This window comes from Dromaius novaehollandiae, chromosome 3, assembly GCF_036370855.1.
Source record: "Dromaius novaehollandiae isolate bDroNov1 chromosome 3, bDroNov1.hap1, whole genome shotgun sequence".
In the NCBI taxonomy this organism is placed as follows: Eukaryota; Metazoa; Chordata; class Aves; order Casuariiformes; family Dromaiidae; genus Dromaius; species Dromaius novaehollandiae.
In genome coordinates, this window is record NC_088100.1 from 114,633,261 (window position 1) to 114,758,768 (window position 125,508).

The 125,508-nt window shown below is 43.1% G+C and overlaps 1 long non-coding RNA gene across 5 annotated transcripts; it reads right to left on the reverse strand.

Annotated features, from left to right (window-relative positions):
- Positions 1–38,631: 38,631 nt before the first annotated feature.
- On the reverse strand, positions 38,632–121,608 carry LOC135327947 (uncharacterized). Of its 5 annotated transcripts, XR_010388621.1 has the most exons (7): positions 121,301–121,608; positions 85,360–85,464; positions 83,948–84,121; positions 82,000–82,102; positions 45,444–47,839; positions 39,829–40,003; positions 38,632–38,800 (listed from the first exon to the last, which is right to left on the reverse strand). It is a non-coding gene; the product is annotated as an uncharacterized LOC135327947 (long non-coding RNA). The 5 variants fall into 5 exon arrangements; XR_010388620.1 differs by lacking the exon at positions 45,444–47,839 and having other exon boundaries at positions 83,984–84,121; XR_010388619.1 differs by lacking the exon at positions 45,444–47,839.
- Between the last annotated feature and the right edge of the window lie 3,900 nt (positions 121,609–125,508).

The window sequence follows — 125,508 nt, forward strand, 5'->3', positions numbered from 1 at the left end:
GGACAGTCCCTTTCACTGAAGCTAGCTCAGGGGCAGTGAATACAGATTCAGCAGCAGAAGAATCTTTTCTTGCACTTTTTCATTTTTCCTCCCTGTTTTATTTTAGTCTAAATACTTTCTGTGGTTGTTGCTGTGACTCTGGCATATTTTGTTGCATTTCTGTACTGAATGCCACTGTGTCATCAGGATGTTGCCTGGGGTCCTCTGGCAGAGACTTTTTGCATCCTTGTTTTGGCAAGTTGCAGAATGGGATTTTGCAATTTATGTAGCATATATGTGTTTGTATGTATCTATAGTTATAAGTATATACACATATATACACATCTTTCATATATATGTGCCTACAGTCTACACACATGCACTCACACAAATACTAACTGAGGTTTGAAGGCAGAGTTTATGCTATTTAGAAATGGAGGTATAACCAGAAATTACTGTTCTGAAAATCTTTTTCTGGCAGTTTACCTGTAGAACTGCTTGTGTTTCTGGTTCCTGAAGCTTGTGAGATTTAAGATTTGGGAAGTCATTCGTAGATTTTTGTGATTTTGGTAGGTCATCAGTAGATTACACAAGAATCTCAGTTTTCATGGAAAAAGTAAGATTTTAGTAAATCTGTGGGAAACATCTGAACAACATAAAGCAAGTACACCCTGAAGGTATGAAACTTCCTAAGAAAAGGAACTCAGCAAAAAACACAAAAATGTCATCACTTTTGAATTGGCCTTATTTAGTACTTGAATGCTTGAAGCTGACTATATCACAGCTTTAAATATGGGGGTGAACTGTTTGGCTACATCCCTTTTTGGCATTGGGATAGGTGAAGATGTGAATTGTTTTCATACACCATACTCTGTGAAAATGACAGCTCAGTTAGCAAGTTGGACACTTCATCAGGTTGTCACAGGAGAAGAGAGTGGAGTCCTGTTGGTTGTTTTTAAAATGTAAGGAGAGTTGCAAGGTTAACAGTGTGAGGGAGTTGTAATTTCAAAAAGAGCACAGTGAACAGGTTTGGAAAGAGCGTGTAACCTGCTTTGCTGTTTGTTAGATGCAGATATGCCTGTTCGGATTTGGCAGTGGATGGCAATGAACAGAAACTCTCTTACCTCAGTATCTAGTGGGTTTAAATTTTCAGAATGGAGGGATAATAAAGAAAACAGATATGAAGATCTATATGAAATATCTTGGAGTAACTTATGACATAATTATGATCATTTTAAACCATTGTGTTCTCCAGTTGTTTATCTTTTGCTTTTTTATGATCTCTCTATAAACATTTTCTAATTTTTTCAGACTCCAGAATAACAGTAGTGATATCACTTCTCCCCTCAGCAGCACATTGGCTATCTGGAGGTATAGGAACAATAAAAGTCTATAATTATGCCCCTATATCACAGGCAGAGATGCAAACTAATAGCAAAACCATGTGAGCTGGCATTGTGCAGTGGAAGTTCTCTTTTTTTACATTCATTCTAACTAAACTTAGACATACAATTAGCATCAGAGTATGACATGAAGTTTTCATTTTATAGAGATATAGGTAACATGAAGAAACATAGCATAAAATAATTTACTAGCTTGTATTTTCAGCCAACTTTTTAAATTAAATGAAAGCTGGGCTGTTGCTCTGTCAGTGTGCTGCGCATCACTCTGTCCTTACTGGGAAGCTCTGGAAACACCTGGCCAGTTTCAGCCAGGTTTGACATAGGGTTGGAGATTTCTAGGGGAGGATATTCCAGAGAGTTGTATGGAAACAGGCAGTCCAGTCAGAGAGGAGAAACATTTCGTGCCCCAGTGAAGAGGGTGCCATGTGAGTTTAGATCCTTATTAAAGAAATTCCCCATTCTTTACTGACAAACCCATGAAGGGAAGCAATGTGCAGAGGTGGGTCTCCTAAGTGCATTGTTCCCTGATCTCCTGGTCAAAATGCAGAGCTGTTAGAGGGGAAGGCTCTCACCTGTAAAGTGACTCATAGGGTTTTTGAGTTCTGAATAAACCACGCATGTCTAGCCATATTGGAAAGTGATCAGGAGTAGCACAGGAAGGTGATTGGGAGTAGTCAGCATGGATTTAAGAGGGGGGAACCATGCTTACCCAACCTGATAGCCTCATACGATGAAGTGACTGCCTTGGTGGATGAAGAAAGAGCAGTGGATGTTATTCATCTCAACCTTAGTAAGGCTTTTGACACTGTCTCCCATAACATCCTCATGGAAAAGCTGATGAGGTATAGGCTAGATAAGTGGAGAGTGAGGTGGACTGGCTGAACAGCCAGGCTCAGAGGGTTGTGATCAGTGGCACGAGGTCTGATGCTGGGTCCAATACTGTTTAACATCTTCACTAATGACCTTGATGATGGGACCAAATGCACCTCAAGCAAGTCTGCAGATGATACAAAACTGGGAGATACACCAGGTGGTTGTGCTGTCATTCAGAGGGACCTTGACAGGCTGGAGAGATGGACCAACAGGAACCTCATGTTGTTCAACAGAGGCAAGTGCCATGTCCTGCCCCTGGGAAGGAAAAACATCATGCAAGAGTTCAGACTGGGGACTGATCAGCTGGCAAGCACCTTTGCAGAGAAGAACCTGGGGATCGAGTTTAACACAGGCCAGCAGTGTGCCCTCATGGCAAGGAACACCAGCAGTATTCTGGGCTGCATTACAAAGACTGTTTCCAGCAGATCCAGAGAGGTGATCTTCCCCCTCTACTCAGCCCTGATGAGGCCACATCTGGAGTGCAGGTGTCCAGTTCTGGGCTCCCCAGCACAAGAGAGACATGGACCAGCTGGAATGAGTGCAGCAAAGGGCCACAAAGATGATTAAGGGACTGAAGCAGTTCTCACGAGGAGTGGCTGAGAGAGCTGGGACTGTTAACCTTGGGAAGAGAAGGCTCAGGGGGATCTTGCCAAGGTTTCTAAGTACCTGATCGGAGGGTGTACAGGAGACAGAGCCAGATTCTTCTCAGTGGTGCCCGTTTGTACCCATTGCCTCTTGTCATAGACAGTGGCATTGCCCAAGGCAATGGGCACAAACTGAAAGAGAGGAATTTCCATCTGAGTGTAAGAAAAAACTTTTTCACTGTGATAGTGGTTGAACACTTGAACAGGCTTGCCAGGGAGGTTGTGGAGTCTCCATCCTTGGAGATATTCAAACCCCACGGGACACAGTCTTGGGCAACCTGCTGCAGCTGACTCTGCTTGAGCAGGGGGATTACTTGGAAGGATAAGTGTATGTTGGTTTTTGCATACTCAAGCCTCAAATTTTACAAAAGTGTTGCAAAAATGTTTGCCACTGGAAATGTAGCTAATCCAAGATGCTTATAGGTTTCCTTATGAATTACAAGCCTGCAAATTGGTCTTTGATTTCAGGCCTCTCTCTTTTCTCCAAAGATGTGTGAGTCTAATGTACTTTCACTGTATGTTGCAGTGTTCTGTTTATATACTTTTTAAAGGAATTTGTGAAAATTCCTTTGCTAAGAAGTGGGAGTGACGGAGACAAGCTTCTTTACCTTCTAGTTATATTTCATTGCTGAGGCAAAGAACTTTATTACTGTGAAGGTTAACCCTAACCATTACATTCTGGCTGTGAGCACTGTGTATGCACCAAGTCATTTTTTTCTGTGACTAGCTTAGAAGTCAAAGGAGCCTTGAGTTGCGACATTCTGCATATGCAGAGTAAGTTCACTGAGATTTAAGAGTATAGGAGAAGGGATACTGCTTCCCTCTCTCTCTCTGGACATATGAGAGAAGAATATTTTCCCTTATCTCATGCTACCCCCAGAAAGCCAGCCATGAGTCCCTTTTCTGTTAAATACCTAGCAGCATGGATACCCCATAGTTGTAATGAGCATTTTTGCTGATGGTGTTACAGCAGACCCCCATATGGAAAGCTACAGATACTGGGGAGAAGTCATTGGTTCCTTAAGTGAGGCTGTGTAGAGAAGTTTTAGTTAAGGTTGATGTCTTACTGTTTGGGGAAAGGGGATGCATGGGAAAGGAAAGCTTAAAGTTCTTTGGTTAAATAGTTAATTTCCTGGCGTTAGAGGAGAAAAAAGGGAGAATGCAGCACAGGAAATATTTGAGTTGGTGATACTCACAGGAAGCTGCTGTCCAAACCTCAGCTGGGCAGAATTAGCAGTCATTAAAACAGCTCTATGTATGTGCGAGTTGTCTGTATTCGCAGGGAAAACTGTATGGCTCTGATACGTTATTTTGGAAAGCTTATACATATTGTCAGGTTGCAATGATGCTGGCAAGATGCTTGGAGCCTCTTATAAAGTAGCAATTTTACTAGTGGCAAATTCGAGCCAATATGAACTTAGAAGGGAGCAGGTTTTGGGAGCTCCCTTCAGTTCCTTTTCTGCTCTGCTGCCTATTTTGTTTGTATTCGTTCCATAGCTCTGTCCTGTCTTACCCCACTATCAGTGAAATGTCCTGTAATAAATCTATTGTAAAATGAATGCTTTTCTTTCTGATCTTTTGTCTCCATTGCCTTGTGTAGAAAAGTTTTCAGATTAAAAACCACAGAGCAGGAATTAAAAGTATATACTGCACCCTGTTTCAAGTTGGGGCTTTTACTTTCATCTGTATAATCTACTGTTGACTGCTCACCATGACTTCTATCAGCTTCAGGCTCCATTCGTGTGTCTGCTGCCTGGATTCCACTTCCAGGGAACAGGAAAAACCTTAACATTGTATTTGGGAAATGCCTCTTCTGCATCCAGGTCAGTCTCCAGCAGGCAACGGCATCTCATTGCTGCTTTTTGGGTGAGTATGTTGAAGACTAGGAGTACTCAGGATTATGCTTCTTTGGCAGAGTTTTCTTGTGGTGAGAGGTAGGAGAATCTGGTTAAATGGTCTGGTGCTATATCTGAGCTGATAGAAAGGAGAAAAAGGTTTTGGTTCTTTCCGGGAGATCCATGAAGAACAGTGTTTTTGAAAGGCTTTGTTCATCTACCACTGTAATAACCTGTAGAAGATTTTGTTTTAAAACATTTAATTTAAAATCATATGAGACTTTGCATGGTGTTTTTTTTATTATTATTTGAGAAGCAAAACAATTCTGCATATTTGTACTATTTTGGGACTTTCTTGACACCATGCTGAGCTCAGGGAGAAAACATTACCTTTCCCGTTGTGGACTTTGTTGCTGACAATTACAAGCCAGAACTTTAAAATGAAAAAAGCCAAATAAGCTGGGGATTCCTGTTAAAAAGGCTGAATGAAGCGGAATTTCTTTCAGTGCAATTTTGCTTGCTTTGTCATTCTTTAAGATTACTTTTTGGTTTCTTTGTAGGGCACTGACGGATGGCTTGCATTCTTCTGAATGCTTTGCTTGCCCTTCTGAGGACTCATCTGTGTTGTGCGTGGAGAAGATACGCTGGAGTTAGCTCAGTGCCTGGAGCCCGTGGTCTTGCCAGCACCTGACTTAACTGGATCTGCTGAGTAATGGACTATTCCTTAGGTTACAACGCCCTAATCACTGCGTTGGGGCACAGATTAGCACCTCTGCTGGCCTGTGATAGATGGCTGTACAGCAAGGGGCTCCATCTGCAGCAGATGGGTTTTTCCTGTTGTCTTTGAATTTGTTTTCTGTCACCTATTTTTTTCTTCCTCCCCACACTTCCTATTTTCCCTGGAGATAATCCGATGAATGGACAGTATCAGTTTTTCTCCCTGTTATACCCTCTGTAGCTTTCTAGAAACCACTTAGCATTTCATCCCACCTCTTCCTTTGCTTTCTTTTCCATTCTGTGGGCTGATGCAGAGGCCCTCTGCCTGCTTCATGTGTATTTCCAGTTGCACACAATCTTTTCACGCTTTTGATCATTTCTCCCTTTCTCAGAGGGGTAGTTTTACATGCTTAGAGAAACAGTGCATGCTGTTACCTAAGTGATGGCGTGTTTGCTATTGCTCTCATGCTCGGGGGACCTATTATGTGAAGCACTAAACAAATACATGGAAAGAGAAAGTCTCTTTAGAATGAATCACACAATTTCACAACCTTTACTTGCATCCATCTTCTCTCTTTCCTTCCCGTGGTTGGTTATTAGGTCAATGAATCTTCCCTTAAACTACTTCTCGAGAGCAGAAGCCATGTGGAATTAGGCTAGTGCCATAAAACCCAGCTGTCCACAAGCCGGACCACCCTTGCTGCACATGTTGGCATTTTTGAAATGTGCCTAAAAGACCGTGTGGGAGAAGGCACGGATGGCTTGTAGTTGTCTTCTCTCTTTTGGTAACCTCAGGAGTTCCTGCAAGCAGTCGCTTTTCCACTCCTCCTCCTCCGGTTGCAGTGGCCGGAGCCACAGCTCTGGCTTGGCTTGATGTAGAGTACCCCAGTCCTCATCTCTCTGCATGGCCAAATAAGGGTTGTTTATCCGAAGGATGTTTGTTCCCAAATGTGATGAAATAGATTATAAGCAACAGAAGGCAACTTCTTATTAGGAGTAACATCATCTGACAGCAGCGTTGAATTGGGTCACTCTGGGTTAGTAAAAGAAATAATATTACTGGGGGGGAAGTGGGGGAAAGCTGCCTACATCTATATGTAAAAAACATTTTATTTGTGGATGGATTGAGTAAGGAACTGAACAGACACACTCAGTGACAAGAGATGATGTACTTTTCATGCCTGTTCACAAATTTGCCTGCCTTCAGATTGTAGATACACACGATGGATTTGAGTTAATATAATTTTTTCCCCAATAATCCCTGCAGCCCACTGCATTCTTCTACTCTTCTATTGCCTAGGGTGTCATTATATTGTGAAGTTTTCCTGATTTTTAAAATAGCCATGTAAGAAGCTTTACATTGTTAGAAGCCGGAATCTTTTGTCCCAGATAGTTGCTTTTGGGAATATAGTTACTTCAAAGTTTGTGCAACAGATTTGGGTTTGCTTGTTCTGTGTCACAAGCAGTAAATAAAGATTATTCTGAGAAAGGCATGCAGAAAAAATATCTGTAGAAGTCTGTTCCAAGAAGGTAGTTGCTTTACATGAATACAAGAAACTATTTAGAAAAGATTTCAGATATCTTGGAATATTTAAAGCATCAGTTTCTATGCCAGTCTTTCTGGCTAGGAAGCAAGTCACCATTTTACATTTACCTTTCTCATTTTTAGTCTTCCTTTTCCAGTTACGTAAACAGCGTAAGAATAATATTAACCATGTACCATTAGTAAGCTGATTCACTTGCTCCAAGTTACCAGACAGAAAAGCACTAAAGGGTTCATTGTAAATTAAGTTGGGGTTTGTTTTTTTTTTTTTTTTACATCTATGTTATTCTGAGCTCTTATGTAAACACTTGGAATGCAATTTCTATATATACTCAGCTTGTTATGCAACTGCTCTGTGCAGTGATGCCAAAGGGATTTAATTTTCTTATCGGTAGCTTTTAGAAGAAGTGATCAAGCGTTCTTTCTGTAGAAAGCACAGAAAATGATCAAGTGAAAAACAATAATAAAGATGACAGAAAACAAGGACAACTACATATTTAAGCGGAAAAAAATATAAATATTCCCAAGTTATAAAGCTCTTTATGGTGGCTTTCACTGAATGCATGATTAAGTGGTGAGTTACTGCTTCATTGCTACTTGACTACCTTTGTTCTTTATGGAAATTTCATTTTTATTGAATAGTTCAGCATATGCATCTGTTTTACAACCCCTGCTGAATACATTCTTTATATATTATTGATGAAAGAAGCTTATTTATAACAGATGTTGTTTAGTAGGATAGCAATGGAAACTATTGCTGGAAATATGTTCCATCAGATTTCTAGTCTGGGGTTTTTTTTAAATGATGATCAGCGCATCATGAAAGCAGTTATGTGCATATGCTGAAATTGCTCAAGTGATGGATAAATCACAGCATTTTCTAGGTAATCTCTGCAGGAAGAGTTTTCTAACAAAGAGATTCAGAGGTACCCATTTCTTTTCCTGAAATCACGTTGAAAATTAAAAAGTTAATTTATATAAAAATTGAATTTGTATATGCTTTTCAATTAATTAACTTATTACCTACTAAAAAAATCTACTGAAAAAAACCCTAGGGTCACAAAGTCAAACACTGTATTGAAGCTGCTATGGTAAAGTTTATGTAACCCTAACTGGGTTTTTTTGTGTGTGTTGCAATAGTCTCTGTGAAGCCAGAGTTGAAATCCAGTTCTCCCGCTCCTAAACAGGCTCCTTCAAAAAATGACAACATGCTCGCTTCTAGCTTTCCTGAGTCACTTACTGTTTGTGTATAGGTCCTATGCAACAACTTGGAACAAACTAAGTATGGCTGTGCAAACACTCTGCCCTTAATATATCCATCTACAGGAGCTGAATTAGAAACATCCCTGCAATTTAATTCAGCATCTCCTACCTGCCAGGTGACTGACCTTGCAATGTTATCTGTCTTCCAGCTTTTCTCTCCAGTCTCAGGGTCTGCAGCTTGCTACTTCCAGAATTCCAGATACGAGTGGAAGATCTAAAGCTTGCAAACACTGGTTGGAAGTACTGGAAACTTTAAAAGACTGATGAATTTCCTTCTCTATTAAACTTTCCCCTCCAGCAACATTCCCTAAAATCACAGAGGGTTCTTTTGTTTGTTTTTGGAAACATAGATGACTCAGTGATACACAGAAGCAAGTCTGGAAATTTCCAGATAAAAGATGGGTTGACAAACTAAAAGTAACTAGTACTGCAACACATAATGAAAAACATCACTGTTTGCTTTTCAGATGGATTGTGTCATTTAGGGAGAGCATACTATCTTTTCTTGTTTACATATCTATGAGTTGTATTCTATCTTGTTTATCATTCAGTCTAACTTTCAGGGGTTGGTGCTTAAGAGTCATGTTTCACAAAGCCTTATATTCATTAAACTGCTTGTATTGAAGGTGACTCTCTGTTCCGCACAGCAAGAAAGGTGTGGACTCTCCATGGAAAATTCTTAGGATAGGTTAAAATATACCTTAGGAAACAAGATCCTCATTCTCGCTGCCTTGTTTTCATTTCTGTTTGTAGGAAAAAAACCTCTTGCTTCTCCCACAGTCCATAAACACTCTGAACTATTTCTTAAAATTATAGTTTACTTTGGATTTTCATGACAGCAATAATTTCTCCTTGACTTACTGGTAAAACACATATACATTCCTTATTCTTCATTCAGTAATAAATATTTCTAAGTGAATATCACTTTCTCTGAGCTTGTTTAAGGGGAAATTTTCCATTGTTGAATGGAAAATGAATGAATCATTAGCAAAGCTACTGCTACAGAAGGGAGTTTAGCTGTTTCAGAAGTATGGAGTCACATTGGGAAAGATCTGGTACCTACTATTACCATCCAAATGAAATGGAACAAGACCCATTAAGAAACTGAGTCCCACTCCCTTGTAGTGTAGTATTGCTGGAGACACTTTGTCTGTCTAGTCTGATCCAGCTTTGTCCAGTCTGGTTGCCGAAGCTTTGCCCATGAAAGACTGGTTCCCAGGATAGTAGGGCAATAACATAGATGCTGTTCATCAGAAATAGAGAAGAAAGCCAAGTGCAGGTTGTGAGTGGCCCACTGGAACTTTACCAAGAAGAAGATCCAGAAGCTTCTCATCTCCCCAGTGTGCACACGTGTGTTAATTTAATGTTAGGAATGCAAGAAATGGTGCTTTGGAGGATTAGATAGGGACAGGCCTCCCAAAACCTGTAGGAGAAGCTAGGAACAGTGTTGCTTTTCTCCTCCCATGTCAGCACTTGCAGTCCAAAAGTGCCTATGTGGAGAGGAGCCTTCTCACAAGAGAGGGGCCCTTTAATTTGGCAGACAGAAGCAGAACAAGCTGCAGCAGCTGGACAGGTGCCGTCAAGGAAATTAAGGGAATTTTTGCCTGTTGGTAACTAAAACACTTTAGTATGGGATGCAAGTGATGTCCTCTCAGGCTCAGACATCAAGAATTCTTGAAGTCATTAGAACAAGATCAGACTGCTTTCAAAAAATATATATCTTTGCCAGAAGCTTTGGTTTTAATGTGGGAGTCACTGGGTGAAGTTCTTGGTCCTACAGGAGACCAGATTAGATAACTACAAGATGGTCAGGAGAAGAAAAGGAAATAGGGCAAGCCTGCAACATGAGACTAGAGTTCTGGGTCAATAACTGGGGACAGAGAGCTGGATCAGAAACCTAGAGTTTGACATGGGACAAATGGGGTAAGACCTGGGGAGAGAGTGGCAGAGAATTCTGCTCAGCAGTGTTGGCTTTCCTCCGTAGACCAGAGTAGTTCCTACAGTCCCTAAGAAAAAATTTCTCTGCCATCAACAAGTACCCAGGAAACTGGCTGGCACATGCAGTGGCCCACATATCAGTGATCTACTACTGTTGTCAGTCCCTCTCTTAGCTGACTTGGCATAGTCTTTGCAGCTGATTTTCTTTTCTGAAATTTAAGGCTGGAAAACAAAGAAACAAAAAAAATCCCTTGACATAATCCCTTAACATCCTGTTGACCCCAGCCTCATACATCACTGGAGCGAAGCTGGGTTTATGAGGCTGTGGCATGCTTCAGAATGTAGTGTCCTGTGAGAAGGCAGTTTTGGGAATTTTAAGTTGGAAACCCAAAATGACTTTTGTCATAAACAGAGCTTTTGGTTACAGCCAACCTGTGCCTGTGTGGTCACTTGTAAGGCAAGAATCATAGCATCTCTCCTGCTCCTGAGGTCTTTCAGAAACTAGACCAATATTTCTGATGTCCTTCACAACAATGCCCATGAAAATGGTGACCCTGTGGAAGAGCAAAGGAAGAGAAGGGAGCAAGAAAAGTAAAGGGGAAGGAAGAACTATGTAGGGCCAAAGTGGATGGTACAGAGCTAAAAGGATTGAGAGCGGAAGGCGATGGAACAGATCATGGGGGCAGGAAAACTTCAGTGACAACTGAAGAGGAAACCCCTGGCAATATGCAGAACTCCCAGCTCCAGTTCCCTCTGTGCCTACTTCTTCCCACTGTAGTTGAAAACTCCTGTTTGTAACTGGGAAGGAAATGTGGTTATCTGAGCCTGTCTGCCTTCCTGACTCAAAGGATGTACGCTTTCTGGTGAGAAGCTGACATGTGGTACTGTAGGCTAAAGATGGTGTGAAACCACAAAGGTTGAATGAGCTTAGATATCATGCATCTTTCATGAAATACGTGAATTTAACAAAGAAAAAAATGTAGTTTATGTAAGTAACTTTCACCTTTTAACCTTGAGAACAATTTCTGGCTGTATGCGAAACACTGGTTACCAAATCTGCTACCTCAGACCAGAGCAGCAAACCTGCTAGGTTGCCTGCAGGAAGGCAAGATGAGGTCAGGAAAAGAAGGGGCTTTAGCTAGTAGTAAATTCTTTCTAAGACCTTTTCTATTCTTGAATTTTTTCATCAGGTTAAATATTTGAGTAAGTGTACCAGCTAAACCTGCTCTGAGCAGGGTGAGACAACATATTAAAAAACACCTGAGCTTTCTGTGTGGCATATTATTTTATCATGCAGTTGTTATCCTGAATAATTGCAAAGCTTAATTTTCCTACAGTAGACTGAAAAAAAGTTTCTTATTGAATTACAAGCATAAATATCATGGGGAAGAGCTATCCCAGGGAAGCATCAGAGATTTCAGTTGAGAAGTCTGTTTTGGAAATAAAATGTAAGTAGCCAAGTGGTTTCCTTCTCAAGCTAGCTAATATCACAAGAAAAAGAGCAAGAAATGGAAAAATATGCTTTTCACTACTTATTTACCATAGAACAAATTGCATCTTTCTCTTGTGCTTCATTTCTACACATTAAAAAAAAAAAAAAATCTGCACTAATAAGAGCAATGTTTACTTCTTTGTATAAGAAGTTAAAGAATTTCTAATCTGCCAAATCTCTGTATGTATCTGCTATATCAGCCCTGGCAACTAGGATACTGATAGCGAGGATGGGATTCTTCCTTTTTAGTTTCTATTTTGACAAGAAGGTACTTTCCCTGATGCTTCGCAGTATTTTTAATCTTACATTTCTGAGTGAGTTGAAAACTTAGCAAATGAAACAGTCACAGATGGTTTGTACAGAAAGCATCTCTTGTATGAGTACTGTGGTAGAGATGGCACTAATTTTGAGAGACTGAAACAGTCTTTTTCCATAACTGAAAATAACAAATACTCACTGGAAGAATTCTTGTGGCATTTCTTTCCCTACAGCATAAAAACAGAGCTGACATTGAGTCAACATTTGAAGTAATAAAGCATAAAATATTATCGCCCCAATGACCAATCCTGTTTCTGTGTGCATATAAGGGCGTTGACAGACAAGCTCTGTTGCATCTTGCAGGGGCAGCCTCAGATGCTGGCTCCATCCCTTCACAGAGCCGACGGCAGGGAATGTGTGATTGACACCTCTGCTGTTGCAGATCATCACCCAACCAACCGCTCAATGGCAAATTCAGGCAAAAGCCCTGAACTGTGAGCAGGACTGGCTAGGGCATGGGCACACGTTCCCATCTGCTGGTCCTGCTCTGGGTAAGGGAGCAGAAGGGGACAGTAGCAAACAGCTGGCAAGAGACAGCCATAGCTGAGCTGCCAGCTCAGAGCCCTGAGTCGTGTGGAAAGGAATTAACCAGAAAATGTTGGGGACTGTTTTACTGCCCACAGACCAAGACGACCACATGCTTTCTCAGCTCCGCTACTGTATGCTTCAGATCTGCTCTGGTAGGATCCACATCATTAGAGAGTTTTCCTGCTCCTCTTCCCTGCTAACACCCCCAAAATGAGGGTGGATGTCCTGTGTTATGACACTTGCCAGTGGGCTACTGCACTGAGATCTCTTCTGTAGCTGTTTTAGATGGCCGAGCACCTCTCAGTCCAGCCAGCAGTCAGATCCTTGTTCTTCGTTGCAACCCATCTGGGTTGGTGATGTATTGTTGGGTGAAGTGTTATATCTTGTGGCTAATCCTTCCCATCAACTGGTTCTTTTGGAAGTTGTTTTAGAGCAAACAGATGATGATTGAGCCACTGGGAGTTACAGATTATCTTCCTTTCAAGAAACGTTAGGCATCTTTGCTGGGGTAGAGGGAAGTGGAGGTAGCAAAGGAAGGGCAGTGCTGTAGCCACACAAAAACTTGGTGGTTGAGAGACAGTGAAAGACTCTGCTTAAGAAGCAGAAGGTGCTAGCATCAACCATTGAAAGAACAGTTTTCTGTAGTTCCAGGAACCTTTTTTTTCTTTTTCACTTCCGTGAATTTTGTCTGTAATGAACTTTGAAATGCTGCTGAAAAAATGTACAGTGCAACTCATAGTAGTTCTGTGGAAATTCACTCTCAGAGTTGCATTTACTTTTGTCTGTACTCCTATTGACTTGAGCTTTCAGGGATTTTTCAGTACATTAAATTCACAGTCTGTTGAACTGCACCTTGTGATGGCAAGGTGTAGTAAGCTTTTCTGCAGAGTTTTGTGGTCAGACTTAGTTTTGAAGCAATTATTTTAGAAGAAGTAGATGTAAAGGAATAGATTCCACTAGGAATTGAACTTAAGCCACTAAACTCATTTGATTTCATATCAAAAGTTGGATTTGCATAGCTTTTGGAGCTGAAGGTCCAGCACATTGTCTGCTTAATCCTTTTTGATTCAAAGCAAACACTTACCACATGGATTTACTTTTTCAAATTTCTGTTTTCAAAAACATCTCTTGGAGTCAAAGGTTAAACTGCAGTGAAATCCTTGTTTCTTTATTTCTCTTTGAAAGGATTGTAGGAAGAAAAAAATGAATTGCTTGTCCTCTGAAAGTTTTCTGGATTTTTAGTTTGTGACTTAGTTTGTTATGTATTATCTTGTAAGAGCAATAGAATTTAATGCAAGACTTTTTGATATCAGTCATGAAGTTTATCTGACAGCTGTTTTATCTTTGTGCAGCTTTGCATAACTGTTAAAAATAATACCATAATACCACATCATCCAATTATACATTCTTCCTTTTCATTAGGAATGTGCCTTATCTAAATGCCTTCATATAAAGCTGGATTTTTAGTTTGTAGCAGTGCAGAAGGAAGCTGGCTTATTTTCTGGTTTTCATGTTTTTGGAGCTTGGGTATCTAAGTTGCCATGGGCTGTGGGCAAGAAATAGATTTTTTTCTTCTTATGGCTGTTTTGAATTTAGAAAACTGTAAATTCCATTTAAAGGGGCACTAAAAATCTTGAATTAAAACTATTTCTTTTTATCTCTATTACTATTATCAACTTCTGTAGTTGAAAGAGAAATACATTACCTTTGTACCACTTAAAACATGTTGCTTTATTGCATTTTGTTCTGTTTCAAGAATACAAATAGAATACAAATAGTTGGCTTAATTTCACTTCTGTAATTATATATAACTGTGAAATGAGAGTATTGCTGTGCAGAAAAGATCTGGTAATACCTTTCTGCATTTATTATCTGATTTAAATTAATAATTTGTTGCTAAAATAACTCCAGACTTTGGTGCATCTTTGTCTTTACATTTTCTACCTCAAGAATTTAGGAAGAGGATTAACATAACTGTGGGTCTGGAGAAAAATGATTTTAAAGAGAAAGCTAGATACATGAAAAGGAAAAAATGTCACTGCAACCAATTAGCATATTGTACAATATTTTATATTATGAAAAATGTAAAAGCATGGAAAAATATGTATTTTTACTCCTTCAGAATAGATCTTCTTCCAGGAGACATTATTCCTGGGATTGCTGCATTTTGTGAAACCAGCATGTACTTTTATCCCTTCTTTTCTGGAGTAATACCTGTCCTCTATGCATTTAATCTCTGACAAACATTTCTTTTCCTCTGATGTTCTGGAAAGAATTTAACTGACTATGTCTCTTTCTTTTGTTCAGTAAGTTCTTCAACTTAGAAAGAGCCTTATAGCTAAGCATCTGAGCTGGCAGTGATTCTATGGGAATTTTAATGCAGCTGTGAGCAAGGTGTGTTCTGAAAATTGTCTGTGTGGTGTGCCCAAACGCCCTGGTATTGGAAATGTCTTGTTGGAATAATGCAAAAAGATGATAGATTTGGGTTTTGCACAGGAGAAGAGGTGGAGTTCAACAGTCCTTGTTGCTTAGATTCACAAATTCTTGGCAACTGGGGACAAAAAGGAGAAGTGAGAAACAAGTGATATAATTCCAGACACAGAAGCAGTTTCCAGAGGTATATTGGAAAGCCCATGAGCAGCAAAATAGAGAAACTGATGGCACCTTGAATCCTGTTCTCCAGTTCTCCTCATCTCAGAAATGATATATGAGAACTCAAAAAGCTTCATGAAGAGGCAAGCAGGATGATCAGAGGTGTTGAATGTCTTCCGTATAAAAACTGAGTATACCAAGGCTGTTCACAAATATGTATTATGCAGGTAGACACTGTATAAGGGAAGTTTCACAGACTGAATACACCACCATTTTCCAAGTTTGGAAAATCCAGGGTTAACTTTATTAGGTTAGCTCACAGCCTTCTCAAAGAAAAATGTAACTCAGTTTGAACTATTGGTGCTGTATGTTGTAGACCTTTCGTTTTAACTGAGCAATAAGAAAGAGGAAAACATTGTTTAGAGAGCAGTGGATTTCCTGTCATTCCATAATCACATGATTTACAGAAATTACTAAGTTATGAATTACAGATCTATGAGGTACACAGAGCAGAAATTACTTTCTCCACCACTATTGCTGAAAAAGGGTCACTGCTAAGATGCTTGATGCTGCAGTAAAAGGAAAGGATATTGATTGCAAATGGAAATAAATTTGAATGTGAATAGCTGTTGTAGGTTTGTTGCAGCAGGTTTGACTGTGGCTCAGCTTTGTGGCATCCTTGTGTTGGGACAGTACTTTGTAATTACTGACTGCTGGGTTGTGGGTCACTGAGGAATTATGAATATGCACTACTTGCTGGTAGAGTTATTTAAATGTGCACAGATCTACATTTTTAAACCTAGGAGCTGTGCATCCTGTTCTCTGCAGCATGCAGCTAATGTAACCTGTCTTTTTGTACTGTGAAGAGCAGCGAAAGCCTCATTCTCATTTCAGCACCCGGATGACCCCAATACTATTTATAGGAATAAAACCCAAGTGCACAGAGTCCCTGGGAGTGCCATTAATTAAGATAGAGTACCATTAATACTCAGGGCTCTAAAACTGGAACAACTTTTTGTTTTCCTTTCTGCAAATGTACTCACTTTCTTGATGACCTCTAACATTCATGAGCTGCCTAACACTTATGGCAGGAGAATAAAGCACATGTTGTCAGACACAACTGTTAGACTATTTCCAGTATCATGCCCACATGTTTGCTACATAAATGCTCATGACTTGAGGACTAGATCATGTCAGTTTGTCCACATTTTACTCTGTTGTTCCACGTAGTTGAAGTAAATGTTGTGAAATATCTGGCTTGTGAAATAGCTAGATAAGACTGTGTCAGACTAGAAGTCCATCTGTGCACAATCTTGTCTCCAACAGTGGCCCATACCAGCTGTTCGAGGAAGGTGTATAAGAGTGGGATGGAGATCTGTTGGCTGTAAAAAGATGATTTATGACAAGCAGGCTTTATTTTGGAAGAAATGTGGTGGAAGCACTTGAAAAAATCAGTAAATCACAGAAACTAACCAAACTGATCAAATGCACAAGGGAAGTGTCCATAGTCACTTAAGAAGCTGTTGGTTGTAGTGTCCCCAAAGCCTACTGCAGCCTGCTTCTCTGAAAAATGGGAAAGAGATGCAAAAGTGACAGCTATGTGCAACTTAGTTTCCTTCTTTCAGTAACATTGAAAGCAGCTCTACTGAAAGGCGGTCAGGCAGTCTTAGCAGAGCGTTTTGTCCTATCTGATTTGAAATGGGTATTTGATATCCTATGTAATGCTATGGGTCATATATTTCTTTCTCTGTGAAAATAAATTTACTCTTGTTGGAGGTCTTGTGTGCCGGATTTCTGGCCTTGGGATATGTATGTTGTCTGAAAACTTTGAAATTACAAAGCTGCTTCTTAAAAGCCAAAAGATAGCAAGAGTTTGGTGGAATCCAGCTCCACTCTTTTGGTCCTTATATTTTATCTTTTTCCATATTGGTAGATTGTGTTGGACAGAAAAGGAACTCTGAAAAATGGAGGATAGTCCTCTGAATATGGGCACTCCTCTTTCATACTCAAGATGATCATGTTTATAGTAGTTCCTTATCTTCTCTGAATATCTGAACATCTAAGCCTTGGGCTTTTAAACTCTGTTGATGTATTGTGAGTCTGAGTTGCCAATTTTCTACAAATGCTCCAATTTATGAGTTTTTAGAATATAATCTTCTGAAAAAAAAAATTCCATTAAATGTTTTCTCCCTCTCCTTGCTTTGTGAATAGCTGACAAAACTTGAAAAACAATAATAAAGAAAAGAGAACATCAGAACCAAGGTACCCTCTGAATTAAAAAGAAAGAAATGTCCTCCATAACAAGGGTGACCTGAGTACAAGCAGTGGAGCAGAAGATCTTTCTTCTTTTCTTCAGAAAGAGAGCCTCAGCTCATCCAAAACAGGCCTCAGGTATTGTTCCTCCTCCCCTCTCTAAAGCTGTGTCCTCCTGCTTGGCAGTCTCTAACCCTGGGTGCTTTACTGAAGCAGCACCTGGAGAATGCGAAGTGTTGCACTGGAAGTACTAAAAGGTGAAATTCTGATAATCCTAGTTAACTCTGTGAAGCCTGCAGGGCCTGTTGATGGGAAACCTCCTCTTCTGTCTGCAGTGGATACCTGGAGTTTGCTCTGAAGTAGCCAGCTCCAGAAGATTACTGCTTTTGATTTTAGAGTATTTCAAGCAGTATCCAGGGTTTCTTTAATCTTCTTAGCAGGATTTTTTTCCCCCTTTTTGCTTTTACAACCATTAGTAAGTTTTGAAGAAGATGATACAAGAGGAAGGGAAAGCCTTTGCTGACACTGAATCAAAATTTTGCTTTTGGGGATCCAAGAGGAGAGCTCCAGTACTACCCAGTCTGAGGGGAAACTGGGGGAGAAGGTGTGCTGACGAAGGGTTGCTGTTACACAAATTTTGGAGGAGGCTGCAGTAACTTAGGTAAGTCTCCATAACATAATTCCACTAGCCCTCAAAGCATCCCACGACTGGAAGAGTCCAAATTTGCATTCATGCCATCCTTGGCTGCAAGTACTGTTCTGTACCTCCTTCTGGTCTAATGTGAGCTTTTACCCATAAGAGCTAAAGTTGTGCAAGTTGCATGAACCCTGGCCTTGCAGCAGTGGCTGCTGCCAGTGGTACCAGTGGTACCCAGTCAGCCACACAGCAAAATTCACTAGACAAAGTCCATGTTTGAATTTTAAACACAGGTGTGATTTCTGGCAAAGGTCTGCTCTGCTTGCAAAAGTCATTGCTGAAGGGACAGGGGGATAGAATGTACATATTTCAGGTGCATTGAGCTTCCTTTGGATGCTCCGTATTTTCGGTCTCCACGTGTGTATAGAGTCCAGGTCCTGGCTGCCCTGTCTAGACGGCCAGATATCTCAAAATCCTGACTGCATGTTTAGCCTTCTGGGCTTCTCCGAGATGAGATTTTTTAGGTGGAAGGAGACATAGCTGAGGAATACAGGTTATATCTTAACCCTGTGTGTTCTGGTCTGAGTTTTGCCTTTCCTCCTCCTTTGCTTGTCTAATAGCATAGGAGGCCTGAAGAACGCTGGGGAGACTTTCCCCTTGTTTTAGCTTCTGGTGCCTGACTGTAGTGATTTTGGGCTGCTGGATGGAGAAATGGCCCTGGAAAATCCTGTGACAGTCTCAGCAGCATTGTGGTGGCTTGTTACTTATTGCAAATTGCAACTGCAAAGTAACTTGCTGTCGGTCTGTAAAGTGTCTCTGCAGAATGCACAGCAACATATTTGCAGGTGGCTTTTGTAAAAAGACATATTGGGCCAGTTTTGCTGATACTTACTCAAGTTATCAAATAGGCTGATACTGACTCAAATAAGCATAATTTGGTCAATTTTCATGGAGATGCCAATACCTAAAGATACATTTCCTGGTGGTAATGGAGGCCTTCTGCCAAACTTCAGGTGGTCACCTTGTAGCATGGATGCACTAGAAATTCTCAGCAATAAAAACATAGGGTTTCCCTCCCTCAGAGGATGGGGCATGTTGTCCCTTCTTCCAGGCTGTCTGAAATGGCAGCACTGTTCTAGCTGGGATTTGGTATCACCTGTCCTCCCTTAAAAATGAAGCTGAGCTTGATACATCATTCTGTTCCATCAGAAATGGAAAAGCTCTACCAAGATAGCTGGCTGGACAACTGAGAGTGTCCTTGTGACTTAGTATATATGCTGCAGCCTATGGTGTCCTTAAAAATGTATCTCTACATACACAATATACAGCTCTCAGCATTTCTCTTAAAACAGAATACCCGAATCCAGGCACAGAAAATGTAGTTTAAACTCAAAATTTGAAGAGCATCCATATTCCTGCTTACTTTCAGGTATTAAACTTGTCATTACTTACCTTTCATAATCAATAGAGAGAAATTTCCCTCTGGATGTAGTGATCTCTCTACTGACCAGAAAGTGAGGCTCCTGCTGTGTTCCTCCTGAAAGCAGATGGCGTGAATCTAGGCAGAGAAGGAGACTTGTGTATTTCAAGCTTTTTACAAATTTGCTAGCTCCCTGAAGTTGATTAACTTAGTCTAATGTCCTTTATTCTTTAATTTTCTTAAACATGCTTATGCATTTTTACTCATTGGTTCCTTTATTTTGCTTCTATATTGTCAGATTATTCATATTAAAAACTCATAAAAACTGACAGTAAACAAACTACTGTTCATCGAAGTGATTCAGTAACTACTTTGGGGAGTAGATTGCAAGTCGTTTAGATTTCCGTCCCAGGAATATTCCAATGCTTTATCTTTCAAGTATATTGGAAATCCTTGGGTGCCCTATACATTTGCACTTCAGATGTCTAAATATGATCTTAGGAGCCTACCAAGGGCACTCACTTTCTTTTTTAAATAAACTCTTGGCTCCTGTAATTTGTACCATTCTAAACCAAACCATTTGCAGGCATTGATGTAGGTGCTCACATTGTTATGTAAAAACAAACAGAGTGAATTCTTGGTTTGGCGTATTGCATTGTGAGCTTCATCAAGGCTTTCTTCTTAAGTTTGCTTAGCTGAACCTGACCAGCTCAATGACTGTTGCAAAGTTATGACAACTAAAGATGTCCGAGCACAGCCATCACCAACAAAAGCAGGAACTGGGAAATCCCCAGGCTGACCAAGCATAAGTAGCCTCATTAAAACTCAATGGTTTTCCAGAGGAGTGAATTGCTTTAGCATAGCACTGAGGCCTGGATCTTAATGTGAAGCGTCCCTTCCCTATGGTTTATGACTCTCTCAAACAACAATAAAAAAATCATTTATCTGCTTTAATGAGAAAACTCACACTAGAACTAGGTTGAATTTTAAAACCACAGTATAAACCGTCATGCTATAAGGCATCATTTTAATTTAAAACAGAATAATGTATTGATCCACACCTACTAAGTAAAAGCAGTTTGCGCACCAGGCTGATGACTGCACAACTGTTTGTGTGGCTTCTTCCAGATTATACAGAATTGTCCACCAGCAGGGCTGAGATCCCGGCATAAAGTAGCTGCTATTCCTGTTTGGAACAGGGAATTAACGGTAAAGCCTCAAAGGCCTTTCAGCTATCCACACCATGGAGCCCTTAAGGAAGGCTGAAGGACCTCCCTGAATTACTTCCTGCAGCATCCCTTGGGAAAAAAATATCCCTTGATATAAAGTAGGGGAAGTAACAGAGAAGTTGTCCTACCTTCTTTGAAACTAGACCTTTGTAATGGCAACAACTGATGCATTCAGAGGTAAGTGGGAATTGCAAAATGAAGACTTATTTGGGGCAATGAGGTAGTCTCTGCTGTCTCTGGTAGCTGTGCAGTATACCACAGAAACTTAAAAACATGATGCCTTGGTGTGGGAAATGGTCTGTGGCCCTTGATTTAAACAGGGTTGTCTGTGAGAAAAGGGGCAACTTCTCGGCTTTGCAGTAGAGAGTGTCTGAGCTTTCTCCATCTAAAAGCTGAAATAAAGTCACTACCCACCCATGTCCACCTGAACCAGAAGCAGAAGCCCACAGGGAGACAGATGCATTTTCTTTTACATAAAACTTGCAGGGATAGGGAAGACCTCTTTTCTGAACATTGGAGGAAGGGGAGAGTCTCTTCTCTCACAGTAATGTCGGCTTTTAGTGGTTTCTTTAACTGATAAAAATGTGACTCAAATATTCTACTCATTATCAGTTCCAGATTCTTGCTTTATACAGCTAAGTTACCAAAGCCTCATCTGCCTTTCTCACTGATAATTAATTATATTTCATGGATTGAACACTTTACTTTCAGCAAAGTGTCTGAATTCTTGGCATTTTTCTCCCCACACCAGGCTGCTTTGTTCTTCCTGGGAACATTTGTGTGTTCCTTCTTCTCCTTTGTTCCACGAACATTTTCCTTGTTTGTTGGACATTTTTTTGTACTTGTGGTGATGTATGATACATCCTCTGGTGTGAAAGCATCTTCATTGATGGTGGTTTTCTGCAAAGAAGTATTCAGTTCTTTGCGTGCCTGTGTAGGACATTTCCTACTCTGATTTTGCCAAAATAAGGTTTGATGGATTACAAAGGAATAAATGGAGGACTTGCTAATGAAAAATTATGAAACTGATGGTCCCTTTAGGAATGGGGATAGATCATAGCATGCACTGGCTTAGAACCTCTCTGAATATATGTAGGGATTGTAAAATCAGCCTAAGGGAAATTGCAGATATCTCAGACAAGGGGCAAAATTTGGAGTAGGAATAGGGCCTCTCTTGACATTTTGATAGCAAAACACCTTTCATTGAAAAGGCTTGAGAGGGTGGGGAATATATTTTCCTGACAGCTTCCTTGGTGCACAGTCTTTTCAAAGTCATCATAAAGGGCCAGTAACTAGCAGCAGTCATGATAGTTTCAGATGGTCATTATTCTGGGCCAAGCATACTGTACCGTCCAGCATACTTCTTTTATTTTGCTATTCCTTTTGATAAATGCTTCAATTTAAGTGATATCTCACAATTATCAAGGGCTCTCTCACTTTCAGAGGAAAACTGGAGAGAGTCATACTTGAGCTATTATCCCGGTTTTCTTTTTAGGACAGCTGATGTCTTCCTGCCCTACTAGGTTCTTGTTTAGTCATACTGAAATGACTGCTCTCAGAGGTATGTGACTGGAGGAGAGATGATGATGTTCAAAAGCAAGCCTTGGAGTTCAGTGGCTGAAAGGAGGGGAGGAGGATCTGTAGAAGTCCTTCAGCCAGCTGTTCCCTGCTCCTTTTGCTAAATCTGCAGAAAGAAGGCTGTCTCTGAAGAGCTGAGAGCCCTCCAGGGTCTTCAAATTGGTATGATCAAGAAACAACCAATAAAAGGACTCCTTTCCTTGCAGTCATTTCCTTTGAAGATAAGGAAATACCTTTCCAGACAGATTAAGTTCCAGGCTATCAACATTTCAACACATGAGGTAGAAGTGTGGCTACCGAGTTTCAGATAAAGAACATCTTCCCTTGATTAAATGACTTGTAGCAGCTTCTGTTTTTCTTATCCTGGTGCTTCAATGGCTGCAAGTCAGAGCCCTTTCAGTGAACAGCTGAGGCAGTTCAAACTATTGCAGTCCCCAAGTCTTCATTTGCTTTCCCCAGAGGCTACTATGTCAGTGGCAGAGACTGCAGAAAGGGTGCACTTCTTCACCTCTGTCACTTCAAGTCACCTTCCAGTGTATTAGCACACATCCATCTTCTTTGCCAGTTTAAGTGAGTGGCACAGCTTGTGGTGGGGGAAGTAATGTTGCTCTCTTCCTCTTCTTGTCTCTGAAACAGTGGTCAAGGTTTCTAGTAGATGGCTGGACTGAACGGCCAAAGGCAGGGATATCCAGAGCCACTGCAGCTAAATCACAGACTGATAGTGAGGTATTAGCCACAGAAGCCTGGTGTGTCATGTTGCATTGAATGAACTTGACAGTCAGCTCCACTTGAGGCGTACACAGTAATCTCTGCTAGTTGGCCAAAAGCTTCATATAAAATGGTTTGTGATGACACCATTTGTTTTGTGGAAACCATTTGTTTTTTCTTCCTTCTCTGTAGCTGCCAAATCAACTTTTCTGGGAGAAACAAATACAAATACAAAAAAAAAAAAAAAGTTGTCAGCATCCCCCAAGACTAATTTAATAGAGGTGTATGTGTGTTTTCTTGTTTGTAAGTTTTATTAGTTAGTACAGGAGGTGCATTGCTAATTGGTAGACTCCTGTTCCATCTCCTCACTTTGAAACAGTACAAGGCACTTTCAGGTAGCAGTTTTCTTCTTGTCCCGGTTTGATCTGTGTGAGAGAGAACGGGGTTTTCTGTACTGCTCAGAATCATCTTGTCCTTTCCTTGCTAGCAAGAATTTGCTTTGTTCATGGTTTAGTTCTCTTTTAAGCATTCTGTAGCATTTATTTTTGGGCAGGTAATGTGTCAAGCTGCTGCTTCTTTCTCTGCTTTAAGACCTGCTTGCTTTGTTTTCATTGCAAAATCACCATCTCCTGACTCTGGGTTGTTATATTCCCTGTTCAATTGGCCAGTCAGTTCCCCTGTCATCACTCTTTATGTCTATTTCCTCTAAAGGTTTTGCTTTTATTTTTAACCATGGCCTCTGGTGTGTCCTTTTGAGAAGTTTAATCACATCCTCTGTGAAATATGATTGTGTAGCTTGACCTCAAATGAACAAGACTGGTTGCTTGCAGGACCTAGTGGTCTGCTGTCCTAAATAAACTAGCCACTGTCAGTGATTGTTTTTCATTCTACTACTCCCACTTACATGTCGTGTTGTCATTAGAGATCTATGCTGGTATCTGGTGCTTTATAATCAGGCAGCAACTCCTTTGAAGTAAGAAAATCACTGAGCAAGAATCTCATGTACCACTGTGTCCCTTCACACTGTGGTGCCACCATACCAGAATCTGGAAGTGGGTGAGAACTTCTTCCCAGCCATTCCTTTGCTTACATGTGTGTATCTGTGAGTCTGGCTTGGCCACAACTGTGTTCATTTTGACCAAGGAGATCTAAAATTTTGCTCTTATAATGAATCAGTGACTAGACTAGGAGTCCTGCTTTGTACACTTGTGAGCTGAGATATACTGTTGTGTTTTTCCTCCGGTCTTTGCCTAACAGGCAGGTCACTCTGGAAGAGACCCTGTCAGCTGTAGTACCCAAATAACACATAATCCACAGGAACTGAAGTAGAAACATTTTTTTAAAGTTGGAGACAGGCCAGAACTACAACTTCCTATCATAGTTCCTACTCTTCCTCATTGTGTGCTTTCTCACACATGGCTATTTCCATATATCTTTCCAAGCAAGCTTGTATTTAGATTCCCACTTTGTGGTGTCATGTGCTGCCTGTTTCCATGGCAGTGTGTATGTCTGTGTGTATTTGGTATATTGTTCAAACGCTGCGTAACGCCAAGTTGGGCAGTCCAGTCTTTCTGCACAGATTAAGTTATTAAAAGAAGGGATCAGCTGCCAGTTATTTGTTATGTAAAACACGTGTGTCTTGTAAACCTTTCAAAAAAACAGAAAAGACTTCATTAAACAAATGAGCAAGTGCCTGTTTGTGTGTTGCACATTTCTCTATCTCAGGGAATGCGTAACAGTGCAACTGATACAGAACAAAAACAAGCCAAGAAATATCTCCTAATGTAATGCATCCACTTCTCCCTCAGGAGTTTGCTCTGAAATTATGTTGCTGTCCTGAAATTTTTGCTGCTTCAAACACAGTGAGTCCTTCAGATATTTTATGTTGGCCACCAAAATATAGCAGCAGCTGCTCTACATACTGCATCATGCATCTGGTGACATATCTGTCAGGTTCATCAGAGGCAGAATAGCTTTTGGAAACTACCAGCAAAGAATAAGAGCTGAGAAGCATCAGATTGCAAAACTGCTCTCCAGGGAGTGTTAAAGGCAAGGAAATTTCAGACAAGCTAAGACAGGGGAAATGAAAGATTGCAACAGATAGTTCAGCCTTTGCCTTCTTTCAGAGTTGGTCATGGTACCCTTTATAAATCATATTCATCAAGGCTGCTGTCCTCTTGGCATGGTACCCCCCAACAAAGATATAACCACTGAAAAATATCTAAATACCTCTGCCTGGTTGGTCTATGATCTTTTAAGGGTTTTTGAGATGTTTTGGCTTCTGAGATCTAGCCTGGAAGATGCATATAGTTCTATATGTTTCATTTAGCTTCCAAAGTTTTGGAAGTGCCCTGATTTTTCTCCACCTCTTTATGGTAGGGCACATAGTGATCTAGACCCCACACTCCACACAGGCAAATTTTGAATTCCATTTTTGGCATTTTGGGGAAGCCAAAAACATAAATGGCTTTTTAAAAATGATTAAGCAAATTCATGGCCTAAGACCATGGGTGGCCATTTTGCCCAGGGGTTCAGAGACAACTTCCAGCTCAGGAAATCACTGAGCACTTGCTGATGGGAAAGGCTGTATTGGGACAGACCATTCTCTAGGCACACCTTTACACTCTTCCCTAGCCATCTCCATTGGCCACAATCAGAGTGGATACTTGCAGTACAGCTGTCCTTAACTAATTATAAGGTTAACTCTTTGATGATAGTTCTTAATCTGAATGCTTATCCTGTTTACATTGCTGCGGAGTATGCAACAACTGTGGGCGCTTTTTTTAACTTTCCCCTGGTATCTTTCTGCCTGTAACTGACTGATTAGTAAATCAAAAGCAAGACAGAAGGGATTCAGAATTACACCCTAACTTGAATGAAATTCAAGTTAAGATTTGGCAGGCCACGCACTTGCATTTAGGAGAGTTATGAGTAACCAGCATAGGTAGAAAGGTTTCATTAGACTTGCCTTTTAGAATTGGTATCATTTTCAATCTGATTGCTACATGCAATTTAGCTTGCATGAAGTCATATATGTTGCAGGAGGTGGTTCTTCATCTCTGGGTACAAGTGGTGTCTTTTGGGAAAGAAGAGAACGTGGAATTGCTTCTCTTCCAGTGCATCTTATCCCTTGAGAGTCTCTGTAGCCTGGGAATAGAGCCCTCAAAAGCTGTTGTCAGATTTTTTGCAAAAAGTAAATAGACCCAGGAAGACAGCAGTGTGCCTAGCTTCCAGGTGTTGTATGCCTATTGAAGAAGCAGGTCTCAGGCCTATCTCATTTAACTAAGTCTTGTGCTTGTTCCTGCACATTTGAAATCTCGCTTTCTGCTCTGCATCTTCTTCTTAAGAAGATAATGATAAGAAAGTCCAATGGCCTCTTTGCATCCTGAAAGGTAAGCTGGTAGAAGCCAAACTAAAAGAGAATAATAATTTTCAAAGTCAAAAAGAAAAGTAAATATAAATACTTTTCAAGGGAGGCAAGAGGAGGCTGTTTACAGTAATAAAATTTTTTGCCCTGCTCTGATCGCAGCAAAACTTGGAAAAGGCAGATTTACAAGTGCACTTACACAACTGAGAAACTGTTCTTGTTCCCTGGCTCTTCTTACTTGTAGCGAACTGTAAGAAAAAAACAGAACCCTCCAAACCCATGATCTGTTTCTCTGCCTGGTATGTTTTAGGCTTGGTTGGTTTCTAGTGCCTTGGTTAACATCTGTAGTCTGCGAAATAGATGAGGTTTTAAGTCAGAAAGAATGTTTCTTATTCTTTCCTAAATGTTGAAAATTACCTTATTTAGCAAAAAGGAGCGTTTTTTTTCCATGTGTTTATAAATGTTGAGGAGCAAAATTCATGAGTGATGAGTAAGTTGCTGCTCATTTAGTCCCTTTTCTACAAATTCAGACTTTCTTACAGTCTCTTCTCCATTTTCCTGTCCTGATTCATCAAGCAGGGAGTTTTGCCAGCACTCATTTGTTTGTGATTTATGGGCTAGTCAGAAAATGATTGTCAAAGAGGGTTGTGGGCAATTTTTACTAGCTATATATATAAAAAAACTCCTTATTCAGAGACCCTGCAATGTCTCCCAGTGCGTGCAGGCAGAACCTATGCAGTGGATTTCTGGGGCCTGCCTCAAAATTGACTGAGCAGTGGCCATCTGTCTTTTTGATAATGTTTCAGCAATGCTGCTTGAATCCTCCAATACCTTTTAAAATCCATCCCCTCAATTCAAATCTGATCTTTGCATGCTTCTTGCTGCCACCTGTCTGCTTCCTGCTGTGCTGGTCCTGCTGGTGTTCCCTCCGCACCTTGCACTGCCTTGTGAGCTGAGGCAAAACTCATTATCTCTGGTGAAAGAACTAGGAAGCCTTTGAGTGCAATGAAAATAATAAATAGGACAAGTGAGGACCAGTATTACAGCCCTCAAGCAAAGAAATCTCATTAGTCTATGGTTTAGTTATGGCTTTGGTTATTTACAGTTCAATATGTTTTTTGGCTGTCTCCATACACCTACAGTGTAACTGTGCTCTAACAAGCCGATTGTGCATTTACAATGAACACACTCATAAAATTGCAGCAAATGTTGCTTCGCAGGGCTTCTGTGAACACCCTGTAGTGCTTGTACATAACAGATAGGCCTGCAAGAAAGTCATATTTAGTTTTCCCATTTGAAATCCCCAGCAGGTATCAACACAATATAAATCTGAATACAAATATTTTCCATTATTTCTGTTTAAAGTACTAGCTAACAATGGAGTGTCTGCAAATCATTTTGTATTGAAATTCACACTTGTGTTCAGGCAATATACTGTAGGTCTTATTTCTCTTGTAAAACTATTTTTATTTTCTCAACAGAAAATTCCCCAAAGAAATCTCCTTGGTAATGAGAAATTATGTTAGGAGTCCTTTCAAAACATACTGCTAATTTTCATTGATTGATACTATATCCAGAAAAGACAATAATTACAACATTAAAAAACTAATCAGTAGGTATCTTGCAAACATCTCAAGTCAGATACTGAATCTAAGGGCTACACTGCTTCTAAAAGTAGAATTTTAAGGGTGGAATAATATGAATAAGTGATGCTACTACAGTAGGCCAAAGCTGTTTGGAAAAATGATTAGTATTTACAGTTCAACTGTAAATAATAATGAATTAAAGATGAAATAACTTAAAACTGTAGATGAACATGCTCAAAAATCTCTACATGTGGCAATTATGGCTGAATAGACAAGCTTATAGTTTCCAATTTTAGAAGCCAGTGTGAGCAATGAATTTAAAATGGTCTGATTTATAGAGATAATAGTTCTCAGAGAATCTTTGTTTGAAAATGTTGGCTGCAGCTCTCTCTTTGTTCCATTTTAGTGGTCGTGTGATGACAGGTTTCAGTTTCAAAATCATTTACTGCACTTCACTAAAATACACCTCCATACAGTTTTCTCATGGACGGAGTTTTTTCTTTTTTAGTCCATTTTAAAACACACTTCAATAGCATGCCGAAAATGAAGTCTAACAAGGCTGGATAGTGGTGCAGAGAAAGCCACTTTGCTGTGTAGGAGCTTGCAATTAAAAAAAGAACTGCAATTCTTTCATTCGTCACAATGCTATAAATTGATGGCTGTGCTCTGGGCTTGTGTCTGTTACCACAAAAACTTGCAGGGGGATCATGCTAGGCTTTATCCCGAGCAGAAGCAGCAAATCAAGGTGAAGAAAAACACGCTCCATGGGAAACTGCTCATACAGAGACAGGGCTGAGAAGGGAAGAGTAAAAGCACAAGGAAGGTGAGTGCCTTGTCCAAGTTTTACTGAGCTGAGATGATGAGCATGTAGTGAACCAGGGTGTCCTGGTTTACAGCTGCTGCTTCACTAGGTCAGGCACTGCATCGCAAGCGTAAATGTTTTCCACTAGCCCTGGAGAGAAGGGGTGGCCCTGGTATTAATGCTTTAACAAGTCATGGCTGAAGGGACAGTTTCTCTTGTCAGCCTCTCTAAGGAGGACCCTGGGGCTGGAGGGGAAATGGGACAGGCCAGATAAGACCTTGTGGGATTCCTAAAATTGGCCGCCTGTTCTCTTGTTCATCCTGAGAGCTGGGTTTATCTCATCTCCTCCACTGGAAATACAGCTCTGGAGGCAAATTTCTGCCAAAACTTCTTCAATCAAAGATGGCTTCTGGTCCCATGGGAGTTTTTTCTGGGAACATTTGGCTCTGATAAATTTTGAGCTCTGATTTCAGCTGAGAGTGAAACAAAGCTGCAGTGCTTTCCATTTTAATGACAGGTGACTTTTCACTTTTAGAATGCTACATTTCAATAAAGAAGAATTTCACATGCAAAAGTCCTGAGACAACTGTTTGTTCCAAAGTATCTTGTAGGGAAAAACTGTCCAATTGTATACAACAGGCGTGCATTCTGGCTTTGTGCCGTTTGGCTTCAGGAAGACGAGTATCAGGTAAATAGCAATGTCGATCCTTCCTTCAAACCCAGAACTGTGTTCTTCTGCATGTCAATTCAATTTGTTTAACACAGTAGTCTTACTCTATTGCTGAGGCAGTAAATGAATTTGCCTGGCCTCCTGAGTCAATAGCTTTCTCTCCAGCTGCCTCGTAAATTACACTTTCACAAATGACTATAAAAATTGAAGGCTTTAGAAATACATGTTATTTTCTCTCGAGTGCTTGTGACTCAGAACAGTAGAAAACTCTCCTTTTGACTGGTGCAACTTGGGTTCCTGTGAGGATTTTTCTCTATGGTAAGCAAGAAAACTTCGCAGTGTGAAGACCAGAGTTTTGTTTCTAATTATTCTTATCAGCCTTTCAAGAAGAAAGGGCTGATTGTGAAAGTCTTTTCCATTGCCGTGGTAATGTGAAAAAAATCAGGAAGCAGATTAAATTCTGGTTCCAGTTCCTTGAAAGCCCCTCTGCTTTGACAGTACCATAGAAAGGGACCTTGGTGTAAATAACTCAAACCTGAACTCTTTAAAAGGGATTGAGTCAGCCTGAAGCTTTAGGGGTTGGTGAAAACTCCAAATCATTTCAAATCGGAATGAATCATAGAAACCCTGAATTGCAGCTGCTGTTTGGCTTTTGAAAGGGCTCATGGAACAAGTTTAAACCCAATGCAAGGGAGCATTTCCTGTGTAGTTCATAACTGTATCATGCGACATACTGGTGCAAGATGTTGAGGAAGCCACATATATAAATGGGATTAAGAGGAGATTAGACAGGGAAGCACACCATTGGTGGATATGAAATACCAGAGACTGGAGACAGCTTATGGCTTAGTGAGTGCTTGGACATCTGTTTGCTCAGAGAGCCTGCAAGGACAGGAGGCTCCATGTGCCCTGAGGATCTCCCATGCTGGCTTGCAGGTCCACCACAACCCCTTGCAAAGGGGATTTGCTGCTGGCTGCCTTCTAAGTTTTGGTGCAGGCTCAATAACTTCATGTTATTTGTGCCCATGCAGTTCACCATTAATGCACATCGCCAATAGATGCTCTGCATTCATGATACCTGTTAGGAGGATCTTTGCCAGGCTCACTGAGGCTTTCATTCTGAGTTTGAGATCCTTTTCTCTCTTCTTTGAAATTGCTTAGTTTTTATCACTTGCCACTACAGTGTATCACTCTGAAGAGCATTTAACAGAGATGTGATGTAATTTCAACTCTGCAGAGACCAGTTTGGTATTTAAAGTCATGCTAACATCAGTGAGACAGTAGGATTTGGAGAGAAAACATAGCTGATCCCCAAGTGAAACAACATTTATTTCCTTGGGGTGCCGTGAGCAAATTAGCAGTCTGCTCTTCTTTCCTTTCTGTTTCTGCATGGAATTTTCAGCAGAAGAAAACAAGAAACCAGAAAGAGAGGCAATGGTTGAAGCCCACACACAGAAACAACAGCAGTGTGTTAATGACCAAGGATGGGCAGTCCATTAGCAGTCTCAAATGGAAAATTTTCCTGCCACAGTGAGCTGCTAAACAAAAGGTGTGTTCCCTTCCCCTGGTGCCCTCTCCTCCCCACATATGTATGGATGCAATCCTTTACCCCAGCCTGGGAAACATGTCCCTCTCCAGTTAGCATCTTGGCATAAATTCAGCTGTACACTGACTACAGGAGCTGCTCATTTGTCATTCTCTGCTCAGTGAGAAAGATTTCCCAGAGCCTGATGATGGATAAAAATGTCAAGACTTACCCATACTCTCCATTCTCTGTGATAACTCAGTTAGGAGTCTCCAACTGGTTCTTAAATCAACCCTGGTTCCGCAAAGCACTTAAGCACTTATTGTACTTACGCACAGGCTTAAATCTTGCCTCACACACACACACCCATTGCTAGATTGTATCTTGGTGTCACATATGAGAACAGAAATGGACAATTTACAGCTGTGGAGCAGCTCCAGCAGTTTAAAAGTGACTTCTGTGTTGAGATTTTGTCCTTTCAGCCTTTCAGCTAGTTGAGCTGGGGAGGAGACTGTGCTGGTGTGTGTGTGTGCAGGAGCAAGGTCAACCCCCCACTACAACAGGATGAAGAAGAACTGCAGAGATCTCCACTGGCTCATCCTGCAACTCGGCAGCAAATCTGATGCAGCTCTGTTACACAAGAGAGCAGATGGTGTGCTGAGGAAAACACTGCACCCTCCTTCCTCCCAACTGGCCCTGGGGCACTATTCCTCCTCCTCCTCCTTCTCCCCAGCTCTCCAGGCCTTGTGGCCTTGGGACGGCAGGGTGCTTCCCACCCTGGCCAGAAACTAGAGAACACATTGATTCTCTTTGATTTTCCGCAGGATGTGAGCAGCCAGGACAAAAGCAAGGAGCCCGTCCTCAAATCTCAGTGCCCACTGGAGGAGCTTTGCTAAGGTCTGTGGTCACCACCTGCATTGTTTTGTGGTGAGATCAAGCCAGAGGAAGGAGAAGGCAAACTGTAACAGGAAGGTTTAGGGGAAAAGAATTACACTAATGCCATTTTTCATTGTGGAAATCTGGGAATATAAATTCCCAGACCAGGAAATGTAGAAAGAATAATAATTATTGTGATTGAAATTGATCATTAAAATTAATCCTATAAATTTACAGCTAAGATGTGTCTACTGAGGATGTTCTTTTGGTTTCACCCCAAGAAATTTAAGAAAGGGGAAAGAATACAGGTTGAATGCCAGCCAAACAGTATTATACCTAAGGAGGGAGCACAAAGTTCCTCTGGAAACATGTTTTATAAGAGGGAGATGTACATGGGAACAAGCTCATAAAGCAAGTCAAACAGAACAACCAGTAGTAATGGTTTTCTTGATCTCCCTCTTCCTCCTTCCCTCTCCTCTGCAACACTTCTTTCAGCCTTTTCTCTAGTCTTTCCTTTCCCTTCCAGCTCTGACACACAAGTCTTGGTGAATGTTACCATCGTGATTTTTGCCATGTGGGCCACCAGCTGTCTGCCTTGCTGCGTTGCTGGTGGGTTTGCACAACACATAACAGAGGTTGTCCCGGTCACGGCCTAACATCTGGGATGCTGGGTTTTTCACAGATGCATGGACAGGGTTTTTTAACATTTATTACTATTATTTTGATTTTGTATGTTTTTGCATTTCCATCTGCAAATGCATGTGCTGCTCACTGTCAGAAGTAGGATGTTGTTCCAGGTGGATGTTGAGTTTGTGTCTATTGGCGTGCACTCCCAGGCCCCAGTCTAGAAAAGGGAGCAGTCATGGAAGGAAGTTCCTCAAAGCAGGGTGGGCCTGACCGTTTTGTTCATGTCAGGCACTGAAGGCTCTGGGAGGGATGAGTAATATGACACAGCTAAGCACAGAGATGTGGGATTTGGGACGCTGAAAATCAACAAGGACCTGGAAGTCAGAGGGAAGCGTACTTTTCTTCCAGCTCTCGCCAGGGAACTGCAAATCACATCCAGAAATCCTCACCAGAAAGGTTTGACATGTCTAGGAAAACTTGACTCCAGATATATGAAAGATCCCTGAACTGAATTTGCCTGTGTGTGAATGCACATGCATGGAAGTGATTTCTTTTTTTAAATAAAATATTCTATAAATAAATATTTATTTATTTATCTACTTTTGCAAAAATTCTTTTTTTTTCTTTAAAAGTCTTGAATTTGCAAGGAGGTTTTGATCAGGTGCTTTGAAAAGGTTACAGATGACCCTGATATGCCTGCAGCTGATGTGCTTTCACTGACCTACTCCTGCTTGCATCCGCTGAGTCCCCCTGAACTCAGTGCAGCATCTTCAAAAGAATGCTACAGTTACTGGGGCTCTTCACTCCCTCTTTTCCTGGACGTTCCCACATGTGTGATATAAACATAAGCTGCATCCTCTCAGACTTGTGGCATTTATGCTATGATAGGAGGGCCAGAGTAGTGAGTGATAACCCTACAGTCTTGGACACTGCATTCACTTCTAGAAAGGAGTGGTTCCCATGCTCCATCATGCCAGTTAGTGGGTCAGACTTGCAGATGTAGGTATGTCCAGGGTGTTTTTATGAAAAAAAAACCCGGCTGTTTCCACTTCCCAGCCATGGGGAATGGTTTCTAAGTTTTCGGTCTGCAGTGAAGCATGTTGACCAGGATAATGTGGCTCTACAGTGCACCGTGAAACAGAAGGAGAGTGGTGATACTGCATGTGAGAGCAAAGCCCACCAGCCTCCATGCACTGTTTGATTCAGGCATAAACCAAATTTTTTTTTGGAGAATGGCTGCTTTTCCTCCCATCAGTACTTCCTGCTCTAAGGGGAAATCTTGCAGTGTTACTGTCTGAGGTTATGGCAGAGGTTAGGCTTAATCCAAAAGTGGCCATTCTATACAGTGGATTGGCTATAAACTGCCAGACCATCCTCATCCCAGGGATTTCATAGGATTATCAGAGGACCGTAGGATAATTCAGGTTGGAGGTCTCTAGTCCAAGCTCCTGCTCAAAGCAGGTCAATTCCAGAGTCAGACCAGGTTGTTTAGAGCTTTTTTGTTTGGTTTTGAAAACCTCCAGGGATGGCAATGGCATAACTTCCCTGCTAGAGTCTTTTCTGTATCCCTCACCTGGCCTATACCTAGAGATGTCCATTACCCAGCTGTATGATTGGGGGGGGGTTAGTTTATGGGTCCGTAAGGCCTGCTCCACAGACCCTTCTGACTTGGCCAGCCTGGGTGGAGACACTGCCCAAGAGATTCGACCATCCACAACCACTGCGTACTCCCCCTTCCCTCTCGGTGGATGCCTCTCGCCAGCATCTGTGATGCTACATGGTGAGGAAAGACACCCATCAGTGGTCCCTTCCCATCACACAACTCTTTCGAAACATTCCATTGCAAGGCCTGGTGCTCCAGTCCTGCCTCACTAGCAAGGCTTTCTTCCCCCAGGGATTCAGATGTTTCCAGATGTTGTACATATCTCCAAAATGTAAGTCAGGAGCAGCAAAAGGGAAAAAGGGAGAATAGTCAAGACACTTACCTGACTAGGCATAATTTTATGCTACAGAGTAAAACCTCCTCTTAGTCCTCTGCCACCTGCCATGTTGACTTTGCACAGGACTGGCTGCAGCATTGGCACGTTTCCTCACTGTGGTGGCCTCCATGGCACTGTCTGAACATGACACATGCATGTCATGCCCTGTGATTGCTCCCAGCTGCTTTCTTGATCATCCAGCCAGCTAGCAAGTCTCCAGAGCACTTGTTTATGCCATGCCTTGAAAACTCTATCAGCCTAATTGGCACTGTCAGGCGTATGAAGCTCTACCTCACCTCCATGAAATACAGCTCACTCATTGGAAGAGGCTCCTGAGTTTAGTGGATCCAAATCTTGTTGGTGGGGGAGAGGGGGGACTCTGGGAATATTATGAAAGTCAAGGACTAATTCCTTCTCACCTGCCCCATTTTCATTTTTACCTAAAAAGAAAGATCCTAGGATTTTTATAGCAAAATAAAGCTCTTGTCAGCAGCAGGCTGCTGTCACCTGCATCTTCATGGCTGTGTCACACGGGAGCTGGCTACCCCTTTGGGTCTGGAGCTACTCACTTGGCTCAAGCAGTAACTGGTGATGCCTTTTGCCTCCCATCATCATGGCTCAGGCCTTGCCCCAAAACTGTGCAACCAAAGCATTTTGACATCTCTCTTTGGGATGCCCGAACTGCCAACAGCTCTTGCCCACAAGTAGGATCTGCTCCCTGCTGCCCGGGCTGTCCAGCCTGAGGTCCAGGAATCCCAGGTGGAAGCACCAGCCAGGGAAATATTCACCTGTGGCTCCCAGCAGCTTACAGGGGGGGAAGAAAAGCGGCCAAGGTCACATCCTTCTGGAGAGGAAGATAGGAGTAGTAAAATTAGTACAACAAATAGGGAAGCTCATTTCTTCAGTTATGACTGGGGAAAAACCCAGTTTGGATCCCATATCCGCCACAGAGTTATAGGTCATGATATGAATCTTCAGCTGCATTTCTGGTTGATATTATGCACTCAAGGGACTATTTCTTCCCCATGGGAATCTGTTTATTTTGAATATTCAGTTGCTGCACCAAACTGTAACCACCCATCTGTGCTGGGTGGATATCTAACACTGCAAACCTTTAGATGCTTTGTAATGATTCTGCCATGAATGACAGGTAGAAAAGTGATTTTTATATAGCATGCAAATATTTATACATACTCAGAGCAGTATTTTTTCCCCCCAAAGAGTTGGGCTCATGACAAAAAGTTAAATGCACCTAGGACAGGCTCTTCTGTCAGAGTTCAGACCTCCCACAAATGTGTATGTCACCTTATGCTGCAAACCACACAGCTTTCTGTACTTTTATAAGTGAACTGGTGGTGCTCATCTGAAATGACCCTTATAGCGCACATGCAACTTTTCCAAAGCATGTTGAAGATAAAAAGAAAATAGGCTAAAAATACACAGAGGGCTCTGGAAAGTTTTGTACTTTCCATACAAAGACAAATGAGAAAGTTATAGAGGAATTTTGCTTTCCAGGCTGCATCCCCTGGTGTGTAAAGGGGATCAAGGTTTCTGTCCCATAGCAGGGCAAGAAGAAGGGAGCAGACCCACATGTCCACACTTAGAGGCACAGGGGATGTTTGTGGGTGTTCCAGATTTTAAAAAAATGAAATAAACTTCGAAATTAAGGAAATGGTCAGGGCGGGCTTTTTTTTTTCTTTTTTAAGTGAAATGGAATTAAATAGCATGTCTGAGCAGCGCAAGTTAAAGTTTAATGTGCAGAGTAAGTTCTCACAGCATGAGCGGATGGCTGCAGTGATTAACATACTCACTCTGGAGGGGAGAAGCCACCAGGAAGGGTGTCTGGGCTCTAGGCATGCTGATATGAGTGAATCACTGAGATGAGGTGTTTGGATTTACCCTCAGACCATTATATTTCTTTCCTGCCTTTGGAGCAGTAGTTGGGAATCTACTGTGTATGGTGCTGTAGAGTCTTGGGCGATTCAAGCTATAAAACACAAGCTGACAGAAATCTTCCACATGGATTTTTTTTTTCCTGCCAATGACTGTGAAGAATTCAAATCTTGGCAGTCTTCCCTGGCCCATTTGTCCTCCTCAGAATAACAATCAGTGCTCTTCTATCTGCATTTTGCCCAAGTTTTGCCAGCTACAGCCAGCTTATCAAAGCCACAGGTGATGCAGGGCTGATAGAAAAAAGCAAAGAAAATGCCTTCAAGATGAAGCTCTGTGCAGACATGCATGCAGCAGTGTTGCTTGGTTACAGGCTGCAGGTGATGTTCGTGCATCCGCAGAAAGCAGGCAACAGCCACAGCCTGTGGGAATCCTTTCCTGCTCTACTGCAATGTGCCCTGGATTTGGCACCCTCCTCAGGTCACGCCACAGCTGCCACCAGGAGATGAGGCAACTTGGGCTGGGTTTGGGGTCCACGGTGAATTTAGAGATGGTCCCATGGCATTCCTCATCGGCGGGGGGGAGGGAGGGTGATTTGTACCAGGCAGCACAGCAGAGAAGGGCAGTGCTTGTGGCTGGATTTCACCAGTGCAATATCAGTGGTAGGCTGGGTCATGTGCACCTCCCAGACCTCATCCACTTTGGTTCATGGGCAGGCATGAATGACATAACAACCCTGGGGACAGGCCGAAGCAAGCCATCATTTCAGTAAATTAATGCAAGTCTGTCCATTAATGCAAGGCAAGGGGGCCCTTTCTCAAAGTTGGATTCCTCACCTTGCATCAGCCACTGCTTCCCAGCTGGTCTAACTGGACAGTCTCTCACTGCAAGGCTTGACGGTCCTGTTAGCTTGTGTTGTGTTGGTGGTTTTCCTGCTTTAAAATTTGTCTGATGTTTTTTTTCTCTTATATCTGATTTTTGGAGCCTAAGCTGTTTGAAATATTGACTTTGCTGAGCTCAAATATAATGTCCTTGCAACATTCAAGCTGTTGCACTGCACAGAAAACATGATACTTTGTTTTATAGCAAGGTTTCCAAATTGAAGTCTTGGGCATCAATCCATTCTGAATCCTCCCTGTCCAAGTGGGGCTTTTTTAAAGGAATTTTCTAGCCAGAATACTGATAAAGGATTAAGGTGAATTTCAGGAAAGACTGTCTCAAATGACAGTCTTTTTGGTTTGCCATGTTTTTATCTGGAGACCAGCCTATGTTAAACAAGCTGTAAGTTTGATGACTGTTTTTGGTTTGAGGGGTTTTTTTCCTTTAAAAAAATATTGTCATCTTTGTTACTGTGTGGGGCCTGAGCAAACAAGGTCTCTGCAGAATGATGTGTCTCTCTGTGCTATTGATTATGTAATTTCCAGTCTGTCTGGAGTGCAAGGAGAAAAGCTAGGTCAATCCCATCGTAAATCATATCATTATCATGGTCTTGACACTGTCTCCTTCACCCTGCTGTTGGTGGAGAAAACCATTTCATATTGCTCACAGAAGTTCTTGGAAAGAAGTTGGAGAAGTTTTCAAATCTCTCCAGCTAGTGACTCCCCCAGGGGCCAATCTGGCTGTCCTGAGGATGTGGACAAGGGCATCCAGCCCAGCTGGAGAGGCAGGATGGACTAGTTGATAGACTCCTGCAAAGTTGAGGACTCTGCTGTGAAGCTGGCTTTTGAGTTAAGGATGCTCTACATCATCTTGGGCAGCTTTCTGGCATCCCAATATGGAAGGAGCAGCCTGCCCTGTCAGAGGGGATGATGAAGACTTTGGGAGCTGTGAGACATGCTGGTGGGGAGAAAACAAGCAGGAGAGTGGCATGGGAGCTGTTCTGAGCCAAAAAGACAAGACAAAGCAGCTGGTTACTTGCAGAGCGGGAGCCAAGCGAAGCTCTTGCAGGTGGTCTCGCTGGGGAGGTCTCAGTGTTGAGAAGATTTAATCTTGATTTCTGCAGATGCTCCATATCAGTGTGGTCCCTTCAGTGGACATGGGTGAGCGGTCAGCCTGGAGGTATATCTGGGTGTTTCACAATGCTGCGTTTGGAGAAAATTCTGCTGGGAGGTGTTTGTAACCCCACTGTCAGGGTCTGATCGCTCCCATTTCTTGCTCTCCATGCGTGTTGAGTGATCTAGGCTGTAGCCCAACTTAGTCCCTTGGAGAAAATGGATAAAATCAAGACTATTAAACACCTAATGAGCCTCTCCAGACCTAAACGGGATTAGTGCTGGAACTGTATTGAATGAATTAAGACTCAGTGCTGACGGGATGAGGTGCTGTCTGATGTATTAATGCCACAATGGCACAAACTACATTTTGAAAGTTGGAACAATCCCTTTATTACCCAAGGGGTGGGAAAGGCCCACAAGGGACATGTGGCACCCTGGATCACAGAAGCAGTTCTCAGGCTGGCAGGTTGGATGGGGCTCAGGCTGCTGCTCGTTGCTGGTGGGAGGCTGGCCCATTGATTGCCTGCAGTAGAGCTGTAACAAGGCAGAAAGAAAATTTGCCTTCAGGCCAAGGTCAATGAGAGCAAAGAAACTGCTGATTCTGCTTTTTCTGTAGCCCTGGCATCTGCCTCCCTGAAGCCGTCAGTGGCCTCCAGGTCCGACCTTATATTTGAGGAAATTAGTCACTGCATGAGGGAGGTTGTCAGTCAGCTGGTGAAGAAAGTGAATACAATATTTCAGTGGGACATAACTAGCAATAGGAAAACAGTGAAGCAATGAACTCCTAACTTGAAGACTAGCTCTGGGGAGATCTACAGAGGAACTTCAGAGTCCTGCAGGCTCCATCTTGAGATCTTGTTTCTTGCCCAGACAGAGCAAAACACTGCTACAACAAAACATGCTAAACTTCAGACCAGAAAATATACTTTATACCGCAACCTCAATCAGAATTTCATCTTGGGTTTTTTTGAGCGTGAGTATACTAAGCTTAAAAAAAAAAAAAAAAAAAAAAAAAAAAGGATTTATCCTTTTTAGCACCATATGGTTCATCTGTAACACAGATAATCCACTCCATCATCTGATAACACAGAAGTCAAAAATGGACGAGCCTGTGATGTTCTCCCAGTATTTTCCAGAACATGAGCAGTGTTTTACTGGTGCTTTTTGCACAGTCCTCTGCAGCATAGATTGTGTCTGTACTAGGATTTCTACATTTCCATAATAGAATTTCACATATATAGAAACAGACAATGGAAGAGGCTAGCAAAGGAATGCTTCCTCATTTACAGGCACACTTTTTGTTGACATTTCTGAAATAACTAGGTATATTAGGATCACAGGCTCTTGGTCTGTGTAGGAAGCTTCGGAATGCTTTTGTAGATCCATGAAATTCCTGCTTTTTATCATTGGAAATCTTAGCTTGCAATGTTCAATGACTGCTATGGTGTTGCCTCTTTTTTTCACCCTAGTGTTGCGGAGATGTAGCATGTTGCATGGTACAAAAACAAGGAGGATGAGAAACTACTTCATGTAAAAAAAAAAAAAATGTAACTTTCTCTTACCTCTGTTTTCAAGGCTCCAGTTGTCTGGTTAACAACTCCCATCCTGTTAACTTCTATTTTTCCAGGTTCATGTATTTGTCCATTGTGGCCAGGGTCAGAAGTCTGAGAGCCCTGAACTTCCCAGTAATTTCTGTTGCACAGGACAGGTTCAATGAAGGAGAGTGGGGAAGGGTTTCTGAAATGCCAAAGGATAGATTTTCAAAGATTTTTGTGAGTCTCAGAGATTTAGGAGACTACGTAGAGGGATTTCCACAAGCTCCTAAGCTGATTAGGTTTCTAGCTCCCTTTTATTGCTGCATACCCAGTGAGGGCTGGTCCCGTCAGGCAGCATGACTCAAGGATGGTCCTGCCCGGGGTTGTCAGCCTGATGCTTCTCACCAGCTTTAAATTTAGAGGAAAAAAAGAGAAAAAAATGCTGCTTTGTTTCTTACTGAGATACTGCCTTTACAAACTCCAGTATCATTTGCTGCCTGCCTCCCAAAGTGGGGATACACGTATTAATATCTAAATTACTTTACATCAAGTATTGCTGCATGGCAGAAGGCAGAGGGATGGTAACTTTCATAGTGGATTTTAGAAGGTGGAAGGGTATTATTCATGACTGGAGAGAAGCTACAGAGTAAATCAGATATTTGCTTAGCTATACAATTAATAGAAGATCTCACCTCAGCTAAGACTTCAGTTAGCAAACCAATCGAGACATCTGCTGCTATTACTACTACTAAGTTCTCCATGATGACAATACCAAAACAAAGCCATCTTCCTGAAATTAAAAAATGTTAATTAATTTCCTTTTTTTCCCTCTACCTCCATGGGAAAGTTAATCAAAATCAATATGCCTTTAGGACTATGTGGATAATTATAATACAAATGTGAGAATTGCTATGATTGTAGAGTGAAAGGGGATGTTGGACGTGGAAGCACCGAGAAGAACCAACAGCAGGAGAAGGGCTATGAGGACATCTCACGTTCATGGGCAGCCAGATTAGCAGGTCAGCAAGATCCCAACACATCAGCCTGCAGCTTTTCAATACGCTCCACTGGGAAAACAAGGACAGTGATTATATCTTGATGACTGACCAAAGCAGGATGGAGACACTTGTCTCCTTCAGGAGCTGACAGCAATCAAAAGGCGGACCCAAACCAGTGTGGGGGTGCCAACCCAAGAACAATCCAGGAGAGGTGAGGAAGACTCTGTGACTGACATCTCTCCTTCTCCATGTCATTGCAAGCGGTACAGTGGGCAGACCTCCTGGATGCAAATGACCTATGCCTGTCTGCCCTGGGACACATACATCTTGGTGCTTGTGCATACAGGGCCATAAGAGCATGATTGGGAATGAGGCAGCACACAGAGAAGTAACTTCTGCCTGTTTTTTTTTTTTTTTTTTTTTTTTTTTTTTGGCATGTTCCATAGTCTTCTGGAGGCCTGTCAAAGTCAAGGAGAAGTAATAAGTGGACTGAAAAAGCACAGTCTCCAGCTAATATTCCAGTACTGACACATCCCTGAAGGAGAGGTGGATTTCATGTGTGGGCTGGGTAGGATGTAGAAGTCATTGATTTGTTCCCCAAGGCATTTTACTATTGAAACAAAATGTCCTTAAAAAAATATATTAAAAAAATATATAAAATATATAAAATATATATATATTCACAAGTTATATAGATTAGATATAGATATAGATAGCTGTAAAAGGCTGCCTCATTTACAGAAAGTCCTAGCAAACTTCTGTGCTGTGAGAATTATTTGGGGAGGGGACCCCAGACACTCACGGCAAAGCTGGTGAAGCACTTTATGAACTGTTAGGTGAAAATTAAATGCCAGCAGTGTAGCTGGTTGCTCTGTCCCACCCCAGCATAGGCAGAACAAGAGATGTGTCCATCCTTTGCCTGCTGCAACTCCAAATGCAGCTTATTCTCAATAGTCAGCCTCCTCCCTAAGGCCAAGGCAGACTCTTGAAAAGAGATATGAGTCTGAGCCAGCGTCCATTGAAAATAATGGAAGTGAGATAGTACCTGTCTGGGATCTAAACCAAAATACACCTTGCCTACCAGTTGAACTGAGATGCTTTTGCGAAGAATGACCTGAGTGCCTCACTCAGTCACACAAAGGCAAGTGAGGCCTCCAGCACCACTGGTTACAGCAGACCCAGTCTGGGTGAGGAGCATGGTGCATGCACAGCTCTTTCTGTCTGGAAGGGATTGACAGCTCAGCAGCCTTGTGTCTGTGACTCTGAGGTAGCTGGATGTCAGGGCAGAGACTCAAGAAACACCAGATAAGTGGCCAGGAAAGGAGGATGGCAGGTAAAGTGTGAAAGCAGTAATCTACCCCCCCCCCCCAAAGGTTGGTGGGTTTGTTTAATTGATGAACATGCACAATTCACCTAATGGGTGGGACATGAGGAGACACCTAAGGCCAGATAAGGCCTTCTGCATCATTCAGAGTTGTTGCAGCTTGGAAATTGATGATGTGGACATTTAGGGCAACCTTGGGGCACGAGAGAAGAGGAATCCTGAAGCTGCAGGGTCTGCTTGTGTTGGCCATCTTGGGTGGCTGGTGTCAGGCTGAAAACTTTTGCATGGGAAGGAGGTGGCAATGCTACAACTTCCCAAAGCTGCACAGATGGCATTAGGCAAATGGATGTCTCTAACAAGGAATTATTTGCGTTGCTCATCCTGACAAAACTTTCCTATCCTGCCTCATCATTCCTGACAGCTTTTATTTACTCAAATGTTATCTGAATGAAGTTTTGGGAAATGAACAAGCACAACTTTAGAGGAACGTTTTAGGACAGAGAATGCTGAATACTCCAGTGGCTCCTCAAAGAATCTCTGATGTGTCTCTTGCGTGTGAATGGCAGACCCATGAGACATTTCCAAAGGTTGTCAAAGAAGAATAAAAATACATAAATACTTCAGAGAGGGAGAACTGTGTGGAAGGGAAAGAGCTATTTAAGGTAATGGACAATATTGGAGCAAATGAGTGTAAATCGACCATGTATGCATTTAGGCTGAAAATCAGACTTTTGTGAGAATTATGAAGTTCTGGGACAGCCTTCTGAAGAGAAAGTGTGGCAAGATGCCAGTCTCATTTTGCAGTAGATATCAGTTATTTTATGTAAGGAGTTACACGAGAGGCAGGGTGGCAGGGGAGGGGATTGATGGTTGGGGAGACCTTTTCCACTTCGCAAGTGCAAAAACGTCGCTCTGATTTCTCATCGGGGTGAACAGCAGACCTTGGTAAATGAGCAACTTACATTAATGTCAACAAACTCAACACAGGGTGACATCAACTCATCCCCAGCATAGATTACCTGGATCAGGGCATATCACTCAAACAAACTGGTGTCGTGTGTAATTTCAGAACTGGGGACAACAGACAGGAGCTGTCTGCGAAAATACACTGAGACCACATGGCTTTGGTTAAACAGAAAAGTACCTTCAAACCCTTTCCTATTTTTTCTCTGATAGATTGATTGATTGGTCCAGATGATGGCCTTTTTAATATTGCAGAAGGCATTAAACAATATCGAGACTGAAACTGGAAGCTGAAAGTATATAAAGTATGAAAGTATTTGATCAAACCACTTGTGAAAAAGTAGTGTACATGTCTAAGAAGTTCAGAGTAATATGTGATCTCAGAATACAACACTCTGATTCTACTTTTGGAGTCATGTGGATCATTCCAGCCGGAAACCCCGTTCCCCAATTTTTTTTAGTTTTTAATATTTTTTTTGCATAATATGAAAAAAATGTTTTAAATGCCTATGAATTTTTATTTTATATTGTTCTTCCTGGTAGTTTAGGGAAAACTCAGTCCAGTCCTTTTACTCAGACTGTTTTATATTTAGTGGGTTAGACCTGGGTTTGGTGCTTCAGGCTGTGGAAGGTGGCCTGCTATAAGGAGAGAAGCAGCACATGAAGCAAGGAAGGAAGGAGAGCATCTGACTGAGCTGTACTACAAGTCTCCATACGATAGGGAAAAGCTGGCTCTGATTGCTGCCTCTCCCCAAGGCATGCCAGTCGGTGAAACAGGCTTAATGAGGTCAGACAGATACCACAGTTTAAAACCAGGAGGATTTTCGTCTCCTCGGTGCTTCTATAGCAGGCTCAAGTCCAATAGGAGGAGGAAAAAGGGGCTGTGGGCAGCCTTACGTAAGAACCAATTTTTGTTCCTCCTGTAGTGATAAGAAAACTTTTCTACAGCAGACTGCCAAGTGCCTTTCCTAATGCAAGACCTTCCCCTGCTTCTGCTGTCCCTGGGCACTGCATGTGTCCAGTGCTCACCCCACAGACCCTACTCCTCTTCCCTGCCTAGTTTTGCTTCTGGCAAACCGGCTGGCAAGCAGGACCACCAAGCAGTCTCATCAGCCCTCTCTCTGTGGGAAAGAGTGAGGACTGGTGTCTGAACCCAGGACGGCAAAGCCCAGGAGGGGCAAGAGAGGCAGAAATATTTAATTCTGCCACCATCATGACTTACAGGTTAGTAACCACCCCATATGATCCTGCTGATACTGGTGTCTTGGTAGAAACCCCATGTGGTTTATATGGCCGTGCTGGTATCTTATATTAAGTATCTTCCCCTTCCTAAACCAGAAGAATCCAAAACTGCTATAACACACTAGCCTGTGGAGATAGTAGCTAAAGGAGTCTAAGACAAGCTTTTAGCATCAAAAATAGAGGGAGAGGAAATATTTTCATGATGAATTTCCTGAGAGGAATGAGAATGAAGGGATAGCACAAGGGCCAAGGAAAAGCAGGGGCCAAGGGTTGTTTTGCCATGGCAGCTGCCCTGGCGAACCTGCCCAGCAGTGCCATGGGGGTCAGATGCAGCTGATAAGGTGCTCCTGCAGGCAGTGCATCAACCCCTTTCCCATCCTTCGCCAGCCAAAGCAGGAGACTTGGGGGGGTCAGTGAGAGCAGGGTGCTGTTGTAGCTACCTTATCAGCACATCTGTATCAGTATTTGTTCAGGTTATCACTCCCCATTTCACAGAGCTTGCAAACAGGCATGGCAAATTGAGGGAGGATGGCAGCAACAGGTTAAGGATGATGCACAGACCGCATGGCAGAGACAGCAACCTTATCGCACACCATCAGGACTTGGCAGATTTGGCTGTAAAGGTTCCCTTGGCTACGCACCAACAGGTTGTTTCCTCTCTGGTTAGCTTTCTCTGGCCTGCTAGAGCTGAATTCCTAGAAAACAGTCGCAGCCCCATACCAAAGAGGAGGAGGCGGCTGTGCAACTGCTAGCTTTGAAGTGGTTTCTCATTACAAAACACAGAATCATTAGTGCCAGGTAAATCTCTACAACTGAAGGCAGCCTTTAAATCTGTGGTAGCAAATATGCAATCTCTTCTGTCCCTGTGGTGAAAATCTAATCAGGCCGTGGGTTGTGGCTGGCTGAAGAGATGGTTGTGGTTGCTTCCAATTAATGAACCCAGCAAATTCAAAGCCATTTCCTCTCTCCAGCTCCCTTTTGCCAGTCTAGTGACAGATAAGTCAGGAAGCCCCTCAAGACCTCATTGAACTCTGTTGCCCCAAATCTTGACAGAAAATGGGAGTCACTTATTAGAAAAATCTTTATTCCCATCACTGACTTTTCCCATGTCCTACCTTAGGTCTTTGATCTTGAGAGAAGACATAGCCTGTGAAGTTTGTCTGCTTCATGACCAGCTGATCTAAGGGGTTTAATATTTAGTTCAATTTTTTGATGTAACTTCAAAACTTTGGACAAATGGTGCAGCAATGTGTTTTGGGGGTTCTTTCCTTGGGACTGAAGTGATCTTCCTCCGGAAGAACTGCAGATGAAGTTGCTGTGTGGTTGAAAGTGAGGTCTTCCAACAGGACAGTGAAGTCTACACTTGGATGGGTTGATTTGCCTTTGCATGTTTTCCTGTGTTGTTTTGCCCAGTCATTGCTAGTGCTTCTGGCTGAAATGAAGTGAGGTCACTTCAAAGCACAAGGTGTTTGCAGATGCAGATATTCACAGAGTAACGCAGGCTGGAAGGGACCTCTACAGGGCTCTCGTCCAACCCCCATTTGAAACAGGGCCAGCTTAGATCAATTTAATGAGCGACCACAAGTTTTTTACTTGTATAAGGGCTGCACAGGAGTATTTAGCGTGCCAGCTCTGGCCACCTCTTGGGCACATCCCATAATGCCACGCTATCCTCTTGTCTGCGAATGCAAGCAAGTCAGTTGCCATCACTTGCTTAATTGAGGATGAGTTGGATATTTCTCAATTGTCCTTTCCTTGTTTCCTGTACTGCTGCTGCTTTCATGGGGGCCTTCACCGCCCTCCTCCCCCCATGTTTGGGCATCCACCTAAGCTAAAGGGGGGACCTGGCTTCGCAAGTCAGCAGCAAAAGGGGAGAGGAAGGCCAAAACATTTCATTTTTGAAATGTCTGAACAAAATATTTTGATGCCCCTTTCTTTTCAAGGGAGCTTCTCTAATCCTGTAGTTGTATTTTCACACTCTTGACCTGAGTTGATAAGACAGGTTTTGACTATTGCTGTCTCTGATTTTTTTTTTTTATTTTAATATTTTAACTGGAAAGCTTCATTTCTAAAATAAGTGTGTCCTTAACTAGCCAAAAACTAATGTAATTCTCCCACTTCATTTCTTGTCAGGAAACCTGAAAGCAGTTTTCATTCTCAGCATCCTATTTTGTAGAGCACTGAAACTCAGCCTGCTTTGTTGCTTGTGTCTCAACTCAGCTTATCCTGGAGCTCATTGCTGAGCTTAGGACTGAGAGGACTAAGATTGTGTGGGATAGTGGTAGCTGAGAAGCCAAACATAGTAAAACACTTCTTGAAATGCTTGTAGCCCTTCTATATCTCTAAATGGCCCAGCCCCTGGTAGATAAGCTGCTTGCCTCAAAAAAGGGGTATTGGGGAGCATGAAGATTCATTCTGGGGAGCAGAAGCACATTTGGGGACAAGTAGGATCTGCCTTGCCTTGCACTACTGAAATGAGATAATCCCATTACAGAGCAAATACCAACTTGAGTAAATACATCACTTGGAAATACTGTGAGCAGCCAGCTGAATGCTTAAACGTGAGGGTCAAAGCACCAGGGACCGTAAAGAGGCTTTAGTGTAAGTTTGGACAGTGTGGCTCTCTCCAATACTATTATCCTAAGGGAGAAATTGGAGCAAAAGGGTTGAAAGAAGGTCATTACAGAGCTGTAATACCTTTGTTCAATGGACAGTGATGGCCCTACTCACTCTTAAACACTTTGAAAACCTAGCTGAACTTGTTGGCACTGCAATATCCTGCAGCAATGAGTGCCACTGTTTGCCTGCTGCATGGAAACTATTTTTCCATTATATTACTTTATATCCAGTGCTGGATCACCTTTGTGCTGTGGGGGTCCCAGGGTTTTCTTAGGAACCAAGCTCCTTGTGGCCATCTGTTACTGGTGTCTAATGGTTCCAGCTGAGAAACTGAAGTTTTGCAGAGCTAACCACAGTGGCTCTAGCCTTTTCAGTTTTTGCCTAATTGCTTCTGAAATCAGTCTGGGCTGATATATCAGGAGTTATGAGATTTTGCGGGGGGGGGGGGGGCGCGGAAGAAGGCAGTTGTCTGCAAGCTGAGCATCCCCTCTGTGGTGTTAATATTCTGCAGAGATGTAAATGCACCTGGAACTTGGCTTGAGTGCTTTTAATACTGTATGACTTGGTAGTGGTATAACACCTGGCCAGTGGTGTAACACCTGGCCAGTGTGATTTCTTCTTTAAGCAACGACTTCCAATTTCAAAGTTAACTAATTAAACTCATGCTTTCCTGGATGATATTTGATGCATAAGCTTGTCTTGTGCTTGGAAGAGTCCTGGGTTGTCCAGTTGTTCAGAAGCTTTGTCCCCTCCCTTTTTTTTCTGGAAAGCTATTAATTGAGACTAAACCATGTTGCTGATGGATTCTTTGGATGGCTGCAGTTCCAGATATGCATGCGCATATTTCTTTCCATGCTGCAGAGGTTGGTTGAAGGTGGCAGTCCCTGCAAGCCTGGACACAAAGAAATTCGCCTGTGACATGGCTATTTCTGTCCTCTTGTAGCAAGTGGCAGGCAGGAGAGGGACAGCCCTTAGAAACTGCAGGGTGTTACATCCCCCACATCAATGCTTGCTAACCCCAACTATAAAAATAAATTGGAAATGCTTTTCGTCCCTCTGCTTATAAATTAATATGTTCATAGTGACCTAGGAATCTGGGACTCAAAGATTTAAGAGAGGCTAGTTCTATGAAAACATCGAGGCTAGGAAATTAGCTTGAAGACACAGTGCGGGGAAGCAAAAACAAACAAAAAGACTCCCAAACAATTACTCTCACTGCTGAAAAATGTGCCTTAGTTTTCATCTAAATCTATGTAGTTTTTCAGCTGTTAGGTGAAAGAGATTTCTTCAGAAACAAAGAAATCCAGAAATCTTTTGCCCCATATAATGCTACTAATTTCTTCTTCTAATGCTGCTTTTTCTTATTTTTTATCATACCAAAGTTCCCCCATCCAATGACGTAATCAAATGTAGGACCTGGGATGGCCCTACTTCAGTACTGTTTAGGAAAGACCTATATGGAGATCTTCCTCTTCCTAACCTGTTGTCTTTTGGCAGCCAGAAGGCTGCTGGGCTTTCAGTGCCCCACCACCTGTGGACACAGAGAAAGGTTAAAAGTAAGGTTAAGATTAGGCAGAACTAAGGTGGAGGAAGACATACTTCATCATTAGACTTACTGAAAGACCAGTTTCTGCTGTGGAATAATATTAGGCCTTTCTTTCTAGTGCTAGACCTGAGTTTCGAACTCCTGGCTCCTCTGGAAATTGCAGCATAGATAAAGAAATCACCCATCTCATTCGAGACACCTGTTTAATGTTTCTGAAGGAGGATAACAAGGAGATGATACTTGATCAACCTGCTGACAGCACAGCAACAGTGGGAAAGGCTGAGTTAGCTTGTGCTGCCTGTGAAGGTGTAGCAGAAGCCTGCTGGGGCCGAGAATAGGAAAGTACCATGAGACCAGAGATGAGCAGTCACTCAGACACATGATAACAGCAGCTGGAGAACCTGAGGCACAGAGCAAGGCTCCTGGCAAGCAGCTGTCAGGGCTGGAAGTCCCCATTGGGTGACACTGCCAATCTCAAGGTGCTTCAAAGTCAGGGTCACTGTGTCTCATACAGTTAAGCCAGGGTAGTCTACCCAGTCCGAGCACCTCCATAGGTGAGCAGACCTATTTGCCATGTTTTTAAGTGTTTCTGTCTTTGACCTTTATTTCTCTGTGCTTTTTAAGCACTGGCCTAACAATCAGATCTGCCCTTCATAGCGAGCCTTAGCAAAAGTTAAGCACAGATATTTGCAGAACATTATCATCTAACTTTTCCAAGGTTTCTGCCTTCCTGGGAGGTTATATGGGCAGATTCTTGCAAGGTTGGGCAGTCGGTTGTAATCTGCATCCTTTCAATGCTTTCAGTGCTATTTAAAGCCATCCTGGGAGGAATACTTCTTTCCCACTCTGCAATCACTTCTGCAGTGTGCGCAGTGCATGTGCACCAGTTTGGGCCTGGGCAGATCTCCACTGGCTCTTTGCCTTGTGGATGGCATGCCGGGCACCTGCCCAGTTATACATTGCAAAGGCAGCCTAAAAACCCAGGGAAGACTGATAATCAAACCTCATGTCTAAATACCAGCTCAGGGCGGCTGGGCTGGGGAACAAAACGTCTGTCAGTGCTACCTCAGGGCTCCTCATTTCCCTTCATTCATCACTCTCCATTGTTCATGATTGCGGCATTCACAAGGCACTTGTCTCACTTCCACATATTAATAATCTCTAATTTGGGACAATTTCTCACATTGAGTTTTCCTAATTTCATATTTAGAGCAACACAGAACCATGCTTTCCATTCTTCCTGAGGGACATAGGAGTTGCTTGACTCTTCAGGCCTGGGAATTTTCAACTTTTGGAGTTGTGGATTTTGTTTTGTTTTGTTTGGGTTTGTTTGGTGGGTTTTTTTTTTTTAATGTTGTGATGGTTTTTTTCCTGAAAAATTATTTAGCTTTGAAACAAGCACCACAAGAAGATGAGGACATCAACCAGTGTCTATGAAAATAGGGTGGAGGAAGGAATCACAGGAGCATTTTCCAAAAGTGCTAATTCTGGTGCTGGCCCGGACCTAAATGTTGTTATTGGAAATGATTTTGCTGCTTACTTGTATATATGCCTTTTTGCATGGGTGCCATTCTACCATGATTTTTTTTTCTAAGGTACTGTTTTATCCAAAGTGGCTACACATTCTTCTAGTATTATTTTCCATATAATCTTCCCTGTCTCTTAAAATTGTTTGCATGGTGATTTTTCTTTTTTTTTTTTCTTTTTTTTTCTTTTTTGTCATTACTATTGAAAAATGAGGTCCAGCTTTTCTTGTGGTGGCTGACAGGGAGGACTACCTAGCCAGCAAAGGCCTATCCATGGACCGTGCTTTTTACCTATGCTTTTATTACATATCAGTCTAAGAGATCATGGAACCATGAGTTCTGGGTGCTACGGGATTTTTCAGTGGATGCTTATCATGGAGGGTTGCAATGCTCGTGAGGCTGCTGATGGGTTAGGGCTGAGAGGCCCATAACACTGCTTTGTGGAAGGCCATGGGTCTGCTGTCCCTGAGGTACATGCAATGGATGGTATAATTCATCTGGAAGTAAAAAAGAGAAAAAAAAATACCAAAGTGGTACAGGCTGAATTAGTATTAAAATTGGCAAAAAAATGAACTGATTTTTTTTTAAACCAAATGAAAAGCACCATCTACCTCAAAGTGGAACATTATGTATTTTTTATGTTAAAAATGTATGAAGTGAAAAATATCTAATTCATACATACTTTTAGAAAACCAATATAATTAAAATTGTTTGAGGGTGTAGTGACAGTATGCTTTAACTTTTCAAATTTTCTCAGGGCATTTTTCATTGATTCATTTTTCCTGCTTTGTTATCCTATTGAACAATTGTGTGAAATCAAGTCTGTCTTTGAAACTTTCTGGTCAGGTAAAATCAGCTTTAAAAAGAAGTTTGGGCTAAAAACATCTTTCCCAGAAGTGGTTGCTTGGACATGGTTGGGAACCAGGAGGATTCTGCTGGCATGATAAATGCTTTCTGTGTCTGAAGAAGTGGTGCTGAGCAGAAGTTTACCAAGAAATAAGGACATCTCATCATTCATCCCTCATTTCTCTGCTTTTTGCTGGTACCAGTGAAGTCCCCAGTGCATCATCTGTTTTTCTTCTATGGATGTACATCTTTGAGGCAGTTTGCTGTCATGCTAAATCTGTTGTGGTGCCACTTTGCCCTGCTCAACAGCTTGTGGCCATTCCTACCAACGACTTCCCTGACCCCCATGCGTGTTATCTGCCCAGACCCAAGGTGCAGAGAGGGAGCAATTTAGAACTTGCTGATATGCTTCATTTTACAGGAGCATCTCTTGGTCAGATCTTTAAAGCTATCATCTTGTCCCTGCAACATGGGGGAGATGTCAGACAATTCTCCTGTACCTCGCACTCATCATTTTATAGAGGCATTAATATTGGAAATGGCTTTTAGCTCAGCTCCTCGCAGCCGTCTGGGAACGTTCCCATCCAGAGACGTGCCGAACCAAGCGGCAGACGGTGCCTGCCCCTCACAGTCTCAACAGCAGGGCAGCTACATGTAAAACAGTGTATTCTGCATTCTTTTTAATTGTGGCAACATCTCAGAGTTGTCGTTCATAAAGATTTGGTGGCAGGTGCTGTACCAGACCAAATGGCTGCTGGTGTATTCCCCCCATGGGGTCTACAAGCTGAGTGGAATCGAGATTTTTCCTTCTTGTACAAGCCTTACTTGTTTTTATGATACTGTAGCAGTACAGAATTTGCACAGCACTTTTCTCATCTTATAACAGAAGAAAGTGTGAAATTGTAATAACAAGCCAAGCACAGTCTCTGTGATATTCAGTGCTACAACAACTTTTCATAACATACTACCCAATCTTCCTGTAACGTGAACAAACTGATGAAGTCCAAACTCAGTAATGTGCCTTTTACCAGATTTGTCTAAGGGCTGTAGTTTGGCTAAAGCATAGCAGTTATGCCAATATCTCAGGCAGGGTTTAAGAATGAACTTCAAGTTGCAAGGCCTCTAAACAGAAAATGAAAATGCTTGAATCTATTCTCATACCACAGGAATGTGGGTCCTGTCTCTGCCTTAGGAAGTCCATCTAGTAGACATGAGTTCAGGGAAGATTTTAAGATTTCAGACAGGCCTAGACACCATGGCAGGCTTGTGAAGTTTAATTAAGTTAGTATATATCCAGTGCTTTGAGGATAAAAAGTGGAAGTGAGGATTATCAAAGGACAAAGCTCTGCATCCTCGGTTGTACATGGTGGTGATTCCCACAGGACCCGGGGGTATTGCTGACTGCAAGCATGGTGACTGGAGTTGGTGAGGCCTCCACACTTGCATCCTTGGTGTCAGAGCTGCCATCCTGACCAAGCACAGGAGTAATCTGGTGGGAAGCACGGGAGAAGATTTTTACAGCTTCTTTTACTGAGTTGTGATACAAATGGGAGGTGTACTGAGACGTGGCTAAAGTGCATGCAGTTCACTGAGAAAGCCAATATTTATCTCAACCTCTGGAATTGCTAAAATAGCTGTGAAGTGTCAGGAGCTGAACTGAGATAAGAAATTTAGAGGTTTTTTACGTATTTTGAAAAAAAGGCCATTAGGAGCTTGTGCTCTGGCCTCCTGTAGAGAGAAGTTCGGGGCACACCATCCTTCCCAAACCAATGGCTCCTGTGAGGAGCAGCTTGCCTTCTCAAGGTACAAAGTCCAGCCTGTGGGAAATTCCCCCGTGTGGGGAATTTGCACTCACTGCCACAACAGAGGCCTCTAGGGAAAGAGAAATGATCTTTCTGGGTTATAAGTGATACAGGAAAGGAGGTGAGGAGGACCAATGGCCCTCAGGTTGTTCCCTTGTAGACGGGGCCAGGATGCAAACCAGCAGGTACTTTGACAGTTCAGCTCCCAAGGGAAAATGCATAATGATCTGTGAACAACACAGGCAATCCTTAAATGTGTATTAAGGGGAGACTGAACTGCACATGCATCTGGAGCCTAAATTCATTTGTGTATATTGATTTTTGCCATTTCAGCCATTTTACACCGTACTGGTAGGGCCAAATGTAGATGAGGAACCAGCTGCTATTGTCTAGGCTTGCAAGAAAACTCAGTGTAAAGAAATGGGTGATCTGAAGTACAGCAGGTATGCCAGGGTATTTCCATATCTGCATTTGTATTCTGACACAGGAATTCTTTGTTATTGCTCAGATAACTTCATTTTCAAAATGATTCAAGTTAAAGTCATCTGGAATAGGCTTTGCTCATGCACAGAGTCCAGGAAAAGCCATACTAGAGGAGTTCTCCCAGAATAACTTTGTGTGTCAGCAAGCCCTAAATGAGAATCTAGCCCATCTGTCTTTAAATAAAACATTGCTTTGAAGCCTTCTGGTGTTGAGGAAAGGACAGAAAGGGTCCTCCCGTCAGCCATGTACTTGCTATTTTGCAGAGGAGGTGTTTATTTTCAAGCTAGTGAGCAAGAGAGAAAACGAGAGTGGAAATAAGTAAAAGGAGGTATCCAGTCTAGGTGGATTGGCTATCATCTGCACCTGGGTAAGTCCAGATTTATTTCCTCAGAATAGCTGCTGCACACAACCTGCCTGTGTAACTCTGTGATATGTGGCTTGTCATATGATAACTGTACTAATGAGTTCTTTTGGTTTTACTATCAAAGATAAATGCCAGTGGAAAACAAAAACTAGGCAAAATAAGATACCCTGAAGACCACTGAAGTGTGGTCACACTGCTTCTGCCTGAAGGAGTGGAACATCTGAATGCTGGGAGGTGAACAAGGAGGTACATGGACCAGGTAATGAACCATTTGTAGCTCTGGGAAATACTCTCCTATGTTTGTGGGCTGCAAGACCAAATCAGACCAGAGGGAAAAGCAATTGCATTGCCAAACTAAGCCCCAAGCAGCCCTGCTGATCACTGAAAAGCAGCCTGTGTTCAGCATCCGTATGTTGGAGTCATGCAGCAGGCTGAGCATTGGTCTCCAGCCTTGCCGCTCGAGCTGGGATGTCTGAGGACATCGGAAACGGGAATGCAGCCTGAGTGAAACTGGAGTGCTGACTGGGTTTGGGAGGCTCCCAAAAGGTCTGGTCTTTCCTGAGAAATGGTAACTCTTGCAGCTGTGGCTTACTGAGTTCAAGCAGGGGAGGATTATGACAGCCTTTAGCACAACACAGTAAGACATATGAGCCCTTGAACCTCTAGGAATCAGGTCAGAGCAGAGTCAGGGACAATAGCTCGTTCAAACATGCGTACACCCACACACACCCATAAGCACTCTCCTGCAAGCCCCTAAGCATTGCAGATAGAAGTTAAAAGACTCTAGCCCATTCAGTCCTTCTTATTTTTCCCTGCCTGCCAAAAATATGTTTGTTTCTCTCGCTCTCTCTCTCTCACATACACACACACACACACACACACACACACACAGAGGCTGGGGCAAGAGGAGAGGGTTGTTTACTAGAGAGGTATGTCAGATTAACTCTCCTTCACTGACTGTCCTAATGCAACACCTGACCCAAGCAATGTACCCCAAGCACACATGCACCCTATAACCATAGCGATGCTAAGGGTACCAAGACAGAGCCAGGACCTGCATGGTCACCTTGGATCATCTTATTACTAGACAGGGAGAATGGAGCCAAGTTGTTCTTGGCAAGGAGAATAGAACGGTGTGGTTCACTGGTTGAGCTTTTGGAGCTGGAGAAGATGAAAAGTAGGAAAAAGACTGGTAACTTCTCCATATGCCTGAGGGCTGTTGAGTTGGGGCATTGGCAGGAGGTTACTAAAGGTGCGAGAGCTAAAGGAGATTGGTGGCAAAGCAAAAAAAGTGGGGGAAGGAAAGAGGTAGAGCTGCTCCTTGTGAGCAAAGGCTCACAGCAGAAAGAAAAGAGGCTGTGGAAAGAGCTAGTGGTTTGGAAAGGCTGTAGTGGCAGTGACCTTTAGGATGGCTGAGGAAGCTGGTGGCTGGGAGACCTGTAGTATTTTGGGGGTCACCTAATTTCCTCCAGGTAACTTTGACATCTGGGTTGCCTCCCTCCTTTCTCTGATGAAAGAGTGTGCAAGGTGAAAAATGTGATGATGAAGGATGGCAGAACTGCCTCTACACTACCTAGTAGCTTTGCTCGTCCAAGATCAGTCAGGGCTTTTGAAGGCTGCTACCACAGTTCCCACACCCTCTCTGGGAAGCACCAGGAAAGGAGCTTGATGTAGCAGGGAATTCACACTGACTATATCCTGGGGCTCAGGTAACCTAGCAGGAAGGGCATTCATGAATGAGGTTGGCAGGAACTTCTCTGGGTCCAGCTTGGCATAGGAAGTAACATACAAAGCTGTTAGTGTTGATAGCTTACCCATGTAAGAGTTTTTCATGAAGCAGCTGTTTCTGAATCTGAGGAAATTACCCTTGAACTGCAAGTGTCTAATCTACAGAGTTACTTGTTAAATCACAAACTCTGTTAAACTTTCATTGACCTCCAGTCCTGACCCCTTCACAGTAAATGGAGATGACTGACAGCATAAAAGTCACTTTGGGCTGTTCAGGATGCTTCCTTTTGTGTGTCTGAAATGCAAGGGCAAGCCCCAGGAAGGACAGCTTGTATTTTCTATTTGCTGTCTCCATTGAACATCAGTGAAAGGATATCCAAATTTAGACACTTATTGTAGGGCTTGTGGCTTTGTGTTAGGCATGGCAAGGAGGAAAAGGGCAGATAAGCTGCAGGGACTCTCCTGTCCTTCACTTCTTTTTTCAGTTCTTTTCTTTCCAAGTGAACTGTAATTCCATGTGGCTGATGCCAACACTCAGAAGGACTTTCTCAATTACTCTTGTCTTTCAAGCAAAGTGAAGAAAAATGCATGTGGCTTTGGGATTGAGGGGAGAGCTGTCTTGGTGCTTAGTTTTTCTTTGTTCTTTTCTTTTCACAAGCCTCATCAATTTTCTCTTTCTCCAGAAAGAGTGGCTTATATCAGCAAACAAAAAATAAATCATAGATGTAGCTCTGGGCTTTTTTATTCATCTCTTCGTGGCCAGGCTTGCTTGGCTCTCTCTTGTATATTGCATGATTGGCCCGAATTAAAGGTTTGATGCAGAGAAGAATGAATGATCACTGTGGAATAAGAGTTTTAGCTTACAATTGACTTGATAATCCTGTGCAATTTGCTATTGGTGGCTGTTCTTCTGACTGCATTTGTGTATCAAATTGTATGCCTAGGAACTCAAACTAGTGCAAATCTCCAGATCTGGTCTGGGGAACTGAGCTCATTCAAAGTATGTGCTCTGCGGCATCATGGCTGACCTGGTCTTTCCTACTCATGGCATTGCCTTTGATGGCCCCAGTGTGCAAAACACATATGCAAAACCCTTGGACTGCAGAGAGAAAACAAACTGCTGAATTTGTAGAGCTGGGCAGAATTCTTGAATCCGGGACCGAGCAGTTGCCCATCTGAGGGAGAAGGAACCAAATCCTGCCCACCTCTTCAGACAGATCCTCTGGAAGGAAAAGTGGCAAAGTTTTCTCACCACTTTTCGAAGCTGACTATTTCTAAGGGCTGACTATTGCACAAGCAAGAGATCACAGAGCACTATTGTGTTATGAAATGGGCCTGTGCTTTTGACAAGGCTCTTGCACTCTCCTGTTGAACAAAAGCTTGGTGAAGTCTATAAGGATCCTGATAGGCTGTAGGTCAGGCACTGTAAGAGAAGTGCAAATCTGCTGAACTTGGTGGTTTACCGTAGCCTGACCTTGGAGTAACGGAAGGGAGATAGAAGAGTTTGCCTGGTGATGCCTCATAAAGTTAATTACAAGAGGGATCTCCAAAGAGCAGCCATTGCAGCTTTCAGATACGTTGCTCCCCTTGTGTTTGGTTTTCAGGCCTGAACAAATCTCTCAGTAGGCATTTCTGAAGGAAATAAACAAAAATCTCCAGTTGGATCACTTACTGTATCTGTGGGTATATTTATATCATGCCAGGAGGCAGCAAGGCAGTCTTTCTTCTTGCATGTTCTCCCCACGGTTGTCTCCAGCCCTTTGAAGTGTGAGGAAACTGTTTAATGCAGGTACTGGGAGATAGAAGGGTGATGAGCAGTCATCATAACAAGCCAGGCCACAGCACAGCACCTTTGCTCTGAACACTGAACGCTTCATCTCCAGACCCACCTGTTTCTACTCCAAGCTGTCCTAGCCCAGATTCCTTGGGACTGGAAAGGGAAAAACATCCTAAGGAAGCAGAAAGAGGCCATGATGCAGCAAACTCTTTTCAAAAATCACTCTCTGCTGCAGTCAGCCTGTGAGTACGAGCTATTGGTGGCCCGACATCTGAAGACTTCTGGATACTGGGTACCCAGAACCCAGGTACCCTGGTTGTGCAGGGGATCGGAGCAAATATCCTGAACCTGGAATGGGTCTGTATCTGCCGTAAGCTGTAGCTGACACTCCCAGCCTCCATCTGCAGTCTCAAGGAGCTCGTCTCCACACTGGGCATAGGCGCATGAGGTGGCACCTTACCCTAGTAGGACTTATATTATCTCAAAAGGACTACAGGTCCCTTTCTCTGCAAGGTGAAAGCAGGCTTTCACCTAATTTCCATGAACAGCCATGATTTCAATTTGTGCATGCTATGGTGGGAAAGGCAGCAGAAGGCAGGCTTTCTCTGGTTATAGATTTGGTGTCCTCTGCTGCAGTCATGATGACATCTCTCCTGCCCTTGGGAGTCTGTATTCTTTGCAGAAGACAATGAGCCTTGATTTTTGTATCACAACAGGACCTAAGGCATTTTACCTGAATTGCTGGTGGAAAATGACCTGGGGTCAGCAGGTGGTTCACCATCTTGGATGATTGTACTCAATTCCTGTGGATTGGGACAACTCTACTTTTCTGTGTCCTCAAAGTTTCCAAGCTACAGCTACCACTGAAAGCATATGTGGCAGCTTGATGTAGAAGGGAGACAAGTATAGCTGAAAAAGGCAATTCTGGGGAAAAGAAAGTCTGGTGTGAGCCCTCAGAGATAAGCAAATACATCTGCATAAAAAAGCCTTTCAGAGAAGACAGCACGATCTCCCAAATTCTCTAGCAGGCTGATTATTTGTTGCTTGCCAGATGTCAGAAAAGGACTTTGGTGTTGAACCACTCTCTGGAACAAGACACAAGACCATCTTTAGCACTGTTTTGGCAGGATGGCTTTGCAACTTAATTGCAGGTGTGAGACTCTGTCATAGATTTCTTGTGTGAGTGTTTTGGTTGGTCTCTTTTGTCTTGCCAGTTATCTCTAAGGCCAGAAAACATTACCAATATACTTTTCTGGATCTGTCTCTTTCTTGCTGCAGAAAATGAACAGGACTAAAGCCATGTCTTCATACTAAATTTCAAGACATCCATAGGGATACCTTATTATGTTCCCAAGAAGCTAAGTTCATTATTTACATCTTCCTGGGATGAAGAGAAAAGGCAAACAGCTACAGATCCTTCACTTGCAGTATTGAAATATTTCTATTTCCAAGATTAGAATTTGCAGAAAAGTAACTATTCCATATGAATTCTGTTCTAGTTTGTTTAACTGCCAGTGCATGGGAATGACTTATCACAGGAGCCACAAACACCATCTCTTTCTCTTCTCCCTTTTTTACACGTCATCCTCTAGTAGTTCAACCAGCAGAAAAACATGGGTTTTGCCCAGTCATTGTGCTCTTTTCCTACCCAGTGGCCTCAGACCATCCCTCAGGCAGTCCTGCAAGCAGGTGCTGTCAGGACATCCTGTCTATTTGAAGCAGGGAGTGTGGCTAGTGGGATGGTAGAGAGGAAAATTAGAGGGATATGTCAAAATCTTTGTGCAGATGAGAACTCTGGGGCCACAGACCTTGCACCTTGGAGACATCTCAGCTCAGAGTGCCACAAGGTTGTGCAGTGATCCCCAGGGACTCCCTTGCCCCCATCTGTTGGGAGGGGGAAGGGCTCTTGTGCGCTTCCTCTGAGGACCTGCTTCTGAGCCAGCATGGCTTTGGATTGAAGAAGCCTATGAGCAGTTAGCCATCAGCAGGGCGATCCTGGTGCTTAGGGAGGTTGATAAATACCAGCCAGAAGAAAAGCCTGTCCTTGCAGGGGAAGGTGGACATCCAAAGAGGGGGGCTAAGGATCAAAGGGCTAAGGTTCCCCTAAGGAACCCAAGAATGAGGTATCTCTGTGGTGAATGTTTCTCACCAGAAATGGCACAAATCTATGAACCAGTCCTATTCTGCAGTTTCCCACTTTTTAAAACCTTATTCTTAACACTTCTTGCCATTACTTGTCTCTTGTATTTTTCTGCGCTCAGAATAATCGCTGATACATGCAGCCAAATCAAGTATGGATTACAGTAATTTTGAAGTGAAAGGCTTTTGGATACATGCTTTGATTCTTTTGTATGTGAAGAGGGGGAAAAAATATTTAAACATAATGCAATGGAAACAAATGTGGCCTTGAGAGCTTGCGCTGTTGCGTTCTCTGGAAACAGCTCTGAAAGGCAATCCATCAAACTGGAACCCATTGCTTTTGCATTCAAGTTAATGGACAGCACTGGAGCAGTGACTCATTGGACCACCAGTATTATTGCCTAAAAATACCACAAGAAAACATTTCAGATTGATATTTCAATGAGTCACCCTTCCCAACAAAAGGGATTAAGGAAAATTTCTTGTATTGGTCAAAATGACTCTCATCTTCTCAAGTATAGCCGCTATTTAAAAAATAAAGTAAGAATTCTCTTAATGTGTGTAGGCTAGCTATTTTTAGAGAGTAGCATGGAATAGGCAGGACTTGACCATCTTGTCTTATCTGTCCCTGTTGCTGTTGTTCAAGAATGGCAGTTACCAGGGTTTTTCTGTCTCTTGGACAGATCTTAGCCCGGTTGTCTTTCCTGCTCTCTCTCTGCCCTGTCAGCAGGGTAGGCCACATCATCTGCCCAAGAGTTATGAGAAAAATTGGCTCAGGTTCCTCTTGGGCTCCCTTTTTTACGCCACCTCCTGCTCTGAAGACCTCTGCCTCAGTGAGCATATCAGCCTGCCGGTCTTGCCTTGTAGCTGGTCTTTTGCCGTGTTTTCTAGGTGGGAATATATGCTGTCTCACAGCAATTAGCCACAAGCCATCTCTAATGAGAGACATGATGTTTCCATAAAAGGACCAGTTATCCTTACAGAGAGCTTTTTTGGACAGAAAGCAACCTGATTCTAGTGATGTTTGTCCTCTAAATTTATTGGCTGTTCCAAAGAACCAGGCTTTTTTAGAAGGTACTCTATGGAGGCTTTGGGTACACTGGGTGTTGGGAGCTTTAATAACTTTTAAAGCTGTTCCCAAGTTTATGAATAGAAAAGTTGCATGTAGTCAGAATGAGGGAAAGTGCTGAGTGCCACATCATTATGAGACAAATTATTAAAATCCCAGTCTAGAGCCATGGTAGGTTAAACACTGACTGTTTCCTCTGGAATTGCCAGTTCAGAGATGTGACTCACTGTTTGGGTTCACATGAGGTTCTGACGCTGCTTTGGGGGAGTACGCTTGTAAAGATGAGTATATACAGCTATTAATATTTGTTCTAAGAGGAGAGAAACAAACAAACCCAATCCAGCAGAAACAATGCTTACCACAGTCACATCCTCTCCCGTGGTTTTTTTTGGTGGAGGATTTTCAGTCCAGATGATGTCTCCCTGAGAGCAAGCAGGCTAGAGAGCATGCTGTCCTCCAGGCACAAGAAATTCCTGGTACAGCATGTCCCAGATGAAGAGCAAAGGCTTGTCTTGATGGATGGGCCTCCTCAATGGAAAATGAGGATTTCAAGTGAAGACCGAAACCCTGTTTATGCTGACAAACAGTCACTTTGCTTTCCTCTGCCAAATAATGAGTATCCAGTGATTATAAAGAGAGTTTTTGACTAATGCAGAAGAAGCTAGGAATAAGTTACACATTTTCCTAAAACTCTCTGGTGGACCTTAGGCAGCAGCTTTGGGGATGGGCAGGTTAATGCATGCTTAATTCAGGTAATCCCATTTCCTGTCTGTTTTCCTTGGTATGCCTCCCCTCCAGGAGCCCATGGCCTGAAAAATCTGATGTTTAGAAGTTAATAATAGCTTTGGGAACAGTAATATTTCCATATCACTTCCAGCTTCTTACAAGATCTATTTTTAAGCTTGGTACCATGACAGCATGATCACACTCTGCCTAGCAGAAGCAGTACTGGGTTAGAAAGTTGCTTATTCTTGTGGTTCAGTTTTGGTTCAGTGTGAGCAGACAGCAAGAGAAATATGATCCAGGAAGAGATGCAGATGCTGAAAGGGGTACTGAGTTATTATCTGTGTCTGGAGAGTTGTGCTTGCTTCCAGCGACAAAGAAAAGTGGAAGACATCCTTTGGCAGGGGGCTTAGCAGAATTCAGCAATCTGCTGTCACCTTTCTTTGGCTTGAGCAATATGGGTTGATCTTGGCAGCATATTCCCAAACTGGAGATGTTGAGCTGGATAACACAAGTAAACAGGGCTGTAATTCTTCAAGTTTATGTTCATATTGTTTCTGTGTCTGTGGCGAGAAACCCTCTAGACAGCTTGAAATTAAGACTGTAATTTGCTGTGCTGTTTAGGTCACTTTCTGAATTCCTTCAGTTCATCACAGTTTAATAGGGGTTACATTCTTTTTCAAAATACTTCCAAAATGAAACACTGATGTTTTCTATGAATTTTTATTATGGGTAGGAAAAGAATGGGATGGGTTGGGATCTTGCTTGAAGCAGTTTGTTAGACACAAGCAGAAAGTTTATAAATGAAAGGACAGCAAGGTGCTGGAATAAAACTCATGGCACATTTTAAGAACAAATTAAATAATTCCTTGCAAACATTAGGATATAGTTGCTCTTGCCTTCAGGCAAGAGGATGGATGTGTCCCATCTCATCCTGTCTTCTGTGATTTTAGTTAGGTATAGAAAATCTGCAGTTATGTTCATAACCATGCTAGCAAGAAGCTGTAGCAGCAAACCTTTTAATTCATGTGCAGAACTCTGGAAAACTTTACATTAAGTGATGACAGGATACAGAGCAAACATAGGTTTCTGCCCTTAAATGAAAAATGCAAGATTACAAGAAACAAACCATTTTTCTAGCTCTGTGTGAGCCAAATGAACAAAGAATTTTGCAACAGGACATTCCTCAAAATCCTTGTGTAGGCTTATGACCCTGTCATCCCCCTGCTTGCTCCAAAAAGAAAGGTGATGTGGAGGTGAAAAGGGATCCCAGGCTTATTGCTTATGTCTCAATATGCAAGAAGCAATGGGTTTTCCTTTCTGAAATATTCTAGTGAAAGAACAAGTTTTTTTAAAGAGGTGGCCTAGTATGTGAGAAGATATGATAGCTTGCCTGGGAATGAGCAGGATTAGGAAATTCAGCTGTGATTTGTAAGGAGATCCACCCTCTTTGGAAAGAGGAATGTTTGATATCTGCTAAGGAAAGCCCAGCGGAGAGTGCAACATTGCCTGTCTAAAAGGAAGCACTTCCACTTCTTGGCAGGGTTGGAAATGGCAAGTCTGATCCATCCTGTCCCCTTTGAAGCCTAGAATGCAACTGCTTCTGGTTTCAAGGATGCAAGGTCTCTGTGGTCCTTATTTCCTAGACCTCCAAGCATGGACACAAGTCCTCGTGGTTTCTTCAAGCTAAGGGTATGTTTGGTATCATGTAGTCTGGTTGGGGCTGCTGAATTCCCCTCTACTGCATCATGCAGGGGCAATGACCTCTGCTGCACGAATTGGTTGTTTGTCTCATGCACACATAAGCCCATGTGTAGGGGAGAAGGTCTCATGCACTTTGTTTAGCTGAGACCTATACACAGTTCCCAAGACTGTGAGAGAAATAGGATGATGAAAAAAGTATATATACTCAGTTTTCCAGTAATTTAAAACAGAAATGCCTTTGGTTTTGGCTTCTGAGCCCAACAGTTTACACCTCAGGTGGAAAAACAAGCATGCATTTACAGCAATGATCCTGTTAATTGTATTAAAACCCTTCAGATGTACATGTTTTAACCTGAGTCATGACATCAATTTTTTGGCAGTCATCCCACAAGTTAGACTGTTCTTCAAATCCTTTCCTTCCCTCACAAACAGCTGCAATTTTTATCCAGAGTGGTGGCAATATGAGAGCCACTACTCTTCCCAAGAAAATGTTATTTAGAATTTAAATAGTTCATGACACATCTAGCTTCTATTTTCCTGGAAGATGAGTGTTAATATTGATTCCTGAGCCTCTCAGGTTCATGTTGCATTGAGTATCATTTGTCATAATAAGAGATATGTGAAAAAAAAGTTGCATGGCACTCAATATTGAGGGTATATATGCAAAGTCCTGTACACCAGCAATAATCCAGCTGCATGCTCTCCTTCCCCAGTACAGCAGGTAAGTTTAATTCTATAATTATTGGCTGAGCTGACAGTCAAAGATCTGCACAACATGCTTCTGTGCTACTTGATTTTTCAGCTAGCATGCAAAGACATCACTGCTTAAAAGAACCCTTTCCGCAGTAAAGGGATGTCAACAGATGAATTTATGAATGGTTGCCTGCTCTGCTGTCTGGAGTGGTGGAGAGTCATAAGATGTTGAAGGTCACCTAGGAGCACATAGGTTCATCAGCTCTAGAGGTGAGGCTTTTTTCCTTATCTCCCACATGTTCATGAGTGGAAGAAACCTGCATTTTGATGGATCGAAAATAGTTTTCTTTCTGCATGCGTTTGATGCTTTTCACCCACCCCTGCAGGCTAACCAGTCAGGCAGACGTGAGATGGGAGGAACTGCCTGCTCCCTTCTGCAGGGCATGATTGTTGAAGGATGAGTTGCAACAAGGTTTGCGCAAAATCACTCAAGAGCTGCAGTGTGGACTGAGTGGTCTTGGCAGGTATGAGACAGCAAAAGCAGCCATGTTTCATTTTGGCAAAGCATATGTGTGGAAGAGTGTGGAGGTCTAGGGGAAAAGAGAGACTGAGTAACCATAGTTGAAGGCACAGCCAAAACTTTTTATTCAAGTGAGCCAAGTAAACAGTGATGTTGCTTAGTGCCAGGCTGTGAATTATAGCTGTACAAGTAAGGGTGGAAAAACTCAGAGCTGGTCACCTGGTCCCCCCTGCCCCAGGCCTGGTGTTGCACTCATTGCTGGCTGCATCTCTTATCAGGGCTCCTTGCCCATCTCCAGCCGTTGGGGACTTGTGGGAACTGAACTAAGTGGCAGCCACATCCAGGCCTAGCTGCTGAATCAGGATTTGAAAAATAGGAAGCCTTGTATCGCCCACTTCATAAAAGGTAATATCAACAGAGAGGGAGAATTGCCCCCGACCTTTCCTGGACATCAGCTTTCAGATAAGTGCATGCCTGGGCAAGTACAAAAACTGTATCTTTTGTTCTTAGGTCTAACTACACAACCACATTTTGCTTTCAGATGGTGGCTTGGATCTTGGTGGGTCTTCTTTGTGTTCCCTCATTTTATTAGGTGTGGCTTGTTTACCATTAAGTGAACAGACCCCTCAGGGTTTCTCACAGGGCAGATTGGAATAAAACATCCTGCAACTTGACAGCTCTGCTGTTGCTGCAGAATTTTAAAAAATACACACAATTGCTTTTGACTGTTCCTACATGTGTCAGGAGAGGAAGTATTTTGGATACTGGTATCACACCAAGCCATCAGATGTTCAACTGAATATTTGCAATTGGATCCACATGGCTAACAAGAGCTGACAAATCTTTCCCTGGTTTATTTGCCAAGAGAGAAGGGAAATGGCAGGCCCTGTCTCTGCAAGTGGATTTATTCCCAGTGATGATTCTTTGTCAGCATCCAAGCATGGATATCAGCATCCTGAGTGGATATTAGCATCCTGAATATGCAGGCTGTTCCTAATATTTGTCTCCACTGTCTCCTTCCAGCGAGCAAATAGGAAAGAGAACTTGTGTTGGCTGGAGTACAGACCCCACATGGGCAGGGTGGCAAGCAGGGGAGGAAGGTTTTGCCTCCCCCAGCAAGCTCTGACCTCCTAGCACTGGTGGGGAAGCCAGCAAGAAACACCACAACAAACTGTCTCAATAAAACCCTGGCTTTAGGCTGAAATTTAGTGGGGAAATCTTAACATTCTGGGAAAGATGGTGTTTTCTACCAGAATGCAGTATTTACACCTAAATGCCCATTTCTAGTGAACTTCCAACTAGCTGTGTTACCAGGAATCTTTAACAGCATCTGAGGGTGATGGAAGGGGGCTGCTTTATTTATACATCAGGATAAGGCAAGTTCGTATTGCTTTCAGCAGGGATCGGACTGAACTTTTGTCCTTTGGCACCTGAATTATGTGATAATGAAGAACTGTATAAAGACTGAGACCAGGGCATGTTGTGCTAGACTCATATGGCCGCAAGGGTCCCAGGGTGCTGTTGCTCTCTTACAGACTGAGAAGAAAAACCCAGCAAAGGTAGTGTAGTTACACCACTCAGTAAGAGGAAACTGAGGTGAAACAACGTTCTTTGGGGTTTTGGTTCGATCCTGGCTTTACCCCATGTTCCCTGCATGGCTTGAGTGTTTAAGTAGCATGGTCCCTTACTGCTTCCATCTGCAATTGTACATATACCATGCGAATATACAAATACATTGTATATGTACAGTTGCAGATGGGTCATAGGATAATTTGGGTTGGAAGGGACCTCAGAAGGTCATCTAGTCCAACCTCCTGCTGCAAGTGGGGTCAGCTTTCCTTTCCCTTCACTCCGGAGATCAGGAAAGGTGTCAGAGGTACTGAAAGAGGGAGAGAGACAGGAGCAACCATTTCCAGGCAGACACTGTCATGGTCCACCCTGCATATTAGGCAGCAAGCAACATGGCTTTTGGAGGAAGGCCTTTCTCTAGAGGAAGAGAGAACATGGTGCTGTCTCTGTGCTGGTGCAAACAGCAAGGTGAGGTGGCTTCTGTCTAGCAAAGACAAATGGCTCACTGATAACCTGGGGGTAACACCCATGCTGGGTGCAAGGTTGCTGCCATACCCCCTTGGTGGATTGCTAGGTAGATGCTTTTAAATGTAGTATATGTGTTCGGATGCGCTCACTTCTGGGTTTCTTATGTGCTGCAAAAGTTGAGTTTTGTCAGCTGGACAACAGGGATTCTCCAAAGCCGTGAAATAGAGGGAGTACAGCAGCAGCCTTCGAGAGTGCTGTCAGCTCCTTCTGTGTAGGGTGACCATGTGGGGGGTAGGACAAAAGGGGATGTGGCTGCATAGCAAACTCTGCAAAGCAAGAAGCCATCAATAGTGGTCATTTCCCCTCTCTGGGGCCACATGCCTGCTGTCTGCCTCTTGAGTAGCCCAGAGGGGTGAAACGGAAGCTGAGCTCACCTCAAGCACTCAGAGGTGCCCTGCCTTCAAGGCCTATGTCTCAGTTTTCCAAGATACGCCAGTGGAGAATAATTTGTCCCCACTCCCACTGAGGTGCCACATACAATTCTCCCTCCCAGCTCCCTATGGGAGGCCAGTACCACCAGAAGTGGAGATGGAGAAGCTGTGAACAGCCTCAGCTCTGGCCATCATGTTCAATGACTGCAGTCTTTCCCTGTAGCCCAGAGTGGGAGGCCGGGGGGGCATAGCACCCTTAAACTGTATTTTAAGGAGACCAGAAGGGGTTTTCTGTACCCCAAGGGATCCCCTAAGGGGATTTCTCCATGTACTTTAAAGCTCTATCTGCTGCCCACTGAATGGAGATCTGGGCTTGAAGTATTTAGGCTTCTTCAAGCACTTGGAGAGCAAATCTGTGAGTGTAGATGTTCAAAATGCAGTAAGCTGGGAAGGGCTAGAGTTATGGTGTTCCTTAATTCCTTCAAGGCTCTAAGTTCATTGTGACACCTTCAAAAATCCTACTTAAGTGTCCCGAAAAAGCAGAATAATCCAATGCTTGGAGAAGTGTCATGACTGTAAAGATAGAAAAACACATCTTCCTGCTCTGCTTTTGTTCCTGCAAAATGTCAGTAAACAAGCAAGTGATGTAGGAAGATGAACCATTTGTTGTTTTAAAACTTTTTGATGAAATTCCTTTTATGGGAACATTGGAGGAAATGCAGAGAAAGAGCAAAGCTTTTGTAATGAAAGAGAAAAGGGGTCAGCCCTTGGAAACAGCTATAACAGGTAGTGGCTCTTCAGCACAGAGAGTTCAGATTTGATGAGGCCAGACTGTCTTGGGATTGCTGGTTTATGTCTTTGTTCCTGAGAGAATAACTTGGTCTTTCCATTGGGTCCTTGTTCAGAAAAATACTTATGCTGGTCTTTAAATTTAAGCCTGCTGAAGTCTCACCATCAAGACAAGTTGTGCATGCATGAGCATTTTGCTGAAACAGGGCAATGAAGGGACCAGAAACACAGAAAACTTCTCAATGACATGGGACAGCTTCTTTTGGCTAACCCCATTCTAGCTGGCAGCTTCCCTTTAGGAATGACCCCCCCATAGCTGACTTCAAATGTCTGTACCATCAGGTTGTGGAGACAGTGAAGGGCTACAAGGGAACTTGGCTAGAAGGAGGAACTTTAAAAAGCAGGAAGACTTTCTTGCTTGAAATTTAAAAGGGATTTAAAAGGGAGTTGGGGGACTGGCCAGTTTACAATTATGAATAGCTCAGTGAGCAATAAACTCCTCTTACCTTGTTTTTGTTTAATAAATGGCCCTCATGACAAGCTGAAAGCTGAGCTGGTTACCTTACAGGAAAATACTGTTACTCAAAACAACATGTGGTCAAGGCATGCTGTGGGCCATGTAGGAAGACTTCAGCAGCCCATGGCTGGGGAAAGGTCAAAAGATTTGGTGCAAGCCCTGAGGACATCCTCCACAGGGCTCAGCACAAAAATGTATGTGGATGTGATGATGCTGGCTGTTGCCTGTGACCTACTCCTTCAAAGCATTTGTTCAACATGGGCTACTGCTGGAGGCAAGCGCTACTTTTAACAGAGCAGTAACCGAAACTGATGTGCAACCCTGCTTATGTTACCCTGTATGCAGACCCACTTCTGAAAACAGGAACAGCTAATAGGACCCTGCTGTAAATTAGTTGTTGATCACATTATCCAGGTTGCCTGCACAGGGAGGTAGTGATTTATCCAGCCCTAGGAGTGGGTGAGGTACAGTGGAGCCTGTTCTTCTGAACACTTTGAGAGCAAAGTGCTGCCCAGGCTGGTGAAAACCTGTATTGTCGCAGCACAACAGCTGCCTTAAAAAAATCTACTGAACTGCTTTCTGCAGTTTAAGTTTTTTCAGTGCAAGATGAATCAAAAGAAATGGTACATTTACAGCATAGGTGCTGACTGCAGAAATACATGCAACAGCAGCAGAAGGTTAGAATTTCACTCTTTTGGATTTTCTGAAGAAATAGAAAAATACTGAATATATCATGAGATTTATATCCACCTGAGGACTCCTTCTTTGGGCCTAGAAGAGAACCATACACATCAAAGTTCTGTGCTGTACTTCTCCTGTCTAGATTTCCAATTTTAAGTTTAACCACTGCCCTCACTCCCTCCCACAAAAAAAAAAAAAAAGAACAGAAAAAAGAGAATCCACACATGCATTTCTCTGTGGCCTGTAAACACCATCATACAAGCTAGGAAGTGTAGCTTTCCAGGTTCTGTCTGCTCTTCTGCTTAGCTGGTATGAAATCCTTTTGAATTCTTGCAGCCACCACACCAGTTTGATTCCATGCATTGAAAAGCAAAATAACTTGGGGGGGAGGGGGGGGGAACCCTCTGCATTGGTGCAGGGTCCCATGATAGACAAAGAGAACTAGCATCTTGCCTTGGTGTGCTCTGCACAATGCAAAGAGGAGCTTGAGCAGCAAGCGCTAGATGCAGCATTTTAAAATAGCCATCTATTTTCTCCAAGATGCTTCAACAAGATGTGGGTGTCTAAGTGAATTCCCTCTTCCTTTTGCATTTCTCTTGGACACAACATATCTTACGGTAACAAATGCAGACAGTCCACTGAGACCAGTCCTAAGCCTAGAGATAGCCTGGACCAAAGTCCACAGCCACATTGACCACCCACCTTCCTTGAGAGCCTGCTGTTCAGAGTGCGTCTTGCTATCTTTTGCAAATGTACCAGAGTTTCTGCCATGCCATTAGAAAAGCTCTTTAGCTTCCAAACTAGGACAAATGTAACTGGATGGGAAAGAGAAGCCTCAGAAGAAGATGGGAAATAACCTTTTACATGAGAAAAGGGGGGATTTTATTTGGTAAAGTCACAAGAAAGTTTCTCTGGCATTCGCATAAATGATTGCAGAAAAAATGTTATTAGTTAGGTGTTAAGTTTGTTATCAAAACCAACTACGCAAAGATAGAGTAATCAGATGAGTAACCAGAAAAATTCACAGATTCTGATGGTCCCTTCAGGCCTTATGATCAGTTTAGTCTAACTTTCCATGTGAGAATTTCATCTGCTTTGTTGGATAGGAGTTACTTTTCTCTGCTGAATGATGGTGAGCACTTTTGAGCAAAAAGCCTTGTGTCTAGGCTTCAGCATACAGTCTCAGTGTGAGGAACATGAAGCAATTTATCACCTTCCTCGGCAATCTCTTCCAACAGCTAATCACTATCACTGTTACAAAAGGTCCAGTTATTTCCAATTTGAAAGTTGCTGCCTTTTTGTCCTCCTTGTTTGTTTAAACTTCAGCTTTCAGCCACTGGATTTTGCCATGTATTTAATCTATCAAAGAGAATAATTTCACGTTTAGCATTAAGAATGAGGCATATATTCACTGGGGTAGGAGAGAATTATACATTTTCTAACAAAATACAGCAAACTGAAACCATACTGCAAAAAAGAGGATAACAGGAGGAGTGAGGAATAGGAGGTTGCCAGTAGAGGGTATTGTGGTTTTTCTAGAAAAAAAGTAACTTTAAACAGGGATTTTTTTAGGATATGAAGAAAGAGACACCAGGAAGAGAGATGACTTCATGGCTATGTCATTCCCATGCTGTGAAGTTACACCTTAATCCTCATTTGCTCTAGTATATGAGAGGGGAAAGGAGAGGGCAGACTGGTTGGGGAAAGCTCCTCCTGCCTTCTGTGAGGATGAGATACCCTGGCAGCAGTGGACAATCCAGGTCCACAACTTAGACAGGGCCTGGGCATGCACCATTGCACAAAGCTGTGGAAGCAAAGATGCTAGTACCTCAGCCAGCCAACGACAGAAGCAACACCAGGATATAAGTACAGTCGAATTCTTCCCCACTGATGCTTCCAGATGTCCCCAGCACTGCTTTCCAGATAAAGTTGTCCTTGTGAGTGACGATTGTGCCAACAGTGTTGCAGGAGTGTAAAAGAAGCTGCTGCATTCATCTGTGTGGTGGTTCCCAAGTCCCTTCTTCATTCATGTTCAGGATGAGGCAACCTTGCCACCAATGTCCCTGCAATGAGTACTGCTTCTCCAGAATGCAGGAGAAGATGAGGTGTCTGCCGAAGAGCTGGTGTTTAGCTCAGGACAGTAAGCAGTGCTAAGGGCAAAGGAGGTCATTAACACCCCCAGAGTGCTTCTGCCAGCACCAGACAGTTGCCTGAGTAAGGGAGTGGTTGGAAAACCTAGTGGTGTGGCTTGATCATGAAAGAACTATCTAGAGCAATAGGGTTTGAAAGTGTAACAGAAATTACTTTAGTTGCTGTGGTGCACAAAGTGCCAGTTGAACCAGGACCAGATCTTCTGGGCTATTGCCTTCTAAGCAAGGGTTATCTGGTATGCTAAAGCCTCAAGTATGAGAAACCAGACAGACCATGCAGAAAACTTGAGAGACCAAGCATGGAAGTGGGGTGCCTGGGAGTCTAAGAGGCTGAAGAGGGGACAGCCAGAAGGAAAGGAGCCTCATTTTGTTGCTTGCATCCACAAAAACAGTCCCATCCATCCATGCCTTTGCAGAGTTTCTGGTAAGACTACATTCCTGATGTTATAAAGCAGGTCAACTCCAGGGACTCCAGTACAGCCAGGTTAGGATAAACCAGATGAGAATCCACCACTGGTTTAATTTCCCTTCTTTCTCTTTGATCTGTTTGGTCTCTCCTAATACCTGATAATGCTTGCTGTTAATGAGCCCATGAGGGACTCAGGCAATTTTTTCACACAGATCACAAAGAGGGAGGGGGTGAAGAACACAACCATCACCCTAGAAGAAGAGGTAGGGAAGGAGCTGTCATTTTCCTCCCCTCCACCAGATGAGAAGTCATGGGATGACCTCACTTCTCTCCCCAGCATATCACTCTTGCCACTGAACAGATGCCTCCTGCCCAAGACCCAGGTGATCCCCCTCCACCCAGATGACACTTCCATGAGTTACCCAACTGCCATAGCTGGCATGTATACACTGACATGTGAAGCATGCCTTGTGCTATAGAGACACCGGAAAGACACTTGCTTTTGCTGCTCATGGACACGTTCTCATGGGAGCTTGACTGTTGTCCCAGAGTGGGGCCTGGAGAATGTAGGCATTTACATCCTAAGGTTGAATACCTAATACTCACTGTAACATGAGTGTTAGAGGGGTACAATGCAGTCAAGTGAGCAGAGTGAATGGAGGCCACAAGAACCAAACAGCCACCATTCAAGGCTTGACACAAAATTATGGCTCCTGCAAGGGTACAGCAGAGCAGCTTAGAATAGTTGATGCAAGCAGAAGTGAAGACTGACCCCAACTGGTGCAAACTGCTGCAGTTTCAAGCTGATTGAATTATGACAATTTACAACAGTAGCTAATTACACCAGTTTTTAAAGGGTGATTTAAAATTGAAGGTATTGGCCTAATTTTCACCTTCCTTCTCCTCCCTCCAGTTCAGCAAGGTTTGAACCCTCAACTGCTGTGCTGACAAGGACTACATTCTTCTACATATGTTTGTCTGAAGTCTGCACATTACAGTGGCTGCTATTAGCATCTGAACTCCAGAGGGACATCATAAACTATTTTTGATAGATGAAAACAGTGCATCTAGACAAAAGCCCTGAAACTCATGGAGGATAAATGAAGCCAGAAATGATCTCTTGTTCTGAGTAGATTAGAAATAAAATAGCTTGCCTTCAGCAATACAATGTACAAAGCAAGGCTTCAATATATGTCTGTGCATGCACAAGCATGAGTATCATATTCTAGCTGAATTTTTGCATCTTGGTTTAGGATTTAAGACTAGTAGACTACCTGCATGTGCTGCTTAAAATGCTGGAGTATATGAAGGCTGAAGGTGGTTGTGACTGTACGCACACATGGATGCATTATCTTCTCGATAATAAGCATGAAGCTTAGTCATTCTTATTCAGGACTGTAGTGATCTTGAGCACAGAGAAAGAGCAGCTCCTTGATTTGTGCTTGTGTAAATAGAGGATTGCCTTCAGCAGAAGTGGCCTATGATGGAGTGAAACAAATTTTAGAGGGGTGGGAGAAGGTAATAAAATACAGAAAGATTGGTCTGATTCCCTTTAATTGTAATGCTGCATGGTGGTCATGTAGCTCTAAGTAATGAAATGCTAAATTGTATCTGAAGCGTAGAGAAATACTTTTAAGTCTGGTTTACTGTCTACTGTTCAACAAACTGACAATTCTTTCCAACTGTGGAGGACCACTGAGGCACTTTATACAAAACAGTGAAATGACTTGACATGCTAACCTTTCCAAACACCAGAGTCAGCCTGCGCATCCACAGCCTTCTGCCTAGAGAAGCAGAAACAAATCGACAGACTGTTTCACACAAGAGAAAGGCCACGGCCTTTCTGCAAATGCACAGTATTTAGACTCTTCTTCAGAGAATCACAGAATAGTTGGGGTTGGAAGGGACCTCTGGAGATCATCTAATCCAACCCCTCTGCTGAAGCAGAGTCACCTAGAGCACGTTGCCCAGGACCATATCCAGCAGAGTTTTGAATCTCTCCAAGGATGGAGACTCCACAACCTCTCTGGGCAACCTCTTTTACTGTTCAACCACCCTCATAGTCAAGAAGTGTATTCTTGCATTCAGGTGGAATTTCCTGCATTTCAGTCTGTGCCCATTGCCTCTCTTTCTGTCACTGGGCACCACTGAGAAGAGTCAGGTTCTGCCTTCTTTATACCCTCCCATCAGATATTCATGAACATTTATGAGAACCTTTCTGAGTCTTCTCTTCTCCAGGGTAAATAGCCTCAGCTCTCTCAGCCACTCCTCATATGACATATGCTCCAGTCCCTGTCTTTGTGGCCCTTGACTGGACTTGCTCCAGTAGGTCCATGTCTGTCTTGTGCTGGGGAGCCCAGAACTGTATACAGCACTCCTGATGTGGCCTCACCAGGGCTGAGCAGAGGGGAAGGATCACCTCGCTCGACCTGCTGGAAACAGTCTTCCTAATGCCTAGAATGCTGCTGGTGTTCCTTGCCACAGGGGCACATTGCTGGCCCATGTTAAAATTGTTGTCCACCAGGCCCCTAGGTCCTTTTCTGTAAAGCTGCTTTCCACCTGGTTGGCCTCCAGCCTATACTGTTGCAAGGGGTTATTCCTCCTCAGGGGCAGGATTTTACAATTCCCTTTGTTAAAATTCATGAGGTTTCTGTTGGTCCATTTCTCCAGGCTATTGAGGTCCCTCTGAACAGCAGCACAACCATCTGGTGCATTAGCCACTCCTCCCAGTTTCATATCATCTGCAAGCTTGCTGAGGGTGCATTTAGTCCCATCATCCAGGTCATTAATGAAGATGTTAAAGAGTATTGGATCCAGTATTGACCTCTGTGGTACATCACTAGTGACTGGTCTCCAGATGGACCTCATGTCACTGATCACAACCCTGAGCCTGCCTGTTCAACCAGTCTTCAGTCCACCTCACTCTCCACTTATCTAGCCTATACTTCATCAGCTTGTCTATGAGGCTGTTATGGGAGACAGCATCAAAAGCCTTACTAAGATTGAGATGAATAACATCCACTGCTCTCTCCTCATCCACCAAGGCAATCATTTCATTGTATGAGGCTATCAGGTTGTGTAGGCATGATTTCTTAAATCCATCCTGATCACCTTTCTGTCCTTCCTGTGTCTGGAAATGGTTTCCAGGTTAGAGTTGCTCCATCACCTTCCCAGGGATCAAGGGAGCGCTGACTGGCCTGTCATTCCCTGGATCCTCCTTCTTGCCCTTCTTGAAGAGGCAAGTGATATTTTGTGTCTTTCAGGCCTCAGGCACCTCTCCCAGTCACCATGACCTTTCAAAGATAATAGAGAGTGGCTTTGCAATGACATCAGTCAGCTCTCTCAGCACTCACAGGTGCATCCCATCAGGGCCCATGGACTTATATATGTCCAGTTTAAGTGTTCCCTAGCCTGATCCCCCTCCATCAAAGGTGCGTCTTCCTTGCTGCAGACTCTCCCTCTGGTCTCCGGGGCTTGGGATTCTGGAGGGACAGTCTTAGCAGTAAAGACTGATGCAAAAAAGGCATTCAATACCTCTGCCTTTTCTGTGTGCTTTGTCACCAGGGCCCCTGTTTCATTCAGCAGTGGGCCCACATTTCCCCTAGCTTTCCTTTTGCTATTGATGTACTTCTAGAAGCCTTTCTTGCTCTCTTTCACATCCCTTACCAGTTCCAACTCCAGGTGAGCTTTAGGCCTCCTGCCTTCATCCATGCATGCTCGGACAGTATCTCTATATTCCTTCTGGGTCACCTGACCCTGCTTCCACCTCTTGGACATGTCCTCGTTTACATTTGGGTTTAGCCAGGAGCTCTGTGTTCATCCATGCAGGCCTTCTGCAGCCTTTGTTTGATATCTTGCTTCTTGGGATGGACCATTCTTGAGCTTGGAGGTGATCCTTGAATATTAAGCTCTCATGGACCCATCTTCCCTCCAGGACCCTATCTCATGGGATTCTTCCAAGCAGGTCTGTGAACAGGCCAAAGTCTGCTCTTCTGAAGTCCAGAGCTGTGATTCTGCTTTTTGCCCTGCTTCTTCCTCACAGGATCCTGAACTCCACCATCCTGTGGTCACTGCAGCCAAAGCTGCCCCTGAATTTTACATCTCTGAACAGTTCCTCATTGTTTGTATGTCGTCCAGCTGAGTGCCTCTCCTTGTCAGTTTCTTAATCACCTGAGTTAGGAAGTTGTGATCAATGTACTCCAGAAAGCACCTGGATTGCTTGTGCCCTGCTGCGTTGTTCCTCCAGCAGATATCAAGGTGCTTGAAGTCCCCCATGAGGAACAGAAACTGTGAATGTGAAGCTTCCTCCAGTTCTCTGAAGAAAGCCTCATGCACTTCTTCCCGATGAGACAGTCTATAGCAGACACCCAGTATAATGTCACCCATGCTGGTTTGCCCACTAATTCCAACCTATAAGCTTTCAGCTTCCTCACCCGTCCCCAGGCAGAGCTCCATGCATTCCCACTGCTCTCTCATGTAAAGGTTAACCTTTCCCCCCCACTCAGCTTTCCAGCCTGTCCTTCCTAAAGAACCTGTATCCGTCCATCACAGCTTTCTAGTCATGTGATCTACTCTACCACGTCTGTGATCTCACAGATTCACAGAAGGGTTGAGATTGGAAGGGACCTTTAGAGATTGTCTAGTCCAACCAATGAAAGGAGACTTTGCATTGAAATTGTAGCCCTGTAACTGCATAAAGACTTCTACTTCCTCCTGTCTGTTCTCCAGGCTGTGTGCATTAGTGCATAAGCACTTCAGCCCAGCATGCTGTTTTCCTAGAAGGGGCATGCGTGATTTCGCCATAATGTGGTCCGGTAGGCATTTCCTTATTTACTTGCATACACTTGGGGTGATTCCACTTCAGCCCTCTTTTGTTGATGAAGAGGTGCTTTCTGCTTACATCACCCCAGACCCTTTGGTTGCCAGTCCCATCCACCCCATCATTCCTCATTACGAGGTTGGACAACCTGTTGGCAAAGATCCTTTTACTTCATTTTTTCAGGTGAATCCCATCTCTACTAAGCAGTTGCTGGTCCTTGAAGAGGGTCCCATGGTCCTCCTGTGCCTGTCCTTACCTGGTGGCCTTAACTGCAAGCAGCAGGCACCCTCTAGTTCCTCAGAGGTTTCCCAGGAATCCCCCAGTGATCTCCAACAAAGTCACCAGAAGATCTAAGCAGAGACTAGAAACTGCTGCAAAAACTGCTGCATCTGTTCCCTATGCACTTTGTGGAGAGCCACCGTCCTGAGAAGGTGCCAAAGTGGCTCTTTGTGAAGAAAAACACTCACAGAGACGCTGCAACGGGTGGTCCAGACCTGTGTTTGCAGACTGACTTTGTGTGGGATCCTGTGAACTCCAGAAGAAGATCACAAGAGGTCAGATCCTTGTTTCATCTTTTAGTAACAAATAATTTCCCAAGGGAACCTGAGACTTCCTAACAATAAGAAGGAAAGCTCCTCTTCAGACACAGGGAGCATCATCCACCTTGGGTATAGAAAGCCAGGAGGTTTCTAATGAAGCCCTAGTGCCTCCCTGTCTCTGAAGTTCCCTGAAGTGGCTGCAGCTATGAAGTGGCTTCCACTTATTCACTGTAATACTCTGAGATGCCTTATGTGCAGGACTCAGCTCTGCTTATGCCAAAGCCAGAAGATTGTGGTTTGGGAATTTAGATAGATCTGGAAGCATTTAGTTGAAAGTATGTGTAAAATTTGTTAAACTGAGTCTGAAAATAACTGAAATAACTGAAGTAACCAAGCTAACTGATCTGCCGAACTGATTTAACATATTCAGTGAAACCAGAAGGAAAATGTAAGTATTTTTGGCAATATTTATGGCAAATATTCCTCTATCTACATCATTGGGTTTAATGTAACAGACAATGAACTGCAAAGACAATAAACAGATCCTATGATCAAGAACTGTATGAGTGCAAGGAGTGGCAGGTAAAGTGAATCCCTGCTAGTGGGAGAAGAGAGGCACTTGGAGCTCCTGAGGACACCATCTCAGGGTCGTCTTGCTCACCCAGTCCATTCCCATCCTAGAATGGGTCAGCAGGATCCCTAACAGCCATTGTCATTTTCTGCCTGTGAAGTACCCTGGGAGCTCCCCTTGGGCTGTCTGAGGCATTGGGGCACAGATGAGTGGCTTTCAGTCCCATGGAGCTGTTGGCATGTGACTTGTAAACTCATAGGGACTGATCATCCCTGGCTTTTGGGGAAAGTCTATGCCGTGAACTAATGATGGCAGGTGTATCTGTACCCAAAACAGTTGTTCTCACACCCATTCTCCAGCTCCTGGATGAAAAGCTGCACTGTTAGCCAATGACTTCTCTTCATTGGCAACAAGACACAAGGTTCCCCTGGGGAGAAAGCAAGTTAGACAGGCAGCCTGCTCAAATGGGAGCTGGGGACCTGCCAGCACCTGAGCAGGGAGACCTCTCCATACAGCCATGCTATAGCCACACAAAGCAGTGGTAAAAAGCAGTAATAACCATATAGGCACAGGGCATCTGGGAGCTGAGCAGCAGTGGAGATGGAAAAAGGGCAGCTACCTGTTGTCTGGACAGGCAAGACTGAGGTATGGACCAGAAGCTGCTTAGCTATAGCAGGAAGCTCAGAATATGAGGGTTATGAACTAAATTGCTGTTATAGACAGTGTCCCTCTTGTGGTCTAGTTATCTTTGGCTTCCGTCACTAAATACTTCTCCAAAAAGAAAGGTAAAAGGGGAAAATTCTTGCAGGGAAAGATGTAGCAACCTGCCTAGAACTAAATAAAATATTTATTTCAGAGAGGCAGAAACATTTGCCTACTAAGATTTCCCTGCCTCAGAGAAATTGTAAGAGGCGTGCCTGATGCCAAGTATTTTTCCAGCCTTAGTTTATCAGGACAACTCTGGAATTTGCCTCCTGAAATGTAGAGTGTGCCTATATGTTTCAGCCTATCTTGATCATGTAAATGCCAGTTTTGTGCAGTGTTTTTTGCAAGCCTGGTAATTGGGGTCTGAACCAAAACAGCAGAATGACCTTACCATTGATCTCTGTTAATTGGCCAAAGTAATGGGGTTAACATATACATATAACAACCCAAAACCTGATAATCCCACAAAGCAGGACCTGATGAGGAAGGTAGTACAGAAATCAGCACACGGTCTTCAGCATTCTGCAGGGAAAGGTGGTATATGTTGAAGCTTGAGAGAGCAGCTTGCCATATGTTCACCCTGCTGGGTGGAAATCTTCCTATGGAAGAGTAAGATGGTATTGTGTCCAGCTGCTCCTGTGGCAGAGTCAGCAGGAAGTAGAGATGCCTGCACATGAGCTCCTTCACAGCCCCATGACAGTGATTTGAGCCAAAAGGCACCCTCTGAACAGCTTTTGTATTTGCCGTATTGTCTTTCCTCTGCTCCGCTCACCTCTGCCTGGGAGCAGATGGGATGAAACCAGAGAGGACTTGTGTATCAGATGCTTGGGATAACGCTGCAGCTGAGACATGGCCTGGAAGAGATCACCAGGCATGAAGTAAGGGGACAGTGTATACAAATAGGGCAACTGTGCAAAATGCATTGAAAATAACCTTATGAGGTTGGCTTGCTTTGGAGCAGAATTAGCATATAAATCTGGTTACTTATTTGGCATGCTCTGTGTGCTCCTAAGCAGAAGGAATGTAGTTTGTTCTTTTTAGCAGGGTATAAACATTTATGCTCTCCTTTCTGACCCTATCACTTTTATCTCCTCCATATACTTTTCCAGCAATGCCTACTGGCAATGGAAAAATGCATTAGCCTTAGCTAATTTGTTTTTCCTTCACATACAACTGCATTAAGTCTTGGGAAATGGGACAGTGAAGTGGTCCTGTGGAGCTACAGGGCAAATCAGGGCACCCGTAACACTGTAACAAGGTTCCCCATCTGTTATAGAAGGTAGTGGAGGGTTTGGGTTGTGGTATTTTTTATTTTTCTTTTTAAAAGCCTTTGCTTTCCTTTCTTCAGTGCTAAATGGTTCATTGCCAACAGCAAAGAAAAAAAAAGAAGTCTGATTGCTCTGTCCTTTGTTGGGGCTGCTTCACATAAGTAGAGAAAACTAAGAGGAAGAGATAAATTTATGAAGATACATAAGCACAAATTATGGGCCAAACTGTGAACAAACAAATTTGTTGCACTTTGTTGGATTCACTGTACTGTATCACTTTTGTCACTCAATGTCTGTATGCTTTTTCTGCATGTGTAATGTTGGAACATGCATTATGGTAAGCAAGTAGCTTTGCTCACCTTTCCTTAATCTGTCATGCATGCCAATTGCCAAGGCCTATGGACAAGCAGACAGTGTAGGACAACCTGATACTCACAAAGGATGTGCAAGGCATCCTGCTGCCCCCCGGGTTGCTTCTTTTACTGGGAGAAGATTTGGAGATTTGGGTTTTAAGTAAATCAAATGCCTGCTTCATATTTCACCAAAATCAAGGTGGAGGCTGCACGTTATTAGAGTCACCCTAGTAGCAAAAATCCTAGCAGCTGTTTTTTTAAGGTTTAAGGAGAGGACTTCCCCCAGCAGAAGAAGCCTTTCTGGAACAATAGTTCTGCAAGTATGTCCTCTGGGTTTGAACTGGGTTGTGACAGGTATCTTTGACACAGAAAATGTTGTGACACACCTTGTTTTCAGGAGACCAAGACATTGTTAAAAATGAGCTGCTGCTTTTCCACTTGGAAGGGTTTGGAGCAGAGAAACCTGATCCCATGCTCATCGATGCCTGCTGCAGACCATTTATACCTACAGTTCCAGACCATAATGGGGAGGTGATTCAGCTGACTCCAAAATGTGATGAGATGCTCCGGTGTGGAGCATTCCTGGGGGAATCAAGCTCTTCTCTTAAAAGCATGAGCCTTGACTGCCTGGGCTATGCCAGGAGAGCCAGTTCTACTACCCAAAAGCTCAACCCTCTGCTTTGCTAGAGGGGAGGAGCGCTTGCTACTGATACAGGTGACAAACTGCTTTGCAGACTTTAGGCAATATAAGGCTCAGTGCTGGTGTGAAGGAAAGTGCCAGTTTCTCTTGCTAGATTGCTAGGGCTGTCCAGAGAGATGTTAAAGCCTGTCTCACTGTAGCAGCCTGTAATGACAGTTCTTCACTTTTAATAGGGCAAGAAGCAGCAGAAGACAGCCTGGGAAGCCTTTGGCTTGTACTATCCAGGTTCTCCCTTCTTGCAAGTTCACTTCTTCAGCTGAGTTTGGAGTGTTTGGAGGAGGGGGTTCGGATGTAGTTTGATACATTGGCAGCCCTCATTCTATTTTAAAAATTGAAAAAACATGAGTGGGAACAAAAGGCAGTAGAAATCAGCCAGTCCGTGGAGAGCCAAGAGCCACAAGGCTGAGTACTTTTCTCTGTTGACCATCATGTTTGTCAGAATGGGCAGCAAGGGATGGGAGGCAGTCAGTCTCTAGTGCGGCCTTGCTGCTTGTTACATAGACCTCCTGTGTATGTAGGGGGTGGTAACAGATTCTGGAGGTGGATAAGACCTTCATGGCTACCCTGGGTGAAAGAAAGGAAAAGGAAGCATTCCTTCCCTTTACAACCTGCAGCACCGGATGGGAAAAGGGGTATTAGAAGAAGGAGAGCCCTTTCATAATACTGCTGGAAGAAGTGTTGGTTTCTATGGGTGCAGTAAAGGCTGCACCCTGGCCTGCCCCCCATTTTCCGCAAGAAGCAATGTGGCAAGAGCACTCAAAAATGACCAAGTGTTTTGCAGTGTCTCTGTGTTTTAAGAACATCCTTCAAACAGCACAAACTTCAGCAAAGCCTAAATGCCAACTCTGGGCCCCTCAAAGAGTTTCCCGTCCGTCTCTGGACACAGAGGGTAGCAATGCATACGCCTTGCAGAAGTGTAGCACCCAGGCACCTTCCCAATGAGCTGCAATATGGAATGTCACTTGAGGGCTCCAACCAAGAGAACAATTTATCACCATCCTGGTGGTACCCCATGTTGGCATTGCTGAGTGGCAGCTCCTAACGACAGGCAGCAGTAGGGCTTTCCTGAACAGATCAGCTGTGACCCATGAGCCTTGGCCAGGAAAAACTGGGCTTTCTCCAAGCTGCAAAGTATGTATTCATGGCTCGTTTCAATTTTACTTCTGGACATCACAATGTACTGAGCCACAGAATTGCTGTTTCCTTAGTTACTGATGTATTTTGAATGGAAAAAAGGCACAGGGAGGATTTTATTTTTTAAAGGGCAAAAACACTGTGCCGGCATGGTTAATTGTGTTGCTAACCAGCTGCAGTATGCAGTAGCTTTTCCTTAGCATAGAAAACATGGTCTAAACTCTTGAGATTAGGACATAAGTTGTCCCAGTGACAAATGAGTGTGAATATGCCAGCTGGGCAGGTAAGATAGAGTGGGCCCACATGCTTGGAAGTGAGTGATTTCTGTAATCATTAAAAGTCATTCATTTCCCTCAGATAACTTCAGTGGTAATTAAAATATCCTTCCATCTTTAGCTGTCTTAAATCTACAGGAAAAAAATAATTAGTAGCATTTGATGGCTGGAGCTGTGTTCAGGCAAGATGTTTCTGAGACTAACATGATTAGCAAAGCCCTTGGTTGTCCTTCAGTTTGGACATGCTGCCTGCACACTATATTTTACTTCTGAAATATCTGCATAAATGTATGAATTAAAGACTTATTTTTACATGTAACTCTCTTGTACATGCAGAGACCAATCATTTCCAGAACAAGAAGTTAAACTTAATTTGTCATTGCACTGAAACATTTCCCAGGGTTCCTCTTTCAAGTATGCCACATGACATTGCATTCAGGCAACCTTTCTTTTTTTGTTGTTTCTTTATCCCCCCCTCAAATTGGATTACCCATTTTAATGCCAAAAACATGTTGGCAGTACATCACAGCTTTGCTTTAGTTTCTTGAGGGGGTAACTCTACTTTTTACATTAGGAAAAAGAAAGCACTGTCTCCATTATCTGTATGTGATTTGGGGCCAGTGTCCTTACTTCCCTAAGTAATAACATAGTACTCCTGCTCATGGGTGCGTTCTCTCTGAACCCTGCTCCACCTCATTTCCAACACAGTGAGAGCCCTGCTTCATAAAAGGCAAGATATGAAAACCAGTGGTACCTTGTTTTGTGTGGGATACAAAGTCCTGGCTCCAGGAGGCACTCAAAGATGTTTTAATCAGGTCTGAAGATGTCAGTTGGCCACCTCTGTATAGGATGAGTCTCTGGAGAAGATACAATAAAATGTTGTGAAAATGCATGCTATAATAATTCCAGTGTATCTAAAAATCCTAATGCTGAAAAATGCATCTCTATCAGCTGGCAGCCCTATATCTCAATAGATACCTCTTTTTATCACTTCTCCACCCTCCCACTGCTCAGACATCTGAAGGGCAATCCACCATTACTTTTGTATTCTACCACAAAAGAAAGTCTTTGTTTCTTGCATTGTTTTTATTTCAAGTTACTTGAGGTTGAAAGTACATGATTGTTCACTTGGGGCATCTCTCAGTGCAGTTAAAATACTACAGGAGGATTCAAATAACATAATCTGGTTCCTGGTTTTGACAACCATATGATCACAGTGACATTAGGGAGAGTTTCTTGAAATCTCTTTGTCTCAACATCCCATACCTAGAAGGGGAACTATCTATTTATGTTTTGCAGGTCCTCAGACTATAAAACCTATGGCAAAAAATATGAAGCATTTAAGACAGTAAATTCCTGAGGTCAGCTAGCTCTTTGCAACCTTTCAACGCCACTAAAAAAAAAAAAACCACAGTAGAACTGCAGTGATGAGTTAAAGCCAAGCCCCATGAGGCACTTGCTGGAGGATTTTGGATTAGCCATGCACTTGAAAACTTTGTGACCCTTTCAGGGCTGAAATGCAATGAGAAGAAAAATATAAATATTTGTTCCAACATGATAGTAAGTTATTTGCTTCACTGCAATGTAGAGATGTGCTCCACCCAGCCGCACCAAGCTGGAGCTGAAATTTCACTTTTAACTAAGCATTGTGTATAACCTGCAAGCGTGTCTGCTGACTAAAGATCTTTGCAATACCTGGGAACAACGGATGAACCTGCAACTTCATTATTAACTCTGGGCATAGTGCAGATTTTAAGTCTGTCTCTTTGCACTATATAAATTGAAAATGTTCATACTCATGTTTAAAACAATGTGTTTCTAAGGTAAATACATATTTCAAAAGTATCTGTAACTGTTTTTTAAGAAGAGTTCAAAGCTGTTTCCTGTTACCACTGCTGTTGATGATGACTGATCAAGAAACAAAGAGGCTCAGTGTTTCACAGGGTGTAAGCAGTCTATTGTTTTGAGATACAAGCAGAAACCTACAATTTTAAAGCACTGAGTCCATACAGAGTGTAATGTCAGACCATAATAATTTCTGATTCTTCATGCTCAAGGAAACTCCACAAAGCAGAGGCAGAGCCTGAAATTCCAGCTGAAAGCCGGTCTCTGGCTCTGTCCTCTTGTCCAGCCAGCAGCTTCATACTTGCCACAATAATCCCCCTCTTTCCCAGTTTTGTGATGACATGCTCCATTTTGGCCATGAAGAATCAGATCAAAGTCATCACACTTGTTTTGAATGCTGATGGCAACACATGCGGAACCCCCACCACTCTCCAAATTCTCTAGCCACAGAGAATTGCTACCTTCACAAAACTAATATTGCCCTTTGCTCTCCAGAGCCCAGATCATTCCTATCTGGAATAGAAGCAAATAAGAAATCCAGCCCTGTTAAAGTGGCAGTGTAACTTTTTGGGAACTGGCATTCTGGTGAAGATCCAGAGGTCTACTGTGTGGTTTTGATTAAGATCTACTGTTTTCTCAGGGCTCTTCTGAGACAGTTGCTATTGTGGTTTGCAGAATTTCTCACGCTGTCAATAAACCAGAAGCTCCATCACTACGGTATTTAAGCTGGGTGGGTAGAGCAGTATCTGCCAACTTTTGGGCACACACTAGCTCAGACTTAACCCATTAGTGGAGTCTTTGCTCATTAGCAGAGTGGTTAGTGGTTAGAGGCAGTGCATATTTGCTCAGAAGGTTACCACAACAAAACCCATGCTGGTATCCGAATGTCCTACAGGCAGCAGTGAATGCAATGTGGATTATCCTGGGCCAGGGCATGGGAGAACGTGTATTATCCTCTAGCCATAGGCTGCTCTGTTTCTGTTCTGGGAAGCATCTTCCTAATTCTGTTTGTCCAGCTTCATTTGTGATGGCTGTAAGTCAAAGCAGTATTTAGAGATATTAAGTGCATGTTATTATTGCATGATCATTATATATATTAACTTTCATATCTAAGTCTTCTTGTTCCTGACATCAAACCTTTCTCACTGCTGGATTCCCTACTGAAGCAGCTGTACTGAGGATGAAAAACACTATAGTGAAAGGCTTAAAAAAAATCATACTAGGATATTTTTGTCCCTGAGGTCAAGGAATAGACTGAATTCATCTCTCTTATAGCTGAGTGAGTTAAGGATTGAATCTAGTCATAATATCCTACTTTTGGCTTTGTAACCATTAATAAAGAAAATCCTCTAAGCCAACTGCCCATATAAAAATGAGGCCTATGAAGCTTCGTTCACACTCATTGTAGGCTATGGTGCGTTAATCTTCTGACCATACCAGCCACTGTATGGCTCGTTTTCCTTCTTCCAAGATGTATTCTTTCGAAGTGAAAGATACATTCTTAGATTCTTGCTTTGTGTGATAAAAGAATGTGATACTTTCTTATAAAATTGGATACTATTTCCTGCCTCTGCCTTCTTTCCTAAGCCTGCAGATAGCAGTGTCTTGGAAAACCAAACCAACGAAATAACAAAACCAAAACTATTAAAGGAACCAAATGTATTATTAAAACCACTATGGGCAACTCAGCTGCCCTTCTGTAAATAACAACTTGCAGATGTGCAAAATGAAGTAACTGTGGTGTTTTGCAATTCAGCTAAACTCCAAATGTTAGAGTATTGGTCAGAGTGGAGCTGGCTCATGAGACTCAGCCTTGCCTTCCTGCCTGCCCTAGTCAGATGCATCTGGGCAGGTAGAACAGATCATGCTGAGGATGCAGAACAGGGGTGGGTGGACACCCACTGGTTTTGTCACTGACTACCCCTCTCCAGAGCTTTCTGGAAACTGATTCTTTGCTGGCTGGGATACCCTAAATGAGAGGCCATGGAAAGTGGTGGTATTTCTCATGAACAGCTGCTGCAGCTCTTCCCTTGTCATTAGGCACGGAGAGGAAGGCCTGTCAGCATCCTCTCCTCCTCTTTCTTGTGTCTCCCATTCACTGGCACAACAGCTGCTTCTCCAGTTTCACTGTCTATATGCTCTGCTCTGTTTCTTTCCTGTGCTACTTAGAAATACTCCCTCCCCTAGAGTTCACAGGGGCTCTCTGAGTGCAGTCAGGCAGGAACTGCTCACCAAAACATGGAAGAAAAAAAGGAAAAAAGAAACTAACCCTTTTCCCCTCCTAAATATTCCAATATCATGGGAAAGTTGATGCTTATAACTCATGATTTCCTTATGAAAGCGCCATGCAGACTTGTCCAGCCGCTTCTCCTTCCTGCAGATACAAAGACATAAATTTGGGATTTACTCTTATTTGAAGTGTCAAGACAAAAGAGTAGGTGGGAATTATTAGGGCAGTTTTACTAACAGTCTGGGACTGGTTTCAAATGTTCACTCCATTCAGGGAAATCTTGGAGGGTAAAATGAATCTAGATTTCCAGCGTGGAAGAGTGACCATGTCTTTTCCACACTAGGAATGCCAAGGACATTTTTCATGTTTTTATGATGCAATAATCTAACTATGAAAGGAGAGGACAGGTTAGGACTAAGGCAGCCACTGGAATTTTTGGCTGCAGGAGCTGCTTCTTCATGAAATGTAAGAGTGAACAGACAGTTTCACCAGCCGCTTGCAAGTTGCTTAACTAGCCCATACAAGTCTATTAATGGAGGTGACTGCCTCCCAGCACCATGTCATGAATGATCAAGACCAAAAGCTCAAGCACAGATAGCACAGGACACCCTTCCATTTCATTAAAGTTTATAATCTATGCTACCTGAATAATACTAGTTATAGGAAACATTATGCCATGAGTTGCAAGGAGAATTTATATAAAGTTGGGGACTTCTGCATGCTAAGCCTATGGACATCAGTGTTTTTTTTACACTAGCAGTTGCACTGGTAACAGCTTCTTAATTCTCCCACTACAGCTTGGGAGCCAGTGTAGATCAGATGTTGTGGAGGAAAGAAAAGCCAAGGAGACACTGTAATTTTTGCTGTCATTCAAGTGTAAATCCTGACTCTGTGCTTCAGAGTGATGGTATCACAGAAAATCCCCTTGCTTGCCTTGTAGGGGGATGAAGCTGACCTGGTCTTCACGGACCTGGCTTTCTTCTGGAAACTGGGCCTTTACCCCCTCAGTCATCTTTCCTCCAGCAGCCTTGAATATGCATGGCTCCTGAACTGAGGGCATTACCAAGATTTTGGCCCTTGGGCTTGGGCCACTGGTTCTGAGATCCATTACTTCTCTCAGCGTTTGCACAGGCCACATGAAAGCAGAGCATGAAGATAAGGACGGCATGTCAATCAGTACTTGTCACCCCAGGTCAGGCATGTCAGCAGCTGTTTAGGAAAGGTGTCACTTTGTATTCAGGCTTGCTCCGACTCTTTCTGAAAGCGCATGTCTTCCTCACACAAGCTTCCCCATAGATTTCCTCCACTTATCGTCTGTGATTCCTTAGTCTTGGGTCTCAGCTTCTGAGATTTCCCAATGCTCTATATGTGGGACTCATATTTCCTAAGGCAAGCACACTAAAAGCCAGCCCTTCCAAAGGGCCTATAATCAGATTTTCCCAAGTCTTGGAGCCCAGAACTTGGGCAAGATTTTCCAACAAATCTGGCCCCCAGGTCTTACACCAAAGTCTTATGAAAACATGGCCCTTGTTGTTGCAGCTGTGCTCTTTTCTGGAGTTTTGCCTCCACATCACTGCACTGCCTGGTCTCTGCAAAAACCTCTACCTGAATTTCATTAACTCAGACAGGGACATTTCTCGTTTGCCTGCAAAAAAAGCTACTCTCATACAATCTACTAAAAAAGTGAAAAGAGGTGGCTGACAACAGTGTTAGCATCAGAGCCCAGGTAAACTTCAGTCAGGCCTTTGTGCAGTCTGTGCCCCCTGAGCCCTGATGAATTTCTGTCTGTGTTGTTACACCAAAGCACTTTCTTGGCAAGCTCTCCAGCACCAGAAAGCTGAGGTGAAACAGAAGCAGTCCATGACATGTGAAGTGTGAACAGAATTCCATACCTGCCTGGTTGTGAAATGGGCTTATGGATAAGAAAGGGTAAAGCGGACAGGCTTGACCTGTGCTATGAAAGCCGTGTAATTCATCTCTCTACTGCCTTGTGTCCATTACCTGTCCTTGCAGGAACCACTCCTGGGGTCCCTTGCTATCTGGCTGCAACTCACAAAGTGTGTTCACTGGTCTGTTAGCTCCATACTTTATTATGCAGGAGCACAGAAGAGCCCTAGGCACAAGAGAAGGAGACTTGCTATGCTTGGTATTGTACAAACAGAATAAGAGCTTACAGGCCAAGATTAGAAACCAGAGGCAGATACAGGCTGAGGAAGGAGGCTGCTGCTTGGTGAGACAGGCAGTTGGATGAGCAGCAGTCTGGCCACTGTTATCCAGCTTTCTTTATGGATTTGGTTGGGAAATATTTTGATTGTTCTTTCTTTTTCAGTGAGGAGGAATACCCATTTGCCAGAAGCTCAGGATGGCTGAGTGTTGATCAACTACTGTTGCTGGAAACAATGCCACTTCTGGGACAGATGTTCTGCAGAGGGAGATGATCAGAGTCAAAGCAGGCCCTGCATTTGGCTATGAAATCCAGCCCATGAAAATAAGTGTGAGGAACACTTATCATGAATCAGAATTATCATCTCCTGCCCTCACCAGCTTTGTCTTTGCTAGCAATGCAGTAACTGAGTGGTGGCTACTAATGGGGTGTGGGCTGTTGAGGCTGGAGCAGGTTTGAAACCAAGGTGATGTACAGATTCTACTCATATGGCTCTAATCCTCAGCTGATGGCATTTTATGTGTCTGTGTCTATCTAAGCTCAGCTTTGCTCCAGCCAGTGATTGCTCTCAAGTCTGTGGCTGTGCAACAGTGACAGGGAGGGATGTATAAGTAAAATTATTGGGTCAGTAGCAATTAGAGCCTTGCACATCAGCGTAAAAAGAAATTCTGCTCTTTTGTCAAGTGTATTCCTAGATCACGTCCTCCTTAAACTTGCAAAAATTGATCCAGCAACTGTAAATCCTGATTTTCTCCCAAATCAAAGACAGGACTGGGATAATCTGCTCTCTCCCTACCTATGCTAGAAAACCCCAAATCCCAGTTTTCCCTTCGGGCTTTCCCCAGCGTCTCTTCTTGAGCTCTCCAGTCAAAAAGTTGATTCAATGATGATGGCTGTCGCTGCTTCATTGCTGTTTTGCAGACATTTTACAGACCCATGTGCCTGAACAAGTGCAACTGGTGCATCAGCAGAAGGAGCACAGACAACTGCTGAGTTTCAGGAGCCTTTGCTGAGAGCCAGCACCTGGTGTGTAAAGCCAGGCTGACCATCAGTGGGGCATGAGATCCTACAGCCTGTGGAACAGGGGAGAATCTGTCTGTTGTTGAAGGGAGGGATGGGGAAATAACTATATTTACAACTTTTTTTAAAAGCCAAACTTCATAACCTTCATGTTTCCAGCAAGACATTGGCTTCAAATCAACAGGTTTCTCAGCTGAGCCCGTCTTGGAGTAAGGCTCATCTTACCAAGTGACAGCTATCTTGGAGTGAGAGATGTGTGCACATGCACTAAGTGTGGTCCCCAGGAGCAGGCAAAAGGACTGGGAGATGAATGAACATGAAGAAGTGGCCTAGCCCCTATAAGGTATCTTTACAGTTGCTTTGAGAAGTGTAAAGAAGCCAATTGCTGGGAACCAGTCCAAAGCTGGGAGATGTGTGGGAAAAACATGGTGTGTCATGACAACAGTGGATGAGAAGGGAAGTGTGTCACATCCATGTCATGCAGGTGAGAGGGACACCATGCCAGAGACAAGGGTAGAGATGTGCAGGCCCAGAAGCAATACACATATGCAACCAGCCCTGCAAGGTATTTCAAGGTTTATGTACCTCTGGTTTAGACAGTATGGTATTTACGCACTTCCTGCAGTTTAGCCCAGGCCTTTTGGATCTGAGTCTTGTCCCTTTTTTATCCTACTGCTGCTCCTGCCATGATTTCTGGCCCAGCCTGCAGCACCTGCTTGGGCCAGGTGACTCCTGCACCTGGAGTAAGACTTCTCATGTGTTTGCCAAGGGTACTTCTGAGGTGGGGTCATGCTGACAAGGGCATGACAAAGAGGAGGAGGGCCTCCACAAAGAGGAGGCAGTGATACAGTTCTGCCATGCTGGATCCTGCAGAGAGCAAAGGAAGCAGCAGACCCAAGGACAAGCTTTTGGTCCCTTTCATAGAGCTCCATGTTTAGGCACTCTAACCTCTGCTCAGCTGATGGCCAACTTGGTGTTTCTCCAGCCAAGTGCTCTGCCAAGAGTAGAGCTGCTTAGGGATGGAGAACTGATGCACAACTAGAAAAGGGGGGACAAAGACTATAAAGAGTGAGAAAATTTAAGTGGCTCCTGTTATAAAGCAAGTGACAGTGTTACTTCAGCTTCTTTCTAAGTACATCATTTTGTTCTGTAGGTCAAAAGAGAGTCTGGTAAGCTTTATCCTTAGTCTTTAGCTGCTTTAAAAACACCCTGTCATTTATTTCCCCTAACTAGCTAGGGCTCCTACTAAATCCCCAGCTCCCTGAGCCGTATAATTGTATGAGACTTTCACCTGTCCTTTTAAACAAGATAATTTCCTAATCAAGACTGCAGAGAGACTCTGAAATTGTAGTGCCTTCCTCTACTCTCTCCCTCTTCTATAGCTTACAAGACAGAAAGCAAAGAAGCTTGTTTTCTAAAAACTCACAGTTCTTCCGTCAACCTCAGGATTTGGGGGGGGCTTGACTCATGATTTTTGAAGAGCTGGGGTTGGCAGTTTTGCATTATTTGGCTTTCTGCCCAGATGACTAACTATAAAGAGGCATGTTTGGATTTCTGTGGTGCTCATCATTTATTTCAGAAACTACAGCAGAATGTTTTTAGGCAGAACCAAAAATAGTAACTGCAATGCCTTTTCTGTTATAAACTCAGTTTAAGATGAAAGAAATGACCCAGATTCCAACACCTTTTTCTTACCTTGACCCATACATGACACTAGCAATACATCCATTAAGGTTGTTGAAACCTCACTGACTCTTATTGTGGTTCTTACGATATTTTAATACCTTTCTTAAATCCCTAGCTCTTCTGGGATTAGGAGTCTTTGTCTTTTTGTCACTTAAAAAAAATAACTTCTGCCTCTTTTTCTGGGAAGAAAGATTTGAAGACAACAAAAATCCTAGACATTGCAGTAATGAGACAAATAGCTAAAAATCAAGAGGTTTGTTTGTTTAAGTGTGCTAATATAAGGTATGACCCAACTGGATCATGAGAAACACAGTAAGCTAGTGAAATAGCATCAGGCTCTCCCTCTTGAAAGAACACAAGCTAATGAGAGGCATTTTCTCAGCTCAGAACAATTGCACACTGAATGAGGAGTGATCTGCCACCTTTCTGGTGTTGCAGATGAATGAGTTACCTACCTTTTTGCTAGACTGAATGGATGGGCTCATCATGGGACATTTTGTATGCAACTTTATTCCATTCACATCAAAATATATGAAGGTAGGGAGAAAGAAAAGAGATCTAGGAGAGAGATCAGACGATCTCTTTTTTTGTGCTATCTGACCTTTCAGTAACTAATGTTCTCCCTTAAGAATTCATTGTTGGAATAAATTGTTTCTCTTGTTAAGAACAGCAAATGCAAAGCCCTCCCTGGCAGCTGCAGTGATGATGATTTGCTCATCTTAGGGCATCAGTATGATAGTGCTTCCTATGGCAGGTCTGGTGGGGCAAAAAGCCAGTTCCTCTGGACTTGTTCTGGGGGCAGAACTGGGAAAAGGTGGATGTAAGCCATGCTTACCTTGGGATTTGTGTGTCAAAGATGCCAGTTTTGGGCATCTTGGGTACTTAGGGACATGGGGCTGGTGCACGTGGGTGTGGTAGTGTGTGCATATGCACATGAAAGATGTCATGATTATAAACTGAATAACTGGAACACCAAGTGAAGATTGCACTGACAGTTTTGTGATGTTTAGGGAGTTTATATGTACGTTAAGATGGTGCCAGTGAGGTAGCAGTTATTTCAGCCCTAGTGAGACTTTGCAGAACTCAGCTAGCAATACACAGCTTAGGCACTAGATGGCATGGCCTTTTGGAATAGCACTAGTGGAAATCGGGGCAATAAAGGTGCCCCTTTGGAACACTAAATTTTTGTTGGACCAAAAAACCCAGGGCACTCAACAACAGTGAATTTCCTTAACTACATATGTGATGCATCTGCAGACTTAACACAGCTCTCCTGAGGAGCTCAGCACTTGCCTTGCCATGGAATTAGCTGCTTTCTGCCAGGTTTTGTGATTTGAGGTCCCAGCAAGGGGGCTTTTGATAGCATTGCTTTCTTTCATCCTTTCAAGTTTATTCTGCTCTTCTTCCTGCTTTTGCTCGAGTGCCAAGCCAGCCCCCGCCAGGATCTTTGGTTGTCGGAGGTGCTGACAAGATGCTGTCTCCCCTCCCTTCCTCCCACAGCCACAGGCAGCCCAGACTCATGTCACAGCGCTATGTGCAATGTGACATCTCCTCCTCCCCCTCCACATCAGCTGTCCACTCATTATCACCACCACCAGTCCTTCCATTCCTCTGGAGAGACGGATGTTACAGGGCCCTGCCAGCTCCTTTCTCTCTCCGGTCCTCTGCCAAAACCAGGCCAAAGGCATTTCAAGTGCTTTGCTTGACCTTTGCATGAAAGTCCCCATCCAATGGCTCAAGCAAGGAGGTCAGAAGTCATCGCACGCTGTCTGTCAGGAAACTAAACACTTCTGCCACTGTGATACAAACCAGTGTGTCCTGTGGCGCTCTGCTAGTCTCACCTCAGGTTTAGACTCATTTATCCTCTCAAACTCGAGCTGTCCAACCTTTTGAGCTCTAGCTATGAGAAAGGGAGGATCTTTTAACACTTTAGATAAGGCATCTGAAACTTAATTCTCCTTTTCTTTTTTTCCCCTGCTTTCTGTTAAATGTCACTAATTTAGATTGTCAGTGCTCAAGGGTCCCCAGGCAAAGGCTCTGTGGTCTCTTGGGTAGCAATAACCTACGTGGTCTTTAGCTAAGACCAAAGGAGGATTTATCCTTTAGGAGACAGGGGAGCAGCCACCCATGCTCATTGGAAAAGGTGGTGTGACACTCGATTGCTGCTTCTGCTGTTTGGCGTAAGAGACACGTACGCTCCTTTCCTCTAAAAAACCTTTCTGGGCTGCTTCAGCCCCAGAAGAGCAGCTCTTCGTGCCTGGCTGACCTGACAGGCTGATCACTGACAGGCCCAGGGGCCTTGTGGCCTGAACGTGGCCAAGGCTGTGGGCAGCTGAGACCTGGGACGGGAGGAAGCTGGTGGAGACCCTGCACTTTGAAAACCCCAATCCTGATGACTGGCCACGCTGATGTGGCACCGCTTGACATGCAGGCAGGAGTGTGTTGTGATGTCCTGAGAGGGGAAATAAATGAAAGACAGAGGGCAAACGTGAGGGATCTCCCCAGAGAAAGGCACCTGGCCAGCATGAGGAAACCCAGGCTCCACGTCCCCCTGTCTCAGCTTTGAGCAGAGGTCCATTATCCTGAGATGGACAGCAAGGACTCTGGCAAAGACATATTTTTTTTTCTGAAAGAAAGTGGTAGTTTTGAGGATGCACAAAATGAGGCCCCTTCAAAGAAGGCATTTCCAGAGCACGCAGCACTCTCTGAAAACCCAAGTCCTTTGACTTCATGCTCTTCGGGGAGTCTAAAATACCAATTTGCTTCTGAAAACACAGGCTGGGTCCCTTAGATGTGATTTTGGTGCTTTCAGAGACCTTTCTAACTGCAGGCAAGGAAAGCTCAACCAGCAACACCTCTGTTAAGCAGCATGTCCCGGAGGAGCGGGCCTGGGCAAGGCTGGAAAGGACGTCTCCAGTGATACCTGCCTCACTCTTGACAGCTCCTTATCTACCTGCTTCTTATAGGTCTCCAGGGCCAGAGGCTCCATATCTTTTGAAAAATCTCCCTTTAGACAAGACTAAAACACCTGGTATTGTCTACAGAAAGGAATCCAACAGGAGGAATTTTAAAGAAGTTGACCATTAAAAATATGCATGACGCAATTAAGTGTGTGTATATACATTTTTATTTTTTATATATATGTGCCTGTGTGTATTTACGGATATAAATTAAAATTTGTGCTCCCCTCCCCCCCAAATTGCTATTAAAATACTCATACACCTGGCAAATCTTGCATTTCTATCTCATGAGATTCAGGGAGCTTTAAAGTCTGGGTTCCTGTAGTCAAGAGGATTTTAACTTCTCTTTTGTCAGACTGGTTTTGTTATTTTCAAGTCATTTCTAGCCCTCTTGATTGTAGATAGCAACATTTGAAAATGTGACTCATTACATGTTCAAGTAGCAGGAGGCAAAGAAAAGAACCCACTTATTCTCTCTTAAAAAAAAACCAACTAATTTTTCGAAGTCATATTCATGATTTTATTGTGGTTTTAATGATTACCTCAGCATACTCCAGCTGCCACCACTACTCATTCCTGTGGGTCTCAGGCCTTAATTTCTGTCATATTACTGGGTTGCAGACTTCTTCAAAGCAAAATTTGCTAGACATGTCTCTCTCTCCAAAGCAAATCACTCAGTTTCTTCCTTGAGGTCTGGCAGTCTCATCGCTGTGACATGATGGGGATAGTTTTAGTTAGTAGACCATGCCTGGCTGCTCCTCTGAGAAGGGCTTGCAGCATACAACTCTCATTCATCCTAGTAAATATGGCTGGAAATTTGGGTGTTACATCAGTCAAGACGATGCACAAAGCACATCCATGAGGATTCTACCTACAAAGTGAGTTGCTAAAGCACTTTGCTCTGCAAGCTGAAGGTCACATCTTGACTTGATTAAAAGTAACTCGGGGTTGGGAAGGGATTCCTACATGTACTGTGGTCACATCTCTTGGTGGCAGTGTAGACGTTTCCTTAATAGGGAAGCTGAATGGGGCTTATACACAGTACCTCAATTCTATAGGAATCAACTCACCATGTGTAAGGACATCTGAATAGAAAAATAAGTTGCAAGAAACTGGATGAAAGATACTGGGGTCAGGCTAGAAATAATGGGTAACTGGCATATGATGGGAGCACAGAGTAACAGGCTGAAGAGGAGAAAGGATAAGCAAGGTAAGCAATAAACATGGATCTCTCCCATCTCCTCACTGCTAGTAATATTTTAAGATTGGGAAAGTTTGGCTCCTGTATCTCTTTTCCCAGCTGCTAAAACCATTCCCACGCTCCAGTGACCAGCATGCCGGATTAGCTTGTGGTAATCTGGCTACACTAATCACTCCACATGAAAGGTGTTCAGCAAATATAAACTATTGCTTTGTTTTCCCCAAAGTTTAAGGCTGTTCAGCTCATATTTCATTTATTGCCAGAGTGAATGCAGCCTCCTCCACCCCCGCCCCGCGCTGTTCAGTCCCTGGAGCCTGCCTTTTAGTAAAGGAATTGCTTGCACATATTCAGTGTTCTGCAAACAGCATGGAGCTCTGGCAGGCATTTTACTTGCCAGATGGGAGTGGGCGTTTTCAATAGATTATTAGTTGGCTTTTAACATCCAAGGTGTTTGAATCCTGTGTCCTGATCAAAGCAATTAAAAGCCAAACTGCTTCGGAGCAAATGACAAGGAAACTAAGGGAAAGAGAGGAGGAAAGTTTTTGTTTGGGGTTTTGTTTGGTTTTCCTGCAAAAAGAGACTGAGCTGAGGTAGAAAAACACTCTCACACCACACACTACAAGTGCTGGGCTCATTAGGACACAGCTACACCACCCTGAAAAACTCAGTCCACATTTTTCTTATCTATGGTAAGAGTAAGTAAACACCTTTTTCTGTTTATACTAGTTGGATATACTGATCAATATGTTCAGGCTGAGTGAACACTCCTTCCTCTAATTAATAAATTATGTGCCCATTTTAAAAGTCTCTATTTCTCTTGTGCCGGTGATCCTCAAGGAGCAATTAACAAGTGCCATTTGAACTGTTAGTACGTATGTTGCAAAAGCAATCACTAACTGTGTGCATGATAGTGGCGCTTAGGAGCCATGATCGAGCTCGAACACATCAAGAAAGGCCAGCCTTGGCCTCAAGCAGTTGCAAAATTAAGTGGTAGCAGGAGAGGAAAATGCAATGAGCATGGAGGGAGTTGTGGTGCAGGTCAGAGCAAGGACACAGCGGAGCTAGGAATAGAAACCAGTTCTCCAGGCCCCTCAGCTCAAAGCCTTCATATACTTAGTCCTTGCCTCCTGCTGACCCTTAACTAGCTTCTTACAGCCCTGTTCTTCCTCTTGGCTTACCCTCCCTAGCCTGCTCTAAAACTTGTGATGAGAGGCTTGGGGCATAGGAAACCAAGTGATGGAAGGGGGCCCATCTTGTGCTGCATTAGTCCCTGGAGGGCTAGGCTGCGTGCAGCTGTCCAGATTTCTGTCTGTCCCTGTTCATAAAGTACTTCCAGCCTACACGGAGAAGATTCCCCTTCCTGCTGTGCTGCTGGAGGTTCTTGTCTTTGGAGCAGGCTCAGAGAAATGTATGTGTGTTTGTGGCCCCAAGGTCTTCATTCATAGTCTACTGTCTAAGTTCAAACCAACAGCAAAGAAGTGCTGAGATTCTAGGCTGTATGGTCATGGGTACGGTCTTGAACAAGGAGGCGGATCAGGCATAGACTGCAGGGGCTGGGCAGGTGGCAAGACAGAGTGTTGCCTCTGCAAAGGCTGACCTCAGGCAGATAGCAGTGCTAGGACAAGATATTCTAGTCTGGCTCGCCAACTTGCTCCCTACATGGCCATCACTACTGGGGACCTCCTTGCTCCATAATTCTCATCAGCTCAGCTGAGTTTGGTGAATCTATCGAGTTTAAATGAGAGAGAGGTTATAATCCTTTTTATTTTAACTTAAGTAGGTTAGGGAGTGATCATGCAAGCAGCTCTTCTGGCACATCTCACCAGACGGCAACTTTTGGCAGAAAAGAGGTAACAAAGAGTTGGAGGTGACTGTCACCAATGATGGTATGGTGGATGCATGCCAGAAGGCACAATAATGTGTGCAGATGCTGCCCTTAGCTGCATAACCACATAGCATTGGTAGAATCAAAGGGAGGAACAACAGATGCAACTGAGAGTATAAACTTCCCTTTAAAATCGCAGTCACACGAGCTGCACAGGATCAGCAATAGCCCATGAAGAACATCTTTTTTCTGAGCAAAGCCTGGCAGTTCTGTGACACTGGTGAAGGGAGATAGTGCAGCTGTTGAAAACATGAGTTGTGAGCTAGTCAAAAGACAGCTGATGTAAATCAGCTGCAATGAAAAGAGGCCTGTTTACACTGGCTGTGGAAAGATAATGCCCCTTGGCTTTGGGAGAGCTATGCTGATTTACCAGCTGCAGCAGGGAGGTAGGACCAGCAGGAAATCTGTCTCATTGACTTCAGTACAGTCTTTCCAGTGCATACTGGTTGAAGAGAAGGGCACAGGTCATTCTCATTTTCCTTGAGATCCATTACACAACAGCAGTGTTTCTTAGAACAAGTATTTGGTTTTAGCTTTTTATTAATGCTTACTTCATTTTATTAATATTTTCCATCATTTGTTTCACAGTTAATTTTTTTCTAATTGGCTTACAGCACATAGTAAGAGATTAAATTAGCAGATGTACTTTGAGGAAAGAAATTGTACATAATTAGTGTATGTGACATTCACTGGGAATGAGTGTTTTAATTTCCTAATGATTACCAGTTGCCTCTCTTACCCCTGTAACATACTGGATTGAAATCACTCCCACATAGTCTTACTTTCTTAATCTTTAGCTTCTGAGAGCTCAGAACGATAACATGCATGTGGCCAAAAATAAAGTGTCACCTTAATTAAAAAACAAAACTTGTACTGTTAACTGAACTGTTGATTCTAACGTAAGCTGCCAATCAGTCAATGCCTATTCATTCAGTCACTTCAAACAAGAGATGGGCAAAGTATTTCGCAATAAACAATTTGTTTATTCCATTCAGCCCTTTAATCTCCCTACATACAAATTTCCACAAGTTTTGTTTGAAATTACTTGAAGTTAGCAGGGCCTCTTGTGCTGAGAACTTCTGGAAGTGATTTAAAAAGTAAGTCTACAAGAGGTTTTTCAGTAAAGATGCAAAGTTTGCACATCAAATGCTACATCGAGCTGCCTTTGAGAGACCATAGCGTAACATATGTTTGCAGAAAAGGTCAGGTCATTAATTCATCCCTAGATTTGGTAATTCCTGGTTGTCAAATGTTTTTCAGAATGACCTAACTGTGACTTGCCGTAGTGGCCTCTATCAGCAATGCTTGCTCTGAGCCTGTGATGTGATTACTGTGCTGCACTGACCCAGCAATTTCACGTTACTTCAGCTATCTTTAGATCCATCTCATTTTAAGAACTGGTATTCCAGTATAGTCTAGCAATTTGATTCAAGAAATATATGAGGTACGTGGATCCACGTCATGCAGCTCTTAACGTTAAGTGCCCTCTGCTGTGGACTTCCTGCTGATTTTTTTGTTGTTGTTTTTTTAACATCTTGCACTCAAGGCTGTGGTGAAGTGGTGAAGGGTAGATGCAGCCTGCAGCTTCATTGCAAAGGTGTGCAGCCCTACCCCAACTGTCTAACTTTACAGCATGTGATAACTTGTGGGCCACTGAAGATAAACAAAAGACCTTTCATTTGTCAGCAGCAGAAGCGTTCCCAGCTCTGTTATAGGCCTCAAGAAACAAAATTCACTGCTCTGTTTCAGTTCCCAATAAGGCGAGCGAATGTAAGTAGACCAAATGCAATTTACATGTGCTGCTTTTGGCTCAGTTCACCCTAAGCTTTTGGAAATTTACTGTAAACTTAGAAATGATTTTCAAACATTTTGATTGGAATTAATGGGAGAAAAAACAGGGTTTTTGCCAGCAGAAAGAATCAATAATATAGCTCCATGTCTTTGTGAAAAGCCTTTCTTGCCAAATATTACAATATTTTGGCCCAAAGTTTTAGATGAGTCATGGCATGATAGCATCTAGCAATAGTTCCTGCAAAAGGAAATCATGACTCACAGATCCCTAAAAAGTTGTTGACTGTGCCAGTGAGGAACTGATGGTTATGATATTCTTATGTACACTTTGACACAAGGCTTTGCACTGAGGGCTACTGAAATAGTCACAGGGCAACATGCAGTGCTGTATCTTGAATGAAATCCTAGGCTGGAGATGTAGAGAGTCAGTAGACTACTCAACTTTCATATTCATGTGTGAAACACCAGCTCTTTTGTTGCTTTACAGTGAATGTTCTGGGAAGAAGGATAGGTGGTGAGCTGCAGATGACAGGAAGTGGTTACATTACTGTTCAGGAAAGCACCCCAAAGAGGTCTGAGTTATTCTAAGCGATAGCATGTTACATTCAGTGTAGATAAATGCAAAGAAATACATGTGACAGTGAATTTATTAGACTCCTTCACATAATGAGGTTCTAGATAACTACATCAACCCAAGGAAAGCATATGGCCACTCTTGTGACAATTCCATAAATATTCCACTAGCCTTTCTTATATCACAGTGTTGTACTGAACAGAGATATTCCTTGAGACAAATATCTTGGCAAGATCCAAAAAATGGAGGGGAAACTTCCATGAAGAGCAAGAACACTCAAAGTGACCATAATAAATGACAAAAATATTTTTGGCTAGACACTAAAACTCATGAATCACTGTTTAAAATTATCTCTAGCTTTGAAAGATTAGGATAAAATTGAACATGGGGGAGACTATCAAACCCCTGCCTTTTAGGAAGATCTTACTCCTCCCTTTGCCATATGCCATGCTGGCTATTTTTGAAGTGAGGATGGCAAGTATCAGGGAGCAGTGAGGGCTAGCTGCTCCCTAAGGATGGGGAGCCAGGTGCAGGAACACAGGCAGCAGGAGATCAACCGTGCCAGTCAAGGCCTCATCCCCCTGTACCCAAGCAAGACAACCAGGACAGATCTAGAGCTGGTAGCCAGGTTCAACCAAGAAGCCAGATCATCAGGCAAGTTCGTGGTGATGAGGCAGGTCCAAGGTCAAGCAGGGAAGACCATCTGCAGGTCAGGATCAGGCCCAGTGAGGATAAGCTGGGTCAGACACAGCCCAGTGATCACCAGGCAGGTCCATGGCAGTGAGATAGCTTGAAGGTCAAGCCAGGAAGTCAGTCCAAAAGCCAAGATCAATGGAGTTCATTGCCAGACATGGATAAAGCTGAGCTGGACATCATTACTCCTACAACATGGCTTAAGGAGGTACTGAAGGCCCAGGCCTGAGCTTAAATGGGACTCCTGGGCCCACAGGCAGGGTGTGTTGGTGCAGGCTGCAGGTGAGTCTGGTCAGGGCAATTAAGTGCCCTGAGGGCCCTGACAGCAAGTTAGAGTGGCCCAATCCAGTTTTGCAGTTCCTGTACCCCCAAGAGCATGCTTTTGATCAACAAAAAAATAAAAGGGTCTGAGCATATTCACTGAGTATTTCATGAGGTCCAGGTCTCTATTTAATGAACAATTTTTGTTTATGCCACTGTCCTGCAGCTTTCAATTTGTAAGTTCTCCTCATGCTAAAGAACATGTGTAGGCAAATAACACTACAATCAACCAGCAACTGCTGTAGTTCTTGGCAGCAGGTTAGATGGCAGCCCCAGACCCTAGGCTCCATGCATATGTGAGGTACAGTTATCCATGCAGTGCCCACAGCCTCTGAGCAACTTAAGGTGACCCCTTGCAGGTCATAAAACACCTCATATGCTTCTGTCTTCACTGATGGATTCCAGATGTTATTGAAGAAAGTTAATAAGTGGAGAAGGAATCAAGAGCAAATCCTATAGTTCTTGTATTTACTAAAATTACAGGACATAAAATATCTATCCTGTAAGTCTACTGAAGCCCAGCCCACAAACCTGAAAAAAAATTGTTTTCAGCATACTTCATTAATACTGTTGTTAGTGCAGTGATTCTTAGGAGCAATGATTCACAGTAGTATATTTATCAGAGTGCAAACCATCTCACTGCACAAAATGCATGTATTACATGCATAAGCCTGGAAACATCCACAAAGCTGAATTTTATCCAAGTAACAGAGTACTAAAAAATAAAATTAAATTAAAAAAAAATCAGTGAATGCATCCACATTCTGCAGTACAAACTAATGAGATCCCTCTGGGGGCTGGGCTGATTCAGCATTCCTCAGTTTAAAATTTACAATGAGCATTACCTCCTTTTAAAGTTACAGTTCACCAGTCTTATTTGAAAATCCATGGAGCTTGGGTCCTCAGCTTCTAACAGAGCATTGCTCAGTAGTGGTAGACTTCTGTATTTCCTGCAGTGTATTGCCAAAGTGGGGCTCTGCTAAGGTCTGCCAGCAGGGGATCTTCAAACTAGATGACAAAGCCTGCAAGAGGTGTTGGATGTAATTGTAATTATGATTGAAGTCCCTTGGAAATTTGGCATGACAGAAGCCCTTCTTCCCAAGTTTCACCCCATCATTACAACTGGTCTTACTCTATAAAAGGGAGTGACACCAGAAGCATTCAGACAGACACGGACCTGGTGTTCACTGGCTTCTCTCTCTTCAGGGCCTTAAGATGGGCTGAGGACAAGTGATAGTTCTCAAATGCTCTTGTGGAGCCTTGTGTCTATAATAACTTCTGCTGCGTCTTCAGGGGGCATATCAGCAGAAGGAAAAGATCTGGTGTAAGAGATCCAGTGTATGACAAGACATCTCAGACTTTGTTTGCTCACAAGTGATGCTGCAAGAGAAAAGTAATCAGCTACTTCTGTGCTTAATGAGGGTGCTTCATTATCTAAGTGCTTGAATCCATTGGTGAAGCAGTTAAGCTGGCTGTCATCTGTCGCAGAGGCATCAGTTTAACCCCAAACAAGGACATAAAGGGCTTTAAATTATAAGAAAGTTCTGGTTGTGTTCTGGATCTGGTGGATGCCTGGAATCCAGTTGACTTGGGTGCAGTTTTGATTGGCATGCAGTGATTGTGTTGTCTTTGCTCACTGTAACCAGAACAAAGGTAACAGTGAGCCTGGTGCACAAGGGTTCATACAGTGGTGTGTGTGTGTGTGTGTGTGTGTATATATATATATATATGTCTGTGTGCGTCTCTTTCTAGCCTGTTGTTTCCTGCAGATATTCCTGCCACGGGAAGTGTTGTAGTGAAGCTCTAGGCTTCACTCTTTGCAAAGTCTGGAGAATCCTGCAGTTTTCAATACATAGCTAGGCTAGATTAGGTCTGCTGTTTAAAGGCCATTTGATGCACATGGACAAATCCAGGAGGCTTGTGGATGCAGGTTTTAGAGCAGATGAATAAAACAGTAAGTTTCTTTTCTCCCTAGCCTCCATAAATAGAGGCTGACCTCCTGGACAATAAAGTAGGATTCCTTCCAGATCTTGCCTTATCTCCAGGTATCATTTATTGATTTAGTGCTCCACCTGAGTGGCTGAGATCTAAATATTTGGTTTTATGAATAGGTTTTCCTTAAATACCAGAAGTATTTAATCTTCCTGTCTCTTGTAGTGATTTATACTTCTTGAAAATGAAATTTGATCTTCGGTTAACAGTAAGTAGAAGTTAATTACAGGAAATCACAGTTCAAAGACCTTAAGCTTAAAGACACACGCATGCACACATGCAGACACTGTCCGCTTTATATGCACACAAATATTCACCCCTTTGTATCCACCCCTATGCAACACAATGGCTATCCCAAGAATTTCCTAAGTGCTGCTTTTAACTAGAGCTGAGTGCACTATTCATACCAAATGGACTCTACAATTATCATTTGTTTGTGTATTAACATAGTGCCTAAGGGCAGATCCCATTCAATGGATTTTGCCCCTTTTATTGTGCAAAAACACAGTCCATGAGTAGGTTTTGATTTTACCCAAATATGTTTGTTGTTCAACTTTATTCACTGAATAATCTCTTCAGAGAGAGAGAGAGAAAACATCAGACTGAAGAAAGGGTATAGGCCTGCCTACTTTGTATAACATCTTGGGGATGAGGGGAAGCAAGTTTTTCCGTGTTTGCCTCTTTGCAGGTTTTTTCATTTTTTCCTGAAACACCTGGTGCTGCCCGTATCAAAACCAGGGCACTATTCTAGATAGAACCGATAATGTCCAGCAGTTCCTGGCTTTGCACCACAATTAAGACAAGCGGGCTATTTTTGCTGAACAGGAGGATTGAGATGTTACTGCTCTATCCAAATGCAGTGACACTTCTGGCCTAGCTCAGCTGCTTAAAGGACAAAGGAAATTGGGTGCTTTGTTTCTTAGTTTGATAGCAACTGTGGCATCCCTGGACCCACCACTTCTCTTATGCCTTTCCTGCTTCCCTTGAAAGGAGACCTACTGTTGTTGAAAGCTAGCTCCCTGTGCCTCCCCTTCCTCTGTTAAGCTGTCACAGCCAACCGTGCTTGTTCTGCCCTGGCAGACAGCTTGTGGTTTGGCTAGCAAGCTGCAGAGATATAGGCTGCTGACTTCTATCTCTTCCCCGCATATGTTGTGGTTTCATTTCTATTTCACCAAGCTGGAGCTAGGCTCAAGGAAGAGGTTTTAGGAATGTCTGTGAACAGATGACAGCAGGGAGTACAAATAGGTCCTGCTAAGGAATGGGGTGCTGTGCAAGCTACATGTTTCAGAGTACATATATGAGAAGCAAGGGTGACCACAGGTTTAGAAATCACCATCAGCAAAGGAAAGATCAAAGAATTGGCACCATTTGACTTAGAGAAAGCACAATCATATTCTCCAAAAACAGACTAGGTAGCTACAGAGACAAAGAGGATAAACTGCCTGGATCTGATCCAGCTTTGCAGCAATGGACACTGGCAGATGGAAGTTAGGCTGGGCCACTACTGCCATGGCAGAGGAGGAGAGTAAAGGGGATGGCAGGCCCTTGAGCCTAAAGCTTGGTGATCCTGCTGCCACCAAGCAACAGGGCATGGGAGACAGAGGCCACAGTGACCAGCACTCAGCCTCCTTTCTCCCACACCATCCACTGGCATTGGCAGCAGTAGCCAGGCAGCCTCTTTGGTATTAACCTAGGTAGGGAAAGCAACAACTGCCTGTTTCCCTTACAACTAGCTTAAATTACAGTGACCAAGATTTAGATTTGACTGTAGGGAAAGGCAGCCAAATAGAAGGGTAAGGAAACCATGAAAGAGTCTGCAGGATTGGAGACTCCATTGCTATAGGGGTTTGGGAGTAGCACGCCAGCCACAGAAAGGACATGAGAAGAGTGATGTGACTCCTGCACTAGCAAAGGGCCATGTGGTGGCAACAAGAGAGACTCCTCTCTCTCTCTGTGCTGATAATGAGACCTGCAGGAACTGCTCTAGTCCTTCTGCTGATGAAGGAGATGAAGCTAAATAAAATAGTGAATAAAATGTGATCCATTGAAGAGATGTGATGTGAAATGAAATGATGTAAATAAAACATGAGCCAGATTCATGGAGCTTTGCTGCTAATAACTGGCTGGAGATCTTGCTCTCTCCTTGTGCTTTGGCATTGCTGAAAAGTAGACCAAGGCAGGGAAAAAATTAGAAGGGACCTGAACTGCCTTTCCTCCTAGGGATTGTGTCAGCTGGAAAGGATGAAAATAAGTTGAACAGCTCTGTAGAGAAAAAGGAGGTACGGAGGAAGGGAAGGGTGTTGTGTAGGTCAGGAAATGCTCCAGTAGCAGGAGTCAGACTCTGGAGGAATGTGACATTTGATCTTTTCCACAATAAGACATAAAGAAAACTGGGAAGTCATGGAAGTTACATTGCAGAGGGTATTTTTGATACTGCAAAAACAGGCAGTGATAGCCAAATTCTTGAAATCAGATACTAGCTTAGGTAACAAGAGCTTTTCTCCATCTCCCACATGCACACATACCCTTCTGCAGTTTTGCTTTCACCCTCTCATATATAGTATTTTTTTTCTTGACTCATGCTCTTGAAAAAAAGTGCTGCTAGTAGAGAAACCAGTTGAGAGAAAGGGTCCAGTTTATCTGGGTTGTTACAAGCATCACTCATGCAACTCCACTGCTGCTGTGTTTTGTGACAGCCACAGCCATGGCACAAACTTTCCAAAGGAAATCCCAATGCAAAGTTTCTATCCTGCTTTGCACACTGTGGAATCCCTTTACATCTCTGCCAAATAAATTGTGACATGTCACCATGCTGTGCCAGCAGCATTGCACATCTAATTTGAACTTATTTACATAGTTGGTCCATGATAGAGCCAGGAAAATTGCCCTGATCTTTGGACTGTCCAGAGCCATCCAGTTCCCTGGCCATCGTGGTCCACAGCTGTGTCCTGGTAACATGCAGCAAGCATTGAATGAATTAACCTAATTTAAAAAATGAAAATGAAGGGAAATGTGATGGAGAAAAATCATTTCACATTTAATTGAAAAAATTATCTCTGCAAGGCACTAATACGTTGTTCTTTTTGTTGTTTCTTAAGAATGCTTACAGGCGTTTCTATTATTATTCACTCTGCATGGCTTGGGAAAGCATAATATCTAGCTATCAGTGTGCTTAAACCAATGCCCTTCTGTAGCCACTGACTGTCTTCATGCTGACGCTAATTTGCACAGGTAATAGGCCGTTGTGCAGGCCCATGAGCTGTCTTACACCCCATCACTTTCTAATATCCAGAGATCCTGAGGGCTTGAAGTCTTCTGGAGAGATTGTTTTAACCTCATTAACATGCATCCTGAAAAAGGGTGCTCACGGCCCCAGAAAACATGCTGATTCACCCACTCCAGGTACTTAGTTTTCCAAGTAAATTGTTCCATTCTGTGCTAGTAAGACAGAGCTAACAAATATTCACCATTACTGACTAGGGACTCTGGCCACTGCTGTTAGAGAAGCAGAAGGAAAACTACTCTGCCTCAGACTCCAGGCAAACTTGAGCTTTCAAGTACTCATTACCTACAGTTGCAACCAGATTTTCTCATGTGGCTATAAATCTAGAAACTTGTTTTTTTAAAACTGCTCAGTACTTTGAGAGCTAAGCAGTTACTTGGAAACTTTGATGTAATGAGAAGCTTTACTTGGGGAAAACAGAAAAACAGTTTGTTTATTGGGCCTACAACATGTCAAGTTTGACAAACTTAGGCCAAACTGTAAGAAAATTTCCAAGACAACCATAAGTCTATTCCCCAGGATCTGGACTCTGGAAACAGCAAGTCATCAACTTCAAGGCAGCATCTCCTGTCAGTGAAATGCATAGGAACATCAGTTTCACTGAGCAGGTCCAAGAAATTTTACTGGTTCACTGGAAATTTTAGATTTCAGCATAAAATGAGAGGGCCAGAACCTCAACCATTCTGCATCCGCACAGGTCTTCTGACACTAGTCATGCCAGTTGTTTCCAGCTCAGGCTCTGGTGCAGCTTTTATTTTTTTTTCAGTGCCAACTAAGCACTATTTTTATAGTCTTACCTGGATGAAATGCAGAGAAGTTTCTTTACACTTATGCTGCCTAATCAGATTTCAGCAGCTTTTCTGAGAGGCCTGCTAACTTACAAACACTACAGTCAATATCACTGCTTGGTTCTGTTGCTATTCAGCGGTTGCAAAAGTAGTAGTTTTTGACAGAATTATGGCATCAGCACCAGCTGGAGATCCTTCATATATCCCGATGACTCCAAAGAATCATTTTTGGATACTAACTATGTCTCAAAACCCAGAAATATTGAAAAATGTTTGTAGGATGGAAATGAAGAATACACAAATGAATATGCAGGGGTGAAATTTAGATGGATTACATTGAATTATCCCATCTTAATTTAGGTAGAACACTTGACTTTTCCAAAAAGTGCCAGGCACTTCCTTCTTTCTGCAACACCTGTCTTTCCAGAAGCTCTCCCATCTAAGAAATGATTTTATCTTACTATGCTTGCTTACAAAAACTGCCTGCAGGTCAAAGTACAAGAGTTCTACTACTGTTTATAAACAGATGTTATTCTATTCCACTCCCAGACAGACAAATTTGGAGAAGGATGTTTGTATGCCTGTTTGTATATATAAGGAGCTGAGATACTATCACATAATGAAATGTGGAAGGATATCTAGTAAAGTATGCAAGAATCATCTACTGAAGTTTATTCTACAGGGCTTCTGATACCAGCTTATTTCTCATTCTGACCAAAGAATATACAAAACTGTTGCAAAACCATGTTGTAAAAGGTCATCTAAAGTTTATCCAGCCCAATACTCATCTTTGTTCTCATAATGTACTGCCATGATGCAAGCTAGAGAAAACGAATCAATATGTTTTTATCCTATCTCACTGACAGTATTTCTGCAGAGAGTGTGAGGCACAGCTCAAATAATGAGCATTACACTCCTCTTTGAAAAGACTGAGGAGAAAAAACAGAAAGCTTCAGCCAATACAAGCTACACTAAACAAGTGGATTATATACCTTATTTTCTTAAAAAAAAAAAAAATGCAGATTTTTTCCCTCCCAAGTGGGTCAACATGGAAATTTAGTAAAATGATTATAACTGGCCTCTAACATTAGAAGCGAAGCTGTGCTTAATAAAGGATGGCAGAAGCATACATCAGGCTTTGCATTACCCTATGGTCAGACTATTCATTAACATAATGCATCCAAGCAGCAAACAACTAACACAAAGGGGTCGGACAACTGAGAGAATAAGTGAAACAAGACAGAGCATAATTGGAGACCTGATACTTTCCAATGGAAACAGCAGGGCTCACCTCTCTCCCTTTCCCTTCCCCACAGCAAAATATAAGGATGTGGCTGTTCCTGAACACCGTGCAGCATCTTTCCGTAGTCGTGGATGAACGTCTTTGACTGCAGCACCAGTCTGGGAACTAGGTAAATCTGTGCTAGGATTCCTACTCATTTTAATATGATTTAGGAATTTTGTTTGGATGGTTTGTTTAAAGCAGTTCATTTTTAGAGCAAAGAGGTTTGTCTCTGAGGAGAATTGCTGCATGTGATGAACAGTGTCCATCCTGTTGACAGAGGGGTAGGGTTGTGGTAAAAGCTTTGGAGGAAGAGGAATTCCTATTGCAATCCCAGATGCTGACCTTTAAGGATGTGCAGAGGCCTTTGCAAATAGCATACAGCAAGGCTTCAAGCAATTGGCCTCAGGAGCCTATAAAAATTGAAGGCATTTCCAGTTCAGAAGTTGGTCTGAAGCACTTTTCAGGCTCTTCAAAGGAGTGTCTTCAGTTCACGCAGTAGAGTCTTGCTACACTTGTTCCTTCTATAGGAGAAAAGGGCAATGTAAAGGCTATGGAGGTTTGGGTTTTCCTTCAACAGTATTTTGAGAGATAGGGAAGCAACAATAGGGTATGGCCGAGGCTTTCATTCTCAGACCCTTTGATGAACAGCCAGGCTCTGTACTTTTTGACAGTAGGTAACTATTTCTGATGGGCCAAATGCAAGGCTATACCTCAAACACGCAAAGAACGAGATGGAGTGATATGTCACAACACACCTCAATCATCCCACAAAGGAGAACATGGGATAGCAGCCAGGAGGTTGGCTGGGCATGGAAATTATCTGTGGACAGTAGGAATTTCATGGCACTACGGCAAGGTGGAAGGACATGGGGAGTAAAACACTAGCTGATTCCTCCTGAAAAATCCTTGAGAAGCAATGGACAAAGCAGGGCCAGCAACCACTTGCTAGCCCTATTAATGGAGCTGCGGTATGATCATGAAGTAAAACCATTTTATTCCATTTGAACAACTGCAAAAGTGTCCCATGTGAACCACACTTTTTTAGAGTACTGTTCTGCATGTCTTCAGGATGGTCTCAGCATCCTGCACTCTTCTTTCTCCCAAACTGGGGCACATTCTCAAGCAGTTGTCCTCATTTTCTCCCCTGGGAACCAGGGTCACTCTCTGAACAGGAGTCCTCTGCCCAGGTGGGAAGGACCTCTTTGAAAAGTCAAGGAAATCATGTGCTCAGGCCCTGCTGGACACTCAGCAGAAATGAAAGACCATCTCCCAGAGCTGCAGACATCCCGGAGGATTTAGGAACAGAGAGAAAGCTGAAGAGTCAGAACATGTCCTGTCAACACACAGAACTGGACAAGGACTTCTGCTGTGGTCTCTGCCTCTCAAGTAAACACCTTATGGGATTTGAGGCTGCATGATTCAATCCTGTCTCCAGTTCTTGAAGCAAGGACCATGCACACATCAGGGGTCATCATATGGTCTGTGTGGGACTCCCACTTCAGGAGTCCAGTCTTTTTTCTTAATGTGCAGCCAAGCAGCTCAGGAAAGAGCTTTCAATGAAGTACTCAGTAACAGCAGGAGGTTATAGCCATGTCCAGCCGGACTGGCTGGATCAAAGGCATTGCAGCAAAATCTTCTGTCCCACAAGATGTCTTCTGGGCAGGTGACAGGGCTAGGTCCCTTTCTCTGCTGTTTGTATAGAGAAGCTGTTCAATCTCTGCATACCTACAGATTTAATGAAGAACTTGCTTACCTCTCTCCTTACTGGGAGAGGCTATATTACGGTCACCTCCTTTCATCAGGCCATGGCACACCCTCTCTCTTGGTCTGTTGGCTAGTACCTAGGGTAGACAGCTTTGGGTGGAGGTAAGCAGGATTTCAAGTTATAACAGAGCACATCCCTGACAGGAACTAAGGATGGACCCCAAAACTGGGGTCTCATGTAGCTCTGGGTTGCATGTATGCTAAGTTCACTGTTCCTTGTTCCTGCCAGCCCTCTTTCTTCTGATATGAGACATCCACTGACTGATCCGTAGAAGGTTTCACTTCGCATGTGCCTGGACTAGCATCATCACCTCTGTCATGACTACTTGTCTCTTGGCAGCCATACCTCTTTCTGCTCAGAAAGAGCTTGTCTGGTCCTCTGTTGCCTCCTGTTCACCTCATGAGCACAAATCTTCCAGTCTCAGTGGGGCATTTGCAGGGAGGCAAGTCGTACCAAGCTTGGAACTCTTCCTTGTGGACAGAAACTTAGGCCCTGTCAGGGACCTCCCAGTGTATAGGCACCCCCAGATCATGATCTGTCTAGCTGCAGAAATGGTGGAGTGCCATGGAGAGAAAAATAACCTGAAATAGGAGAGGAGCAGGTTCACAGGAAAGCTTGAGCTAGGTGAAAACTGGAGCCTTGTGGCAGAGGTGGTCACTAACTATGAAGGGATTACAGCTGGAATGGAGGCAGCTCAGGGCCCTGCCTGTTTATGGCAGAGGCACAACAGTGGGAGGACAAAAAGTTGTGACATCTAAGGAGTTAGAGAGAAAAATGAAAAGCCTTTAATGATGCAGACCTGACTCCTTAGTAACGCAGGAATAGGAATGGGGGCCCTCTTCCTTTGTTGTGTTCATGCCTTTTATTCCAGATAGTCTTGGGATGGAAGGTTTTGAATACTCACTTTGTGCTTGGATTGCCTACAGTACACATCTCTGAGCGGTTAATGAACTTTGTTACTTGCTAGCCACAGCATAGCACTACTGGCAATTACTTGCAAAGAGAACAGCTGTGTCCAAACATCACTAGAATCAGGCTGATAAATCCTGCAAATGCAGAGCAATTTTCATACTAAGTCTGGGCTTAGGTTAGTGTGCAGCCACAGAGAAGCAAAATGAGAAAACAGCAGTGCTGTTAGAGTGGGATTTCCAAAGCTGCTTGTCATTAGATATTGGGAATCCAAATGCGTTACGGCAGCTTTGGACATAAGAACTTAAACCTGTGCTTTAAAACCAAGCATGTGTGCATGGAATGGCTTGTGGCATAGCCCCAGGAAACTCTTCCTGTACTGCTAGCAGACTGCAAGCCTTTGAGACTTCTCAACAGCTGTCATCTATGGGCCTTTTTAGTTTTCTGTGGCCATCAGAGTGCAGAGTGTTGCCAAGTGCTTGTAGGTGGTAGCAGGTACACGAATGGGAGCATTTTGGAGTGCAGTCTGTTATTCCCCCTTGTCCTTCTCACACCCTCAGGCAAGCCAGGATCAGGACAGTAAGCAAAACACTTGGTAGCATGAGAAGGCTGAGCTATTCACCTTGCTCAACCTGCACACAAATCACAGATCATGGTTTTTGGAAGCAAAAGGCATAGTGAAATTGATTGGAAGGTGTCCTGTGCCTGATAAAAATGTGAAAATGATATAGAGCTAAGTTTTAAATCAGTTTATATTCATGCTGCTCTTTCAAATATTTTTGAAAACTTGTGTGTGGATTGGTTTGTGCAGCTAGAGTTGAAACCATATCATCCGTCATCCTCCAGCCAGTAAAGTTGGCATAATCAGTATATTAAGTACCCGCTAATTTGACGGAAATGTGATCATGTGCTCAAACATAATCCAGATCAGCTGGGTTTTTGGTGGTAGACAGAATCAGTGTTGGCAATTATGTGACCACAGCCATCACTTCATATGGTCAGTCTTTAAAGGTATTTAAATGCTGGACCGACAGGTTCTCTTGACAAGCCTGACTGGCACTTATCTGCATCTTTAGACATCGGTGTCCTTAGAAACCAGTCATTTTCTACATCTAAAATACCACACTTTTCAATGCTATAAGGAAGTGTTTGCTGTGTGGAAGTCAGCAACTCTAAATTCAACTACTCAAATTTTCTCTCTCTCTCTCTTTTTTTTTTTTTTTTTTACTTTTACAAGAAAAATCTTGTGAGTGATTCTATCTGAGCTGCATTGATTTACTTATTTCTCTGATTCATGTTGATTGGTATTATTCTAGCCAAAGTCCTTGATATATTCTGGTAAACTGATGAGTAACACAGTATGGTTTTGTGCAGTTGGTTAGCTGAAAAAAAAAATTGTTAGTCAAAATTATTTGCATTTGAATTTTTTAAAGGTCTCACCAAAAGTCCATTGAAACACATAAAAATTATGACTAAATTGCAGGGTACTTAGTTCCAGGAAGTGGTGGGGTATTGTTGGTTTTGCACTATTAAGACTGTGTCAAAGAAAATAAATAGTGATGCTAGAGGACTATATGTGGGCTTTTTATTCAAAGGAAACAGTGGGAAGTGCTATTTATATAACACAAATGTAATGCAGGGAATGGTATGCTAGCTGATGAGCAAAAGAAATTCTTTGTAGAGCTTCAGCATTACTTTTAAAATGCTCAGAAAAGGCAGATGAGGTTGAGTTTGTCTCTCTCGAGTATTGTTAGAGTAACAAATTGTACATTGCACTACATCCAACTCCTTGGAAAGGCTTGAGATTAGAGACTAAAGTGGCTTTGCTGTCCTGGCTCTGCATCTTTACGCAAGTAATCTCAGTCTCTTGGTCTGTTGCTGCCAGCCAGTTTCCATATACGTTGTGACATTCTCACCCCATGCTGAAGGCTGCAGACAAATAGGTTGACCATTTTCCATAGCAATGAGGAAGAAGATCACTGATGCCAATAGCCATGCAAGCTATTTCCGTGCTAACACTCCTCAGCAGGACCTGGTTCAGCGAATCTCTGAAGCAGGTGACTAAAAATGAGCAACCACATCCTCAGCCAGGAAAGCTTAAACCGTTCTAATGAACAGGGCTCAATGTTCAGTGTTCACTAAGGTACTTTGGTTAAGTTAATCCCTAGCAAAACAGAGAAAGAGCTCTGCTCTGGCAAATTTAATCTGGTGGCATTTTTCCTTATGCTCTTGCTGTCCACTCTGCATTTTATGCAGATTCTAGAGGATGCATGCTTTGTTCTTGTTGTTAATAGTTGAGTTATTTTGCATTGGAAGGCTGCAGGGAGCAAACAGAGAAGGTTCTCTGTATTCCTGTATGTTTTCAGGTCTCGGAGATCAGTTTCCCCTGCCCTGCCCCAAGGGGAACCTCTGAGAGCAGGAGAAGTGACTCCTTTGCTCTAGGGGCTGCAGTTTTCAACTGTGCTGCTCTGGCTGTCTTCTCATTAACAGAAACGATTCCAATAGGTTTAGCAGAGGTAGCCGAGTACAAGACAGGAAGAGAAAGAGCCTTGCCTAAGGATTTAATGAAACTGCTGAATTAACAGATAATGGGTATTACCAGATAAAGGGTGGCACAGTGGATAATTAACTCACTAAAATGATATCTTGAACACTAGACAGTCGTCTTTCAAAGGCTGGCTATTTACTTAAAATATTGTTGCCTTTGTAACTCTGTGGCATTGCTAGGAGCAGAAACTGAGGGCTCATTTACTTCCCTAATTAACGACATAACCTGCAATTATCCAAAATGTTATGGAAGATCGCTACAAAATGCATTATAAGCAGCTGGCTGAATACCTGACCGCTAATCTGATAGCTTTTAAAAGACAAGGTGGATTTGCTGTGCCAAAGTGATTTCTACAGGAACAGAGCCTGGGTGACCCAGTTTTGCTCTAGGAAATGGTCACATCACAGAGTCCTCTGTAAATGTGAACTATTAGTGGCATCACTGTAATAACGTCAAGCAGGCAGATGACAACATTTGTGAATGACAGGGAAGAGGGCAGATAGGGAAGAGATTTTGCTCCAGGATTTGTTGGGGGATCAAACTGATTTTTCAAGCCCCCTATCAGCACCATGTCCCTTCTCTCACAAACCCATCATCTACTATCAACAGGCTTGTGTTGAGGTGACAAGCTGAATTGTGCACAGATCAGAAAATTACAAACAGAAGGATTAGAAGGAAGTTACTTGGGGTATGTATATTGCATCCTCTCTCCCTGACATTGTTTTTACTATTTTGGGTGGTATTTTCAAAGCTGCCTCAGGGGATTTGGATGTTCACATCCTGCAGGCAGCTTTGACCATCAAACCTCTTTGCCTTTCTGCCACAGGACAGTCATAGAAGATCAGGTCTGATCCTCACATCACTGTTAGCATAGCCAATCGTACTTTCAACATCCAGCGCACAAATGTAACACTTTTACCACAAAATTTCTGACCAGTTCTTTCTTTGATAGATGTCAGCTCATGTGGGCTCACACAGAAATTTTCAATGACTCAGGACTGGATCCCCATAAAAAAAGCAATTTTTAGATCAGCAGATCATTTGCAAAACTGTGAAATTACTTTAGTACCTCTAATAAAATGTCTCCATTTCTCCATGACATCCTCCTTTTTTCCCCAAAATATTTTGAGAGATTTGAGGGCTTTTTTACATTTATGCAGAATTACTGGATATCTAACAGAACATTTGGAGATAATGTGATTTACCTCTCACAGGGCAGCTGGGAACCCTGGAGTTGTGAAAATTTGTAGTGTGCATGTGCAGATCAGCTGCATGGCACAAACAGAGTATGGTACTTCCCTTAATTAAATGATGTGAAAAAAAATCCTTTAACCTCTTCTGTGTCAGCAGGATTTATGGCACACGTGATCTGCCCTGAGTATACTCCTAGTTCTGTCCAGGAAATACCAGGCAAAAATATTGCAGCTCTGGAGAAAATGCTGAGATAGTACCAGAAGATGATCTGCACTGTGCTGAGGGCAACGAAACAGAAGCTGACCAGACAGGCCATCTGGCAAGGCTTCTCAGTGCCTTGTAGGACTGAGTCTGCTCTTTTTCTGACCGAAATTTTCCAGGAAGCGTCAGGCTGTAGCTAGCTCCACGTAAGGGGTCCAGAAAACTAGATGCCTTCTGTTTCCAACCCAAGGTGAGTGGAGCATGTTAGGTGAAGGTAGACACTGGTGCTAAAATTTAGGGAAAAGCTATGATGCATATCTAAGGAAGGACCTCATTCCTCTTTCATACGAGATGCAGTACATGAGGAATTCAGCTATTGCTGCTGGCTTTTATGAAATGGGGATAACTTGCTTTTACTGAAGTTTACAGTGTTGCCATGAGCTCTTGCAAAGAGACCTGTGTTTGCTGCACCTGCCCTCAAGCCAGCTGGATGTCAGCCAGTCCATATCCAAAGGCTGAAGTGGTTCATTAGGCAGTGCTGCCCTATCAGTGGTGCTTGTGGTATTAGCTTGACAGCAGCTCTTTCGGATGCAAGTTTGCTGACATCCATCCCTCTTGGACTGCAAGCAGGGCAAGTGCAGGTCTGTCTGCAAAAACTTTGCTTAAGATCAGACTTAGATTCCGGCTGCAAGCAATTGGACATGTTCTCCTGTGGTTCCGGCCAAAATATACAGTCAGGACTGCCCTCAGAATAGACACCATGTCTTTATGTTGAGAAATTCTCATTTTGAGGTGGACACAGATCTAACAGGGTTCACACAATATGAACCTCAGAATGATCAGTAGACTATGGTATTTCTCAACCCAGAGTATTCTATTTTTTTTTGATAGCTCAACTTTTTTATGGCCCTTGCTGTCTTCACTTCTATTTCTGTCTTTTTGAACTCACTGGTCATAGCTTGCATATCCACATCAGCTTTGGCTGATGGAGAATTGCTCTTCTACTAAAGTTCCTGAACAGGGGAAAGAGAGATGAGCCTACCATTTCTTTTTATTTGAATTAGAAGAAAATCTGATGCCTACCAGAAATTTGGTTTTCTCTTATGATTTTCTTTGCCTAGGCTTAAATTTCTAGGAGCCTAAAGACACAAAAATGTTTGCCAGTTAATAGATAGCATTAACTAATGAACTATTGGAGAAGCAAAGTCTTATCAGTTGGTATTTAAATACAAGTAGCTTTTGAATGTTTTCTTTGTTTTCTGTCTACATTGAGAGAAAATTACTGCAAATTAATTCTTTAAGTGGGTTGCTTAAATTGCATTTAACTTCCATGTGGTCAGTCTTACTCTGATTTAAAGCAGCCTTAATATTATTTCAGTTTGGAAATGACTAGATGTAAAGCATTTTGCTTCTCAATTAGAACTTCCACTGAGGGACTGAATGAAGTTTAACTAATCCACTTAAGATCAGTCACTTAATTCAGATTATTTTTCCTGAGCAGATAAGCCCTTGCACTGCTTTCTGACCTGCCTTGCTTTACTGGGGGTATAGCAGTGTGGCAGCCAGCAGAATTAAACCCATTTACTCCAACAGAGGCCTAGGCCCTGAAACATGCAACTTGAAAAAAAATATTTGGAGAAATGAAGTCATGGTCTGGAGGAGTTTATATTTCTTTCCTTTCTAAATAGTCAGTAGAAATACAGGACATAGCTCGTCAGGAAAAAATATATATAAGAATTTGAAAAAAAAAGAAAAGAGTAGAAACTTACTTTGTTAATCCTTAAACTATATTTAATCCACACAATTTGAGGACTTCATCTCATTGTTAGGGCTGTTGGAATGATTACACGGTTTGGCTTCCTGGTCTGGAAGTACACATCTTGCTTAGGGCATGAGAAAGTCACACACACAAATCCCACAGAGTCTCCACTTGTTGGGCTTTGCTCAAAGGCAACTGGATAAAGCTCTTGGGTCCATGTTATGTCACCTTAGAAGTTTCATGGCCCCCTGACCTTAAAATTCATTCTTTCTTTCTTTGTTTTTACTGAATACAGTGTCCTGATACACATTAACTTCCTGTACATGACATTTACACGGCAGGCTGTTAAGTATTAAGTACGTACATGGCTGTTAAGTATTACCAAAAATAATTAGGGCTAATTTGCCACTAAACTAAATAAGAGAACAAGGCACATTTTGTGATGTAGTTCCTTGCTTTTTAGTAGTGCTTGCTCACTTAGTAAATGGTAAAGCATTGTCTTTTATGTGAGGAGTTTCATTTATTAGTGCAAATGAATAGAATTCGGGTTTGTTAATTAGGCTCTTGGTTCACTGCAAATTACTGATTTCTCTCTTATAGAAGTAGGGACTAATTTTGTTGCTTTTCAAATACTGTTTCTTTGTGCATGCAGTACCGTGAGTTGTTTTCTTAGCAATGGCCATTCTTGGGTACTACAACACTATGGTTCTGCAGAGGGCAAAGAAGTGCTGGCGTGTGCAATTTCAGTGGAGAAAGAGGTGATCAGGTTAGTTCTCAGAGTCAGTTGTAGAGCTGAAGGAAAGAAATGGGGTAAAGAGGGAGAGTCAGGGAATTAAAATCCTTTTAAAGTTTGAAAACATTGCTTGTCTTGGAAACTGAAGTGCTATTACATTTTGGAAGTTTTTTCCTTCTTTTGACAGATATTGAAGTAGCAGAAAAGGGAGATATGACAAAAAAGGGGGCTTTGGAACTGTACATTAACTTCCAGTAAACATTGGACACTTCTGTGGCTGTGTGATACTGTGATTCCTGCTCAAGAGAAATCTTCACAATTGCTTCTTTCCAGAGAAGCAGTGAACAGCCTTTACTCATTTCTCCTCATGGTACTTTATCCACCACTGATTAAGGAGGATTATACACTGTCCAGCACTGGTCTCTCATCTCCTTTCCCATATTCCCTCCTTTCTGGCTAACTAGCAGCAGAGAGCTCTTCCAGCTTGCCCTCCTCCACACTTCAGCTTTGCCCTCAGCTTGCTTTAATAGCCCTTGGCCAGAAATGTCCCGGTGCCTCCCAAATAAGTGTTCCCAGCAACAGTCCCCTGCAAGTCTAGGCCTGATACCGAGGGTGTTGTCGCTCTCTGATATCCTGAGGATGTTTTCTGATAGTGAGCAGGGAGGAGATGGCAGAACCAGACTTGTTACATACAAAATTGCTATTTCTCCTAAGTACTGTGGGACACTCTCAGTGACTCTCACTAAGTTATAATCCTTCAGGAAATACTCAGCTTGGTCCTGCCTTCAGGATGCAGCCAATTAATTCCCTAAAGGCCGATAGACCCATACGATCACTGCTTAGCTGTGGTCATTGCATGTCCCCCTTCTTACACCCCTGTCCCATGTTCTGCCTTAGATTATTGACATGGCTTCACCAATCATAGCAATGTTGCCTGGAATATAATTTAAAACAGAACTTGGCCCAGGGACTTCATCCTGCTACAGTGTGCTCTGGAGGGGTGGGGGAAAAGAAACCATTTGTCTGCTATGACAGCCCCTGGCTAAAACCACTGTTGCCTTTGTGAACCAGCAAGGTTAAAAGAAAATCAAAACCAGTATGACGTACACTGAGCATAACCTGCTCCTCCACTTGCTGGCAGGCGGCAGGGAAAGGGAATTTCCTAAAATAGATGTCTGTAAACTTGTAATCATTGAGAATGACAGGACAGAAGAAAAAGAGGGACTTAGACTGAGGCTGAGTGGGGAGGTGTTACATGAAATAAGATTTGTGAAATAATTATAAGCCTTTGCAAGTGGCTGCTGCCAACCAGTCCTACAATGGTTCTGATTAGCAGTGAGCATGTTTGTGTGCTGTAGAGCATGCTGGGCACCCAGCTTCTTGGCAGGGCTGGTTTCCATAGACCAGCACTGCACTACTGTGACTGTGCTGCTTCTGGTACCCAGGCTGGTCTGTTGGGACATTATTTGGATGTCTGAGCATCATGCCCTGTACGCTTCCTCTCAACGAGTGGGCAACTGGGGTTATAGACAGGACTTGGCACAGGAGAGGTGACAAGTAAATCTTGATAACCGCATTCATCTGCCATCAAAACTCAGAGCTTTGGAACTGTGGAGGCAGCTATATCTCTCCCTCAGGCATGTGAAGTTCTGCAAAAATGGTGTGTGAAAAGTTTGAAAGGGTCAATGCTGAGACTGTAGAGTATGTGTGTATTGTAAAGATACCCAGACTAGCTTGTTTGAGGATGAATTTCAATGTGCAGTTTACTGTACAGATTTTGGTGAGCAGTTATTCACCTAGAACAATCTTCCCTCAGAAACTTGCACACAACATAAATAAGGAGTAAATTACATAAATAACCTTAAATAAGAAGTCCACAGCCTGGCTGCAGAACACAAGCAGAGCTTCATTCTTATCTGATTTGAAGCTGGTTTCACAGCAGCGTAATGATTTGCATTGCACTCCTGGTTTGAATTTGGGAATAGGACATCTGGCAGAATTCAGGGTTTGAAAGTGGAGGATTTAGCTCCCTTTCAGTTTTATTTGCATCCATCTCCTGGCCATTCTATGCTGCTGGGGGGCAGTAAATGAGAGTGTGGCCACAGTTTTCCAAAGATCCTAACAGAGTGAAGCAGTTTATCTGCTTGAAGCTCAGCGCAGTAGGGGCAACTGATTCTGTTGGACTCTTTGTACAATCCAGCCCCAATGTTTATATTCATGCCCCAAGATCTAAAACAAGAATGGGAAATAAAAGCTGGGAGAGCCTCAGAAAAAGGATGCTTTTTGGAAGCCCTCACTTCGAATTCCAATTCCTTTCCTGCAGAGCAGAAACCTCTTCATTTTTACCCTGTGACCTTGGTAAGTATTTTACTACTCATAAAGTGTGGCTGGTTGCTGTTCCCAGGGCAGCTGAGACTGTCAGTGCAGGCAGAGCACAGGCAAGAGTGATATGGGCAGCCTTGTTGTGTCTTGCCAGCACACACAAGCCTGGCCTCTGGTACGCGTATGCTTTAGGAGAGGTTTGGTCTCCATGCCCAATCTATCTTTGCCATCTTGCCTGGACCTGCCAGAGTGTATCCTGCCAGTTGCAACAGCGTTTTTGCAATGGTGGCATTTTCCAGTTATAAACCAGACAGAGGTTACCAGTTCATTCCAGGGATGTTACTGCCGCACTCTGAGAGGCCAGCAGTTTGGTAACAGCTTGCCCAAGCTATCCTGTTCCCTTCTGCTCTGGTGTAAAAAGTGACAGAGGTGTAAACTGTATTTAAAAAGTGCATTTAGTAATAAAGAGAGTTTTAAAAAACAAAGTAGAACTTTTGTACTTAATTGAATTTTGATTTCCAATACATTTTTAAAATATAATTTTATTTTAAGATAAAATATTTTTAAGTAAATTTGAATAAATTATGGCTACCAATTGTCAGGCTTAAATGTATTGTAATCTAGATAAATAAATGAAATATCAGCTAAGATGTAAGAGTATGGGTTTGTTATCAGTGTTTTATAAATTTGAACCACACAGTTTGTGGAACTGACAAGCTACATTTCTCCAAATTTAACAGCATCATCCTCACTTGTTGACATTTAAAGAATATTTTCTGTCCAGAACTTGGTCAAATATTTCAACTAAATTAGATTGAAAAGATATTGAGGAGATGAGATATCAATCAGCTTGTTTCTCTCTTTCTTCCATTACATATATGAAAACTAGCTGTGAGAAGATCACATTTACTAGGTCTAAAATATAGAGGGACTTGACAACCATAAGAAATCAAATCTAGTTCACTAGAAACATATAGTAACCGTAATACCTCTTCAGTGTAATAAATCTGTTAGTTCTAAATGGAAAACATGTTTTGATGAACTCATGTTGCTTTTATGTGTCCATTTAAGGAAGTTAAAACTATTTTTAAATGACTGCTTTGTACGTTTTTAATTGAGTCCCAGTTTCCTTTCTAATCTAACTTGGCAAAAATAACATGTAACTCTTCCCCCCCACACACACCCCAAACCTTTAGGTAAAAAATAAGAAATGTGTTATTCCCCACATCCTAACCCAACAGAAAAATGTAAAATTTAAGAACAGGAATAACTGCATATTAAGTAATGTATTTGTTTAAATATATGTGCATAAACACACTGTTTTCTGTTCTGTAGAAAAAGGAAGTGTCAAATTACACCAGCCAATGGATTATACTTGCCCCTTCTGTAGTAAAAAATGAAAAAGTACAAATGCAAAATAAGATTAAAACTTGATTATTTGAATTAAGAATTGCTGTTTACTGATTTAAATCACCATCTAAGTCCCTTCAATTTAAATCGACCTACCCTGGTGTACAGGGGAGCATTTTGTATGGAGGATTTCAAGAGTGCTGGGAAACTCAGCTTTCTGTTTTAGAAATAAAAGCCAGTGCCAGGAGACTGATTGATTCATAGGCGGCCAACAAGTCCTTCTGCCTATGGGTACTCTGCTTGTGAATTTGGTCCTGCTGCCTAAAAGCCTCCCCTGCCCTCTATAGTTTGAATTATAGATTCTTTCTCAGCTTCCTGCTGCAGAAAGTCACCACAGTTCTTTTGTCTGAATTGTTCCCATGTCTGAAATGACAGTATGAGAATTTCCAGGGCTTCTTCTAATGTTGCTTCCAAAGGTAGGAAATTTGCAAGATTTTCTCCACCTCTTCCCATTGCCACCGTCTTCCAGGGTGCAAATAGGAACAGCTCTGACAGCCCATGGGTAGGCTACTTTCTCACATGGATAACGGTGAGTGAAAGACTCCCTGGCCCACAGGTTACCGTCTCTGGTATAGTTTCATTAAGAGGACCCCCCTTTTTCCATTCAAAACAGGTTTATATTTGCTTTCTGAGGCTGTGTCCTCTATGTACTGGTCAGCAATGCTGACTGCATCTGGATTTTCAGTGCAGTGAAAATCACTGAGTCTTAGTAAGGTGCCTTTGCAGAGATCATAACTGATCATATCCTTGCTGGAGCAGTCAAGGTGCCAATGTGCCTGTGTTGATTAATAAACTCTAGTATTCACCACAGCCGATGAAACATTTTATTTTAACAAAGCTGGTAGAGGTATAGTTAGAGGCAGGAAATTTAATATGCTATTTCATACGTAGCGCAGAAGCAACTTCTTTGGCAAAAGCACTTCTAGGCTGTATTAGCTTGCATTATATTGCCTACTCACTAGGTGTCTCTGGGAGCAAGGTGCATGCTCTGAGATGTGGTGCCTGGTTAGTCAGAGAGGCTGAAATGGAAGTGAAACTGAATAGAAGCTTATCTGCTTGCACCAGTTATATCTGCCTATTCAGGAAATGAAAAGCCACTTTCTACAGCAAACGTGCTCTTCTGCAAAGCACCACAGATGCACTACAACACCAGTATCTCCAGGGAGTCATGGGCAGTTGTTCAAACAGTATAGCTCTGTCGCGCGGCCCAAAAGGAGTCGTTCAGGACGACCTCCCTCCCCTTGGGACCAACGACCAAGTTCGTGATGCCCTTGGACTGAATTAAGGTGAAACGACACCAGCCAACCAGTTTTAAGATTTATTAACACAAAGATAAGGCATGTGGTCAAATAGGATAATTCAATGGCGAATACTGCAACTAGCTAGACAAGTCCCATGCCACACGTTTCAAACAGATCTTACCAACATTCAACAAAAGAGAGGGGAAAAGAGAGAAAAAGGGAGAGAGGGAGAGAAAAAAAAACAGATATCACCACCTGTGGATCCAGCGGCTTCCCGTTGGTCCTCTTCCTTTGGGAGTCTCGGCGGTGGGGGGGCTCCCGTCTGGTGGTAGGTGGGTCCTCTTCTCCCTGGGTGTAAGTTTTGGCAATACGCGTGCAGTAATTACAACTCGAGGAGGGTCCGACCCTAGGTTCCCGCTGAAAAGCTCGGAGCCAAATCAAGGCAAATTAAATAAATAAATTGTAATGACACGCGTGCAGTGGTTACAGCTCGAGTTGGGTGCCTCCGAAGAGGGACCCCGAACAAAGAGATCCCTGGGCAATTATAGCTTTTTCAAATTAAGTTTCCCACCCCCCCCCCCCACGTGGTAGTTCAGACCAATAGTAATTTTGGGGTCTGGGGTCTCCTGCTCCTTATTGGGTCTCATCGTTGTTCCTAGGCAGGCTGTTTCTTTTCTCCCTTATCTTTACTGTTGCAGTTTCTGCAGACAGGTGTGTCTTCATTCCTGGGGTCCCACCATCATCTCTCAAGGTCCTGACAAAGAGGTGGTAACTCCAGCAATTAGCACTGTTCCAGCAGTGCACAGGAATGCAAATTGCTGGTAACTCCCTTATCATTCCTGCCTGCACCAGCTCTGGGCCCCTTTCTCACTGAACTAGGGAGTGTGGCCTAAGGCTTCAGCAAATTTAGCTACTCATGCTAAGCAAGTTTTATAGAAGTTGTGCTAAAAACGGCAATAATTTACAGTCCAGGCCCAAAAGTCTCTGCCCGATCATGCCCCGGTTCAGCGCAGGCTCTGTGTGTCCTGGGTGGTCGCAGGGAGACCATTTCGGGGGTCGCAGCAGCTTAGTCCTGTTTCTGCCAGGGATAGATGGCTTGTTCGGGGTTATGGTTTGCTTGCACCTTATGTACCAAGAAATGTCTAAGGCAAAAGTTCATTCATCTGTCCGCCACAAGCTCTATGCCAAAGCGATCTGGGTCATAAGCTTATGATGATCATTTGAATATATTCATGTTCAGCTGCTGAGAACCGGTGATAAATTTTGTCAAGCAACATGTTTACAGGCAGAGAAGTGAGGGCTCCCACTGGACAGAACATAACATCCCTATTGAATCTCATCCCTTGGATTCTCTGCCAGCTTGGGCATATTTCACACACAGTTTAGGATACAAATGAAGCTTCCTACACAAACCTCTTCCCCATCTTCTCCTGTATCTGGAATTCTGGGGAGAAAAACTGATAAGCATTAAGCCATCCATGCAGTCACAGGAATGATGAGCACAGCTTCCTTCCAGTGACTTTAATTAAGCTACTTCAGCTGGGCCAGTAAGTTTAGCTCACTCAGCCAACCAGCAACTTTTCTATTATAATTGGGAACTATCTGATGAAACTGAAGCACCATGCTCTGATTTCATCAGCTAAATATGGAGTTTATGATGAGCTGGTTTCAGATACAGACCCATGGATTAGCCCATGGATCTCTGCCATGTACAGGTCCTTCCAGTGCTAAGAGAAAAACAGCCTCTAGGGTTTAAGGCTTTTCCACTTTTCCTATATATCACAAATTCCTTTGCTGCTAGCAGTAGCCATTTCCAACCTTCACTAAAACTAGAAAAACTACTGAGATAGTGGAGGGAAAGGAGGAAAGAGAGATTTAGCTGCTGTCTGAAACAAAGTCACATAGAATAATCTGGAAGAGGCCACCAGAGTAATCACAAAGCAGCAGATTTTGCAGTGCCACGGTAATAAGGATCCTGGAAGGGGCCCTTTGACATGACTTATTGGAAATGCTGAACTGAACAGCAGATACTGCTGCTTCCCTGAGCTCAGCACATGTGTTGAAAGTGCTTTTTGCTTTCTCTTACCTCTGTAAAATAACAGAAAACTGGTGTTCGAACAGGTCAGTGGAGAGGACACAATTTGAATGTGTATGAAGACAGCTGCCATTTCTTAATAGTCTTCTTGCTATGGTTCACTCTACTGTTCAATATGTGGACTGAAAGGATGGAGAACTGGCTGAACTGCAAGGCCCACAGGGCTGTGATCAGCAGTAAAAAGTCCAACTGGCAGCTGTTAAAAGTGGCATTCCTCACTGGTTGGTACAGTTTAATATCTTTATGGAAGATCTGGATGATGGACTGAGTACACCCTCAGCAAGTCTGTGGATGCTCCCAAGTTGGAGGAAGTGAAGGAAATGCTGGAGGGTAGGCCTGCTATTCAGAGGGACCTGGAGAAATGGCCTAACAGGAACATCATGAAGCTCAGCAAAGGCAAATGCTAAGTTCTGCATTTGGGATGGACCAGCCCCAGGCAAGAGAGCATTCTGGGACTCACCGGTTAGAAAGCAGTTTTGCGGAAAAGGGTCAGGGGGTCCTGGTGGACAACATGTGGAACATGAGTCAGCAGTGTGCCCTTGCAGCAAAGACCAGCTGCATCCTGGGCTGTATTTGTAAGAGTATAGCCAGCAGGGCCAAGGAAAGGATTGTTCCCCTCTATTAGGCACTGATGAGACCACATCTGGAGTGCTGTGTTTAGTTTTGGCTCCCCAGTACAAAACAGACATTGATGTACTCCGGCAAGTCCAGTGGGGGCCACCAAGACGGGCAGATGCTGAAGCACATGCTGTATGAGAAAAGGCTGAAGGAGATGGGTTTGTTCAGCCTGGAGAATAAAAGGTAAAGGAGGGATCTTATTGCTGTCCACAGAAATACAGAGTATGTGTGCATGGGTGTGGGGGGGAGGCAGGGTGGTTGGAGAAGCCTGACCCAAACTCTTCTTGGAGGTGCACTGTGACAGGAGAAAGGACAATGGACACAAGTTGCAAGAAGGGAAATTCCAGTTGAATATTAGGAAAATTTTTTCACCATGAGGGTGATCAGATACTGGTAGAGGCACCCAAAGAGACTGTAGGATATCCATCCTTGGAGATGTTCAGACTTGATTGGACAAGGCTCTGAGCAAGCTGCTCCAACTTTAAATTTGGCTCTAACTTCAAAGTTGATCCTGCTTTGAGTGGGAGTTGGACTAGAGACCTCTGGAGAGCCCTTACAACCTAAATTATTCTATGAGTCCATGTATGCTTCTGCCTGTTTGCAGGCTTTTGTTTTTCTTTTCTTCTTGGCAGTATAATTTAGTGATCATAAGTTCTCTGCGGAAGAGGCCGTCTTTCTCCTTTGTATTTGTGCAGCTCTTAGCCATAAGAGACCTCATCTTCAATCAGGGCCTTTAGGCAGTACAACTCCTGTAGTAATCCATCATTCATCACCCCTGTTACATGGTCCTTCTCTAAGACCAGAAGGAACATGCTGGCTGAAAATGGGGCTTCGGCTTCTGCTCTGTGCCTTTTACATGAATTGGAGATAAACAGGATTTTATTACCCAGCACCCTCTGAAAACATGTACTACCCATGGTTCTCTCTACTGGCTGGCTGCAGCCTATCCTCCTGCAAGCATGCCATGGCATCTTCCTTTTATGTTTCCCTGAAGCAGCTCTCTAGCTTTCCAGCTGTCCCTGGCCCACACAGTCCTTGAAGAGGACAAAGGTTGTTGAGTTGTACTGCTGCCAAGGAATGCACAGCTAAAACTCGTGATTCCCACGGCAGGTCCTTACCTGTCTCATGACCCAATCCACCCTAAGCATGCCAAGAGGCCTTATGCATCAGTAGGATTCAGATGCATCTTACTCATAGCCCACATCCTGACTGTTCAGATGCCAGTGGCTTGAGAGGTCTTTGCCTGTGGTGGTGTTGGTGACCGGGATGACAGTAGCAGCTCAAGGCTCAGCTGGAGAGACAGGGGAGAGAGTTCCCATTTTAAAGACCTTATCAAGTCCTTGTTTTCTACAAGGAAGGAGTAAGAGAGAGCAGGAAAGGCAGCAGACAGAAGGTGCTTTCATACAGTTTGTTAATATGCTACTCTACAGACAACTTGTTTTTCTACAGCATTTTATCAAGGCATGATGTAAACATACGTACTGCCAGCCTATTCTGTGTCTATGTGTGTGCATGCGGAAGTGGAGCACAAGAATACATCCAGTAAGGCAATGCAGAATTGCTCTATTTGTAAATCAGATCGGTGACTTTTGAAAGTTAACAAGCTGGCTGCTGAAAGAAAAAAGAGGAAAGAAGAGTCATCCCGAGGCGTTCAGCAACGAACTATGCAAGGCATAACCTCGAGCCACAGGAAGCCCTGATATCCCATGAAGTAAAAAATATTTTTCTATTAATACCAGCATTTTTATTG